Source organism: Eucyclogobius newberryi, unplaced genomic scaffold, assembly GCF_026437365.1.
Source record: "Eucyclogobius newberryi isolate DKJ021-1_F unplaced genomic scaffold, fEucNew1.0.hap1 SCAF_4, whole genome shotgun sequence".
In the NCBI taxonomy this organism is placed as follows: domain Eukaryota; kingdom Metazoa; phylum Chordata; class Actinopteri; order Gobiiformes; family Gobiidae; genus Eucyclogobius; species Eucyclogobius newberryi.
In genome coordinates this window covers 34,826,847-34,971,025 of record NW_027316056.1, presented here as the reverse complement: position 1 = coordinate 34,971,025, position 144,179 = coordinate 34,826,847, and the positions used below count along the sequence as shown (strand labels likewise).

Genomic DNA, 144,179 nt, shown 5'->3' with positions numbered 1-144,179 from the left:
AGTTTACCCCGGTGAACGAGAGGGTCGCGTCCCTCCGCCTTCGGGTGGGGGACAGGTCTCTCACTGTTGTGGCGGCCTACGGGCCGAACAGCAGTGCAGAGTACCCGGCCTTCTTGGAGTCCTTGGGAGGGGTACTGGACAGTGCACCGACCGGGGACTCCGTTGTTCTACTGGGGGACTTCAACGCCCACGTGGGCAATGACAGTGACACCTGGAGAGGGGTGATCGGGAAGAACGGCTTCCCCGATCTGAACCCGAGCGGTGTTCAGTTATTGGACTTCTGTGCTAGCCATGGATTGTCCATAACGAACACCATGTTCAAGCACAAGGGTGTTCATCAGTGCACATGGCACCAGGACACCCTAGGCCGGAGGTCAATGATCGACTTTGTTGTCGTGTCATCAGACCTCCGGCCGTGTGTCTTGGACACTCGGGTGAAGAGAGGGGCAGAGTTGTCAACCGATCACCACCTGGTGGTGAGTTGGATCCGCTGGCGGAGGAGGAAGCCGGACAGACTCAGCAGACCCAAGCGCATTGTGAGAGTCTGTTGGGAACGTCTAGTGGAGCCCTCTGTCAGTAGGGTATTCAACTCGCACCTCCGGGAGAGGTTCTCCCATGTCCCGGGGGAGGCTGGGGACATTGAGTCCGAGTGGACCATGTTCTCCGCCTCCATTGTTGATGCGGCTGCTCGGAGCTGTGGTCGCAAGGTCTCCGGTGCCTGTCGTGGCGGCAACCCCCGAACCCGGTGGTGGACACCGGAAGTAAGGGATGCCGTCAGACTGAAGAAGGAGGCCTATCAGGCCACTCTGGCTTGTAGGTCTCCGGAGGTCATCGACGGGTATCGGCAGGCCAAGCGAGCCGCGGCTCGTGCTGTCGCAGAGGCAAAAACCCGGGCCTGGGAGGAGTTCGGGGAGGCCATGGAGGAGGACTATCGGTCGGCACCAAAGAAATTCTGGCAAACCGTCCGGCGCCTCAGGAGGGGGAAGCAGTGTCTCACCAACACCGTTTACGGTGCGGGTGGAGGCCTGCTGACCTCGACTGGGGATGTCGTCGGACGGTGGAAGGAATACTTTGAGGATCTCCTTAATCCCTCAGTCACATCTTCCGAAGAGGAAGTAGAGACCGGGGACTCGGAGGCTGGCTCATCCATCACCCAAGCTGAAGTCACTGAGGTTGTTCGCAAACTCCTCGGTGGCAGGGCTCCGGGGGTGGATGAGATCCGCCCTGAGTACCTAAAGTATCTGGATGTTGTAGGACTGTCTTGGTTGACACGTCTCTGCAACATCGCGTGGCGTTCGGGGACCGTGCCTCTGGACTGGCAGACCGGGGTGGTGGTCCCTCTGTTCAAGAAGGTGGACCGGAGGGTGTGTTCCAACTACAGAGGGATCACACTCCTCAGCCTCCCAGGTAAGATCTATTCCAAGGTACTGGAGAGGAGAATCCGACCGATAGTCGAACCTCGGATTCAGGAGGAGCAGAGTGGTTTTCGTCCCGGTCGTGGAACACTGGACCAGCTCTATACCCTCCATCGGGTGCTCGAGGGTTCATGGGAGTTTGCCCAACCAGTCCACATGTGCTTTGTGGATCTGGAGAAGGCTTTCGACCGTGTCCCTCGGGGTGTCCTTTGGGGGGGTGCTCCGGGAGTACGGGGTCCGGGGCCCTTTGCTCAGGGCTGTCCGGTCCCTGTATGACCGGAGCAGGAGCTGTGTTGGCATTGCCGGCAGTAAGTCAGACCTGTTCCCAGTGCATGTTGGGCTCCGCCAGGGCTGCCCTTTGTCACCGGTTCTGTTCATAATTTTTATGGACAGAATTTCTAGGCGCAGTCAGGGGTCGGAGGGGGTCCGGTTTGGGGACCACAGGATCTCATCTCTGCTGTTTGCAGACGATGTTGTCCTGATGGCTCCATCAAACCCGGACCTGCAACATGCACTGAGACGGTTTGCAGCCGAGTGTGAAGCGGCTGGGATGAGAATCAGCACCTCCAAATCCGAGGCCATGGTTCTCGACCAGAAAAAGGTGGCTTGCCCTCTCCAGGTGGGTGGGGTGTCCTTGCCCCAAGTGGAGGAGTTCAAGTATCTCGGGGTCTTGTTTCACGAGTGAGGGAAGGATGGAGCGTGAGATCGACAGGCGGATCGGTGCAGCGGCTGCAGTGATGCAGTCGCTGCATCGGACCGTTGTGGTGAAGGGGGAGCTGAGCCGAAAGGCAAAGCTCTCTATTTACCGGTCGGTCTACGTTCCTACCCTCACCTATGGTCATGAGCTTTGGGTAGTGACCGAAAGAACAAGATCGCGGATACAAGCGGTCGAAATGAGTTTCCTCCGCCGTGTGGCTGGGCGCTCCCTTAGAGATAAGGTGAGGAGCTCGGCCAAACGGGGGGAGCTCGGAGTAGAGCCGCTGCTCCTCCACGTCGAGAGGAGCCAGCTGAGGTGGCTCGGGCATCTGTTCCGGATGCCTCCTGGGCGCCTCCCTCGGGAGGTGTTTCAGGCATGTCCCACCGGGAAGAGGCCCCGGGGAAGACCCAGGACACGCTGGAGAGACTATGTCTCTCGGCTGGCCTGGGAACGCCTCGGGATCCCCCCGGAGGAGTTAGAGGAAGTGTCTGGGGAGTAGGAAGTCTGGGAGTCCCTGCTCAGACTGCTGCCCCCGCGACCCGGCCCCGGATAAAGCGGCAGAAGATGGATGGATGGATGGACGTTATCTCAGAAACAGTGGCGCTTGGAAAACAGTGTGTGTTGATCTTTTCATGCGTCACGTGACATGTCGCTCCGTCTCCAATCAGCAAGCAAGACTCTGTGACCTTGACGGCTCCTTCTGTCTGCTGGATTTTGGCCACGTCATCTTTTACATTTTTCCTTCGTTCATTGAATTCAGTCTCTGAAAGTGGTAAAAATCTGTCTTTGTATCGTTTAGGCTTTGCCCCAAGTTTGTTCCAAGAAACAGCCTGGTCTTTCTGGTTTTTAGACAGTTTTGGAAACGACACAGAGTCACTGCGGTTTAGGTTGAAAGTAGCAGTTTTTCTTGTAAAAAGTGTGCTCTTCTTACCATCGGTTGACACAGGAATGGTATCGTGAAGACCATTTTCAGATTACAAAACAAATATCCGTGTTTTCAGCTCATTAATTTCTTGTTGATATTTCCGACAGCGTTCACAGTCTTTCTCCCTTCTTCTCCCGGACATGTCGCTGGCGTCAGATATGTCGTTAAAACTGTAAAAATGTTCTTACAATCCTTGGTTTACTTGAAAAAGTCATAAGCAAAAATGTTTGGAAGACAAAAACTGATTAAAAAGCAAAATGAATAAGGAAAGCAGCGATAGCAAACGGAGCGTTCGAGAAAGCGTCTGCACTCTTCGGAAGCAGGAAGTAGATACTCCATCATGTCTTACTCTGAGGGTCTGCAGCAGCTGAAAGTCTGCTCAGACCTGGAGGAACTGTCAGCTCAAAGATCTGTGTCACGTCATCAGGAGTGACCTCTGAAATTGTAGGCACAAACTAATAAACTGGCACAAAAATGTCAAAGTGAGTGTGTTTAAAGCTCACTGCTCAATACTGCCCTCTTGTGGTGCAAGTGGCTTACAATGCGGGAAGTGCCAGTCTGCAGTTTCTGCAGCCATGGACGTTTCTTTTTGTTGTCTCCGTTATCAATTCAAATCAAAATGTTACAGGCTATGTTTCAAAGGAACAATCCCCCCCAAATCAGGAAGGAAGCATTTGCCTGAAACCCATGAACTACAGTTCCTACCTACACATACAGTGAGCAGTGGGGGCAGTACCGTACCTGGCCACAGTGAGGGCGCTGTTGCCCTGCAGCAGGCGGGCCAGCTGGATGAGGAGGTGGTGCAGCACAGAGCAGAAGCCACACCACTGAGTGTAGCAGAGCAGCAGGACATCCTGGAACACACAGCCCTGAAACGTGAGCTGGACCTTTTCTTCATTATTATGCAAACTACATTTACATTGGTTTGCTCCTGTTCTAGTCCTTTTGAATCCTGATTTAGTCCAGGTTTAATCCCGGGTATCAGTAGCTCCACAGCACAAAGCAAAAGCGCACACACACATCAATCTGAAACAACACGTTTTCAGGAGACGCTGATCAATCCGACGGTTCATGGGCCCGTTTAGTGTTTGATCAACAAAAAGGCAGGCTTTTAGATAGAGGGCCGTCTTCCCGTATTTTGGACGGGGTATTTTGAAAAGTGGACGGGCATTTGAGTGCGGAACGGGGTCATTGTATTAATAAATCTCAGAAAAAAAGGGAATATTATCATTAAATCGAGCTGGGAAGCTTTTGACAGTAGTCCACCATTACAGTTTACTGTTTACAAGTGAAAATGTGCATGCTGCGCGCCGATTGGTCGACAAAATTTGTGTGCTTGGCTCCGAATGGCTGCTGAGCCATGGTCCAGAGAATGCCGAAGCTACTCGTTTTTTCGCGCACTTTGACAGAATTTCATCCAAACCTCATTAAATTGATGAAGATCACCGAAACTAAGTAATCCAGAGCGCCGTCTGGCGTAAATTACGGCGCTCGTTTACGGCGCATGGCATTAAAAACGCTGCTTTATTTTGTAAAAGCGTCGGAAAATACGCCACGATACGCCGTTCCTAAGTGGCGGAGTGTGATCATATTGGCTTTCCATATTTTTATAGTACTTTTTATTAGTCCGGAAAATGCCGAAGCTAATCGTATTTCGTAACATTTCAAAATCAGTCAATCCTGACAGACCAGGAAGTGGACACGTGAATACTTCACTGGAGACCCTTGTGTGTTTAGAAAGGAAGAACTTTAATACTGCCGGAGCCAATTATGGAGCCAAATAAATCAATTTGACTTATGTTTTTATAAAACTTTATGAGACAAAAACACCCTTTCAAAGACAGAAGTGTCTCCCCGTGAAGTTCTCTCCTCATGTGTAAAGTCTCCTGAAGCTCAGATTTAGAGATTTTTAGAGCAATTTGACAGAATTCAGGTGGAAATGGTTCTGATGACCGTGCTATTGAGTAGAGCTAGCCACGGGGGCTGCTGAGCAAAGAGCCTGCAGACCTCATGGCTCCAGTGCATGTACCTGCTGGACGTCCAGGACAGTGTGGCTGAAGGAGGAGCTGGTCACCTCGGTGATCAGGAGCGGAGGAGAGGACAGCGCCTCCTCCTGTCCCACCAGGTGTCTGTGCAGTGGACTGTAGGGGGCGCTGAAGTTCACAATGAAGCCCTCTGCAACAGAGCCAGAAGTTCACAGAGATGAGACAGGCTGAAGTTAACACAGCTCCACACCCGGTGTACTCCCCCCTCCGGCCTCACTCGCACACCCGGTGTACTCCCCCCCGGCCTCACTCGCACACCCGGTGTACTCCCCCCTCCTGGTACTCCCCCCCCCCGGCCTCACTCGCACACCCGGTGTACTCCCCCCTCCGGGTACTCCCCCCCCCCCGGCCTCACTCGCACACCCGGTGTACTCCCCCCCGGCCTCACTCGCACACCCGGTGTACTCCCCCCTCCGGGTACTCCCCCCCCCGGCCTCACTCGCACACCCGGTGTACTCCCCCCCGGCCTCACTCGCACACCCGGTGTACTCCCCCCCGGCCTCACTCGCACACCCGGTGTACTCCCCCCTCCGGGTACTCCCCCCCCCGGCCTCACTCGCACACCCGGTGTACTCCCCCCCGGCCTCACTCGCACACCCGGTGTACTCCCCCCTCCGGCCTCACTCGCACACCCGGTGTACTCCTCCCTCCGGGTACTCCCCCCGGCCTCACTCTCACACCCGGTGTACTCCCCCCCGGCCTCACTCGCACACCCGGTGTACTCCCCCCCGGCCTCACTCGCACAGATGTGTGTGTGTGTATGCAGGTAGGTGTGCAGGTGTGTGTAGGTTTGTGCAGGTGTGTGTGTGTGTGTGTGTGTGTGTGTGTAAGTTTGTGCAGGTGTGTAGGTGTGTGTGTGTGTAGGTGTGTGTGTGTGTGTGTGTGTGTGTGTGTGTGTGTGTGTAAGTTTGTGCAGGTGTGTAGGTGTGTGTGTGTGTAGGTGTGTGTGTGTGTGTGTGTGTGTGTGTATGTATGCAGGTAGGTGTGTGCAGGTGTGTGTGTGTGTGTGTGTGTGTGTATGTGTGTATGCAGGTAGGTGTGCAGGTGTGTGTAGGTTTGTGCAGGTGTGTGTGTGTGTGTGTGTATGCAGATAGGTGTGTGCAGGTGTGTGTGTATGTGTGTATGTTTGTATGCAGGTAGGTGTGCAGGTGTGTGTAGGTCTGTGCAGGTGTGTGTGTGTGTGTGTGTGTATGCATGCAGGTAGGGGTGCAGGTGTGTGTAGGTTTGTACAGGTGTGTGTGTGTGTAGGTGTGCTTAGGTGCGTAAATGCGTGTGTAGACTTACCCAGGTCCTGTGTGAGCATGGCAGTCTGGCTAGGCTGTAGAACATAGTGCACTTCATCCTTCAGGTCAACAATGGCAGCAAACGAGCGCTTAGGGGCTCCGGGTTCTTGAGGCATTGAACTGCTGTTGTGCGTGGCCCCCAGCCGCACTGCCAGGGGCCAATTGAGCTCTGCGTCCAACAGGTAGAATCCCAGGGTCTTGTTGGTGAGGCAGCGCAGCCCTGTGAACTGCACAGACCCGGGGCCAGCGGCCAGAGGAGCCGGAGGGGCCACAGTGGCCAGGTCCCTGGGGCCTCTGCACTGGCAGCAGGCCCTGTAGTGGCTGAGGGCACTGTAGTGGCTCAGGAGGCAGCTGCAGCAGACAGGACAGGAGTCGTGCAAGCAGCAGTGAGGTAGACCTGAAGGGCCCACAGAGGGAACTGGGCAACCTGAGGATCCCCCGGACCCTTGCCGCTCCAGGCACAGCTCACACACTGCACTGGACAGGGGCACAGGCACCGAGTGGCAACATGGAGCGCCCTCACTGGGACACGAGTGGTACTGCACTGCCAGGTCTTCAACCTGAAGACGAAAAGCAGTTCCTCTACATGAAGCGTACAGTGTAAAGTTCCCTCTACATGAAGGGTACAGTTCAAAGTTCCTCTACATGACGTGTACAGTGTAAAGTTCCTCTAGATGAAGGGTACAGTTCTACATGAAGCGTACAGTGTAAAGTTCCTCTACATGTGTAAAGTTCCTCTACATGACGTGTACAGTGTAAAGTTCCTCTACATCAAGCGTACAGTGTAAAGTTCCTCTAGATGAAGGGTACAGTTCTACATGAAGCGTACAGTGTAAAGTTCCTCTACATGTGTAAAGTTCCTCTACATGTGTACATGTGTAAAGTTCCTCTACATGTGTACATGTGTAAAGTTCCTCTACATGTGTAAAGTTCCTCTACATGACGTGTACAGTATAAAGTTCCTCTACATGTGTAAAGTTCCTCTACATGACGTGTACAGTGTAAAGTTTCTCTACATGTGTAAAGTTCCTCTACATGACGTGTACAGTGTAAAGTTTCTCTACATGTGTAAAGTTCCTCTACATGACGTGTACAGTGTAAAGTTCCTCTACATGACGTGTACAGTGTAAAGTTTCTCTACATGTGTAAAGTTCCTCTACATGACGTGTACAGTGTAAAGTTTCTCTACATGTGTAAAGTTCCTCTACATGACGTGTGCAGTGTAAAGTTTCTCTACATGTGTAAAGTTTCTCTACATGACGTGTACAGTGTAAAGTTTCTCTACATGTGTAAAGTTTCTCTACATGACGTGTACAGTGTAAAGTTTCTCTACATGTGTAAAGTTTCTCTACATGTGTACATGTGTAAAGTTCCTCTACATGACGTGTACAGTGTAAAGTTCCTCTACACGACGTGTACAGTGTAAAGTTCCTCTACACGACGTGTACAGTGCAAAGTTCCTCTACATGAAGCCTCTGACCTGTTGTAGGAGGGCACTGGGTTGAGGTCCCAGAGGGTCATGAGGCAGGAACAGGAGCAGGGCGGGCCCCTTGAGAAGCTCCTCCTCTAGGAGGCGTGACTTGGTGCCAGGCGGTTGTAGCCATTGGAGGACGGTCTCATAGTGCCGAAAGACCCAGTTGCAGATGGCCTCAGAGGTGAAATTCAGCTCAGCTCGAGGAAAAATCTGTCTCGCACACACACACGAGGAAATGTGACATGTTGTGTTTGTTTTCTTACTTTTGTTAATATAAAAAACAACAGTTATGAAAGTTAAAAAGGAAAATAGAACGGACCACATTTGTTATTATATATAACACCCTTGCCTATGAGAAAAAGCTCAGTGTTGACAGGTTTTCAAATCCCGTTAATAGAAAGCTCCTTCAGTGGGGAACAGGCCCTGGGGCAGACGATGTGGCTCACCAGAGAGGAGTTGAACCTTCGATGGAGGTAGATACTGCCCTCCTCTGGGACTGGGATGGTCTGTGCCACTCGTCTGCTGGTCACCACCCCGAAACGCACTGCCCCACGGAAATCTGACACAAAAATCACAATTGACTCACTTCTCTAAAGCCTGGTGTCCACTACACAATTTTCTTTTGTGTTAAAACATGCATGGATGTCACACAACCTTTTAAGTACTGCTGGCCACATGTTTGCGCCATTTTCCTTTAAATGCATTTACCCTTGGTCACATGTTTGTGTGTACTTTGGTTACATGTTTGGTAGGGATTCATTGTAGGTGGAGTGAGCTTTTGCCCTAACTAAATGGTGCAGTGGACATCCAACTGAAGCCTGTGGCACAAACATGAGGCGGCGCTGTGGCCCTCACCCCGGCGCAGGGCCTGCAGGGCAGACAACATGAAGGTCACATACTCTGGGGACTGTGGAGACGAGCTGAACTGGAAGAAGCCCACCACTCGAGGCTGAGGAGACAGTAAACAAGAGCTTTACACACACTTCCAGGTGAGTCCAGGTGAAGACAAACACAACAGTCCTACCTCATGATACGACAGGAAGTCCTGCAGCACGGCTTCAGAGGACAGGTATGTGAGCGGAGTGAGTACTTTCAGAATAAAGCTCTCCACATACGGGGCCACAAAAGGACCCTTGTACTCTATCGGCCCAAATCTGGAACAGAATATTCTCATCTGTGACGTATTATCATTTCTATAAACAACGTAACGTGTAACGTGAGTAATACGCTTCAATGTCAATTTGCAATTACAGTCTAGGCTTTAATGTATTTCACAAACTCTTCAATCAATACTTGTCAGGAGCAGGAGCTATAGACTTCCATGTACAATGGCTTGTACTCTCAGAAGGGCCTGAGCTCAGCAGCCTCTGCAGAGTTTGCATCGTTCTGCCACACCCTAAACATGCTTAGTAAGCAAACTTCAGCTGGCTAGATCTGACCGAGCCCAAGTCCCACTGGGTCAAATGCAGAAGACAATTTACACTACAGGGACAGTTAAGTGTCCTTAAAATGTTTGACAGGCTTTCATGATCATCTCATTGTGGGAAATGAGGGGGGAAAGAGAGGGGGGCGCCAATGCAAAACGGGGGCGTTTTGAGCGCCGCGTCCGACGCTCAAAACGCAGGATTTGTGCCACAAAAACGCTGGACATTAGTCCACATAGACTTTGAATGTCAACTGGACGCTTTGGATGCCGCGGTGTGTACGGGGCTTCAGAGTTCATCCAACGGTTTGCCATAATTTACAACAAACATTTGGATGAATGTACATCTTTATTTGGCAATAGTCACTCTCTGAGGAGTTTTGGCTCCTCAGAGAGTGTTTTTTATTGTTTATCATGACGTCACATGAAAGCAGGAAGTTAAATTATAAACCTGAAAAATGTTAAACTGGGAAAACATTTGTAAAATGTTTAGCTAAATCTTGAAACTGTATTACTTTGCAGAGGAGGAAAGTCACCTGCGTGATTCCATGGAAACAGAATGTAAAAAGCAATACAATTTATGCCATTCTGTGGAATAATATAGCTAAGAGAAACATTTCCATGGAAACGAGCAGGAGGCTCTTTCTCCAGTCCGGTTTGTGTGCAGTAAAAACAGCAGAGGACACACTACATGACTTTGAGCCAGATGTTCTTCTAGTATTCAGTCACACTCTCTGTCACACTCTCTGTCACACTCTCTGTCACACTCTCTGTCACACTCTCTGTCACACTCTGTCACACTCTGTCACACTCTGTCACACTCTGTCACACTCTGTCACACTCTCTCACACTCTCTCACATTCTCTCACACTCTCTCACACTCTCTCACACTCTCTCACACTCTCTCACACTCTCTCACAGCTTCAGTCTCAAAGTGTGGACCAGTTACGACCGGACTCACGACTAGACTCCAGTTACAGTCATTCAAATATGTTTGCTCTGGTGCAGCAGGATGTTTAGTGACACTTCTGCTCACACGGAGCCCAGGGGCCAATGACAAGAGGCGGAGGAGGCACTGGAAACATCCGCGTCGGAGCAAAACATTTCTATTTTTGTCTTTACAGAAAAAATGCTGCACAAACAATAAGAAAAGCATACATTCCACCTTAAACAATATTAATACAGAAAGGGCACATGCAGACTCTCTCATTAGACTCTATAATCACAGACTCTCTCATTGGACTCTAGAGTCACAGAGTCCAGTCGCGCAGTTTGAACCCTCCTCAACGTTCTAAATCTCTCCTGTCACGGGCACTTTAACCTGGAGTGTAAGCTCGGCCCTCCACATTTCAGTCAAAGCGCTCTCGTGTGTTTGTGTGCTGGGCTTTGACCCACCTCCTGTAGAAGATCTGGATGCTGGGATACTGGTACAGGCGCTTCTGTTTACGGCAGCGACCGTGGCTCCACCAGCAGTTCACTGCCACAAACTGCACCTGCAGGCAGAGGTGTGCTGGGTCACATCAGCCGGGGCACAGAGGGGGCGCACACAGAAGAGGGCGCACACAGAAGAGGGCGCACACAGAAGAGGGCGCACACAGAAGGGAGCGCACACAGAAGGGAGCGCACACAGAAGGGAGCGCACACAGAAGGGAGCGCACACTGTGCGCCCAGAGGGGGCGCGCACACAGAAGAGGGTGCGCACACAGACAGAGAGACAGAGAGACAGAGAGACAGAGAGACAGAGAGACAGAGAGACAGACAGGTGTACTCTTACTACGTACCTGTTTGGCCAGCTTTTGGGCCACGAGCTGCACTTCCTGTCGCGCTGCCATGGAGTGAGCACACCACGGCGCGTAGAGGAAGATCAGGGACACCTCAGCTACACTACGCAGACGCTCAACCTGAAGGACACACAAACACTGTGCTCTTCATCACAGCTTCAGGTCTTTACATTTTTTCATTTAGATTTAAAGTAAGGACAAAGGCTACAAACGATTTTTTTGGCCCAAATCTGAGTCTTATTTCCTCGTGTCGTGGACTGTCGATTAGTCCTGCCACGTATCAATCATAAAACGCACCTACCGCTCACCTGCAGCCGCGTGTGGCTCGTCCCCACGTTTCCGCATGTCTAAGCGCATTGATCTATTATAATATAGTTCCCTCAGTGTACGGGACAAAATGAAGACGGAGAAAGACAGTTCGAGCTGACTAAGAAGATGGAAATCTACAGGAGACGAGAGATGTGATGTGATCCATCGCGCTAATAAACAAATGCACGTGTGTGTTGTATCAGTCTGCACGGGGGAGTGGCATGAGCACTTCAGCCTGAGTTCTCAAATCGCAGAAAAATCATCCATTGCGCCTTTAATCCTAATTAGTCAACCACAGAAAAATAATATTTTTATCAATAAGACAGTTTATTTGTAAATATTCTCCATCTTCAAAGTCTTCAATCACCATATTTCAACCTTTATTTGGTAAAAATGTTATTCTAAAAAGTCTATGTACAATTGAACTAGTCACTTATGAGCCCTAAAACTAACAATGCATTTCACTCATTTGAAAGCCTCATGCTGTCGATCACATGTCCAAATATGAAAAACCAAAAAGGAGTTTTGTTCATAGTTATCTACCGACCTCCTGGTCCCTACTCAAAGTTTTTAACAGTTTTCTGACTTTATATCAAACTTAGTGCTAGCCTGGGATAAAATAGTTATAGCTGGAGACTTTAATATCCACGTGAACGTGAGTGATGACGCTCTCAGTAATGCCTTCAGCGCCTTGTTAGACAGCATTGGTTTCACTCAGAATGTAAATAAACCGACTCACACTCACAAGAACACTCTGGATCTTGTCCTAACGTATGGAACAGAGATTAGTGACCTCATTGTCCTCCCTCAAAACCCTATATTGTCAGATCATTTCCTAATTACCTTTCAGTTTATTCTTAAAGATCATCCAGTCCCACAAAATAAAGTTATAATGAAAAGGACAATATCTGAAAAATCTATCTCAAAATTCAAAGAAATAATAGAGCCAATACTCAGTGACATGTCATGTGATCATGTCATGTGATCATGTCATGTGATCATGTCATGTGATCATGTCATGTGATCATGTCATGTGATCCTGCTGAGAACAGCTTTAGTCCCAGTATAAGTGATCAATTTGTCGACTTGACCATGAATTCTCTGAAGTCTGCTCTTGATGTTGCAGCACCGTTAAAACAGAAGGTCATTAGGCCAAAGCGCGCCTCCCCATGGTACAACCAAGAACTGCGTTCACATAAACAAAGAGTTAGAAAGCTAGAGGGATTATTTTCTCGCTCTCACACAGAAGAATCCCTAAAAGCATGGAAAAGTTGCCTGCTGTCCTATAAGCAGGCTCTGCGTAAGGCCCAAACCAGATACTATTCAAATCTAATAGAAGGCAACAAAAGTAACACTAAATTCCTTTTCAGCACTGTAGCCAGGCTAACAAACTGTCACAGTGCAGTAGAGCCCTCACTCCAAGCTTCTCTCAGCTCTGATGATTTCTTCCTATTTTTAACAATAAAATAAAAACAATCAGAGATAAATTAGATGAAATTACCCCCGCTATTAGCCCTGAACTAGCCCAAGCTGTAAATCTAACCTGTAAATTTAGAAAGGTTCACAGCTGTTGATCAAGCAGAGATAACTTCAGCCATTATGTCCTCTAAAAGCTCAACTTGTGTCCTAGACCCCATTCCAAGCAGACTCCTCAAAGACATTCTCCCCCTAATTATAGACCCTATTCTTAATATAATAAATACTTCACTCGAATGTGGCTATGTTCCACAGTCCTTCAAACATGCAGTCATTAAACCTCTTCTGAAAAAGCCTAATCTAGATCCCGACCTATTGGTAAACTACAGACCTATTTCAAATCTTCCCTTTGTCTCTAAAATCCTTGAAAAAGTTGTAGTAAAACAGCTTTGTCGCCACCTGCAGGACAATAACTTATTTGAAGTTTTCCAGTCAGGGTTCAGAGCCCACCACAGCACTGAAACTGCACTAGTTAAAGTCACAAATGATTTGTTATTAGCCGCTGACGATGGACTGGTCTCAATCCTGGTTCTGTTGGACCTCAGCGTTTGACACCATTGACCACAACATTCTACTGCAGAGGTTAGAATGTGATGTAGGTGTTGGAGGAACAGCCCTCAGCTGGTTTAAATCCTATCTATCTGATAGGTTCCAATTTGTTAATGTAAACCAGAGCTCCTCACCAAGCTCTAAAGTAATTTACGGTGTGCCACAGGGATCAGTACTTGGTCCAATTCTGTTTACTCTTTATATGCTGCCGTTAGGCAACATTATCAGAAATCATGGCATTAACTTCCACTGCTATGCAGATGACACTCAGCTGTATTTATCAATGAAACCTGATCAGAGCGATCAAGTAGACAGACTTAGTGCTTGTGTGAAGGAGATAAAAACCTGGATGACACTAAACTACCTGCTTCTTAACCCTGAAAAAAACGAGGTCATTGTGCTTGGCCCTAAGCATCTACGAGACGCTCTATCTGAGCAGATAGTCACACTGGACAATGTCAGTGTAGCCTCCAGTTCTACTGTAAGAAACCTTGGAGTCTTATTTGACCAGGAGCTCTCATTTAAAGCTCATATAAATCAAGCTTGTAAAACAGCCTATTTCCATTTGCGCAACAAGAGCCAAAATCAGAAGAATCCTGCCTAAAAGTGATGCCGAAAACATGCATTTGTAACGACCAGATTAGACTACTGTAACTCCTGCTCGCAGCGTGTCCTAAAAGCTCCATAAAAAGCTTTCAACTGGTTCAAAATGCAGCAGCAAGATTACTAAGAGGAACAAAAAGAAGAGAGCACATTACGCCGGTGCTGAAGTCTCTTCACTGGCTCCCCGTCGAGTTTAAAATCAAATTTAAAATTCTACGCCCGACGTACAAAGCCATAAATGACATGGCCCCATCCTACCTCAAAGATGCTATAGAACCATATCATCCAAACAGAGCTCTTCGCTCTCAGAATGCCAGCCTTCTGGTGGTCCCAAGAGTCTCTAAAAGTACTGTAGGAGCTAGAGCCTTCTGGTGGTCCCAAGAGTCTCTAAAAGTACTGTAGGAGGTAGAGCGTTTAGCTACCAAGCTCCTGTGTTATGGAATCAGCTCCCGACCCATGTTAAATATGCTGACACAGTCTCTTCATTTAAGTCCAGGTTTAAAACGTTCCTCTTCGAAATCGCTTATGGTCAGAGTAGTTAGGAACAGAAATATAAACCCACAGCTTTAGCTATGCTGCCCTAGGAGCAACTATGCTGGGGGAAGTGTGACATCACTATCCTCTTCTTCTGAATACTTATGCTATCAAACAATATTTATTTTTTAATTCCACTTGCAAACTGTTCACCGCCTTCTTTTTCTTTTTCTCACTCCTGAGGACCTGTGGACCCAGATGCCCCTCTCCTGGTGAAGTGGTCCCTGCCCCGTGTGGACGGTCCCTCATCTGCCTGAAGAGTGGGTCCAGTTCCAGTCTCCCTCGTGTCCGTCTGTGAGAGTCGGATCTCTCCTTCACTGGAACTCCTCCAGGTTTCTACGCTTTTTTCCCAAAGAGGTTTTTTTGTAGTTTTTCCTGGCCGAGAAGGAGAGTCTAAGGACAGAGGACCCTGGGACATCGTCCCTCGCCACCACAGACATTGTCTGATTCCATCGCCACCACAGACATTGTCTGACTCCCTCGCCACCACAGACATTGTTGATTCATTTCTCCCTGTGGCCCTCAGAGGCGGCTGTTGTTGTGATTTTGGGCCTTACAAAAATAAATTGATTTGATTGGTCAACAAGTAAAATCATGGTTAGTTGCAGTTCTAATCAGAAGCTCTCAAATCAGAAATAGTATTTACTTTAAATGTTACCAAGTGATCTTCTCTTTACTGTAAAGGAAAGAATAACCCTACAGAAAACATAGTGACAACAAAATGTATGTATACATTTTTTGGATGAAGTATGATTTAGCTCCTTTTTTCAGCCTTACTTAATCGTAATGAAGTTGCAAAATTACAAACATAAAATGAGCTTCCAGAGTGGGAGAGGGAGAATGCCAGGAGGACATATGCCACATCAGTGTCAGTGTGTAAGGGTTATTTACATATAGGTCATTATGGTATTGTAGCCAGGCACTACTGCCGAGAATGTAGGTCCTCACCTGATCGATCTGTCCCAGGTAGAGGTCCACCACAGGGGCCTCAGAGGAGAAGAAGCGCCCCGGGGGCCGGGCGGGGGCCACCACGTTCTTAGCACGGCTGCATACACAGATGACAAGAGGTCTCACACACACATCACATACAAAACAATCTGACTATTACTTTCAAATACAGGTAAAGCCTCCGGGAGCAGATTGATAAGGGTGCTTCACAATACACTTCAGATTGGAATAGGACTTGATTGCCTGGCTGGTTCGGATCGTTTGGGTTATTATGAACTCTGATCCGGACCAAAGAAGCGAGCTCTGGTCCAGTTGAAAAGGCCAGTCTCAGTCCGATTGAATCAAACTCTGGCGCGACTCGTCTGAATTGTGAACGCAAACAAACCCAGAGAGCGGAACAAAACCAGGAAGTGACCGTGAAGTGAGCCACGCTGAGACATACGTGAGGCTCAGGATCAAAACAAACTTCTGTGTGAGATCCATAACAGGACAAATGACACAGAGAAAGACGTGAAAGACACAGAAGCAGGTCGAAGTCAGGTTTAATTAGAATTACTGAGGGTCACACCAAAATATATCACTTTTTCCATTATACCTACAAAAATAACAATGTTTTAAAGTCAAAGCAGGTTGTGCACACGCGGGGGAAGGTTGTGCACACGTGTGGAAGGTTGTGCACACGCGGGGGAAGGTTGTGAACACGCGGGGGAAGGTTGTGCACACGCGGGGGAAGGTTGTGCACATTTCCGTAAGACTTTGTGGCAGTTTGTTTCATCAAGCCACATTCTGCTATGACACAAATACAAATGAGCTTTACTTTTACAAACGATTCTATAAATAAGATAAAAAAAACACCATAAATGACAAAGTCTGTCTTAAACTCTGAGCCATAAGAGAGGAGAATGAAGATGAGCACGCAACGATTACAGTACAAATATTGACGTGTGATATAGGGCAACAGAATAGACATAAGACACACAGACATAATACAAACATCTGTGGAAAACCAGGAAGATCTTTCTTTTCGAGGACAATAAGCTAGTTTCTACCTTTTAAGGATCAGAAGATATTCACTGATAAGTAAAATGTTTGTTTCTTGGGGCCCAGAGAGTTAAAGGCGGTATGGACGATTTTTCGGCGATTTGAGAACGCAGGCGGAAGTGCACATGCCACTCCCCCGTGCGGACCGATACAACACACACGTGCGTTTGTTTATTAGCGCGACGGAGCGCATCACAGCTCTCGCTTCCCGTAGATTTCTGTCCACTTCTGCGTCAGCTCGAACTGTCTTTCTCCGTCTTCATTTTGCCCCGTACACTGAGGGAACTATATTATGATAGATCCATGCGCTTAGGCACGCGGAAACGTGGGGGCGAGCCTGACGCGGCTGCAGGTGAGCGATAGGTGCGTTTTATGATTGATACGTGGCAGGACAAATGATTTATCCACGCCACGAGGAAATATGATAAAAAATTTGCTGAAAAAAATTGGCCATACCACCTTTAAAGCAGTAAAAGCTTTTGGAAATGTACATATACTGCTAAAAACATGCTGCAATAAATAAATAAATAGAAGAATGAAAAACAGGTAGATAGAATCCATAATTAACCATGGATTTATTCAACCCGTTACAGCTCAACTCTTATTCTCTTATTATAAAATACTGTTGTATTGTTACAATAGTATTTAGTAATAATATAGTAGTAATATTAGTGTGTGAGCTCCAAACGAGGGTCACAAAAGCGGACGAAGCCTGTACAATACAGACACAAAGCAGCGGGTGAGATTATTTGCATATATTTTGCTGCTGAGAATCCAGAGTTCTGATGTGGCCAAAGCAACAAGCAGCAACGAGGCCTTAACAGTTCTACACAGCCTTAACGGTTCTACACAGCCTTAACGGTTCTACACAGCCTTAACGGTTCTACACAGCCTTAACGGTTCTACACAGCCTTAACGGTTCTATACAGCCTTAACAGTTCTATACAGCCTTAACAGTTCTATACAAACCAATTCTAAACTCCGAAACAAAGGGAAAACTAATGATAATTAAAGCCGTGCTAGCGGCGATGATGGCTCTCGCCACCCGCGCGACCGTGTTTTGTTGTTGTTGTTGTTGTTGTTTTATGGCAGTTGGCATCCGAGTGTCGCATTACCGCCAGACTTTATTCTTTAGACTTTATTCCAGAGCTCTTCTTCTTGTTTTGATCGCGATTGCCCCAACACTGCTTTATGCTTTAGACTTTATGCTTTAGACTTTATGCTTTAGACTTTATGCTTTAGACTTTATGCTTTAGACTTTATGCTTTAGACTTTATGCTTTAGACTTTATGCTTTAGACTTTATGCTTTAGTGAAAAAATGACCATGAATAATAATAATAAGAAGAAGAAAACAGGCGAGAACAAAGACTCGTCGCATTCCATTCTTTACCTCAGAATATTACAAAATATGAAAAATCCAGAGGGTTTTGTCAAAGTAAGTCTCAGGTACATGAGAGTCAGAGCCTGACATTTACTATTGGATTTGAAGATTTAAATGGAGACACTATTAATGAAGGCAAAGATTTTACTGGACAAATACTCACAGAAATGATATTTTTTAATTCAATCTAAATGCATTATAATATTATAGTAAATAATATACTATTAATCAAACTGTAAATTAAAATATGAATGTCTTAAAAGGAGACATATTACGCTAAATAAAGTGTTTCCTCATCACTCGTTTAAAGTTGCATTTTCACTGAATCTTTTATTGTCCTGCAACTGAGGCACCAATGCTCCGAAAATTCCTGTTTTCACCTACCCCCTATCCCCGCCCACATCCCCTGTACTTACCGCGTTATTAGTTGGAAAAATGAACGACCCCAAGTGTAACGTTGTAAATGTCTCGTAGCAACTTTTCTAAAATAAAAACAAGTAAATGACAATCTGCTACTCGTTACAGTTGTCACTACGTCACTATGAAGAGGCGGGGCTTTTCAGATCTGCACTTTTCAACAGGAAGTCAATGGACCCGTTTATAAATAACTTGTTTTTGATCAATATTGCAATTTACAATGGAACAAAATGTAAAATGAGGAGTTACACGTCATGCTTCAACATTAAGAACCTAATATATATATATATATATATATATATATATATATATATATATATATATATATATATATATATATATATATATATATATATATATATATATATATATACCATCTCCTTGAAAACAGGTTACGTGTATGAGCGCGTCTACTTTGGCAAAACAGATTTAGTCAGGTTAAAAACCAGTTTCTCCGCTGAAACCACATTATATTCCACTTCACTTTCGCCTCCATTCTGGACTTTAGAACGTTTTTGGTCACAACTTTAAAAACAACGTAAACAAGGTAAAATAATGATGTTTTAGGTCAATTTAATCCTATTCCAGTGGCTCCCAAACCGCAGTGACAAAGACATAAGCTGGTTGCGGTTACAGTTACACACAGGATCCATAGCGGACACTTCAATACTTACATACTTTAATACTTCCATACTTTATATCTGTCTTTCTTTCTTTCTTTCTTACCCGCATGTGAACTTGACAGCCAGCAGGAGCAGCACGCCGAGCACGATGGCCCCGCACATGAGCTCGGGTCTCCGGGCCATCAGGAACAGCACCTGCCGCCGGAGTGACTGCCTCAGCCGGCGCAGCAGCAGCAGCATTACCGCCTCTGGTCCGCGGCTCGTCCCATTTACACGCCCCCGGCTGCGGTGCGCTCTACGCGGCCATCATTTGCCTGGCCGCCCGGGGGGGTAGGAGGGGTAAACAACCTGCACACGGGCGGTCGCACACACGCGTTACACACGACGCCGGCCTGGATTGGTCGTGAGCGCGGCGGAGCGGAGCTGCTCGTTTCAAACGCGGCCGCACCAACCCTTCTTCCCCACGTCGACTTCTCACTTCCGCAACAGTGACGCCGCCGGCCCGGGGAGCGGCGGCAATGTACGGCATTCAGGAAAAACGAAGACGCCTTGGCTAAAATTGTAGAACTTACTTTACCAAATATGAATGACAAGAGTAAGGCTTGATCACAGTGTCAAAGAGCATACACGCTTACATTCATTCTGCATTGTAGAAACACACTTTAGTCAGGAGATTGTTTTGTTGTGGTCACGCACTTTAACCACGGTCTCTTGATAAAGCTAACGTATTCTCATTACTGAGCAGCAGGTGGCGTCTGATTTAAGGCGACACCAGGCGTAACATACAGAACCGGTGCATAGTATATATAATTCTATTCTATTTACAGACCATGGACAGGCACCGCAAATGAATAAAGAAAAAACCTTAAAATCCCAGTTTGTGACTTTAAAAAAAAAGACTAAAAATAAAACCAGTTGTTTTTTTCCCCATGTTGTTTTTATTGTACTGAAAATGCCTGAAAACAGGTGTTCTTGCTGTTAGAAAAGATGCACGATTTAAAGAAAACATTTCTGCCATAATAAATGTTTATATAGGGCCAGTCGCTCCAGGGGTTCCCAGAACTAACGTGGGGATAAATAACAGGGACGTTTTCCACATGGGCCCTTGTAAATAAACATAGGGCAATGGTCTCTGCGAATTGCAACAGAGGGACAACCAACTTTTTAATGTAGCCTCCAATACATGGGCGAGTGAGATACTGTCACCAGTTAGAATGTAAATAATGTCAAGATTTATTCCTATTCATGGGTTATAAGCTCTCTGACATGTGCAACATTTTCAGGACTTTTTCCCCATTCAAAAGATGATATTTAGTTTTTAAGAGTTCATCTCTATGGCAACGGTATTAATTTCTCATCAAGCCAATTATGCACCTCAGTTTCTTGATAAGGTCTTCTGGAGTCTGGTGTCCGTACGACTTACCATGTCAAAGTGGTTTCCTTCAAGAGAGTGGAATGGTCAAATTATACGACCTTGAGAACAGCACCCACTTTGTTTTAGAGACAATTAAAACAAGTTTACAGAGAATACGACATTGCTGCATGCTAAAAGCGGCCAAGATTTCCGGTTGTTCAGTGATAAAGCTGTCACTCCACAATATTGAATCAACTTCATAATAATGTCAGTATTAAGGGTTGGATGTTCTATGGCAGCAGATATAAAATGGGCTCTAAGCTGCAGAAGAAAATATATGTGGTGTACAATTTAGATATAAAAAACGAAAAATGTTTTGGCTTCAATATTCCACAATATGGCATAGACTTTTCTCCACGGAGAATACATGGTTTAACTTGATATTTCTATGGACTGGTGCAGGTGAAGTTCCACCTGTTTTTGCTTTAAATGTTTCACATTGAAAACATCTGTAGTTAATTTACATAATTCTAAGAAAAAGAAACAATTACAGGTGTTTTCATCATGTAAGGCATTTATGTGTAAAACAACTTTTTAAAAAATATTTGTTTTGCTTCATTATTAGATTTCTTGCTTCATATTAGAAATGTACAGCACATTGTTTTGGACTTAATTAAAAAACAAATGCTTCTGTATGTGTCATATGCTGCTAGAACGCTGCTCCTTGTGTGCCTGTCCCTCCCTCGTCTCCCTCTCCCTCCCCTTGTGTGACTGTGTTCCCTCCCTCCCTGGGGCGTGGCACCCTATGGCTGCTGTAGCTGCTCACCTCCCCTAATCACCATGGATTTGACAGAATTATTTTTCAAAGTTTTTCAACATTCTAATCCATTTCATGGATAAAGAAAACAATTTTGTCAATTGGTGAATTCTGTGTGAAATATCAGATGTACTCAAAGAATATATAACAGATAAGCAGGTCATGGCTCTACCACGATCTCATATAGACATGGTTAAACAAGATATGCTATAAGGTTACCCTGCAATGAGGAATCTTAATGTGGATGGTGTTGAGTCATCGGATTATAAATGTAATAACACATTTATATGGAGCTGTTTAATTTATTTATTTATTAATTATGGTGTCATTAATTCCTTTAAAAGGGATTACATCCTCAAAGATTAAAAAAATAAGTGAGATGTGAGTAGCTTTCTTTTCCTGTACTTTTCTTATTATAATTATAAATAAAATGTATACGACAAATCATTTTTTAAGACGGATGGATGTGGGTGATTCTGTGAGAAGGAAACTGAGGATTTGGATCATTTATTTTGTCTGTTCAAGTTTCTTCAACACTGGATCTGAAGGGATTCATTTTAGAAATGTATTATATATATACAATATTTTGTTTGGCACTTTTATCAATGAAAATTCTATTCATATTATTTTATCAGCAAAACATTACCGGTTGAACATAAATGTTGTTTTTCCATCTAAAGTTTTATTAATTGGAGGCATGAGTTAAGTCTTCTATATATCTCTTATTTGTCAAATCAAAAGTGCTGCTCATTTATGGATAATTTGGTCTAAAATGTTGTCCTGTACATTGTATATTTGTACAGTATCTGTTTTGTTTGTAATTTGTTCATTTAATAATAATTTAAAAAGGCCTGATTAAGTTAAGTTATAAATGTGTTGCTAAATTGAAAATTATTATTTATTACTTTTTTTTTTCATTTTATCTTTACAGCTGCACACTACTTTCTGCCTCCCGCATCTGTGTCTTCAGTGCCTTCGTCCCTGCTAATAACGATCAGTTGATCCATGATACACTAGAAGAGCAGCGTCACTCGTTTGTTAAACTACAATCATTGTTAGTGACTGCACTTGGCTTCTCTTATGCAATTATATTTATATTTTTTACTATTTATACTTAACCGCTTTTGTCTCATGTGTCCAGATTCAGCCTGTCTCTTTACACCTGCCTCTTCATAACTGCCTCCCTGACCTCCTGCTCCAACTCTCATTATTATTTCCAACTCTTGGGTCCAATTTTGAACCAACCATGTCAGTACAAACTGGCCAACATGGACCTAGGAGGACAAACAGCCGTAGTTGGTCAGCGTGAGAATCTTCTTTATGATTTCATGGACAGTCAGCTGACAACTTCAAACCAAATTTCTCAACTCATCTGCTTCCCAGGCTGCTTCTCCCGAGCTTCCTCCACCTCGAGCCACCCTCCTAGAGAATCCTATGTGCCGGACCGAGAACATGATGCAGGTGACATGGGGACGTGTGGGGGATATCTCCTCCAATCTTGCTAGTATCAAAAACCACTGAAAAAAACACTGTTCCTTGAAGTATTCCCATAATGACGGGAATTTTGGAAGAGCTTTGGACTGGGCCTCTCCAATATGGTAGAATAATGTTAAAGGCTTCAAACAGCTCCTCTCCACCCAACAAGGGACCTGAGCTGAATATTCTGTGGAATTCAGAACTCTTGCAGCTGAAGCTGGGTAGGAGGACAATGCCCTTTAAAGTGTGTTTGTAAATGGCTTCTCGGAACAATTCAAAGATCAGCTGGCCCTCAAAGTTGATTCTAATGCCCTTGATTCTCTAGTTTCCACAGCTATGAAAATTGACAACCGGCTTTGTGAGCGTCGCAGAGAATGATCCAGCCACCGTATTTCCTCCACATCTAGACCTTGCAGTGTAACACCTTGCAACAGTCAGGAGCCCTGTCCTTGCCTCAGGTCAGTCCAGTCATTTAGCATCTGATGAGGAACCAATGCAGCTAGGACATGCAAAGCAAACACCATCAGACTGACTGTGTCGAATTTAAGATGGTCACTGTATCGGTTGTGGTTAACTTGAGACTTTCTTACAACTTGCCCTTCCTGACCAACGTACCGACCGGGCTCACCAATGACCATGGGGGTGAGCTTTTTAGGTTACATCATAGGCAGCGGGCACGCGAAGCCAGACCCATCCAAGATCCAGGCAGATTGGCCAGAAAACCAAAAGACTATAAGCATCTCCAAAGATGCCTTGGCCATTTCTACTGCCGTTTCATTCAAAAATAAGATAAGATAAGATATTCCTTTATTGTCCCACATGGGGAAATTTCATTGGTGCAACGCAGGTAGATACAGAGGTAGATACAGAAGAACAGATCACTTATAGGAAGTCTGAAAAACACTTTCAGTAGAAGATCTCCTATAAATAAATAAAAACTCCCATAGACAAATAAATAAATAAATACATAAATACCATTGCATGTGATCACGACAGTAATTGCACATGAATATGTGTCACGACAGCACATAGATTGCACATGAATTTCACAGTAATTGCACATGAATTGCACATGAATTCCAACAGCAATTGCACATATGACAGAATTGCACATGGGCGGAAGGAGGACAATATATCGATTTGGTCAAGGATATAATTATAACGCCTTTCTCAAGACGAACTTTTCAAGAAAAGTTAGACATTGTAAGAAGAGGTCGTCCGACACCAACGCTGCAAAGCCTGTTACAGGCGGGTTCGTTTCCCACTTTCAAAGTTTGGACATCGAGCAGACATTGGCGCAGAGAACGCGCAGAGAACGCGCGGACACCGGCGTGGAGAACGCGCGGAGAACAGCATTCTCCCGGCGTGGAGATTGCACGGAAAACGCGCGGAGAACGGCGTGGAGAACGCAAGGACATCGGCGTGGAGAACGCAAGGACAACGGCGTGGAGAACGCACGGACATCGGCGCGGAGAACGCAAGGACATCGGCGCGGAGAACGAGCGGACAACGCGCGGACACCGAAAGGACAAGGTGAGGCAACGCCTGGTTGAACTGCGTTTCTGTCTAAATGTATAGTGTCTAGAGCCATGGCATCATAATGATGGAAATATGAGGGTAATAAGAGGTGGATTAATTCGGGTGGGACTGTGTACTGAAGGCCCAAGGCCCAGACCCACGGCCCGCCACTGTCCAGCCCCATCACTGTTTATAGAGGAAGTGGATGTCTCTGACAGCGGTGTGGGACATGTTGTGGTGGGACACAACATGTGTCCCACATGTCCCACATGGAGGCATCTTTTGAGGGAATCACCCTCAAAAGATGTATCCTTGAGCATTTTTCTCACAAAAATTGTCATCAGGATTGTGAATTGCTGGCAGTCAAGTTGGCACTTGAAGAGTGGTGACACTATTTAGAGGGCGCCAAACCTCCAGTCATTATGTAGACTGATCACAGAAATTTGTCTCAACAGTTTTCCCCCACAGACTTGCCTGATCCTGTTGAAAGTATCTTGCCTTTAGAACGCATTTGCCATTGCCTCAATAACCTGTGAAAAAAGGCACTGGCAGCTGATCCAGATCCAGGTGATAGACCTCGAGATTGTATGCATGTCCCTCAGTCTGTACATTCACAGGTCCTCCATACTTCCAACTTCGCCTGCCAACCATGAACTGGTTGTACGCTAGTCTTGCTTTGGCGTTACCTCTGGTGGCAGAGTGTGGAGGATACTTGGGACTGAATTCAAGCCTGCCCAGTGTGTGTCAGAAGTAAGACCTCTAATCAAAGACTGGCTGGACAGCTACGTCCCTTACCTGCTCCCTCGTCCATGGTCATACATAGCGCTCGACTTTGTCTCGGACTCCCAACATTTCAAGGTAAACAATCATTCTGACAATCATTGTGTTTTTCGAAGTCTGTTTATTTCATTGCTCTTGAGAAGCAGCCATCGGCCCGGGAGATGGCAGACTTTCTAGTCCAGCATGTGTTCACACTCCATCGACTGCTCCTGGACATTGTTTCGGACAGAGGTCCTTTCCAGAGTTTGGAAAGGTTTTTGCCGGGCCCTTTTTGCTAAGGCGAGCCTCTAAACTGAGTTCCATCCGCAGACTAACAGCCAATGTGAAAGATCGGAATTGAGAAGATTCTCTGTTCGAATGTGCCCGTGTCTACTCATCTCCATGGTTCCTTTGATAAAAGGACCCTCTCCAGTGTCTCCGTTACATCTGGAATTGCTAGAGTTGCCTCACTCCGTTCAGTCGATCGCAATCGCCAAATAGCCAACCAAACATCCCGGGCAAAAGGCTTAGCTTGCAGCTAAGGACATTCCATTGACAGTAGAATACAAATCTTGCAGCTCGCTTCATTGGCCCATTCGACGTTCGGAAAATGATCAATCCAACTGCTGTTTGGTTAAAATTGCCACCTACTATGAGAATCCACCCGACCTTTCATGAGTCTCAGCCCGTTCAAGAGACTCTTGAGACTTCTGTTGATTTACCTAACAAAAGTTTAGAAATCCACATTGAGGCAGAGCTTATGTATAGAGGCAGATTTATTTATAAAAAGGCACTGATTTCAACAGTTGAAAAGAAATGCAAAGTGTGCATTAGTGCAAAGAACAAAATCATTAAAACGTCCATTAGAGCTTATGCAAGTACTCAGTTTTCTGGTGGCGCACCTGCTGCTTATTTGTGTCATGGAGATTGCTTTGCCTGGAATGTTCCACAATATAGTTGAATAAACAGATCAGTTAAAACAATAGTTGTTTATTAAAAAACTTTATTGTTTTGCTTGGAGAAAGATGTTGTATGCCATGCAATATGGAACGTTTCAGGCAAAAATAACATGGACAATATAAGGTTTCAGACCCACCACCAGAAAATTTAGAGAGTGCACCTTTAATTTAATGAATTTAATTCCAATAAATAATAATATTGTGCAGGACTTTCAGTAGAAGAGGTAGGCACAACTAAATGTTTAAAACTGTAAAATTAAAACAGACCTGACTGCCACTTACTATAGAAGTGATAAACATGAACATGCCATCAACAGAATCCAGGCAACAGTATCTCCACAATAAGAGACATGGACAATGCAACATCCATTTCAAAATTATTTGTAATTAGTCATTCAACTGACTAGGAAAAGTTTCCCTCTGCTGTTTTTTTTTCATACCAAGCAAGAGGCTTCAGAGAAAGGCCAAATGGCACAGCTTGGTTTAGATCCTCCAGGCAACTTGTGAATGAACAAAGAGCCACAGTCAAGTTAGTGTTTGCTCCATCACCATTCAGCTGTACAGTGCTTGTGCTCCCGCGGGGTGACATGAGGTCACAGAGCGTCTGTGTTGGGGTGCAGGAGTTGCTGCACCACTCGGTCGATGTTGAGGATGGGGCTGAAGTACAGGCCCAAGTAGAACAGACAGTTGCAGAAGAAGTGAGGGGTGATGGGCCAGAGCAGCACCAGGACCATCCCCTGAGAGAGCGTGTCCCACAAGTGGCTCCAAGTGTTCCCTGGCAGGGCCCTGCAACAGACACAAGTAACAAGGGCTGGTCAGCAGCTCCATGCACACTAAAATTGATTATTATCCAATTTATCGACCTTTTAAAATGATTTAAATGACATGCTAACAGCAAAATCTGATATGAATAATCAGAGCATGATCAGAAAGAGATCTGATGATTGTGCCGTTTTATTCTTAAACTATAACTGCTCCAACCTCCAATTTTGAAAAATGCCCTGGAATGTCGCTCAAACTGGTAATAACTGGTGAAGAGGAAGATGGTCCAGGTCCTACTTCACATACTTGTGTATTACAACTATGACAATCACATCATTTGAATCTGAGAGGTTAATGTCAAATAAATAACACATTTGTTACAGATTAAGCCAAAAACATTCTGATATTTAACATTTTAGAGACATTTGTTCAACATTTACTTTTCTTTAAGCGTATTTTTCTTCAACTGGGAAGTTACTGACCTCCCAGTGTCTGCAGTTCTGCTCGATGCAAAGTGGAGAAGTATGTCATTTGAGCAATGTAACAATCATGAGTAATAAGTGTGACTATGGTGAAGATTTATGGACTTTAAAAACAAGAAGGAGCCCTTCCCAAATATCCACCAACATCAAACTCAAATGAACATAGTAATTTTATGCTTAAAGCCGGGAGCTCACAATTCAGGAACAGAAAGCATTTTTGTTTGAGTAGATAAATGATTGATAAATGATTGATAAATGATTGATAAATGATTGCTCGTATAGTCTGTGGTGCAAAGAGTTGTGTAACATTCTAATACTCTTCTACATGTACCTGATGCCAGTTCTGGTCCACAGCCTCCAGAGGGCGCACACCTCCAGCACAGACAGAAGCATGGCATTCACTATGATGAAGCGAGAGGTCCAGTAGTGCACAGACAGCCAATCCCAGGCGAACTCTGCCATCAGCTGGTACGGCAGCAGAACGTATTTGACCAGGAACTCGGCCCACTGCTTCCAGTTGGGCTCCACCTGGACCACACACCACCAACAACAGCATGAGATGAAACTCCAAAGCTAAAGCTACATCTGGACTGGCCCTGATCAAGCCCCCAGCAGCCAAGATGGCCGCCCATTCAAGTCAATGAGAGCTGCTCAGTAGCGCAGGTTAGCCAGTTAGCCTTTAGCTCTTTGGACACTGCAGCCCAGAAGTGACGTAGGTCTGCGTCCGGTTAGCGTACCATGTGATCGTACTGACCAATCAGAGAGAGTTACTAGAGCAGCGCATAGCGCAGTGTGAGATAAAGCCAAATATTAAACAACTGGTTTTAAGAAAACTGAAGGATTTTGAACCGGAAAAACGTAAATCTATTTATTGTCATGGCTCAATAGTTTAGAGTTATTAACGTTTTGTGGTTTATCGCAAATAAAATATAAAACCATAAAAAATGTCTAGTTAGTAAACTTTTTCACTGTCAATGGAAATAATTCTGGTCCTTATTAAGTACATGGAATGTATGATCTAAAATTGATTTCTTAAATTAAGGATTTTTAATCATATCATTCTACAACATGTCAAATGTACTCAGATGGCATGTTTATCTACGTGCAAAACATGCTAAAGTCATGATTAAGTCCGTATTTAGGTTTCTTGTCTGTGTAATACAGGAGAACACTGATGGACACGAAACGTAACATCCATTAGTTTATACCTGGCAAAACATTCCATTTCCATAGCATTTAAGATAAGATAAGATATTCCTTTATTGTCCCACATGGGGAAATGTCATTGGTGCAACGCAGGTAGATACAGAGGTAGATACAGAAGAACAGATCACTTATAGGAAGTCTGAAAAACACTTTCAGTAGAAGATCTCCTATAAATAAATAAAAACTCCCATAGACAAATAAATAAATACATAAATACCATTGCATGTGATCCCGACAGTAATTGCACATGAATATGTGTCACGACAGCACATAGATTGCACATGAATTTCACAGTAATTGCACTTATGACAGAATTGCACATCAGTATTAGGTTAGGTCAGTATTGCGAGTGTTCAGTACTAACAGTTTTTGTTATAAAGTCTGACAGCAGCAGGAAGGAAAGACCTACGGAACCTTTCCTTCACACAGCGAGGGTGGATCAGTCTCTCACTGAAGCTGCTCTCCAGAGCGGAGAGAGTGTCCTGCAGGGGGCGACACTCATGGTCCAGCATAGATGTGAATCTAGCCAGGACCCTCCTGTCCCCCACCTCCTGCACCGAGTCCAGAGCACAGCCCAGGACGGAGCTGGACTTCTTGATGACTCTGTCCAGCCTCTTCCTCTCCCTCTCTGTGATGCTGCTGCTCCAGCAGGCCACACCTACTGGAGGGCTGATGCCACCACAGAGTCGTAGAAGGTCTTCAGGAGTGGCCCTGTCACTCCAAAAGACCTGAGTCTCCTCAGGAGGTAGAGCCGACTCTGGCTCTTCCTGTACAGTGCGTCTGTGTTATGAGTCCAGTCCAGTCTGTGGTTCAGATGAACACCCAGGTACTTGTATGAGTCCACTCTCTCAATGTCCCGTCCCTGGATGTTCACTGGAGAGGGGGCAGTGGGGTGGCGTCTGCGGAAATCCACCACCATCTCCTTGGTCTTCCCCGCGTTGATGAGGAGGTGGTTCCGCTGACACCAGTCCACAAAGTCCTGCTCCAGTCCTCTGTACTCCGCGTCATCGTCGTCCGTGATGAGTCCGATGATGGCAGAGTCGTCAGAGAACTTCTGCAGGACACAGCTGTCCGTGTCATGTCTGAAGTCTGCAGTGTAAAGGGTGAAGAGAAAGGGCGCGAGGACAGTGCCCTGGGGCGCCCCCACACTGCAGGTCCGAGTGTCAGACACACAGTTCCGGGCTCTCACAAACTGGGGTCGGTCTGTGAGGTAGTCCAGGATCCACTCTGCCAGGTCATACTCCACACCAGCCGTCTCCAGCTTGTCCCTCAGGAGCAGCGGCTGGATGGTGTTGAAGGCGCTGGAAAGATCGAAGAACAGGATCCTCACAGAGCTGCCAGGCTTTTCCAGGTGAGAGAGAGAGCGGTGCAGCAGGGAGATGACGGCGTCCTCCACTCCGATGCCAGACCGATATGCAAACTGCAGCGGGTCCATGGCTGAGCTCACGGTGGAGCGGAGGTGGTCCAGGACCAGCCGCTCCAGTGTCTTCATCAGGTGGGACGTGAGAGCCACTGGCCTGAAGCTGTTGAGGTCTTTGGGGCGCGGTGTCTTAGGCACAGGTACCAGACAGGAGGTCTTCCAGACCTGTGGTACCACCCTCAGCTTCAGGCTCATGTTGAAGACATGCTCCATAACTCCACACAGTTCATCTGCGCAGGACTTAAGGAGCCTGGGGCTGATGCCATCAGGTCCTGCTGCCTTCCTCACTTTAATCCTCTTCAGCTCACTCCTCACCTGTGCTGCTGTGACAGTCAGTGGTTGGCAGGGGGACCGTGTGCTGGGGGGATGGGTGAGTCCAGGCGAAGTGGGGAGCTGATGGTCCGGGGCAGATAAGCGAAGAGGAACAGATGCAGGGCATTGTCCAGCTGTGGAAGAGGGAGCATGCAGCTGTGCAGGGGGAGGGGCGGGTGACCGATCAAACCTCAAGAAGTGAGCATTTAAATCATTCACCCACTGTAGATCCCCCTCTGTCTGGGCAGGGGGGATTTTGAAGCCCAAGATGGTTTTCAGGCTCCTCCACACTCCCTGAATGTTCTTTTGCTGCAGCTGCTCCTCCATCCTCCTCTTGTAGCCGGCCTCAGCCTGCCTGATCTTCCTCCTCAGCTCCTTCTGCACAGTCCTCAGCTCCTCCTTGTTCCCTGACCTGAAGGCTCTCTTCTTCTCCTTCAGCAGAGCCTTCAGTTCACGGTTAATCCATGGCTTGTTTTTTGGAAAACACCGCACCGTCCGGGAGGGAACAATGTTCTCAAAACAGAAGTTGATGTAGTCCGTGATGCACTCGGTGATGGTGTTGATGTCCTCCCCATGTGGGTCATAAAGCTCAGTCCAGACAGTGGTGCTGAAGCAGTCCCTCAGAGCCTCCTCGCTCTCAGCAGACCACATCCTCACCTCACGGGACACCACAGGCTGCCTGCGTACGATGGGTTCATACACAGGCCACAGATGTACAAGGTTGTGGTCCGAGCTGCCCAGGGGAGGGAGGGGGGAAGAGGAATAAGCCTCCTTGGTGTTGGCAAAAAACAAGTCCAATGTTCTATTCTCTCTGGTGGGGCAGGTAACATACTGGGTGTATGTTGGTAGAACAGAAGAGGGAGAAGCGTGGTTAAAGTCACCAGAGATGAGGAAGAGAGCCTGTGGATGCTGTGTTTGCAGCCTACAAGTGCAGGAGAGCAGTGCTTCACAAGCATCTTCAGCATTGGCAGACGGGGCCACATAGACTGCGATCAAAATCACATGTGAGAACTCCCGGGGCAGATAATATGGCCTCATGCCAATAGCCAATAGTTCAATATCCTTGTTACATAGCTGCTCCCTCACTGTGCAGTGTTCGGGTTTGGACCAGCTCGTGTTCACATACACCGCCAGACCTCCATTTATTACGTGATTTAGTTTTTCATGCAGAAACATTTCAAGACATCACTTCTGAGCAGTAGATCCACGGCCCTCAGGGGCCCTCAGATCCGTGGTGGTCATTAGTTCCATGATTTGTTCAGTTATTAAACTCATGGATCATATTTTTACGCCTGTAGCTCAGTCGTGGCATTTGGGCTCTTCCTCGGCATCTCGGCCCGTTCACTTCACCTACACGCACTCTGATTGGTCTAGACGGTCACGAGCTGGGCTAGAGCGGCGCGCTAGAGCGTAGCCGAAGCTAACAGCTTTAAATGCGTTTCAAAGACACCTGAAGAATCTTAAAATTGGAGAAAGTCAATGACCCATAAATAAGTACGAATTGCCGCCATATCCGACTTTTTTTGAAAGCTCTACGTGCCCTGTCAGCCGAACACGAGCAGTTTTTAGTTACATTGCGCTCTAGGGAAAAAAAGCTTTCTGGACGCACGATGCAGTACCAATGGAGTGGCCACTGGAGGAGTCTGCGACATGCTGTGGCTAGCCATACCCTATCCAGATATTATAATAGATCCATGGCCCTGATCCCTTAGACCGGTTCACTTTGGAGCATTTGGAACGGTTCTATTAATGCTCAGGGCTTGCAAATATAACACGTTTTCTTTTTTTCACTAAAGAGAACAAAATTAAAAGAGACATCAACCAACAAAAGAAACACAGTCATGACAAAGAAGAATTAAAATTAAAGCCACGGAGCGGCGATGATAGCTCTCGCCACCCGGGCGACCCTATCCAGATATTATAATAGATCCATGGTTATGCCTCATTGTGAAAAAATTTAAACAATGTATCTGGGCTCCGAAGGAGGCCCCTCCTCCCTATATCTCCGTCACCTAGCAACAGTCACCTGCTGCTAACAACACAAAAGCTAATGCTAACGCTAACGCTAATGCGCGAATGCTAGTGCTAATGCGTGAATGCTAACACCAACGCTAATGCTAACACTAATACTAACGCTAATGCACGAATGCTAATGCGCGAATGCTAATGCGCGAATGCAAATGCGCGAATGCTAACGCTAAGACCGAGGCACAAGAGGAAATTATCCCTTCAAAATAAAAGAGAAAGAGGAAGTAACGTTCATCGTGCCCCTGCTGTCCAATAGTGAAAAATACACAATATCTGTAATGCACTTTTTTTCATGGCCCTCCCCCCTCTCTCTCTTCCTCTCTCTCTCTCTCTCTCTATCCCCCCCTCTCTCTCCCCCCTCTGCCTCTCCCTCTCTCCCTCTTTCTCTTCCCTCTCTCTCTGTCTCTCTCTCTCTCCACGTTACGCAGGCGCAGGCCTGTGGCACGAGAGGAAATTATCCCTTCAAAATAAAAGAGGAAGAGGAAGTTAATATTCAATGTGCTCCTGCTGGCAAATAGTGAAAAATAACACAATATCTGTGATACACTTTTTTTCATGGCGTCTCGAGGAGAATATAATCCATGAGTGTCAAAAAAAAAAATCAGACAATGTTGAGTTTTTCACACAATGGGTAGGGTGCGCTATAGAGTAAATTTGTTACATGGGTATTAATTATTTCCAATAAGTCCATAAAAACGCATTAGTGAGTGAAATATGAGCTCCGTAGATCAATTCCAATAGGCGTGACTTGTCCTTGAAAAAACATTAAATAAGGCTTTTTTAAAGGCGTGCTAAGCGGAGACCGTAAGGAATATTTAACGAGTAAAACGCCAGGTGCGTTTTACTCGTCCAAGGTAGCTCTATCACTGTCCCAGGTTTCATGTGCTAAGGAGAAAGATTAAGACTTTCATGTTTTTTCTTTTTTGAGAGAGCAGCTGCATCTCATGCTGCAAGGAATACCTCTGCATCATTGGCTGCTATGGACATAAAAGAAGAGATTTTAGTAAATATGATCTGCTAATGCTTCTAATTTTTAAACGTTTTAAAAAGTTTTTATTTTTGAATTAAAAAATAAATAAAAATAATAATGTTATAATTGGGCGGTTGTTCAATAACATTCAAATTGTACTGTAAAGGTTGATGACTTAAATTATGATAACATGTAATTTATATTGACTATTGAAAAAATAATGCATAATTTGGAACGTAGTGTAGTTTTTCCATTTGTCTAATGTCTGTTCCTGTCAGTCCAGTCCTGATTGTTGGTCCATTTTTGTGTGATGGCCTTTTGTCCTACTGTCAAAAGTACATTCCAATTTCAATTCCATTTATTGTGTCCATGGCAGGTGTTTTGAGGACCAAGTACATAGCTCTAAAGTTCAGAGGAATGACAATGTCAAAAACAGTCTGCAGTGCATTGTGAACATCAGTCCCAACAGGACAGTCCCAAAACACATGATAGTGGTTTGCCTCCTGACTGCCAGTTTTTCCAACAGTTGCATTTCCTTGTGAATAATTGGCCCTTTGACAGGGGTTTATGAAACACTGCGGCACATTTTTACAGCAAAATTCCTTCCAGACCTGTGATTTTGTAGCGCTCCACTGGAAGGTTCCCACTCGCCGTCCGTCAAATCAAGACTACCTTCTCTTTCCTATAGAGGCCTAAACAACATCACCAGAAAAAACAAATATCCACTCTAACTCATAGACTCTGCCTTCCAACTCCTCCATGCACAAACCATGGACAATGATGTCCTTCTTTCTGAATCATAATCATTTTGTATTTGTCTAGTTGGATGACATCCTGATTTGTTTTTCCTTTTCGACAGAAGAACATGTACTCCATGTCCGCCAGGTCCTTCAAAGGTTACTTGAGAACAAGCTCCATTTCAAGGATGGAAAGCGTGAATTCAAGGTCAAATCTGTGTTTTTTAGGCTACATCATCGGCAGTGGGCGGGTGAAGGTGATGGACACATCCATCTGTTTTTAATACATTTAGTAGTCGTCCAGATTAGTAATGCATTGCTATAATTTAGATATTATTCCCTTTGAAAGTTCTGATTTACAAGCCTTGAAAACAATGTTGGTCAGAGGGTCATAATGGTCATTACTTTGTATAATTTCTTAGTCATGGTAACTCGTTATTGGGAGTACTTATAAAAGTAATGTTTCTCCAAGTCAAAAGGATTCTTTCAACATATCAAAATGTTTCATTTGATTATCTTTTACAATCTGGTGACAAACTTTCATACCTTTTGTAATCCAGACCTTGAATCTCAGGTCATTTCCATTTGGTACAAAGCCTTGCTGATAAGGAAACCAGTTAAATATTTTAACATCTTTGTTTAGTTTGTATGACTTGATCAGCTCCTTCCATGTTGTAAGCACGGATTTGACCCAGGGATTCTTAACTTTCTCCAAATGACACGCGTCTGTCATCTGCCACCAAGGCCTGCACAGGAACAACCGGCACAACATTATTCTCAATATTTTTTCATTGAATTTGGTATTCTGGGTCATACCAGCACCAATCAGCTCCAAAGTGAACCAGTGGAAACAAGGCTTAAGTTCAAATCAATGAGCCTGATCATTCTGTAGTGCCAACATCTACAGTGAGGAAATGAGTATTTGAACACCCTGCGATTTTGCAAGTTCTCCCACTAATTATAGAGGGGTAGGGCTGTGATTATTATTTTATTGCCTCGACAATTTATGTAATTAAAAACATGTGAATCTGTGGCGCGCGGAGTACACAGAACGACTTGTGGCACTTTCGCTTCACACGGAGCTTGTTCTGCTCAGACCTGCTCAGACCTGCAGCAGCTTAAGCACAACAGAGAGAGTGACCGGGAAGAGTTTTGTTGTGTGAAACAGCACGGTGTTTTGAGCTGTAATTAACGACTGTGACTAGCTCCGTGTGCTGTTCACTTTAGCCTCCGAGTCTTTGCTCAGTCATCGTAGACTTTCTGTTTCATACTCTCTGTCCTCTGTGCTCTTTCACAACAAAACTCTGCTTCCCAGTCACACGTTTAAAATACACTGCTCTCGCCTTTGTTGTGCTTTCATACATCCATGGAAACAGCAGGAGGACCGCGATTAAGAGAACCAAGAAGGGGCTCACAATAAGAAGCATGTCAAGGTTCTGGAGTGGCCTAGCCAGTCTCCAGACCAAAATCCAATAGAGAATCTTTGGAGGGAGCTGAAACTGTTACTCAGCGACAGCCCCAAAATCTGACAGAACTAGAGAAGATCTGTGTGGAGGAGTGAGCTGAAATCCCTGCTGCAGAGTGTGTAAACCTGGTCAAGAACTACAGGAAATGTCTGACCTCTGTCATTGTAAACAAAGGCTTCTGTACCAAATAGTAACACTGGTTTTCTCAGGTTCAGTTCAAATACTTATTTGCAGCAATAACATACAAATAAATTAAACAATGTGATTTCCGGATTTCTCACCGAGAAATTGCAGCTATGATGAAAATTTCAGACCCCTCCATAATTTCTAAGTGGGAGAACTTGTAAAATCACAGACTGTTTTCAGTTATTTTCCTCACTGAATTATCCTGATATACCATAAATTACGTATTATAAGTCGCTCCGGAGTATAAATCGCACCAGCCTAAAAAATGCATAATAGTGAAGAAAAAAACATATACATGTCTCACTGGAGTACAAGTTGAGAAAATAAGAAATGTTTTTGATAAAATCCAAGAGCAGATATTTAATCTTGAAATGCAATTTAAAATAATAACAGATGAGAGAACATGGTGAATAGGTGTACGTATGCTAACGCTAACACCTTCAGCTACATGAGGCACAGACAGAACTGTGGTAAGTGTCTGGTATGTTAACGTAACATATGAACAGTTATTCAGATAACTATAGCATAAAGAACATGCTAACAAGTTTACCAAAGCATCAGTTTTACCCCAAATCACTAAATCCATTGAATTCTTCTTCCTCTGTGTCACTTCTAAACAACTCCACAAACTCCAGAGGTAGAGGATGTGCAGATTCTTCTTCTGCGTCACTTAGAGCCTAGAGCGCCCTCTTGTGAAATGTGGTTGCCAGTGTGAAAATAATTAATAATACCACATATAAATCGCTCTGGGGTATAAAGCGCACACCAGCCAAAACTATGTAAAAATGTGCGATTTGTTATCCGGAAAATATGGTAATCCCCTATCATCTCCTTTGTGTCTTTAAACGACTACACGGTGCCGGACTGTGGTGTACTGGTCTTTACCTGTGTCTGGCTGAGACCGTCCTCCTCAGCCTGGTCCCAGGGAGAGACGGCTGGACAGCAGGTGTGCAGGAAAGGCAGGAATATGTCAGAGTACTCAAACAGATACAGGTAGAGGAGAGCCAGGCGAGGAGAGCGCTTCAGTGCATACAGGAGAAACAGGGCCGTGCCTGGGTATGCCGCCTGCACAAGGAGCAAAAGTAAAGGTTATCTCCCACTCAATTCAATGGCTGCAACAAAGGTTTTGATTAATTCATTGTCACAATAGTTAAAGAATATTTGCCCCTTTTCAGCACATCGGCCTAAAATCTCCAGCATAGGTCGAGATTGTGTTTGGGCTGATCAACTGCTTAAAGAAGAAGAAAAGACATGAAGCTTTATTTCAATACTTTAGTTAGTAGTTTAAAAATTTAGTTGTGGACTTCTACTAATTAACAATTAATCAACTAGTGTGACCATTTATGTATTCACTTTTATTTACAGGGTTCATACACCTTTTTAAAGAAAAAAAATCATGCACTGTTCTTAAAAAAAAAAAAACATGACGCATCAAGCATAAAATTAAGTAAAATAGCATCTCTTGTCCAACATAAATGTTCCATTTTGTCCATAATCTGTTAAATGTGTTAAATGTCCTGTCAAATAAAGCCAATGTGCCAAAATTGAAAAAAGAAAGAAAAGAAAAAGCGATTGATTGTTGTTTTTCATTTGGATATTCTCCCATCACATTTTAACCAGTGTCTCTCGTGCGTCTATCACCTGCTTCAAGCTCCCACATTCCAGTGGCCCCCATGCAAGTCATTGCGTGGGGGCAGGCTACACAAGCCCCTTCACCTTGACTTAACGCAGCATTAGAAAACTTCGAAACAACAAATTGAAGACCGGTAGCGCTCTCTGCGAAATTCAAGCATTTTCCCAACCATGACAATAACATAGTATCTAAGCATTTTCATGGATTTCAAGCACCTGTGCAAATGTATTTAACCAGGTGTGAGCCCATTGAGATCTCCCAGAGTTACACAGGCTCCGCCCACCATCTGAGATTATGACATCATCAGATCCTAGGCCATGAAGGTTTTAAGTGTCCTCATAAGAGCAGTGGCACACGCACCACATACAGAGTCTTACCTTGTACTCCCAGAGGGTGTGGGGTGGTTTGACTCCCAGACTTTTGACTTTGTCTAGTTCAGCCAAGATAGTGCGTCTGTGAACTGGGCTCTCGATGCTGTAGGGAGGTCTCTGCAGCTCCTCCTCGCCCAGCATCAGGAGCAGTCTGGACACAGACAAGGACAATCACATCAGATCTCAGCATGGAGCATACAACACATTGTGTTTTGGCTGCAAGAGTCATCGCAATTGAATCGTAATCACAGTTTGAATGGACGCAATTAGCAAATCATAAAGGCTGCCATTTTTGAAGTATCATGATGAGAGGTGGGCAATATACCAAAATATTGATAAGATTGTGAATGTTGTTTAAAAGATATGCACATTTTAAATTTTGAATGCATCGTTTATCGAAAAATGCCACAAAAACAGCTGATTAAAAATAAAAAAATGAAAAAAAGTTGTGTTGTGAACTTTCAAATAAAAAGGTGCAAGGTGATATTCCTGCACATTTCACATTTTTCTGACAGTACGTTTAAAGACATGTTCTAAAACCGTCAATACCGTCTCAATATCGTTATTTAAAAAAAATATATATACATTTTTGTTGATATTGGCCAGCCCTAACCAAAATGTCATACTAAACATCTGGTCTTATTGTGCATAAAAAACTGCTAACCCTGTAATTTGGATCAAACAGAATCAGATCATGAAAACACATGTTGCAATTGCAATTCTTATCAGAAAAATGGCAATGAGATATTCTGCCCCAATGGTGTTTTTTTTTGTACCTGCCATTGACGTTCTCCTGTAGGAAAGGCTCCATGTAGAGGTGAGCCCATGGCCCCAGGCTGTGCAGCCAGGACAGGACCTCCTGAGGGCTCCAGTGGGACACGGGTTTAGAGAGCAAGAGGTCTGATGGCTCCACCCCTCCCATGCTCCACTGATAAGCCAGCAGCAGCACCTGCACACACACGTACACTCACAATGAGTAAGCATGTTAGAGAACATGGCAAAAACGCACTCAAATTAGAGAAAGACAAAACATTACATTAGTTGTACACACCTTCCCTAAATATCCCCTCTTTATCTTCAGAATAAGATTTTAAATGTTCTGTCAGCAGAATGTCCACATTTTGGAATGGAGGCAAATATAATGTGTGTCGAAAGGAATTATAAATTATGTTCAATTGTAATTGTGTCTAAATAGTAGTTTTAGAATTGTAAAGTATTTCTCTAAAATAATATTTTTTAGATAATCATTTTCAGCCTAAGGCCTTAGTTATTTTATTACTTGGTTTACGGATCCGCCGCACTTAGATGATTGATTCATATAAATAAAATAAATTATTCTCTTTTTTTTTATAAAGTACCGCCGACAAAGCAAAATAGCATTAAATTAAATGTAAAACGCGGTATTAAGTCAAAAGATAAGAGCGCATGAAGCAATTTCTCGCCAAACTCCTGCAGGAGTGAGACGGAGCCGCTAAGAGCGGGTCTGTCACTGCGCGGCCCCGGGGAGAGCGCGCGCCCGTCTCTCTGTCTGCTGCACGCATTTAAATCACAAATACACATTTTAAACCAGTTTACTACATTTTCTTCAGCGTGTTTTGCTATGACTGGGTGGGTGGAGGAGGATGCACACTTAAGAGTCAGTTCTGTCTGTCTAAAACACACTAAATCTACAGTTACACGCACCTGCACGCCTAGCAGGAGGCCGGTCCATGTTTAGTCCTGACTCTGGCACCAGCAGGAGGCCGGTCCATGTTTAGTCCTGACTCTGGCACCAGCAGGAGGTCGGTCCATGTTTAGTCCTGACTCTGGCACCAGCAGGAGGTCGGTCCATGTTTAGTCCTGACTCTGGCACCAGCAGGAGGCCGGTCCATGTTTAGTCCTGACTCTGGCACCAGCAGGAGGCCGGTCCATGTTTAGTCCTGACTCTGGGCACCAGCAGGAGGCCGGTCCCTGAGGTCCTCAGTCCGAGATGGTTCATATAGCACTAACTAGTACTAGTCATATAGCACTAGTCCAAGATGTACTTTGGTGCTAGGCCATGGAGAGACTTGTACACAAGCAGAGCTGCTTTAAAGTCTCTTCTCTGAGCCACAGGAGCCAGTGCAGAGACCTGAGAACAGGACTAATGTGATGGTACTTCCTGGTTCTAGTCAGGACTAATGTGATGGTACTTCCTGGTTCTAGTCAGGACTAATGTGATGGTACTTCCTGGTTCTAGTCAGGACTAATGTGATGGTACTTCCTGGTTCTAGTCAGGACCCGAGCAGCAGCGTTCTGGATGTACTGCAGCTGTTTTACAGCTCGTTTGGAGAGGCCAGTGAGCAGGCCGTTACAGTCTAATCTACTGGAGACAAACGCATGGATAAGTCTCTCCAAATCTGGTTTTGACACTATATTTTTGATTTTGGCAATGTTTTTTAGATGGTAAAAAGCAGCTGAAGTTATTGATTTGATGTGGCTATTAAAGTTCAAGTCTGAGTCCATTATTACCCCCAGATTTCTAACTTGGTTTGTAGGTTTTGAGAGAGAATCTGGAGGTGACGCTAACACTTTCTCTTTGTTTCTGTGGACCAAAGACGATGGTTTCAGTCTTGTCTGAGTTCAGCTGGAAAAAGTTGTTCTGCCTCCACAAACTGATCTGTTGGATGCAGTGACAGAGTGAATCCACTGGTCCATATTCACCTGCGACAGTGAAACATAGATCTGACTCATCTGCATCATTGTGATAAGACACATTTTCACTGCGTATCAACTGACCTAACGGCAACATGTAGAGGTTAAACATGAAGGGGTCCCAGGACTGACCCTTGGGGCACTCCACATGTCAGGGTCATGTGGTCTGAGACACAACAACCAATTTCAACAAAATACTTCCTGTCTTTCAGATAGGACCTTAACCAGTTTAGAGCAGTGCCAGTGATGCTTTAAAACATGTTTACTTTGTGTCCTGTGGCTGCGGCTTCAAGTGCTCAGTTTATATGTAGATATATCAAGTTGGAATAAATCTAAAATAAATTAGCATTGTCTTAAGTAGTTATAGTTACTAAAGCATCTTCAGCGCTTGTGCCAAAATATGTGGGCATGAGCCATTTGAAAAAGTGTGCCAAAGACAGTGTGGAGAGAAGTGCGGATCAACACATGTCACTGTCATTTTGAGGACTTGTCACAATTTCAAAGATAGAATATTTAGTTTTGCTATGTTAAATTGCTATGGCAACAGTGCTAGGGAAGTGTTGGGTGGAATCGTACTTACAGCCACAACAGTGAGAGCAGTGACGACTCCAGAGAAGAAGAAGCCTGCTCCTTTGTTCAGCACTTTCTTCGGTTGGTCCTGGTTGTTGTTTCCATATCTACAAAAACAACAGGGACAGAGTGAGTGGACCTTGGAGGAGAGCTGTGTGTTCTGTCCCGTTGTCTATGCTGTCCATGAGCTGTGTGTTCTGTCCCGTTGTCTATGCCGTCCATGAGCTGTGTGTTCTGTCCCGTTGTCTATGCCGTCCATGAGCTGTGTGTTCTGTCCCGTTGTCTATGCTGTCCATGAGCTGTGTGTTCTGTCCCGTTGTCTATGCCGTCCATGAGCTGTGTGTTCTGTCCCGTTGTCTATGCCGTCCATGAGCTGTGTGTTCTGTCCCGTTGTCTATGCCGTCCATGAGCTGTGTGTTCTGTCCCGTTGTCTATGCTGTCCATGAGCTGTGTGTTCTGTCCCGTTGTCTATGCCGTCCATGAGCTGTGTGTTCTGTCCCGTTGTCTATGCTGTCCATGAGCTGTGTGTTCTGTCCCGTTGTCTATGCCGTCCATGAGCTGTGTGTTCTGTCCCGTTGTCTATGCTGTCCATGAGCTGTGTGTTCTGTCCCGTTGTCTATGCCGTCCATGAGCTGTGTGTTCTGTCCCGTTGTCTATGCCGTCCATGAGCTGTGTGTTCTGTCCCGTTGTCTATGCTGTCCATGAGCTGTGTGTTCTGTCCCGTTGTCTATGCCGTCCATGAGCTGTGTGTTCTGTCCCGTTGTCTATGCTGTCCATGAGCTGTGTGTTCTGTCCCGTTGTCTATGCCGTCCATGAGCTGTGTGTTCTGTCCCGTTGTCTATGCCGTCCATGAGCTGTGTGTTCTGTCCCGTTGTCCATGCTGTCCATGAGCTGTGGGCCAGTGCTCAGGTCAGATGGAACAGTACCTTTGGAAGGCTTGCAGAGTGCGGCTTATCTGGGGGTCGGCCTCCACCTCGGCCTTCCTGCTGCGCACAGCCTCATCAAACAGCTTCACTGTGGCGTCTCTAAGAAAAAAAGGATTTAAAGATCACAAAGTGTTTTATTTCACTTCAGATTAATATTACATTTGTTGCATTGCAGCCTCCTTAACTAGGGCTGTGAAGTTAACTAATGTAATGGAAATTATACAACAATATTTAATAATAATTTTATACAGGATAGTGAAACGGGCATGAGAGAGAGGACATGCAGCACCATCAGAGCCAGGATTTGAAGTTGCGGCTGGCTGCACATGGTGCCTGGCATATGTGTCTCTGTCTTAACCACTCCACCACTGGGCAGAAAAGCTTGGGTAAATCCTCCGTCAGTAAAAACATGTGGGTCTTTTCTGACTTTGGAGGAATAATTATGACAATATTTTGTCTTAAATGGCAGTAATCACAACTCTGTCTTGTTGGCGTTTATGAAAGAAATGCCCTAAAGAACGTTAACATCTCAATAAAAGACTCACCACATCACAAACTATGAAAACGAGGGCCGTTTTGGCGACTGAGGACCACTCGACCACACGTGAGTAACAGTTTTCATTAGAAAACATTAGCACATGTAGCCCTGCGAGGTTTGGATTTTGGGCTTTACAAAAATACTGTTCTGTGTAGATTGTTACCGTTAGCGACTAGTGCCGAAATTAGCCTACATGCTAACAACCTCGTATTTAAAAAAAATAATCTAACATTATTCAGGGCAAAATGTGCCAAAAACAGCAGGTAAATAGAAAAAGTATGTTTTGTTCTACCAAACTATAGAAAGTGAAGCTGGAAGATAAGTTATTGATATTGTTGCAAATGTGATGAGCAGGTAAAGTTTATTATCTAATAGGAGATTATAAAAGATACTTTGCATTTTTATTAAAAACGGAAATCTTATTTTTGTTTTGTTTAATTGGACAAATACAGAAATGTTGAGTCCACAATCACATCAGCGTATCTACAGATAGTACACACAGTATTTCCCCAGTTATACAAAAACATTTTTGAGGCTCGGCATTTGTATTTTTTCCCATGTTTTTAAAGATAAGATATTCCTTTATTGTCCCACATGTGGAAATTTCATTGATGCAACGCAGGTAGATACAGAGGTAGATACAGAAGACAAGAAAATAGAGAAGTAACTGACATTTCTAGCTTGTAAATTCAAAATAGTTGCTTAAAGCCCCACGGTGCAAGATTGTACAACAAAACCTTGGAAAACATGCTGCGAGGGTCTCCACAGATCTGACTTGTAACTTCTCTGGTAAAGGATCTGCCACCTGCTTGTCTCCATGGAGATGGTCTTACCTTGCCTCAAACATTCCAAAGAATGGCATAAAAACGTTCCAGTTTCCATCTGCATGAGTCATGAGTTATAACTTCAGATCATGAGGATTCAGATCAGATCTCAGTGAAGCATTCAAAGTGTGTTATGGTTTACTTCATTTTACCTGCAGTCGAGCTAAATTCTGAGATGATTAACTCTTCTAAACATTAAACGCATACGTCACATATAAATCCAACATCTATAATTCCATTTTGACTGAATAGATTGACCCCAGCAGCCCAGCTCTGTGTAGTAAACAGCAGCCGTGTTTGGTGTTCAAACCTGAGCAGGATGTTGATCTTGGGGAAGCCCGCCCACTTCTCCCGACACTCAGGACACTCGTTCTTCTTGGAGGAGTGCCACCACATGGCCAGGCAGTGTCGGCACACGCTGTGGCCACAGGTCAGAGTGATGGGATCCAGCAGGATGTTGTAGCAGCAGTGACACGACAGCTCGCTCTCAGAGATGTGCTCTGCGTGAGAGGCAGCCGGGGGCCTACCCAGGGGCCCATGCCTCTGCTCCTCCAGGCCATCCTCCAGCGACTCCCCCGTCTCACTCAACATGTCTACAAACACAAGATGATTAGGCTTACAATGTGTACGAAATATTTTCTAACAGCAAAATTCTAGTACAGTAATACTAAGCAAAGTACCAGAAACCAAAGTCTACAAGTGTCTTTGTTTAGGGACTCTATAGATACAAGTTGATATACACCGGTTATACCGTAACAAAAAAGGAGAGAGAGAAAGAGAGACACGCTATATGTTGTTGGAAAATGTAATTTTCACACCAAAACTTGGCGGGAAAATGTATTTGTAAAATTTAAATTGAATTACATGAGGGAAGGATGGGAAAATGTGTGGGCAGCTGCAAAATATATCGCAAAACTATTGATATTGCAATATTTGTTGACACAATAATCAATATTGCCACAACTAAATCTATCAATATGCAAATGACACTTTCAGTATTTATCTATATCGATATTATACCGTAGTTTTTTCGGACTTCTAGTCCAAAATCTGAGGTCTAAAGTCTGAAGAGACCACAGCACCGCAGGCCTGGGCCGCGGCCTTAAGCGGCGTTCACATCACGACGTCCAACTCGTGTGGACGCACGTCCAAAAAATAAAGTCACTAGCAGACGCGCGTCCGAGGCGCTTCTTCTGTGTCGGCCGCTTTGGACAAACACTCAAATCGCCCAAGACGCGCATCCACATAGACTTTGAATTTAAACTGGACGCTTTGGACGCTGCGGTGTGAACGAAGCTTTAGGCCGTCTAACATGTAAAGTCTGAGGTCTAAAGTCTAACACACCCAGACGTCAGCACCTCACCCAAGTTCTTTTTGCTCTCCATTAGCTTCCCGTTTCTTTTAGTATTGATTTTAAAACACGAGCCCCCCGACACGAGCCCCATGACAAAAGCCCCACTCGACACGAGCCCCACTCGACACGAGCCCCACTCGACACGAGCCCCACCCGACACGAGCCCCACCCGACACGAGCCCCACCCGACACGAGCCCCACCCGACACGAGCCCCACGACAAAAGCCCCACGACACGAGCCCCCCCCCCCACACGAGCCCCCCCGACAAGAGCCCCACCCGACACGAGCCCCCCCCCCCGACACGAGCCCCCCCGACACGAGCCCCATGACAAAAGCCCCACCCGACACGAGCCCCACCAGACACGAGCCCCACCCGACACGAGCCCCACCCGACACGAGCCCCACGACAAAAGCCCCACGACAAAAGCCCCACGACAAAAGCCCCACGACACGAGCCCCCCCCCCCCACACACGAGCCCCCCCCGACAAGAGCCCCACCCGACACGAGCCCCCGACACGAGCCCCCCCCCCGACACGAGCCCCCCCCGACACGAGCCCCCCCCGACATGAGCCCCCCCCGACATGAGCCCCACGACACGAGCCCCCCCCCCGACACGAGCCCCACGACACAAGCCCCACGACACGAGCCCCACGACACGAGCCCCACGACACGAGCCCCACGACACGAGCCCCACGACACGAGCCCCACGACACGAGCCCCACGACACGAGCCCCCCCCACAGACAGAGGAGAGAGACAGAGGGAGGGGCAGAGGAGGGACGGGTCAGGTGGAGGGTTAGGAGGTGGAGGGTCAGGTGGAGGGTCAGGTGGAGGGTCAGGTGGAGGTGGAGGGTCAGGTGGAGGGTCAGGAGGTGGAGGGTCAGGTGGTGGAGGGTCAGGTGGTGGAGGGTCAGGTGGAGGTGGAGGGTCAGGTGGTGGAGGGTCAGGTGGAGGGTCAGGTGGTGGAGGGTCAGGAGGTGGACGGTCAGGTGGAGGGTCAGGTGAAGGTGGAGGGTCAGGTGAAGGTGGAGGGTCAGGTGGTGGAGGGTCAGGTGGAGGGTCAGGTGGAGGGTCAGGTGGTGGTGGAGGGTCAGGTGGAGGGTCAGGTGGTGGTGGAGGGTCAGGTGGAGGGTCAGGTGAAGGTGGAGGGTCAGGTGGTGGTGGAGGGTCAGGTGGAGGGTCAGGTGGTGGTGGAGGGTCAGGTGGTGGTGGAGGGTCAGGTGGTGGTGGAGGGTCAGGTGGAGGTGGAGGGTCAGGTGGAGGTGGAGGGTCAGGTGGAGGGTCAGGTGGTGGTGGAGGGTCAGGTGGTGGTGGAGGGTCAGGTGGAGGTGGAGGGTCAGGTGGAGGTGGAGGGTCAGGTGGAGGTGGAGGGTCAGGTGGTGGTGGAGGGTCAGGTGGAGGGTCAGGTGGAGGTGGAGGGTCAGGTGGTGGAGGGTCAGGTGGAGGGTCAGGTGGTGGAGGGTCAGGAGGTGGACGGTCAGGTGGAGGGTCAGGTGAAGGTGGAGGGTCAGGTGAAGGTGGAGGGTCAGGTGGTGGAGGGTCAGGTGGAGGGTCAGGTGGAGGGTCAGGTGGTGGTGGAGGGTCAGGTGGAGGGTCAGGTGGTGGTGGAGGGTCAGGTGGAGGGTCAGGTGAAGGTGGAGGGTCAGGTGGTGGTGGAGGGTCAGGTGGAGGGTCAGGTGGTGGTGGAGGGTCAGGTGGTGGTGGAGGGTCAGGTGGTGGTGGAGGGTCAGGTGGAGGTGGAGGGTCAGGTGGAGGTGGAGGGTCAGGTGGAGGGTCAGGTGGTGGTGGAGGGTCAGGTGGTGGTGGAGGGTCAGGTGGAGGTGGAGGGTCAGGTGGAGGTGGAGGGTCAGGTGGAGGTGGAGGGTCAGGTGGTGGTGGAGGGTCAGGTGGAGGGTCAGGTGGAGGTGGAGGGTCAGGTGGAGGGTCAGGTGGTGGTGGAGGGTCAGGTGGAGGGTCAGGTGGTGGTGGAGGGTCAGGTGGAGGTGGAGGGTCAGGTGGACAGCTCACGCTCCTACATTTAAGTACGCATTTTGTCTTCTATGAAAACAGGTTTAAACGTAAATGCTTGTCATTTAGAACAATTATTGAATTGAATGTTCCGCGATGGGGCTTTAATTTTAGGTTACAAATCAAGAATAACGTAGTACAGTTCACTTCACTGACTAGAAGAGGTTTACACGTCAAAAGTTGCAAACTTGCGCCAACTAGCATCTGTGCTAGCACCGTGTTATTCTTATGGCCGTGTGTTAGCTGTCGGCTAATGCGCTACTCTTATGTGCACCGACTTCAAGGATGGGACACGACACGCACATCCAGTCTTCACTACGTGTCTTCAGTGCGTGACACAACAGAATGTCTGCGTCTCTTGTGGCCGTTAAAGCGTGTGACTTTAACGTGACCGGAGCTAACGTCAACCCCCGGAGAAGAAGCGGCGGTGAGAGGAGGAGGATGATGCCCGCGAGGAGGCATGCGTACCTGGGTCCGTGTCAGCAGCGCCCGCAGCCTCATGTCAGGCCGATACTTGTGCTCTGTCTGTCCGTTTACCCGGGGCTCCTCACACCGGGGCTCCTCACACCGGGGCTCCTCACACCGGGGCTCCTCACACCGGGGCCGCGCTCGTTAAGCTCAAAACAAAACCAAAAGAAAACGTCGTCATCTTGATTCCTTTGAACCGAGCTGTGGTGGAATGTCCCACGCACGCGCTAGAAGAAGAACTACAGGGAGAAGAAGAAGCCTAAAGTATAAAGTCTAAAGAATAATGTAACACTTACTGATACTAACCGCAATAAAACACCAAAGAAGGAGAAGACGCAGCCGCACATACACGCACACACGTCAATACAAACAGCGTCACCACCTGGAGCCTGTGGCCCCGGGACAGTGCAGGGGAGGCGGGCAGGACAGACCATGGATGTATTATAATATCTGGATAGGGTACACCCCCTCGGCCTCTGGCTCCAAATTGAGTAGTGGCCACTTCGCAGAATGCAGCCTTATGGTCGGACCATTTCAGGAGTTCGGCCTCTAAAATTACCAAACATGCTAAATTGTTTTTAGTCTAAAAATAAAATAGAAGGAATTTCACTCTTCAACTGTTTCTAAAATACTTAAAAAATACAATTTAACCTCCCGGTGAACGGTGTACGCGCACCGAGCGCGCACGTGACCCTCATGAACGAGCCTCAGGAGAACATGTGACGGAAACTAAACACAAGCAGAAGAAAGTGACGAGACGAGACCACGAGACACGTAAGTTGTGTTTGTATGTCATTCCTCACGTTTCACACATCGTTCCATATGAAGTATAAAACAACGATTACACAGTTAACACAAGTTAACACAAGTTAACACGAGCTAACACAAGCTAACACGAGCTAACGTAAGCTAAAGTTTAGCTACACAAAGATGCAATAACACGTCACGATGGCTCGTGCTTCTGCAAATAAATAACTAATTATTTCTCTTACTAAATGTTCTATTAGACAAGAGGTTATGCACAGATCAAGGAAAACTAGAGAAAGAAGGGAAATAAAGTGATGTTTGTATTATGTGCTATAAAAAACTACCAATAATTCAAATATAACCTGCTATAATGGGTCATATCTTACATATATAAATGTAAAGGTAAATGTAAAGGTGTTTAAAAGTGACAGTGCTGTACTTACAGGGGTTGAGACGACATTTGAGGTTTTATTACATATTTAATAATGAAGTGTGCTGTGTTTAAATAAAGCACACGCTTGTTTTCTATAGGAATGTCATGGATTTACTTCCATGGAATATGTAGAGATTTAGCAAACATGCGAGTTATGTTCTAACTTCTAAGGTTTAAACTTATGCATAAATAAATGACTTTTGGTTCTAGCTTTAAAAAATAATGTGAAAAGAGGAACTTTTGTGTTACAGAGCAAAATGTAAATCTGTCAATAACATATTCCAGCTTTTCTCTGTTAAATGTGCAGAATATATCAATGTTCTAATGAGTATCTTTCTCATCTTCAGAGTGCTGACCAGTGAGTTTAGTCTGTCTGTGCTGTCCAGAGCTCTACAGGTCACTACAGGTCACTGCAGGTCACTGCAGACACAGTCATCTCAAGTAAACTCCTGACGACTCCAAAGCAAAAGGTATTTTAATAATAACTTCTGCCTCAACTAAAAGTAAACAGTGTAGAATCAGTATTTTGAATTTATAAAATGTCTGTTTTGTTATGACCAAAAAAACTAAATGATAATTGTTCTTCAAAAGAGCCACTGATGTGTCACATGTGTCTGTGAAGCAGCTTCAGGACAAACATGTGAAGTGTATGTTATATGACTTGTATAATCTAAAGCTGTGACATGTTCTGTTTGTCTCAGTCATACGATGGAGCTGAACGGTGCAGTTACTGAGGTACAGAAGACTGCGTAGCCATGGAAACAAAGTCTTGTTAAATACTGAGATATTCAGTATTTAACACAATAATGTCACATTCATGTGCATATAACTGATGTAAAAAGAGTGTTTATTTTACCATTATTATTAGTATTATTTTGTCTTACGCTGTTTTTATTTTTTCTTTATTTCCCCCTCCATTCTTTATTAAGGTATGAGAGGTTCTGTCTATAGGAGTTTTTGTTTATAAGAGTTCTTCTATTAAGATCGATCTATTAAGAGTGTTTTTTAAACTTCCTATAAGTTATCTGTCCTTTTCCTCTGGATCTACTGTGTTGCAACAACAAAATTTCCCCATGTGTGGACAATAAAGGAATATCTTATTTTATTCAGTATGTTCTATTTGACTTATACAGGTTGTTTTATCATTGTTAATATTTTTATGTTGCACTGAATCACCAAAGCAAGTTCCACTGTTTGTGAATTCTGTTCTTTGACAATGGAATAAACCTTTTCTGATTATATTAATGATGATAATAATAATGAACATTACACAGACTCCAAAACCCCTTAATAAGGGACTCCCACATTGTAGCTTTAAAACTCATTGGAGCTTTAAAACTGGCTAAAATCAATTTATCATTTGTAGTTATAATCAGATTTGCATTTATTGAACAAGTTCATTCATGTTCATTATTTGTATTAAATACATTAATAAACAAATGTGTTTTGTATTTATTAAAGATTGACATGATAAAAAAACGACACAAAAGGAAACTGAATATAATTAAATACTGCTTAACTCAATTATGTAACAGAATCGATGATTATATTTTATATTTCTTCTCATCTGATTAAAAAAAAATGCATATTGGCCAAATTATATTATGTAAATAAATAACTGAAAAGTTAATAACAAAATAAATACCCAAACCAAAAACTACAGAAAATGATGAGGACGTTATTCCACCTCTAAATGTAATTCATTGTCATTAAACCAGACTTTTTATCTTAACACTTCTTTATAATTCTCTTAAATATCAGAGCTTTACAACATGATACATGTATATTTATAGATGGATATAACAATTCATCATTATACGTTACGTAAACAGAATATTTCAAGCCGAATTAATCCAAAAGTCCGTGTTGACTTCTCAGTCTTTCACGCTGCTGTGACGTGCGCGCTCCCGACGCCAAAGCCTCACGGCGATGACGTCACAAAAGTGGGAGGAGATATACCACTGTTCAGGAAGTAATGCGGAACTAAAAAACTTTTTTGGAACCATGCGCCAATGAGCAGCTCCATAGGTTTCAATGGCGGCCATCTTGGCTTCCGGGGGCTTGGGACAGACACACGGACCCGCGGATGTGGCTGTGGAAGGCGGCTCCTGACCAAAGTCCAGCTGCACTCTGAGGTTTGGCCCGGGTCCCTGAGACCTGTCACCTGCTGCTGATGAATTAAAGCCACATGGTGTAACTTTTAGCACACAAATAAGAAGACTACGGAGCCCCGCAAGTGACATCAGCGAAATATAATATTTTCACGAAAGAAAAAAAACATTTCTTTTTAATGTGATAATTATCTCGTGGGAACGTGATTATTATTTTTTGTTTTAACTTTTTTTTTGTAAAAAAACAAAACAAAAACTTTTTTAGTTTTAAAAAAGAAAAAAACTTTTTTTTTGTCTAAAAAAATAATATTTTTTGGTGTGAAAAAAAAAGAGTTTTGTTTTTTTTAAATCACGTGATCATTTATGTATGGCTCTTTAATAGTATATGCAGGAAGTGTGTGAAAAAGCATAAAAGATACCAGAATGCAGTGGACCGTGACTCCAAAATCAAACATTATTTTATGCTGGGGATGATCTACGACGATATATTGGCCACACTTGCTTTGGATGGGAATATTTTGAGCAAAAGACATTTGATGAGAATTTTACAAACGCATGGACTCTACCGTCGTCAGTATGCTAACTTCGAGCTTGTTGTTAGCTTCATACTTAATCAATTGGATGGGCTCAATGGAGACTCAATGGTTATCGGTGGATGTATGCTAAGTGTTCGGAGCATGGTGTCCGCGTCAGGAAGGCAGACGTGAGGTTACTGCTTTCGCTCCTAGATCCACACATCCATCTATACATCCATTGATGCAAATCCCATAAGGCTTCAGCTTGTCATGAGAATCAGTCATATAAAGTTAGGCCCTCGTGAAAAATAGCGTCGCCGTATGAGACGTCTTCTCTGACGAGCCGGGACGTTGACAGGCTCACACACTTCCTATATATACTATTAAAGAGCGCCATCAAGAGGTCACCTGCCATACATAAATGATCACGTGATTTAAAAAAAAAAAAATTAAAAAAAAATTCACACAAAAATTATTTATTTTTTTTTTACAAAAAAAAGTTTTTGTTTTGTTTTTACAAAACAAAGTTGTTTTTAAAAAATATATAATTAAAAATGATAATAATAATAAATTGGAAAAAACATTTTTTAAATGTTTCGTGAAAATATTATATTTCGCTGATGTCACTTGCGGGGCTCCGTAAAAGACTAAAATAAAATCACGATTTATTTTTGTCTTGGAAATATTTTAAGTTGGACTAAAACAGGTCTAAAGCAGGACTAAAACACGACTAAAGCAGAACTAAAACAGGTCTGAAGCAGGACTAAAACAGGACTAATCAGTACTAAAGCAGTACTAAGCAGTACTAAAGCAGGTCTAAAGCAGGACTAAAGCAGGACAAAAAGATGACTAAAGCAGGTCTAAAACAGAACTAAAACAGGTCTAAAGCAGGACTAAAGCAGGACTAAAACACGACTAAAGCAGAACTAATGCAGGTCTGAAGCAGGACTAAAACAGGACTAATCAGTACTAAAGCAGGTCTAATGCAGGACTAAAAAGCATAGTAGCTTACAGTAGGCTGCCACTAACACAACTGACTTTGCTGTTAAGGCCACATGCACAGAATCATGCATGTTTTTGGAGTTCTCTGACCAGCAGCAGCTCCTGACCACAGCATCTATTTTTTAAACACGCTTCACATCTATTCAAAATAGTCCACACTGAGCATTGAAATATATTCAACGTAATGAAATGGACAACAGGAAAAAGTTCCCGAAAGCACTAAACTGGTGACAGCGGATCTGCACCGGAGAATAATGCATTTTTATCTTTCCTTTGCATCCAGAGACACGTTTCACTGTATGTTAAGCTGTAAAATGATGTGTGTTTAATTCGAATCCAACATATTCACAGATAAAGTAGCTTATGCGGTTGTGAATTTAGAGCAAAGGTGCACTTGTCCTGGGATGAGATGTAGCTGTTATTTACTGTGTCTGCAGTATCACATGTTTGTGCTTTGACAGATCAGTGTTTCAGATGAACCGGGGCGCTCTGACCTACTGTGAGCAGCAGCTCTATGGATGCACTGCATGAAAAACAATTTAAATATATATTTTATTTTATGGGAAACTGGGCTGCGGACCAGACCATGTAGCTTGGGGGTCCGGAGTTTGCCCGCGGGCCGCTTATTGGCGACTGCGTCAAAGACCTTTAATCCATTCCAACAAGTAGCTGTGTCAGTGCTGTGTTTCTGCTGGAACCCAAACTGCTGAGAATGTTTCGACTCTTGATGTTCCATTAATTGTCCTGCAACAACTTTCTCTTGCATTTTGGATACAGATAGTATTAGGCCTATAGTTACTAGCTTGATCCGTATTTGTAAACAGGTGCAATTACAGCAATTTTCCAGCTCTGTGGGAAAGTTGTTGTTGTTTTGTTGCGTTTAATGGCATCTACTGTAATAAGATAAGATAAGATATAAGATAAGATATTCCTTTATTGTCCCACATGGGGAAATTTCATTGGTGCAACGCAGGTAGATACAGAGGTAGATACAGAAGAACAGATCACTTATAGGAAGTCTGAAAAACACTTTCAGTAGAAGATCTCCTATAAATAAATAAAAACTCCCATAGACAAATAAATAAATAAATACATAAATACCATTGCATGTGATCACGACAGTAATTGCACATGAATATGTGTCACGACAGCACATAGATTGCACATGAATTTCACAGTAATTGCACAGTAATTGCACATGAATTCCAACAGCAATTGCACATATGACAGAATTGCACATCAGTATTAGGTTAGTGTCGGTCTGTGAGGTAGTCTAGGATCCACTCTGCCAGGTCATACTCCACACCAGCCGTCTCCAGCTTGTCCCTCAGGAGCAGCGGCTGGATGGTGTTGAAGGCGCTGGAAAGATGGAAGAACAGAATCCTCACAGAGCTGCCAGGCTTTTCCAGGTGAGAGAGAGAGCGGTGCAGCAGGGAGATGACGGCGTCCTCCACTCCGATGCCAGGCCGGTATGCAAACTGGAGCGGGTCCATGGCTGAGCTCACGGTGGAGCGGAGGTGGTCCGTCTTCAAAGTATGTGTTGTACGCCATACCGTAAAAAAGCAAAAAGAGGGAGAGGAAAAAAATATTTATTGAGCAATAATTTATTTCTAGAAATTGTCTTCTTGTTAATGCTTCTCTAATTAATTTAGAGCTGCAACCTTAACTTTGTCAATCATGTTATTGAAATAGATGGTTTTGGCTTTTGCTTTTTACCCAAGGTTGTGTTTTCTCACATAATGCCAAACATAATGACTGAATCATGGGAGAGAGTATTTTTTTACTTATTTAATAAATCACCTAGTTTAGAAGTAAAATTATTTGCACATAGATTTATATCAAGTTCTTCTTTGACAGAGTTACAAACTGTTTGTTTTGAAAAAAAGAGCAAATGTTTGACTTGGATAAGCAGTGGTGGGTGTATTTCTGGAGCGTTTTCAGTCGCTGGTAACACAGTTCTACCTCTGCTACTTTTGGGGAGAAGTAACGGGTAACAATAAATAATTACCTTTTTTTTTGAGGGAATTTGCCCAACACATGAACCCAAGGCAGCCATTGAAGGCAACTTACTCAAACATCAGTCTCACAAATCACCACTAGAGGGCGCACAGAAACAATACTTTCACCCTTAAAGTTGCACTGAGCAGAAATCAGCAGCCCGCCTGTCTCCATGGAGCTGTTATTGGCCTGGAATGTTCCACTGTATGATATTAAACATATTTGCATGATGACTAGGTAACTCCCAGAAAATTGACAGGTCAGATCAGTGGAGAGGTGGCCCCGCTCACAGTGAGAATGCGATACACAAGATTCCAGGCAAAGCATCTCCTTGGAGACGAGTAGGTGGAGGGCCTTTAAGCTTTAGACCAGTGTTATATCAGTGAGAGCCGTTTTGGGGCCATTGCATTGGCTCTGTGCGCCCCCTGGTGGTGATTTGTGAGACTTGGTTTGCGCTGGCTGCCTTGGGTTCATTTTTGAAATTTTATCATTTCATTATCATGTATTTGAGGAGACATTGCCCACAAATGAGTGTTTGAGCTAAAGCATGATGTTTATTTGATCTAATGTGTTTTACCACAAGATTATTAAATATCAGTTTCCAAGTATAACTAAAACTATACATCAAACAGGATCATTCAGTATTTGTTTAGGGGACATTAGGGCTCCGTATCCTCCTGCTTGTTTCCATGGAGATGTAGTTCATATTTCACAGTTTTGCATAAACCTTATCTCCATAACAAATATTCCGATAGTTTATCTTCCTATTTGCATGAATTCATGCAGGTGGCTCCTAAAGACATTTACAGTGTGTCACTTTAATGTGTTGTGTGTTTGTTTCTATTGTAAATATACATTCAAATGTCCCTGTATTTGCCACAATCAACTTACTTATCAACAGCCGTTACATGTGGCTGCAACATGTAACGGCTGTGCACTCTTTCTTTCTTTCTTTCTTTCGTTCTTTCGTTCTTTCATTATTTCTTTCTTTCTTTCTTTCTTTCTTTCGTTCTTTCGTTCTTTCTTTCTTTCGTTCTTTCTTTCTTTCTTTCTTTCATTCTTTCCCTCTCTCTCTCTCTCCCTCTCTCTCTCTCTCTCCTAAAGGGGTGTGGCTGGGGTCTCTCTTCCTCCTCCACCAGAGGGCGCTGTTCAGCTTGACATCCAAAACCTCCGTCCTCAGCTTCTCGAAGTAGAGGAAGAACGCCCTGGCGGTGTGGATCATCGACAAGAACCGTCCTGATCCTGATCCAGGTCCAGGTCCTGTTCCAGGTCCAGGTCCAGGTCCAGGTCCTGATCCAGGTCCAGATCCTTCCCCGGCCCCTTCCCCGGCTCCTCCAGCCCCGTCCAGGCCTCCCGAGCCCCGCCGCAGCCGCCCATGGACGCCTTCAGCCGGAGAGCCGCGTCTTCTCAGTACGAGGTGGGTCTGTGCGTGTGTTTGCAGTGCCAGTGTCAGTGTGCTGCATGTGTGTGTGTGTTATGTGTGTGTTATGTGTGTGTTATGTGTGTTTAATGTGACAGCGTCTAAAAGTTCAAAGCCACAGAGACAACACTTCTTGCAGAAATGTATATTCTGATGTGCTGACTGCAACGTTCTGTTCTTTCGACCAAACGCCAGATACTGTGGAACTTTCCTGCCTCCTACAGTTTCCATGCAGATGTTATTGCTTTGCCTGGAATGTTCCACAGTATGTCATTATCTACCTTCAGTGAATACTGGCAGTCACATGTATAATGTAAATGTATTACGTCTGAATACTTTTACAGTCATTTGCATTATATTACAGCGTAAAAACATTATGATGGCGGAATAAAAGTGCTTTGTTTTTATATTTGTCACAGATTTGAGTTAAACTGTCAGAATACAGTAACTTTTCAAAACCTGAAATTTTATTTCTGTGTTAAAGTAATGTAATACTTCTACACAACTGAATACAGTGAAGAACTAATACTATAGTAGCATTTGTACCTTTGATGTTGACACTGTAACTTCACGTTCTGCTTCTCTTTTCATACATTTGTGAATTTAGAATGTTTTTCTTCTCAAACTTTTAAAGGCTCGACATGTACAGGTGTTTTATACGGCTAAAAATACTTTGCATTCCTCGTGCGAGCTGCTGCCTGTCTCCATGGTAACGGCTGAGTTTAATGCCTTTCTGTGAAACATTCCAGACAAAGCAATAACATCGCCATGGAGACAAGGTGCCGAACCCTCCCCCCGCCGCAGCAGTCGCACAGTGTACCTTTCCCTTAAAGCCGCACTGCTTCACATTCCTGTCAGCAGGCCATCTGCTCGTCACCATGGAGATGTTTTTGCGCTGCCTGCATGGAATGTTCCACAGTTGAGCTTTGGCTTATTTATATCTCCATGGAGACGAGCAGGTGGTGCAGAGCAGGTCAGTGGAAAGGCAAACCCACTCACAGCAAGAAAACATGTCTTACCAAGTCCTTTGAATGGCAACAACAGACACTGTAACATTTGTTCTGTAGTTTTCTTATATTTGATCTAAATGTAAGAGACAAAAGTATAATTTCATCATGTAATGGTTATATATAGAAATAAGTCGTTTTATGTGTAAAACGGCTAAAACTGCACACACGAATAATGTATAGAGCCAGGTTTAAAATTCTTGCTTCATTTGGTCAACATTAAATTAAAAAAAAAAAATCTTTTTAGTATTTGAGTCAAATAGATTTGTTTGAAAATTAGAGTAAGCATTTCAGCTCCATTTTTGGAGTTAAATCGAATAAATCTGGCTTGGAATAAGTTGCGTTCACGTGACATCACAACATTCCATCAGCCAATCATATTTAATACAGTGGCCACTAAAATGAGTTCTTCTAGTCACTAAGAGCAAGTCCATTCATTCCTTCCTCTTCTAGCTCTTGTTCCCCCTCAGGGTCCCAGCCAAGCCCTGTCGCCCAAAGCATCTCTTACTTCCACATTACTTCCTGGTGTGGAGCTCTGGGCCTTTTCCCATGATGCTTTGCACGCCGACAGCAGATTACCGTTCACTGTTGACGTCAACAATGTAATTTGGAGGATTTTAGGAACTGTGAAAGAATGAAATTCCTTTTATTTTAATGTTTGACTAAAAAGCATTGAGCACTGTCAGTGAAAGTACAGCTGAACTCTTTGAGTGTCTGGACAGTGAGGCTGCAGTACAGCCGAGCGGCCACTACTCAAATGGGATCGGATCGGATTAAGTCCTAATTTTAGGTTTATGTCTCTGTGGGAGAAACATGCATTTGGAGACAATAATTAAAGGAGCAGATGGAACAGTTGGACTTTAGTGTCTCACCTTAAACTAATGCTTTTTTACACAGTGGAGCTTTAATAATAATAATATCAGAATCAGAAAAGGTTAATTGCCATTGTCAATCAACAAAAGTCCCAAACATAGGAACTTGCTTTGGTGATTCAGTGCAACATAAAACAATGAACAATAATCAAACAACATCTATAGAATCAAATAGTACTATTGATGACAGTGTATTGTGAAGAATCGATCATGTTTAATGTATTGAAGGTGAAACTGTGAGCAGTAGATTTGTGAGGGATAATCCGTACAACAATCATGTGCTTTAAGGTACGCTGTGTGTACCTCGTCTCCATGGAGATTTTATTGCGGTGCCTGGAATGTTCCACAGAATGGCATTTAACGTATTTTCCTCCCCGAGCCGAGCGGCCGAGGTATTCTCTGGCAATAAAAACACATGTAATTGAATAAATGCAAGATGGATTCTTTTAATGCGACACTGAGAGACATTCCAGGCACAGAAATAGCATCTCCATGGAGACGTCGCACAGTGTGAATGGGCAGTAAAAGTGAAGGCGTTCTAGAGGATGTGACTGTCATGTTTGTGTTGTGTTTGTGCAGGAGCCGGAGCTCTCGTGTCAGCTGTCCGTCTCTTTAGACCCACAGCTCTTCAGACCCATCGACGAGAACAGCGTAAGCAAAGAGCATCTTCTAATGTTTACTTCTGCTCAGGACTTTCAGCCTCCTGTTATATGCAACATTTTCTTTTATAAATCAAATCTAAGTCTTACCTGAATTGCAATACTTGACTGACTTAACCATGTGCAATACCGTCATATTCATGTGTAATTACTGTCGTACTCACAAGCAATTAAGGCCATATTCAGGTGCATATAACTGATGTAAATAAGAGTGTTTACTTACCATTAGTATTGGTATTATTTAGTCTTATGCTAGCTATTTTCTTACTTTATTGTATTATTATTTTATTTTTATCTTTTTATTTTTTTTATTTTTCCCCCCTCCATTCCTTAAGAGAGGAGTTTTGTTAATTTTTTGTTTAGTTTATAAGAGTTCTTCTATTAAGTTCCTATAAGTTATCCGTCCTTTTCCTCTGTATCTATTGCGTTGTAACAGTGAAATTTCCCCATGTGTGGACAATAAAGGAATATCTTAATTATACTTTTAAATCCCGAGGGTGTTCTAAGCGATTCACAAAAATACGTTTAATATTTCCAAATGTAGAGAAAACGGGAAACTACTTTCTGATTTATCCTCAGCTCTTTCTTCATTTATTTCACTTTTCTGCAAAGCCTCTACACCACTTTATCCTCTCTTTATGTAATGCACTGACTTCGGATAATATTAGATGTATTATGCTCTGAAAATATCATATTTCTGTCAGCGTTTGGTGAGAAATGATTATTTTCTCTTTATAGCCTATAGTCTGTGTTCTCTCTTGTCCAACCATCTCACTGCGCAGGAGTGAACCAGGCCACTTTGGAAGCTTGACCTCTCGTTGGTCCACTTCGGATCACTTAAATGGACCAGTGCGGTTGACACAAAGGTGCCATAACGTGCTTTTTTTCACGTTTCGTAGTCTATCCTAAGTGTATAATTGATAATAATAAGGGTTGTGCAACGCCCTTAACATAATAGTTAAGAAATATCACCCAGACCTTGGACCCACTCATCAACCCGGAAATGCAAACGGCTTGGTTTGATATTCGCCCCCACCCTTGCAAAGAGCGATCTGGCTCCCCCCCCAACCCTTGACGTAGTCTCAGAGCGCGTGTGTGCCCCGCCCACCCGTGACGTAGCCCCACAGCTGTCAGCTCCACGCTGCGCCGAACTTCAGATCAACACTACTTTGAGCCTAAATAAATCTGGTGTTTATTCTACAGCGTGCGCAGAACAGATAGGGGAGAGGGGGGAGGGGGAGGGGGTGATGATGACGCGTGCCTGTGGTTATGACGCGGTCTTGCCCCACCGCCCGTCAGTTTGGAGATTGGAGGAAAGGAGATAGTCTGTAATATAGCTAAACACTGCGGGAATCAATCTAAAAAACACTCTGGGTACATATATGAAGCACAAATAGCAATGTAAGAAGGTTAAAAGCTCTGAAAAGTCGATTTTGCATGTTATGGGACCTTTAAACGTTAAATGGACGATTTTTTTGGTCCAAATCTGCGTCTCAGTTCCTCGTGGCGTGGACTGCCAATTAGTCCTGCCACGTATCAATCATAAAACACACCTACCGCTCACCTGCAGCCTCGTGCGGCTCGTCCCCACGAGCAGCACGGTTCCGCGTGTCTAAGCGCATTGATCTATCATAATATAGTTCCCTCAGTGTACGGGACAAAATTAAGACGGAGAAAGACAGTTTTTCTGACTCAGAAGAAGACGGAAATCTACAGGAGACAAGAGATGCGATGTGATCCGTCGGGCTAATAAACAAACGCACGTGTGTGTTGTATCAGTCCACACGGGGGAGTGGCATGCGCACTTCAGCCTGAGTTCTCAAATCGCCGAAAAATCGTCCATTGCGCCTTTAAGACAGTGGAGACTGATTGGCTCCAAAGTGAACCTGTGGAGTGAGTGTCCCTTCACATTACTGTGTGTGTTGCAGATGTCCCCTCAGGGCCCCAGTGTGTCCCCTGGGCCAATGTGCACCACAGCGCTGCAGATGCCCCACATCAGGAGCCCCATGGACCAGCTGTGTCAAGACCAAGGTAAGGGCTCCTCCTCTCTAGAGCTTAAAGGTGCATGAAGTCACTTTTCTGGGGGAGGTCCTCCAGCTGCCTGTGTTTTGTGTAGACCTCTGTTTTGCCTTCAATTACAGACCTTTTTATCGCGAAAAAAATATCTCCATGGAGATGGAGAAGTTTAATGAGAACATTCCAGGCAACGCAATCACATCTCCATGGAGACAAGCAGGTGGTGGATCCTCCACCCAGACACTTACACAACGACACACTGCAGACGTTTGGAATCTGCTTGTGGTTCACTCTTATGGAAATGGTCACATTTGGTCGCACGCACACACACACACACTCGCACACGCACACATCACACGCACATGCACACACACGCACACACATGCACACACACGAACACACACACACATCACACACACACGAACACACACACACACATACACACACACGCACGCACGCACACACCCACACATCACACACACGCACACACGCACACACACACGCACACACACACACACCCACACCCACACATCACACGCACACACACACACGCACACACACACATGCACACACACACACACACGAACACACACACACACATCACACACACACGAACACACACATCACACACACACGCACGCACGCACACACATGCACACACCCACACATCACACGCACACGCGCACACACACACAGACACACACACACACCTCTTCTGCCTGAAGAGTGGGTCCAGCTCCAGTCTCCTCGTGTCCGTCTGTCCGTCTGTGAGAGTCGGATCTCTCCTTCACTGGAACTCCTCCAGGTTTCTACGCTTTTTTCCCAAAGAGGTTTTTTTGTAGTTTTTCCTGGCCGAGAAGGAGAGTCTAAGGACAGAGGACCCTGGGACATCGTCCCTCGCCACCACAGACATTGTCTGACTTCATCGCCACCACAGACATTGTTGATTCATTTCTCCCTGTGGCCCTCAGAGGCAACTGTTGTTGTGATTTTGGGCCTTACAAAAATAAATTGATTTGATTTGATTTGACACACACACGAACACACACACACACACACACATCACACACACACGAACACACACACATCACACACACACACACACACATCACACACACACAAACACACACACACACACATCACACACACACGAACACACACACACACACATCACACACACACGAACACACACACACACATCACACATACACACACACACACAGGGCCGGCCCAAGCCTTCAGGGGGCCCTAAGCGAAAACATTTTTGGGGGCCCCTCACCACGTCATCAGAATCAGTTTTATTGCCATTGTCAGTAAACAATTCACATATGGGAACTTTCGTCAACGCAAACAAAGCGCACCCAAACTCCAGGGCATATGTTTGCCAGTTAGTTTATTCTCAACACCTCACAAGCTCAAATATTGATAACTTAAATCCCACAATGCAACTTGGTATTCCGCTGACATCACCTCTACTCCCTGTACAAATAACACACGTCCCAGATATGTTTTTGGGCGTATTTGTGGGCGTTAAGGGTCTACAGCCACATTAGCAGTTTAAATTAATGAACAGGGGGGTCTGGGGGCCCTCCCCCAGAGATTTTCAGACCTTTTTTGGGTCTTCTGGTGCATTTTAATGTGGTCCAGCCGGCTAAAGTAAGAGTCAAATGTTGAGGTTGTGATGCTATAAAATGATGATGTGATGAAACTGTGCCAGGAGAAAATGACTAAAGCCAGTTATTAATACATTAGTGTACTTAATTACTCAATACAATATTGGCTATGAAAAATAATTATGGTCAAATTGATTCATGTTAACTGAAAATGTAAAAGTAATAGTTATCCTTACTAATTTATCTTTTACAGCTCCCAACTGTTCCTTCTTGCCAAAGTGACAAAACAAGTTATATTAAATTAAACAAATGGCATAAGCATTGCTTGATTAACAATTAATACTGATAAAACAGTGCAAACATATTATTCCCAGAGAATGAACAGAACGAGAAGTGAAGGTCCAAACCTAGCTATAGTGAAGCGACTGTGTTTCTGCAGCTTTGCCACTTTTGTATAAAAATATATAGTATTATTCTATAACAGACGTAATTATAATATGTCTGGTTATTTTTCACTATCAATTTATTATAATTTATAACAAATAGTCTAATGATGCTTTTTAAATCAATTGAAATGTTTTATTGCTCTATTAAAAGTGAATTACAATATAAATGTTTGTTCTGATCAGAACATCACACACTGGACTCCTGCATGAAACAATGCTGCGATGTGATTGGCTGATGGACCTTACACGCATAAACCTTTACATTCCTCTCATTCCATGTTAAGAAGTCAAACAGACATCACGAGTCACGATTGATCTCACACATGGTGATGTGAGAGAGAGGGACGCAAACTCAAACCTGCTCATCTCTAACTGAGGCTGCACAGGGGCCCGGGACAGGGGCCCGGGACAGGGGCCCGGGACAGGGACAGGGCCGCACACTGTTCACTCCAAAGTTTCACGTCAGAGGTTCTGGACGAGACGGCGCTCGTCCGGACCGGATCTCCGCCTCTTAGTGACCGGGGCATAGACGCCCCTCACCGGCCTCACCTGCAGCTCACACTACGGGGCTGGTGTAAATGTTAAGCTTATTATCTTTCATTCAGACACATATTATTGTGCGCGGGGCAGAGCTCTCGTCGCCTCCAGCCTGAGCAAACTAACGTGACAGAATCGTGTTGTTTCAAACAGCAGCATTAACCGTCTCTTTGTAAGAGAAGTTCAATACCTGGAGACTCGTTTTTCGGCATCGGGGGGATATATTCCTCTGGACATGAGGACCACGCAGGGACCACGTTCTGTTGTGTTTATGTTTTGCTCTCGAGCTCCTCGCTCATAATGAAGTTGCCCAATCAGCGCAGGTTTGATGTCTTGGTTGCCAGATTGTCATTACAAATAAATGCGGTTTGTGTGTTATGTTACCGCTGTGTGCGCTGCCGCGCCAGCAGCGCTACTACACTAGTGGTGCACGCTGCGCTTGCACTTCGCATAAGACGGGTTGCCAGATTGGGGGCCCTATTAACGCCTCGGGGCCCTACGCGGCTGCTTATTTCGCTTATAGGCTGGGCCGGCCCTGCACACACACACACACACACACACAGACACACATAGTTGGAAAGAATTTCTCTAAAGAAAGATCTTTTTAATTTAAAGATTTTTAAAGGTGCTATTTTAAGGCTGTCCGTCAAATAGTTTAAGTAAAATCACAAAGACGCGACCGAAATCAGAAAACAGTTTAAGACATAAAAGAGAAGAGTGTAAAAAGATCCTTTCAGTCACAGCTAAACAAAACTGTTTTTAGCTTAGATTTGACCATTGTCAGAGTAGAACCTTCAGGAAGACTGTTCCAGATTTTAGCTGCATAAAACTGAAACACATATGTTTAGTCCTGACTCTGGCACCAGCAGGAGGCCGGTCCATGTATAGTCCTGACTCTGGCACCTGCAGGAGGCCGGTCCATGTTTAGTCCTGACTCTGGCACCAGCAGGAGGCCGGTCCATGTTTAGTCCTGACTCTGGCACCAGCAGGAGGCCGGTCCATGTTTAGTCCTGACTCTGGCACCAGCAGGAGGCCGGTCCATGTTTAGTCCTGACTCTGGCACCAGCAGGAGGCCGGTCGATGTTTAGTCCTGACTCTGGCACCAGCAGGAGGCCGGTCCATGTATAGTCCTGACTCTGGCACCTGCAGGAGGCCGGTCCATGTTTAGTCCTGACTCTGGCACCAGCAGGAGGCCGGTCCATGTTTAGTCCTGACTCTGGCACCAGCAGGAGGCCGGTCCATGTTTAGTCCTGACTCTGGCACCAGCAGGAGGCCGGTCCATGTTTAGTCCTGACTCTGGCACCAGCAGGAGGCCGGTCGATGTTTAGTCCTGACTCTGGCACCAGCAGGAGGCCGGTCCATGTTTAGTCCTGACTCTGGCACCAGCAGGAGGCTGGTCCCTGAGGTCCTCAGAGTCCGAGATGGTTCATATGGCACTAACATGTCTGCGATGTACTTTGGTTCTAGGCCATGGAGAGACTTGTACACAAGAAGAGCTGCTTTAAAGTCTCTTCTCTGAGCCACAGGGGGCAGTGCAGAGACCTGAGAACAGGACTAATGTGATGGTACTTCCTGGTTCTAGTCAGGACAAATGTGATGGTACTTCCTGGTTCTAGTCAGGACTAATGTGATGGTACTTCCTGGTTCTAGTCAGGACTAACGTGATGGTACTTCCTGGTTCTAGTCAGGACCCGAGCAGCAGCGTTCTGGATGTACTGCAGCTGTTTTACAGCTCGTTTGGAGAGGCCAGTGAGCAGGCCGTTACAGTCTAATCTACTGGAGACAAACGCATGGATAAGTCTCTCTAAATCTGGATTAGACACTATATTTTTGATTTTGGCAATGTTTTTTAGATGGTAAAAAGCTGCTGATGTTATTGATTTGATGTGGCTGTTAAAGTTCAAGTCTGAGTCCATTATTACCCCCAGATTTCTAATTTGGTTTGTGTCATGGAATTAGACATACACCGATGCTATTCCGTAACACATCGAGAACACAATTCAACCTAGAATATGAAACGACACAGAAACATCAGACATTTGTGTGGCATGCATGGGAGAAAACGCGGGGACTGTGTCAGCCAGGCCGTTGTAAGGAGCCTGGCTGACCCTCCTGCGTCTCACCCCGTTTTTTCCCATGCTGGTTGGTTTTATTAGATATTCTGGAATAGGCGGGTCACATTTCTCATTGGTCAGCCTCACATCAAGGCACTTGGTATTTTTCCGTAGAGATAAAGCCTGCAAGGGGGGGGTGCAACTCCCCCCCTGGGCCAACATTCTTTGGCCCATCTTTACGACCCCTTCACAAATGCAGTTTGTCACACACCCGTTCTTCTCTTAGACTAATGATGCAGATAAAATATCACTATTATGCAGATAAAAGATATCACAGAAATATAATCATATATTCACATTTTATCACAGTTTGTAGGTTTTAGAGCGAGACTCTGGAGGTGACCGCTAACACTTTCTCTTTGTTTCTTTGGGCCAAAAACGATTATTTCAGTCTTGTCTGAGTTCAGCTGGAGAAAGTTGTTTTGCCTCCACAAACTGATCTGTTGGATGCAGTGACAGAGTGAATCCACTGGTCCATATTCACCTGCGACAGTGAAACATAGATCTGACTCGTCTGCATCATTATGATAGGCAGTGTTGTGCCTGAACGCGTTCATTGAACGAAAGTTCATGAACGCGTTCATAATTTTGGTGAACGTGAACTGAACGCACTGTATTACTGCTGACGAACGATATTGTGAACGCGTTCATTCTGGTGTCTGTGAACGGCACCTTCATTCTTTTTAATTTAGTTCAATAAAGTGTCAGATTTCTAGAGACTTCCAGGTGAAAAACACACCGTTAAGTTGCCCAAAAAGAGCCTCTGTCTGGCAAGTGTGAGAGCTCCAGAGTTGTAGAGGCGATAGCGCAGACAGAGATGTCGCGTGTCGCACCGCACTGAGCATGTGCATCAAAACAAAAAGCAGCGACAGCAACAGAGCAGCAGGAGTCGCCCTACGACCAGTGACGTGAGTTTCATGATAAGGTCGGTGAGGATGGGAACAATCTAACAATTCTGTGCAAACTTTGCCCAGCAACAACTACTACTACTACTACTACTACTACTACTACTACTACTACTACTACTACTACTACTACTACTACTATTACTACTACTATTACTATTACTATTACTACTACTATTACTACTACTACTACTACTACTACTACTACTACTACTACTACTACTACTACTACTACTACTACTACTACTACTACTACTGCTACTGCTGCTGCTGCTGCTGATGTTCCTGGTGCTGCTGCTGCTGATGTTCCTGGTGCTGGTGCTGCTGGTGATGTTCCTGGTGCTGCTGCTGATGTTCCTGGTGCTGCTGGTGGTGCTGGTGCTAGCGTGAGCTGAATGGACAGTAACACATGAGGGAAGTCTGTCCCTTCAATGTGAATGTAAATCCTGGGTAAGGATTCAAAATTGGATATGAAGATGAAATCTGACACATAGTTTCAGCAATAAACTAATAAAATAATTGCTGCCTGTGGTTGTATTTGGGCTGTAGAAATAATTTAGAACAATTATTGCATAATATTGATAAAAAGAACTGAACTAGTTCATTTTTGGAGCTGTGAACTTAGTTCAAAATTTTGACTACTACTTTTAAAACTTTTTTCATGTAGAAAGTGAACTTTCCCAACACTGATGGACAGTGTCAAAAGCAGCTCAGATCTAACAGAATTAAGACTGAGGCTTTGCCCGTGTCAGTGTTCAGGCGAATGTCATTTGTCACCTTGACAAGAGCAGTCTCAGTGCTGTGATGAGGTCTAAAACCTCAAAAAAGAAGAAATCTGTGAGCTGTTGGTAAACAACCTTTTCAAGGATTTTGCACCAAAATGGCAGATTAGAGATGGGCCGGTAATGACTCAGTACTGCGGCATCAAGACTGCTCTTCTTTAGTTACCTGACCAGCCAGTCCCTCCCACATTCTGTTCAAATGCAGAAGGGTCTGGATTCGGACCATTGGGGGCGTCAAAAAAACTCTCCAGCATTTACCGGTCCAACCACCGCCGCTAAGTTGAGTCACGTGTCTCTCAAATGTGGAAGACATCTCTCAAATATTCGGAACATGCAGAACAAAATATATAATTTACCTAAGATTTACAGTTTAGTGCGTCGCTTGTTGACTCGGCAGAAGTCGGAAGTCTGTGTGATTTTTATTCTTTCCTCGTAATCCAAATCAAATCAAATCAAATCAATTTATTTTTGTAAGGCCCAAAATCACAACAACAGTTGCCTCTGAGGGCCACAGGGAGAAATGAGTAGAAACCTGGAGGAGTTCCAGTGAAGGAGAGATCCGACTCTCACAGACGGACAGACGGACACGAGGAGACTGGAGCTGGACCCACTCTTCAGGCAGATGAGGGACCGTCCACACAGGGCAGGGACCACTTCACCAGGAGAGGGGCATCTGGGTCCACAGGTCCTCAGGAGTGAGAAAAAGAAAAAGAAGGCGGTGAACAGTTTGCAAGTGGAATTAAAAAATAAATATTGTTTGATAGCATAAGTAGTCAGAAGAAGAGGATAGTGCTCAAGCTGTCATACTTCCCCCAGCATAGTTACTCCTAGGGCAACATAGCTAAAGCTGTGGGTTTATGTTTCTGTTCCTAACTAGTCTGACCATAAGCGATTTCGAAGAGGAACGTTTTAAGCCTGGACTTAAATGAAGAGACTGTGTCAGTATATTTAACATGGGTCGGGAGCTGATTCCATAACACAGGAGCTTGGTAGCTAAACGCTCTACCTCCTACAGTACTTTTAGAGACTCTTGGCACCACCAGAAGGCCGGCATTCTGGGAGCGAAGAGCTCTGTTTGGATGATATGGTTCTATAGCATCTTTGAGGTAGGATGGGTCATTTATGGCTTTGTAGGTCAGGAGTAGAATTTTAAATTTTGATTCTAAACTCGACGGGGAGCCAGTGAAGAGACTTCAGCACTGGCGTAATGTGCTCTCTTCTTTTTGTTCCTGTTAGTAATCTTGCTGCTGCATTTTGAACCAGTTGAAAGCTTTTTATGGAGCTTTTAGGACACGCTGCAAGCAGGGAGTTACAGTAGTCTAATCTAGTCGTTACAAATGCATGGATAAGTTTTTCGGCATCACTTTTAGGCAGGATTCTTCTGATTTTGGCGATGTTGCGCAAATGGAAATAGGCTGTTTTACAAGCTTGATTTATATGAGCTTTAAATGAGAGCTCCTGGTCAAATAAGACTCCAAGGTTTCTTACAGTAGAACTGGAGGCTACACTGACATTGTCCAGTGTGGCTATCTGCTCAGATAAAGCGTCTCGCAATCCACCATGTTTGTTTAGACACGAACGGACAATGGGTTTATCTGATTGGTTAATCCGCCTGTCAATCACTCCCTTTGGAAATTGGAGCGACTAGGTTTGATCCCAGACCCTCACGGTTTTGTGGCAGTTTTCAAAGACATTGGGAATGTTCCAGATTGAAGCGACATGTTAACTATGTGAGTGAGTAACAAACTGTTCAGCACAGACTTTAGAAATCTGGAGGGTCACACATCGAGGCAGCATGTAGATGAACTCAGACTGGTGATGATCTCATGGACAGTTTTGTCAGTTACAGGTGCAAAGCTCTAAGTGTCTAAGTGGTTTTAGGGTAATTTTTAGTATTGTGGGATTTATAGTATTTTTAATGCCCTGAACTTTGTCATTAAAGAATAATGCAAACTCACTTGGATGTGGAAATGAGTTCTAACGGCAGCTGAGCTGGAGGGTTTGTTCATCTACTAATTTCCCTAGTTCTACATAAGATTAGGTTGTATATTTGAACCTGGAGCTTTGACTTGCGCCATTTCCGTTCGGCGGCACTCCCTTTTCTGTGCCCTGACCCAATCATCATTTCTCCATGGCAACTTTTGCTTATTTTTAGCCATTTTAGCCTTCATAGGGACGATGGTGTCCAGAACGTTCAAAACACTAGATGTAACAGAGTTCAACAAATAATTTACATTAGAACATGAGACATTTTCAAAGTTTATCATTTCCATAAACCGTGCACCTGTGCCATCACTTATGTGTCTCCTCTGAACAACTGCAGGACCAGCTGACTTAATGTAGAGGCTAGTTTGCCCTGCCAAAACAGCCACTACTGGTTGAAGGTGTACAGAAGTTTTAAGCATGCGTGTCTACCAAACCATCAAAAAATAGTCCAGTGAAATAGTTAAAATGGACTTATTTGGCTCACCTTTGCCACAATAACACATTTAACTACATTAGACATGGTCAAAAATGCACAAACAAACAAACAAACAAACAAACAAACGCACAGTGTGTTTGAATCTGTGTGCGGTTCACTCATTCCAAAAAGAGAAAAACTGTTTTTCAGATGCCACAAAATTACATAACAAAAAATTGAAAAAATGTTAATTCATTTTTGTTTATTGTGTATTGTTTATCTCAAGCTCAGCTGATGGAGGTTTCCGAGGTCTGATGCTTTTGTGGCCACTGATCCACCTCAGAACGGCCCACTAAACCTCTCCTGTCCACGGGCCCGGTCCTACAGGGGTGCAAAAGGGTGCATTGCAACCTCATATAAAAGTGTTTGTGTGTTCAATAATGACACTACCTTTGAAACTCTGATGCATCTTCAGTCAGTTTGGCCTGCGCTTTAGCCCCTTTGGGCCACGATAAGAAGAAACTTAACTCAGAGCGAGCTCTCCCTGGTGCTCAGACCCAGCTCCTTTATGGCGCTGCACAGCGTCTCGCTCGGCTGTAGACGCTCAGTACGACTGGGTCGATACAGGGCGCAGCAGCAGTGTTATTTAGAGCCACATGAGGGCAGTGCAGTGTGGGAAACATGTGCATCTGGGGCCACAAAGCGCAGCAGTCCTGGAAACCTCAGTTAGCCGATAATATCACACAAAAATAACAAAACAGTCACACAAAAATCATACGGACCAAAGAGCAAAGCATACACAGATTAGTTTGGCGCGTGTATCATTCTTTCATCCATCCATCCATTTTCTGCCGCTTTATCCGGGGCCGGGTCGCGGGGGCAGCTGTCTGAGTAGGGACTCCCAGACTTCCTTCTCCCCAGACACTTCCTCTAACTCCTCCGGGGGGATCCCGAGGCGTTCCCAGGCCAGCCGAGAGACATAGTCTCTCCAGCGTGTCCTGGGTCTTTCCCGGGGCCTCTTCCCGGTGGGACATGCCTGAAACACCACCCGAGGGAGGCGCCCAGGAGGCATCCGGAACAGATGCCAGAGCCACCTCAGCTGGAGGAGCAGCGGCTCTACTCCGAGCTCCCCCCGTGTGGCCGAGCTCCTCACCCTATCTCTAAGGGAGCGCCCAGCCACACGGCGGAGGAAACTCATTTCGACCGCTTTTTATTAGACTAAACAAATATTTTAATTGTTTTATTTTTTTTACTGAAAATCACTTGAATAAATGAGACAGTGAGCCACACTTCCTGTTTGACTTGACGCTTCAGCTTTAGTCTGTGCAGACGAGGAAGAAGAGGACGACGATGAGGAGGTGGTCCCTGATGAGCAGATGAGCCCTTTCCAGTTGAACGCTCTGCCGTCAGCCGCTGCTCCCCCGGACCCTCCTAAGTACTGCTGTGACGTGTGCGGGCGCTCTTTCCCCAGCGGAGGCGGACTCAAGCGCCACTCTCGGACACACACCGGGGAACGGCCCTTCGTCTGCTCCATCTGCGGCCGAGGCTTCAACCAGATCGGGAACCTGAAAACGCACTACAAAGTCCACCTGGGTGAGGCCCTTTTACGACAGTTACGCTCATGTACTGTGCAAAATCCACCTGTAAGTTTATGAGCTTTTGTCATCAGAGGCCTGTACAAACCTGGATTAGAGGGTTAGCCAGGTAAATGCAAGGTAAATTTGACTTTCTATCGGAGCAGATCTCTATGGCAACAGGCCATAGACTTTGGTTGACTTTGGTTGACTTTGGTTGACTTTGGTTGATGTGTCTATGACAGGTTTTTACAGTTTTCTTATGTTGACTTTATTTGGTGTATTTAGACCTGTTGCACAGATAAATGATAGTTTTACACAATTCCATTTGGTATCTGTGGAGAAAAGTTGAAAAAACTGTAAAAAACAAACAAAAAGGAGCCTCCTGCTGCTTATTTCTATGGAAATGACTCCGGAGGACTCTGCATCACTCTGAAGGACACTGGAAGGCTCTGTAGGACTTTAGAGGACTGGCTCTGATGGGCTCTGGAGCACTCTGGATGATTCTGAAGGATCCTGGGTTACTATGGATGGTTCTGGATAGCTCTGGAGGACTCTGGAAGAACCATGATCCATTCACCTGTCAGATAATGTTTGCTTCTTCTCAGTAAGAAGATTTAGGTGTATTTGAATGGTTTTCTCTCATTAAATATCTTTCTTCTTTTACTCCACGCTCTGCCACAAACATGATGTATCACTGTCACAAAGCGAAGCTGCTGTTTCAATCAGCCTCATGTGTATTTATTTTCTGTTCTAATGAATGTCTTTTATTTGTAGGAAAGAAAAGCGCCGTCGACTTTGGCAGCGTGAGTGCAATCATGAACATGTCCGCGCTCCCGAAGCCCTCGCCACCGCCTGAACCCCGGGCTAAGAGCAACACCTTCTCAGAGGAGGAGATCTTCTTCTGCCGGCGCTGCTCCATCGAGTTTGAGGAGAAGGACCAGCTAGAAGCGCACATGAGGATCCACATCAAGCCCAAGCCCTACTCCTGCCCCGACTGTGGAAAGAAGTTCATTACGGAAAAGTACGTGGCGGTGCACCGGAGGATCCACACCGGGGAGCGGCCCTACCAGTGCTCCGAGTGCGACCACGCCTTCACCACCATGAACAATCTGAAGACCCACATGACGCTGCACACTGGGGAGAGGCCCTTCAGGTACGACTGGGCTCCAACACTGTCCGTCTGGGGAGATGGTTAGAAATGCTCTCTACTTGAGTCATTCACAAACGGGGGGGGGGTTATTTGTTCCCAGGAGCCACATTAGAATCTGGGCCAGACCAACATCATCTTTTTTCCTGTCCAGACAGTCCCTCCTCCATTCTGTTCAAATGCAAAGGGCGTCAACCACCGCCGCTGATTTGTAGCATGCGTATATATATATATATATATATATATATATATATATATATATATATATATATATTAGAGTATATGTATATATATATATATATATATATTAGAATATATATATATATTTAGAATATATATATATATATATATATATATATATATATATATTAGAATATATATATATATATATATATATATATATATATATATATGTATATATATATATTAGAATATATATATATATATATATATATGTATATATATATATTAGAATATATATATATATATATGTGTATATATATATATATATATATATATATATATATATATATATATATATATTAGAATATATGACAAAACGTATAGCTTCATTTACTGAGTTTAGTGCGTCGCTTGTTGACTCAGAAGTCAGTGCTGTTTCTCAGTCCTTCCTGTTATTTTTGTCCATGTTTGTTACGACCAATGCGGTTCTCACCAGGACAAGTTCCTATGTTTGTGAATTTTTTGTTCATTGACAAATGGAAATAAACCCTATTCTGATTCTGATTGGTAGAATCGGAGAGATATTTGGTTATTCCAGACTAAAATGTCTTCGTAAAGTGGGCTTGGCTTATCTTTGTTATAAGAAATGCTCAAAAGATAGGGTAAGATAAGCTGTTATTTGTCCCATGATGGGGAAATTCCAGTGTTGCAACACAGAGTAGGTACAGAAATAGATAATAAAAAGCAGATAACTGCAGATGTCTGTATGATTTTCTACTGTTAACTATTACTGCATTTTAATACTTATAATGAAATAATTATAATGAAAAACTTGCCGGATTAAAACAACTGCTGCAGAGCCCTTCCACCAGCCTTTACATGAGGCACGGGACCTTCAGTCAGGTTTAATTCCAGATTTCCACTTGTATGACGCCTTTATGTTTAAAAATGCTTAGTATGTTTTAGTAGTTGGCAATATTCGAGGCGTAGTACATTGGACTGAGGCCGGTCTGTGGCCTGTAACGTCCGTCACGCTGACACTGAGATACTAGTGTGCTTAGTATTCTTTAAACTGTTCTAAAACATTTAACTAAAGCTTTTTGGCTCAACCCCGATCCAGAAAATGTTTGATTGTGACGTCAAATCTGGCAAGAGACTCTTATTTAGAACTCAATAAGCATAATTTCATCCAAAATACAACAATTTAAGAGATCATTTACACACACCTGTGTGGAGGACATGGATTAGGCTGTAAAACACTGCTTATCATTAAAACAATGATCATTACACATTATTTTTAACCAAAACTTTTGTCATAAAGTGATTGCATTTCATTGTCCAAAAATCACAAAATTTGCAATATTTTCCACATGCTTGATGCAAACTCGAACATTTCTGGTTTCATTTCAAGAATTTGATCTATTTTTGTTTCTGCATAATTATTTTTTGGGCTGTGGCCAATTTCATATAAAACTCATGTTGTGGGAGTTTAGGCATTTAGGACAGATTAAATATATTTGGCTGTAAAAAAGCAGGATCAGGATCTTACCTTATGATTCATATTAAAAATCTATATTTGGAAATAATTGAACCCTTAAATAGCCAATGTTTTGTCCTGAAGTCGATGCAATTTGGAACATTTGTGTTCTGGTTCTTAAAGCCTGGTGTCTATAAAAGATTATCAGCAACAATCATTTATTTGCACTGATACTTTTTTTGGAGAGTCAAATGAACACGGGCCTCTATAACCCTGCTGTAATAGAAATAATAAAAACACACTCTTAGGCGTAAATTAAGGTAAATATTCACATAATTTCTTGGATATTTATGGAAAAAAGTGAATGTCTACTTTTCCCATTGAATGCTATTCAAAATCATACTGTAATCATCAAACTATCACTTTGTACATTATGTTACACAAACATCATAATTGTTTAAACAATATCATTTTTCAGCCTTTTCAAGTTATGATAGGAATGTTTTAGTGTTTTCGTTTGTAAGCACTCAAAGTACATTATTTATTCATTCCAAACATTTGATTTAAGATATTTCTGCTGCCACAGCTGCCCTGGGGCAGACTGACGGCAGAGAGGATGCCATTTTTGTGCCATTGGCCTCTCCCACCACCAGTTACTCACAGACCACATTCATACATAACAGTTGCACTAGAGCCACTGCTGCCCCCTTCGGCCCCTGGTGCTCCACTGTGGCCTCTGGTGCTCCACTGTGGCCCCTGGTGCTCCACTGTGGCCCCTGGTGCTCCACTGTGGCCCCTGGTGCTCCACTGTGGCCCCTGGTGCTCCACTGTGGCCCCTGGTGCTCCATTGTGGCCCCTGGTGCTCCACTGTGGCCCCTGGTGCTCCACTGTGGCCCCTGGTGTGCCCCTGTTGCCCCTGGTGCTCCACTGTTGCCCCTGGTGCTCCACTGTGGCCCCTGGTGCTCCACTGTGGCCCCTGGTGCTCCACTGTGGCCCCTGGTGCGCCCCTGTTCCCCCTGGTGCTCCACTGTTGCCCCTGGTGCTCCACTGTGGCCCCTGGTGCTCCACTGTGGCCCCTGGTGCTCCACTGTGGCCCCTGGTGCTCCACTGTTGCCCCTGGTGCGCCCCTGTTCCCCCTGGTGCGCCACTGTTGCCCCTGGTGTTCCACTGTTGCCCCTGGTGCTCCACTGTGGCCCCTGGTGCTCCTCTGTGGCCCCTGGTGCTCCACTGTGGCCCCTGGTGCTCCACTGTGGCCCCTGGTGCTCCACTGTGGCCCCTGTTGCTCCACTGTGGCCCCCTTAACCTCCTTAGCGTCCAAGATTAAGATCAGGCTTTAACGATGACATGACACTGACTCAATCCCATAAAGCTGATGTCACTGAGTCCAGAGGGGAGGGGCTAGCACCAATGGCCCCCAATGGAAAGTTACATCTCCACTGACCATATAAGGTCAAATGATGACATCAACCCAAAAATCTGCTGGGGCCGTCATTTGAAGCCAGATGTTCAGAAAATGTATCGACGTGAGATATTGTCTGCTTTTTACTTTGTGTGACTGAAAACTAGAGTTAGAAGTCAGTGGAACATTTGTGCACAAGTGAACTCAGAAGTCAGTGGAACATTTGTGCACAAGTGAACTCAGAAGTCAGTGGAACATTTGTGCACAAGCGAACTCAGAAGTCAGTGGAACATTTGTGCACAAGTGAACTCAGAAGTCAGTGGAACATTTGTGCACAAGTGAACTCAGAATTCAGTGGAACATTTGTGCACAAGTGAACTCAGAAGTCAGTGGAACATTTGTGCACAAGTGAACTCAGAAGTCAGTGGAACATTTGTGCACAAGTGAACTCAGAATTCAGTGGAACATTTGTGCACAAGTGAACTCAGAAGTCAGTGGAACATTTGTGCACAAGTGAACTCAGAATTCAGTGGAACATTTGTGCACAAGTGAACTCAGAAGTCAGTGGAACATTTGTGCACAAGTGAACTCAGAAGTCAGTGGAACATTTGTGCACAAGTGAACTCAGAAGTCAGTGGAACATTTGTGCACAAGTGAACTCAGAAGTCAGTGGAACATTTGTGCACAAGTGAACTCAGAAGTCAGTGGAACATTTGTGCACAAGTGAACTCAGAAGTCAGTGGAACATTTGTGCACAAGTGAACTCAGAAGTCAGTGGAACATTTGTGCACAAGTGAACTCAGAAGTCAGTGGAACATTTGTGCACAAGTGAACTCAGAAGTCAGTGGAACATTTGTGCACAAGTGAACTCAGAAGTCAGTGGAACATTTGTGCACAAGTGAACTCAGAAGTCAGTGGAACATTTGTGCACAAGTGAACTCAGAAGTCAGTGGAACATTTGTGCACAAGTGAACTCAGAAGTCAGTGGAACATTTGTGCACAAGTGAACTCAGAAGTCAGTGGAACATTTGTGCACAAGTGAACTCAGAAGTCAGTGGAACATTTGTGCACAAGTGAACTCAGAAGTCAGTGGAACATTTGTGCACAAGCGAACTCAGAAGTCAGTGGAACATTTGTGCACAAGTGAACTCAGAAGTCAGTGGAACATTTGTGCACAAGTGAACTCAGAATTCAGTGGAACATTTGTGCACAAGTGAACTCAGAAGTCAGTGGAACATTTGTGCACAAGTGAACTCAGAAGTCAGTGGAACATTTGTGCACAAGTGAACTCAGAATTCAGTGGAACATTTGTGCACAAGTGAACTCAGAAGTCAGTGGAACATTTGTGCACAAGTGAACTCAGAAGTCAGTGGAACATTTGTGCACAAGTGAACTCAGAAGTCAGTGGAACATTTGTGCACAAGTGAACTCAGAAGTCAGTGGAACATTTGTGCACAAGTGAACTCAGAAGTCAGTGGAACATTTGTGCACAAGTGAACTCAGAAGTCAGTGGAACATTTGTGCACAAGTGAACTCAGAAGTCAGTGGAACATTTGTGCACAAGTGAACTCAGAAGTCAGTGGAACATTTGTGCACAAGTGAACTCAGAGCTTTAAATGTAAAACTGATGAACACATGTCAGAATACTCAAAGATACATCACTCTCCTCGTATCAGCGTACCTTTTATGGATTTTGGCCCTTGTTTACAGTATGGTTGCTAGGTAACCGGTGTGTGTGTCACATCTGCTGCTCATGTCCAACCAGGAAAGAACCAAAGTGAGCAAAATGGTCAAACTGGGGGAAAAACGACAACATTTTTAGTCCAATCTGAACTTGAATCACGTTGACTATATTTGAGTGAAATGTGTGTGCACTTTGTAACTCGTCCTGATCTCTCTTACTACAACAAAAGATACAGAGACAAACTACAACTGCTTTCTTTTACTCTTTTAACATGTTTTCTTTATGTTTGATGTGAAATATAAGCCCAAAGTTGGTAAAACATGCTATAAACTGCTTATAAACAGCTCAATGAAGAAAAACACTGACGACAACTTTGCGTCATATTTCATGTGTTTGATGACTGTGGCAGGTGCAATATTTTACATGTCTTTATATAAAAATATACCTTATGAAACTTAATTAACAAACTGGCTACTACTGACACATAACATATTTAACAATTTCTAGTTATTTAAATTATGAAAATATAGTCAAGCTAAAGACTAGCATGGTTAAAGAAAGAAACATCCAAACCGATGATCCACAATGTTAAACTTTATTATTATTAGTTTCTTAAACTCATATTACTCTCATCGTTTAAAGTCCTTTCAACTGTTTTTGCAGCAATTTTGTCTTTGGACACATTATGGCACCACTTTCTGAAGTTTTTGTGGGAAATAGTTTTACTTTTGCCAAGTCGTGTTGCTAGAGAAGAGGTTGAGCGGTTTTTGTTTCATGTGAACCATAAACCAGCTCAACAAATTAAACCAAACAGTGAATTCTACTACAGAATCCAGTCCAACTATTGTGATTCTAGAATGTTCTGTCGTCACGTGAAGCAGACTGTGATCAAATTCAAATTGTGATCTCGACTTTTATTTGTCCGCCTTTTCAGTTGCTCCTTCTGCGACAAGACGTTCCGGGTGAAAACGCACCTGAACAAGCACTACGAGGTCCACCTGAAGACCCGGCCGTACATCTGCTCCGTGTGCGGCAAGAGCTACACCCGAGCCGAGGGCCTGACGGAGCACTTCAGGCTGCACACCGGCGAGAGGCCCTACGTGTGCGCCGAGTGTGGCAAGAGCTTCAGCTACCGCCAGGGCCTGCTGCAGCACAACCGCACACACGCAGGGAAGCGCATGGGGCCCACCAGGCAGCTGGGCCGGCCCAAAGAGCAGACCACCTCAGACCCTTGAACTGCCGCGGTGTGGACGTGTGACAAATGTAAACTGAACGGTCCTGTAGAGTACTTTGACTGGCCAAGAAGGACGCTCTGTAAAGAAGAATATTCACAGTTTAAATGGCTTACTCACAAATGGTAATCTTTTACTGTAGTTTTGGCTAGTTTGCTTTTGTTATGTGAGTCTAATTTTAATATTTTTAATCTAATTATAAGAAAAGAAATCTGTCAGTGGAGTATGACTTTCACTTTGACAGTTGACTAAATAAGTCAACATAGCCACGTTTGGACTGGTTCCTCTGAAGTGGACTGGTCCGGTCTGAAGATGACGCGCTGCATCGGCTGTTTCCTGTTATTGACCCACGACACTCGCATCCAAAACGTGATAGTTCCAGAGCATAATGTGTTTAACATTATCCAAAGCCAAGGCATTAACATGCAGAGAAGTGAAATAAATGCAGAAAAAGCTGAAGGGAAACAGGAAGTGCCGTAATCTTTGGACTTTAAGCCGGTATTTTTTCCCCACGCTTTGAACCCTGCGGTCATTACAACGGTGCGTCTAATTTATAGATTTTTAACGGCCACCGGGGGGCGCTCTAGCAGGAAGCGTGTGACACATCTTCTTCTCTGTATTTTAAGCTTCAAATCTTTGTGTGTTTTATTACAATCAGACTCATTCACAGAGAAATAAGGAAGTGAATCTCGACTCGGCGAAGCGCAAAGACACACGGAGCGCGGACATGCGATATACGGCGCTCTGCAGTTTAGAACCTGCTGCATTGAAATGAGACGTCCTGTAGATCACTACATTCTGTGTAAATATCTCGTTTAACACTCACTCGATAAGTACGAGCTCAGGAGCAGATGAACCAGATGTGAATCAGCTCACACAGAGTCATCAAGGATAGAGGGGACAGTGGGGACAGTAGAGACGGAGGGGACAGTAGAGACAGTGGGGACAGTAGAGACGGAGGGGACAGTAGAGACAGTGGGGACGGAGGGGACAGTAGAGACGGAGAGGACAGTAGAGACAGTGGGGACAGTAGAGACAGTGGGGACGGAGGGGACAGTAGAGACGGAGAGGACAGTAGAGACGGAGGGGACAGTAGAGACAGTGGGGACGGAGGGGACAGTAGAGACGGAGGGGACAGTAGAGACGGAGGGGACAGTAGAGACGGAGGGGACAGTAGAGACAGTGGGGACGGAGGGGACAGTAGAGACGGAGGGGACAGTAGAGACAGTGGGGACGGAGAGGACAGTAGAGACGGAGGGGACAGTAGAGACAGTGGGGACAGTAGAGACGGAGGGGACAGTAGAGACGGAGGGGACAGTAGAGACAGCTGTGATGTGTTTGTTAAGCTTCAAAATGCTGTGTGTTTTATTACAATCCAACTCATATTCACAGAGAAATGAGTCTAATTAGACCCTGTGCTCCGGGGCCCCTGGTGCACGGCGAGACCCCCAGTTCAAAAAACAACTGGCACGTTGTAAATATCTCATGTTACAACGTGAGCACGTGCGGCTTATTGACGGGTGCGGCCCGTATATGTACTATTTATTTTTTCTTTGTAAATTTGGTTGCCGTGGCTTTTATTCAAGTGAAATGCCCATAAAGTACGGTAGTTTCCTGTTTACTCCCAGTAAAGCCACATCAGCCACGCCCTACAGCCACGCCTCACAGCCACGCCTCACAGCCACGCCCTACAGCCACGCCTCACAGACACGCCCTACAGCCACGCCTCACAGACACGCCCTACAGCCACGCCTCACAGCCACGCCTCACAGCCACGCCTCACAGCCACGCCCTACAGCCACGCCTCACAGACACGCCCTACAGCCACGCCTCACAGACACGCCCTACAGACACGCCTCACAGCCACGCCCTACAGCCACGCCTCACAGACACGCCTCACAGACACGCCTCACAGACACGCCCTACAGACACGCCTCACAGCCACGCCCTACAGCCACGCCTCACAGCCACGCCTCACAGCCACGCCCTACAGCCACGCCTCACAGCCACGCCTCACAGCCACGCCCTACAGACACACCTCACAGCCACGCCCCACAGCCACGCCCCACAGCCACGCCTCACAGCCACGCCCTACAGACACGCCTCACAGACACGCCCCACAGCCACGCCTCACAGCCACGCTCCACAGCCACGCCTCACAGCCACGCCCCACAGCCACGCCCTACAGACACGCCTCACAGCCACGCCCTACAGACACACCTCACAGCCACGCCCCACAGCCACGCCCCACAGCCACGCCTCACAGCCACGCCTCACAGCCACGCCCTACAGACACGCCTCACAGACACGCCCTACAGACACGCCTCACAGCCACGCCCTACAGCCACGCCTCACAGCCACGCCTCACAGCCACGCCCTACAGCCACGCCTCACAGCCACGCCTCACAGCCACGCCCTACAGACACACCTCACAGCCACGCCCCACAGCCACGCCCCACAGCCACGCCCCACAGCCACGCCTCACAGCCACGCCCTACAGACACGCCTCACAGACACGCCCCACAGCCACGCCTCACAGCCACGCTCCACAGCCACGCCTCACAGCCACGCCCCACAGCCACGCCCTACAGACACGCCTCACAGCCACGCCCTACAGACACACCTCACAGCCACGCCCCACAGCCACGCCCCACAGCCACGCCTCACAGCCACGCCTCACAGCCACGCCCTACAGACACGCCTCACAGACACGCCTCACAGACACGCCCCACAGCCACGCCCCACAGACACGCCCCACAGACACACCCCACAGACACGCCTCACAGCCACGCCCCACAGCCACGCCTCACAGCCACGCCTCACAGACACGCCTCACAGCCACGCCTCACAGACACGCCTCATAGCCACGCCTCACAGACACGCCTCACAGCCACGCCTCACAGACACGCCTCACAGCCACGCCTCACAGCCACGCCTCACAGACACGCCTCACAGCCACGCCCCACAGCCACGCCTCACAGACACGCCTCACAGACACGCCTCACAGACACGCCTCACAGACACGCCCCACAGCCACGCCTCACAGCCACGCCCCACAGACACGCCCCACAGACACACCCCACAGACACGCCTCACAGCCACGCCCCACAGCCACGCCTCACAGCCACGCCTCACAGACACGCCTCACAGCCACGCCTCACAGACACGCCTCATAGCCACGCCTCACAGCCACGCCTCACAGACACGCCTCACAGACACGCCTCACAGCCACGCCTCACAGACACGCCTCACAGCCACGCCTCACAGACACGCCTCACAGACACGCCTCACAGACACGCCTCACAGACACGCCCCACAGCCACGCCTCACAGCCACGCCTCACAGCCACGCCTCACAGACACGCCTCACAGCCACGCCTCACAGACACGCCTCACAGCCACGCCTCACAGACACGCCTCACAGCCACGCCTCACAGACACGCCTCACAGACACGCCTCACAGCCACGCCTCACAGACACGCCTCACAGACACGCCTCACAGACACGCCTCATAGCCGGGGCCAGTCGAAATGTGGCTCATGTGTACTGTACATCCTGCAGATTTTGCAGAGCACCACCTGTAACTAAACACATGGATTAGAAACTCCCAAAGGAAGAATTGTTCATTTTGTTTTCAGAGAAGTAATAATTTATTAAAAATGGATACATGGAATAAGCTGGTCTGTCAGTATCTTCAGGTGATCAGCTCATCTCGTTCTTTTGGGACAAACCTCTGCTGAACATGTAGTTCTAATGAGAGAATCTAATCGATTTACTCCGTTAACCCCTGTGCCTTATTTATATGCTGTTATTATTGTTATATATGTGCTACATATAACCTTTAAGTTGTATTGAAGAAAAAGAGTTGGGTAAGCCTTATACAGTGTATGTTGTCCGTGTGTATTCTCTGTTTCTTATTTATAAATACATAAACACATCCCGTCTCTTTCTGCTGCAGTTTGATTTGATGTTTGAAGTCAGTGATGATGTCATACGCTTATCTGTGTGATGTCATCTGAAACCCAGCACATAGTCAAATGATACATGACACTTATGGATAAAACATTGTGGACTAGTATGATTACTATGCCTTTCTGGACCCTGACCCTGCTGAAGCACAGGGACACACGCCTCTGACCCCTCGCCTTTCTGGACCCTAAGACCTTCTCCAACACACAACATTCATTTGATTTATTTTGTCTATTTATTGTATGCTTGCTATTTTATATTTATTTATGTTATACTTGTTTTCAATATCTACCCTAATAATGTGTTGATGATTTTTAAATTCTAATTATTTGCTTTAACACAGATGTATTATTAGTTTTTTATTACTTTTAGTATATTTTAGGATCACTGGGCCCCGGCTCACGGGCTCCCTGGTGGGCCCCTGCCCATGAGCCCCCTGATGGGCCCTGGCTCTGGGCTCCGGCTTGTGGACCCCCTGATGGGCCCCAGCTTGTGGGTCTCCTGGTGGAGCTTTGGAGTCTCTGTGACACCAAACCAAGTGATACATTTAAATACTCTGCCACAACTTCATAAAACATTTTTGGGGAATACGACCTGATACTAATGTATCATACTGAAGTTATGTCGGGACTTTAAACCTGTACTGACCACCACTCTTTGGCCTTTACTTGGTCTGTGTTTGAAAATGTGGCCCTCCATGAAACCAGTTTGGACGCCACTGGTCCATGTAGCACTGGGTCACGTCACATATAATGTATAAAAAGCACTATAAAGTTTGACTTGTTTTGACACAGACCGAAGAGAGGAGCCTGTGCTCCCTCTGTGGGACGTCCACGTGCAGTTGCATTCCTGCCCCACCTGAGGGAAGGCCTTCTATTACCTCTACAGCTACAAAAAGCACGTCCCGATGCACAGTAAGAGGTGCTAACCACTGCTGCACGACAGGACGCACACCCGAGTCCCCAGGACCAAAACAGGAAGTGGGAAATGTACATAGAATTCTTTTATCAGACGAATGTCTGGCTTTTACCCTAAACTGTTAGTAAAATTAAAGAACTGCATCTGTAAATATGTCATTTTGAAATATACCACAGTAAATCCAAAAGGTCTATTTTATAGATGCATCTTTTCACTCAAAATGTAGATTGATCTTGAATTTTTAATAACTAAAAATAATAACTAAAAATGTCCAAATTCGATGTGAAACTGGATCAGAATATAACGTTTATCAATAAATGTATCAATATTATGAATATATAAGGGAAATTTCATACTCACAAATTGAAAACCCAAAGATTTAAAATAAGAACCTCGTCATTATTGCATGAATGTTAATATATTGCTTCATTACATTATTGTAATTTGTATTGTATCTACTGCTCAATACTATCATCCTTCAAAAAACAAAAAAGGGCCAAGGAAAAAACTGGTCTGAAATAAGAGACCAATTCAACCACAGGAGGGGTCAAAGGTTATAGAGCTGTAATAATTAACCCAGTGAGTTCATTCCTGGCTTTTACTTATCCTCAAATGTCTCAAATATGAATTATGTTCAACTGGGGTTGGATTTTATTTAACAAGTTTGTTTCCATTTCTTTTTTTTATCACAATTTGTCAATTGTCATTTACAAACACAATTTAATGATTACAGATAAAATACTATAAAATAAAACCCAGCACAATAAAGCTCTTAAGTTGTTAGTCGGAAGTAGCAAAATAAATTTAAATTAAGTTAACTGGACAAAGTTTATAAAGTGAATTCACTTTAAATCCCATGTCTGCCACAGTGGGCTCTGTGATGGAAAATATGTCATGTCATGTCATTCTATCTATGTTGTGTCTTTTCTGTGTGCAGATGATATAAGAGTATGGTTTTCTGATAAATGTTGTCCGGCGCCTCTGAATCTGGGTTACCCATCTGTATCGGGCCAGTATCGGTATCGGGGCAGTATCGGGCCAGGCATGCGTCAGGACGTTGATTGAGGGTCAGGTCACCTCTGAACGAGATCTTTGCATCCGTGATGGTTGTTCCATCTCTTTTGGGGCTGATTTGATAATGACGATGTGAGTATGTGTCAATTTGTGTCACTGCCTTTAAAAGATGTGCTTTGTGACTGTTCTGGAGGAAGGGACAGATTCCTCTGTCAGGGAAAGAGATTGTTCACTGTGCACGAGTGAATAAACGTCCACCTTTTGAGAAAGACAAACTCTGTTCTGTTTCATCCTTTCTTGGTGATTGTTTGCAGAAATGCCACAACAGCTCTCCTGTCAAATAAACCACATCAATCGTGACCTATATTTCATAGCATTACTGTATTTATGTCCATTCCTTTTGATCACGGTTCGTTAAACACAAGCATTATCATCTGCCTTTTAAATCTACACTCGAGATTTAAATTATTTTATTTACTGTACTGTAAAAATAAAGCACCATAAAGCTCTTAATGTCTAGTCAACCGGAAGTGCTTTTAGTAAACAAGTGTGAACTTTATAGAGCACCTAAAGGTGCTCTATTGGTTATCTGGCCCACCTGCCGCCCTTACCCGGTCCTAACGCGGTGCTAACCCAGTCCTAACCCGGTCCTGACCCGGTCCTAACGCGGTCCTCATGAGCGTGAGTCCTGGGCTGGTCCGGAGGCGCTTTGTCGGTTCGGATCTGAATGTTGATGTGCTGCTGATGGTGATGTGGCGTCGCGCCCGCGCCTCAAGAGGTCAGTGCTGAGGTTGGTCCGAGCCATTGTCTGAGCAGAGCTAACCCGGAGCTGTGCGCTCCCCAGACACACACTCTGCGCTCGTCACCCGGAATTCAGCGCTCTTCCCCGGCCTCTGCTCCCGTTCGCCCGGGGCTCTTCATAATTAGCTCTTTTAGCTCCTGAGCTAGCTGTGGCTAAAGGCTAACGAGCGCAGGCAGACAGAGCCATGTCCGGGCTAACAGGCTAAAGCACCGAGCACTGAGCTCGAGCTGGTCCCGTCCCTCCGCGGGCAGGTCCAGCTGCTCCGACCCGGGCCCCGGCTTCAGGACCCGGACACCGAAGCCAGGCCCAACCCCGCACCGCTGGAGCTGCTGTAGTGCGATGAGAACCAGAAGTCTCCCCTGAAACGCACCGATAACCGCAGGTTCGTACAGGCGCTGGCCCTCAGAAGCTGTCACACTGAATCACTGCGAAATAAATGACTGGCTAATTATTATTCCCGTCTGTTTTAACATCGTGTTGCCTCCATTATCTCCCCCGTACTCCCAGCACAATCCACAGGCTTTCATTAGTGGTTGAGTGCCCCTGGAGCTCTGCCGTAGTGTCCTTGAGCAGGACATCAGGGCCCGGAGGCGGCAGCTCTGATGAGTTTGACTGTGGCCTGGTTCTGCTGTGCAGTGAACACAGAGTGCTCTGAGCATGTGGAGCAATACTGTTCAGTGAAAAGGCAATATTTAGAACTTAAAATATTATTGAGAATAAATACAGGTCGATTTATAACTCTTGACAAAACATGTTTGAATTTTGTATTTTTTTTCTAAATGAACAAACACCTTTTTGAAGGAGACATTCTTTGGGTAATATATACAATGGAGTGATATTTGATTGAGTTAATCCTGTATTCTCCTGCAACTGAGGCTGCATGCTCCGAAAAGTCCTGTTTTCACCTACCCCCTATCCCCACCCACATCTCTGTACTCGTTTGTGGATATTTGAAAAACTCAGACTCCGGCTGACACATGTAGAGTTCTGAAATGTACTGTTGCCACTTCTAAAATAAAGACATTTCTAAGGCCCAGAGTCAATGGGATAGGCTCACCCGCGACCTCACCCGCGACCTCACCCGCGACCTCACCCGCGACCTCACCCGCGACCTCACCCGCGACCTCACCCGCGACCTCACCCGCGACCTCACCCGCGACCTCACCCGCGACCTCACCCGCGACCTCACCCGCGACCTCACCCGCGACCTCACCCGCGACCTCACCCGCGACCTCACCCGCGACCCCAAACGGGAACAAGCAGCAGAAAATGAATGAATGGAAAACATGTGTCAAACTTGTTACAGTCAAGTGTCACAATTAAGAGGTTTAATCAGTTCTGGACAGGAAGTTATTTATTGTTTATTTATTTAATATGGACATACTGCATTTGGACGAGTGTTATAGCAAAATCTGCTCATTTTCAACACCTGTCCATAGGAGGCTTTTAGAATTAAAACAATACAAAATCTGTCCTGATTTCAGCCACAGTTTCAAACACCTAATAAAGGTGCTCCTGCAGTTTGAAATGTGTGAGGAGTGAGTTCCACAGGCTCCAGCAGAGGAGAAGCTGGACTGTCCAAAAGATGTTCTGTGCTTTGGAACCACACAGTCCCCACACACAGAGTCTCTGGTGTTTGGAACCACACAGTCCCCACACACAGCGGCTCTGGTGTTTGGAACCACACAGCCCCCACTCACAGAGGTTCTGGTGTTTGGAACCACACAGTCCCCACTCACAGAGGCTCTGGTGTTTGGAACCACACAGTCCCCACACACAGAGGCTCTGGTGTTTGGAACCACACAGTCCCCACTCACAGAGGCTCTGGTGTTTGGAACCACACAGCCCCCACTCACAGAGGTTCTGGTGTTTGGAACCACACAGTCCCCACTCACAGAGGCTCTGGTGTTTGGAACCACACAGTCCCCACACACAGAGGCTCTGGTGTTTGGAACCACACAGTCCCCACACACAGAGGCTCTGGTGTTTGGAACCACACAGTCCCCACACACAGAGGCTCTGGTGTTTTGGAACCACACAGTCCCCACACACAGAGGCTCTGGTGTTTGGAACCACACAGTCCCCACACACAGAGGCTCTGGTGTTTGGAACCACACAGTCCCCACTCACAGAGGCTCTGGTGTTTGGAACCACACAGTCCCCACTCACAGAGGCTCTGGTGTTTGGAACCACACAGTCCCCACACACAGAGGCTCTGGTGTTTGGAACCACACAGTCCCCACACACAGAGGCTCTGGTGTTTGGAACCACACAGCCCCCACTCACAGAGGTTCTGGTGTTTGGAACCACACAGTCCCCACTCACAGAGGCTCTGGTGTTTGGAACCACACAGTCCCCACACACAGAGGCTCTGGTGTTTGGAACCACACAGTCCCCACACACAGAGGCTCTGGTGTTTGGAACCACACAGTCCCCACACACAGAGGCTCTGGTGTTTGGAACCACACAGTCCCCACACACAGAGGCTCTGGTGTTTGGAACCACACAGTCCCCACACACAGAGGCTCTGGTGTTTGGAACCACACAGTCCCCACACACAGAGGCTCTGGTGTTTGGAACCACACAGTCCCCACTCACAGAGGTCAGAGGTCAGTGGACCTGTCTCAGAGCAATACTGCGGCTTGTGGTTTACAATGAACACAATGTAAAATGATGATTTACTCATTAGGGCTGAGTATCCTTCCAACTACGTGTGTAAAGATAACTTCAATTATGTTTTGATTTTGTAGAATAAGAAAATTCATTGGAGTTTTAGTTGCATCAGTCTGCTGATCGTACACAAATGTATGATATTATACCACAGACAGGACTTCTATATTGTTAAACACATTGCAAAATAGTCTAAACTCAAGAGTGAAGTTTGCAGTGAAAAATGTCACAGCGAAGGTTTGGATCGGCTGCTAAAGCCTCGCGCTGCTACATTCACTGTGAAATTTACACTCTGAATTTAGAATGGTTAATTTTAGGGGTTCTCTTTTTTTATTTGAGTTTCTAAAACACAAGGAAAATTTACAATGCAAAATTTAGCGTCTGAACTTTGAACCCTGCAAATTTTTTAGGGTATTTTTGAGTGGGTTTTTAAATTATTATTATTTTGTTACTATGTTATTTTTCATTAGAACATAGAACAACACAAACTAAACAACAAAATAAAATAAAATAAACACACACGCAAAACAAACAAATCAAAATTCCTTATCTGAGAAGACCAATATCTTCCATACAGTAAATTCATAAGATGTATGTTGTTTTTACATTTCAGATTTAACAGAGAAAATGTGAAATGAATTTGTGGTTCTTTTCAGGAAGTGGGAAGATGGGTTCTGAAAATCCCGATGAGCGCGGGCCCTCGTTGGCCCTGAGTCAAGACGAGTTACACGTCGGGGGCCTGATCAATTCAGACGGAGAAGAAATGGATTTCTCGGATCAAAGTCAGTCACACTCTGCATTCTTTATTTGGCGGGGACAGTGTACATTTATGAACATTTCTGTAAATGCACCAGCTTTTCCAAGGTCGCCCTAAAAAATAAGACGATGTTCGAACAAAACTGCATTGCAACAGTTTTCATGCACGAGACAGGCACAAGTCTACTGTCAGAATAACTGTAGTTGTGATTTGATAGCAGTTCTCTAGACTAAACTGACTCTAAAACACACACAAAAAGAACACAGACGTCGATATATTAAATGAAAATGTTCAAAAATATATTTAGAAACCTTCACTTCTGCACCCGCCTACAAACTGGATATTATGTAACCAAACCTGTCTGTCCCGAATCCCCGCTGCTGCCCTCTTGTGGTTCCCCCTTGTACACTTTTCTTTGTGTTTTAAACGGTTGAACTGGTTTATGCTTCATATCTCTGTAATTACTGGCCCTATCCACATTTCACATGGATCAAAAACTGGCACAAAGTTCAAATTCTTGCCTCAGAAAGTGGTACCATTCTTCAACTCCAAAGATGAGATTGTTGTCAGTTGAAAGAACTTTAACTTTAACTTCTGTGCATCTGGCCAAGGATAATATGGTGAATTCTGATATAAAGTCTATTGTTTGTAGTAAAAATGCTACAAAAGCAGCTATAAATGACAATGTTAAGTTGAAAAGGTAATATTTCTGAACTTTTGTGATATTTTTACACAGACATTCCACATTTGTCTGATAATCTAACCTCAACTAATGACATGTTTTAGCACATTTATGTTTGATTGATATAGAACTGTCTGAGTATCATTTTTGGTATGTTCCCAAAAAATATTGAGATATTCATTTTTGTCAATATCGCAAAGAGTCGACTGCGATAAACCTTCCGAACAAACAGTTGAGTAAAAGACATCACATCCGCAACAGCAAAGAATAAAGCTCAGTTGGCGACATGTCGTTTTTGTTTGTGACGATGATGTTCTTGTGGCTGTCACAGAAGACGGCGGCGAGTCCCTGTACGTCCCGGGACAAGACGAGCGGCCCGACAACATCTGCCCGGTGTGCGGGAAAGACTTCCAGTACGCGTCCAAGCTGCAGCGGCACCTGCGCACACACTCCGGGGAGCGGCCCTTCCCCTGCTCCTACTGCGGCAAACCTTTCACCGAGAAGGGGCTGCTCATGGTGCACGAGCGGCTGCACACGGGAGAGAAGCCCTTCCCCTGCAGCTTCTGCGACAAGAGGTCCGACTCAAATCAAACATGTGTATTCTCACGCCCGGTGCGGTCAGTACACAGAGAAGCCGGTCCCGATCAGAGTACACGGCCAAATACAGAGGTTTTTAGATTGCCGTGGAGTGCTTTGTGGATATAGAGGTGATCCTATCTTGAGTTCTACTGTTGCTAAAGCGTGACAACAGAGCAAGGAAAGCAAAAACGGTTAGTTTAGTTGATTTACGTATTTGAATGGGACAGCATGTAAATACACCAGGTTCAGCCCAGAGCTGGTTCCCATCTGCAGTCCCATGATTTACTTTATTGCCAATTTGAATACAAGATCACATTGGAGCTCAGAGTGCACAGTGAGAGCTCTCATGGCTCGAACATGAACAGAGTCGTGAAGGATTCAAAGGCCTGAGTTTAAAAGTCTACATTTACATCATACCTTACTTTTTTAGTGGAGCAGACCATATTATTTAAAGCTTTACTCTGTGGTCCGGTGACAGCGAGAGTCTACAACGTTTGGACTTGTGGCATCATTTGTAGCTCTGCAAGCGGTGCCAAAATAGGTTTAGGTGCTACAGGCAACAACCTAAAGCATGATCGTACATCATTCCATGTCTGATTTATATTTGTAATGCCCATTACTTACTTTACATAAACTACCTTTGTTGTTTGCCTCCAAACAAAACGGTGACTGACGTTGCTAAACTCCTCGTCTGACCAAAAACGCCAATGAATGAATTATAATATTCTTTATGGATGAATCGCACACAGTGCTGCTCAGAACATGTGCTGCTCAGAACATGTGCTGCTCAGAACATGTGCTGCTCAGAACATGTGCTGCTCAGAACATGTGCTGCTCAGAACATGTGCTGCTCAGAACATGTGCTGCTCAGAACATGTGCTGCTCAGAACATGTGCTGCTCAGAACATGTGCTGCTCAGAACATGTGCTCATGTCAGAACATGGTCTTTGTGCAGGTTCACGAGTCAGGGGGAGATGAAGCTGCACGAGCGCACGCATACCGGGGAGCGGCCCTACAGCTGCCGTCTGTGTGTCAAGAGCTTCTCCAGGCACTGGCACCTCAAGAGCCACTTGGAGGCCATGCACGCTCACGTGGTGGAGGGCTTCATACGCAAGAAGTTCCCCTGCTCCCAGTGTGATAAGAGCTGTAACTCTGCGGCTGAGCTGCGGGACCACCAGAGGACCCACACTGGGGAGAGGCCCTACCAGTGCTCCTTCTGTGACAAGGCCTTTGCCCTGGCAGGTAGGAGCGCGCCTCCATAATGCATAGTTCATTACAGGAGCCACAATACACACGTGCATGACACGATACATCACTGTGTGGTCATGGCAAAGGAAAGGGTTAACGGGGTTAACGGTTGTGGACAGACGTTTACCCAGAGACTTTCATAGATTCTCTTGCCTTCACTTGGACGAGTCAAATAGATCATTCAATCACTTACAAATGACTGATGAAGCCAATATAAAGTAAATAACGTTAATGTTGATTTAATGATATTCATGTCATTTATCTGCTCCTCAGTCACATTTACAAGAGGTTTAGTGTCACTAGATTCTTCCAAAAGCACATCACAAATCTACACTTTAGGTTAGTTAGCCTTTAGCTCAGTTACTCGGTTAATTATTATCTAAAATAAAACACCAACAAGTTTACACACTCAACAGTGACTTTTAACAAGGCTTTGAGCTAAATGTGGTTGGATTAGTCAAAACATGTGCCTTTTGTGGGCTAATGCTAACGGCTAATGCTAAAGGCTATTGCAAAAACACATGGGACTAACACTGGAGTCCTTCAAATCAAACGAGCCGAGTTAATAAGCAGGGCTCAGGTGAAGGATTTTCACTTGTATAGCAGCAGCTGCTAAACAATCCGTTATTTTTTTGAAATTTGTATAGCAATTTCATAATTGCATAGCAAAACACGAAAGTGACTAACAATCAATATTTTCCATTGCTGTAACACGATTATTTATTTAAAATGTATTTGTAAACATTCTATTTAATAAAAACTCTTAACAAATTAACTTTTAAACACTTTTTAAAAAAAATTTCTTTAAATAAAACAGAAAACTTGCAAATAAAATTAGTTGTTGAACAAATTAATCAACACAAAGTCAGATGGCCTTATTTACAACTTTCTTCCATATCATCATCAATCAGATGACTATTTGCAGGAGTCTCATTTACATATTAATTGTCATTACACTCACAAAAAATATGCATTAAGCTTCTGATGGAAAGATAAAGGGTTGCTGTCGCGTCCATCATAGTGTATTTTATATGTTATTCAAATTGTACCGCTCTATTTGACGTTCCATTCCATTTTTCGTTTGGCTATTTGATGATGGTCTCTAAGTACTCGTCTCTGCTCCGGTTGCACATTTGATGACGGTCCCTAAGCACTCGCTTCAGCTCCGGCTGCACATTCGGATCAGTGTAATTCGCTGCGCCCAAAATACGCATCAGATTGTTAAAAACGAGGTTGTGTCACTTGGCAGTGTAAATATGAGTATTTAGGCTGTGAATGATCTGCAAAGACTTTTGCGTTTAGGAGCTATTGACCTCGAAAGTCTGACGCAAACTTTAGCGCACGTGGCTCCTCCCACTTTCAGACTCGTGATCTGAGACAGCAGCGGGACTCGTCATGACAACACAGCGTCCTACATGTGTCATGCCGTTATTGACGAGTGATCAGTGCTTTTAGGCGCTTTGGTTCTACAGTTGAACACATATTTTTGTATCGCAAAAGCTGCGATTCGAAAGCACTTTTTTCAGACGAATGCATCGCATTTGAGAGAAATTGCGTTGCATTTTGCGATGCGATACCGCTTATTCTGAACCCTGATAAATGTTCGATAGTAAGAGCATCAAACGTCTACTCATTTATACTGGGTTAAACTCTACAATATGAAACTCTTGAGTGTATTTAAAAATGACATGTCGTATACAATGTGAATGGGACGTCGAATGGCTCTTTAAATAAAATAAAAAGCTAAATTGCTAAACTAATCCAAGAATCCGGTGCATTTCAGAACATTTAACGGTCTAAACTACAGAGTTGGCTCATTTCTCTGCAGGCACGTTGGTCCGACACGAGCGCCTCCACACGGGCATCACGCCGTACCACTGCACAGACTGTGGGAAGACCTTCTCTCAGCAGTGGACCCTCACCACCCACATGCGCACCCACACGGGGGACCGGCCCTACAAGTGCTCCCACTGCGACAAGTCCTTTGTGACGCCCGGAGAGCTGCGCAGACACAGCCACATCCACTCGGACGACCGGCCACACGAGTGCCTGGAGTGTGGGAGGCACTTCAAACTGGCACAGACCCTCCGCAACCACATCAGGACCTGCCACCGCAAGCCAGGCCAGGAGGGTGGTCAGGACAGGGGCCACAAATCAGGACGGACCCCAACTACTGGAGCTCCTAACGCTAACCGCAAAAAGGCTAACCAGGCTGCAGATGTCCACTCGACTGCAGCCGAGCAGGTGAGCTCTGCCAACATTTTCTACCATACACGGTCCAACCTGCGGTGGGGTCTCCAAAGCCACATTTCCACTGGGTCACTTTAGAGTGGATTGAGAATCGATCCAGAACCTTTAAGACCAAGAATCTCAGTCTTTTTAGAATTTGTTTTCGATTCCCCCAGTGCATGACATAAAGGGAGGTTAAACGTGGAATAAATAGCTGAGGATGAATCAGAAGTAGTTTTCTGTTTACTCTAGCTTTAGCCACGCCTCACAGACACACACTTTGATTTATTAAATAGATATTTGAGATTTCAGATGTGATTTCTTAAGAAAAGCGTTATGTATGACATCAGTAGCAGCTCTGACTCTGGACCCAGAGCCGGGCCCTGAACAGAGACACACTCTGACATCAGCACTGTTCCAAAGTGCTCTAAAGCGTCCAGCGCTTATGGTCCACAAAAATTCACCAACGTATTTAGTTTTATTTCATCAAGCTCTAATAAACCTGCAAACATTGGTAAACTGGAAGTTAGATATTCTCATTGGCAAAAGTAACAAACATAAAACAACCATATGTCTGTCTACAAACTTTCATTTTGTTGCCTAATGAACATAAATGTGGCAGAGGGTTTGGATCAGGCTGTGTGCAGCTCTTCTGAGCTTCAGGGTCTGAAGTCGGGAGCACAGCAGCTCTCATATCAACCCAAACATCTCATGTCCTGTGTTTGTCCAGCCGCGCCACAGTCCCAGGGTCCCTCAGACGCCCTCCTCAGCAGCAGCAGCAGCAGCAGCAGCAGCAGCAGCAGCAGCAGCAGCAGCAGCAGCAGCAGCCGCAGCCGCAGCCCGCCCTCCTCACAGTGAGCCTGACCCCCAGCGTGACCCCCATGGTGACCCCCATGGTGACCCCCTGGGTGAACCCCAGGGGGAGGTGGAGCCGGAGGTGGAGCCCCTGGAACTCTGCTCCAGCCCGCTCAGCGTGGTCGTGAAGGAGGAGGAGGAAGAGACGCCCCTCTGTGGTAACGGCCCCTCTATTCTGTAAATGTCAATCCTTCGCCTGTGAAACCTCCTGGAGCGTTTAGTGTGGTGGGAGTTCAGTCCATTGACTCTTTTGGGCTTGTGCTGATTCAAGCTCCATTCTCATTATATCACTGTTAATATTGGCTTCATTACAAAGCTAATCAACACAGGTGCTAGTATTTACAGATTAGCACCAATTCCATCACTCCACAGTGGCCCAGTGACGCCATCTGCTGGTGCTTTGTAGGAGCTTCATATGGGAGATGACATGACCTATATTACTAGTTCTAAATGTAATGCCCACGATGCCCCAGATTTGTTTCAAAGCTTGAAAAACTTAAAATGATGTTGACAAAGATCCTAAACCTTTAAATTGTGGTGGACAGGTAAAATCAGAACTAGTTTACAGGTATCTGTTATCACTCATTACTACTCTCCACATTAAAGCGTTATGTCACAATGGACCTCATGGGATGATCCACATCTGCTCCGCTGCGCCGCAGAACGCCTCCGTCAGAGGGCGCAGAGCCTCGCTTTTTGAATGCGTTTTGTCTCCTCAGGGCTGCGGGGCCCCGAGGAACTCGAGAAGAGAATGCACGGAGAGATTGTGAAATAAAAGTTCTTAATTAATACCAAAATAGTCATTTGTTCTAAAGCAGATGACTCTTGTATTTTCTGGGATCGCTCTTCGACTTCAGTTTACACATTTTTTTCTCCACCTTGATATTAAACTCTTATGCGAACGAGTCCAATAAAGGTTTCATTGGCATAAAGTGAAAGTGAACAGTTAACTGAGCCAAACTATTAATTAAAGCAACAATATCTAAAAACATCAACTATAAGTAATCTAATCAAAATGAAGACCGCGCAGAGTGTGTTTACTTGACAATGTTCATGTTCTTGTTCCTGTTTGGAGCTTTCTGAATCGTGGAGCTTGATCTGGCCAGAGCCTGATGCAGAAGAAAATAGACTTGATTTGTAATTTAGTTGGACGTGACAGAGCCCTGGCACTGACCTGTGCAGAGCATTCACAGGATGTGGATCTGCCTCACTTCTATGGCTGCATATGTAGGGCGTGGCGCAGTGGAGCTGCATGATGTGGAATCAGGCCGTAGGTCTGACCATATCATCCCCAACCTCCATGAACATGATCCATACATTTATTCTGGTTATGGGAGAAACATGCACTCAGGGTGTGATTGTTTTCCAGCTGAAGGCGTGTCTAGAAGACCGAACAAGTCACAGAAGGACAAATCACATGACGCCATGAAAAAGCCTCCAAAGAAACGCAAACTGAAGATCCGAGTGAAAGAGGAGGAGCCCATGAACTGTGAGTCAACAGTAGGGCCCAGTATTTGCACACAGTAGGAGGTTTGGAAAGATTTAGTGGAAGAACTGTCAGTGTTATCTTTTCATGACATTTTGACATGTATGTTGGCCAATTTTATTCAAATCAAGTAGAAATTCTCATGTAAGAATCCAAAATGAAATTGAATTGAATTGAACTGAATTTGGATTGAGCCCCAAAGACTTGAGGGCCCTGCTAGAGTGTGAGGTGTAGGCAAAAGAACAGTGAGGATAGCATGAGCGAGGGGTGGAAAAGTGAGTCATGAGAGGCTCTCTTCTCCCTCTGTAGTGTCAATGGTGAATCCAGCTAAAGTCAAAAGAGTGAGGTGCCCGGGCGTCCCCACACAGAAGGAGGAGCCGGAGGACCCGTCCAAGAGCCCGTTCTGCTGCGGCCTGTGTGGACGCGACTGTCGCAAGATGTCCGCCCTGCAGGTGCACATGCGCATCCACTCCGGAGAGAAGCCCTACTGCTGCTCCTACTGTGGCAAACAGTTCACCCAGAGGGGCCAGCTCACCGGGCACCTGAAGATCCACACGGGCGAGCGGCCCTTCACCTGCCCCGACTGCGGAAAGAGTTTCGCTCACTCTGGAGCCATGAACCGTCACCGGCTCACCCACACCGGGGAGCGGCCCTACCACTGCCAAGTGTGTCCGCGCACCTTCAACCAGTCTGGCCGCCTGCGCGAGCATGAGAAGATCCACAGCGGCGAGAAGTTTGACTGCCCGCAGTGTGGTAAGAGCAGGCTGTTTTCACTTTCTACAGCAGCGCTGTCCAAACTCTTTTCACCGAGCTCCGCACACTGAAACATTCCAAAAGGAGTGCCTCAGTCCGCTGGTCACTACAGTGAGTCATTCAGCTGGATCCTTTATACTGCTTTGACTGGGCCACCGTCCCTTTAGCAGGGACCAAACTCTAGCTGTGCTCTGATCCCTGTGACAAGCTGCTCTTTTGCTCATAGTTCTGTTTAATGCAGTTCTTTGCTCAAACACACTTTCCTCGTCCACTCCTCCTTTTGGTCAGCCGCTGTAAGGCTCTGAGTGAGTGACGGGCGAGTTTTACCAGTCAGTCAACTTTTACTTAGGGGTTTATTTAAAAGGGGCAGAACAAAGAGTATTGTTACATTAAAAATGCAATGTAAATGGTTCATCCAGGCAGGGCGTGGTTAGCGTGTGTGGTGCACATGCACATGAACTATCATTAACATGCGTCATAGTAATAACTTTTGGGGGAAATTTGCCTTGTTTGTCAGTTTAACAACACCTTTAACTGCTGGTTCACTACTGGTAAAACATTTATCACACTAAAGTCTTAGAACACGTTTGAATGAACCTGAAACATTTGAACCTTTTTTATTTTTTTTAGGGACATTTTTGTATTTGTTTGATTTGTTGATTTGTAGTACATGATTTGAAACACTGTAAATAATATGGGTAAAACAGAAAATCTGAACCTTTGGCTTGTAAATGAATGCTTCATGATGCTCACTACCTTTCTGTGTCATTTCATCTGGTTTCCAGGCTCTTATACGGTCACAGTGTCACTCGGACCACCACAGCCAAAATGATCATGATAAATAAATGTACCTTCAGATTCACACATTTCCTTTAACAAGGCAGGGTTAATGGGGATAATCATCTACTTATTGAATAATTAAAGAATTGTCTATAAATGGACTCTGAAACCTGGCATGAGCCAAGAAAAGATAGTTAGAGTTCTGACAGAAATTCCGACTAAATGATGATGAACGTGTTGTTTTTGAACGTCCTCCTTCACTTTAGCTTCTTTTCAAATCTCATTCACGGGTCTTTTGTCATTTAACAATTAATCAATTTATTCATCAAAAATAATACTTATAAATTATTATTATGACTTTGATTTAATAATTGAAATCATCATACATTTATTCATTTGTACGTTGCAGCGTCAAAGTGAATGCTGACTACAGAAGCTGAAAGCACTAGTTTACTGTTGGGTTAAAGCACAATCCAAAGCTGTGTGATCTGTTCTGAATACTTGTGTAATCTCTCAGGATTTAACCATGTTTGTGACTTGTCCAGGTAAGACGTTCACCCGCGCGTCCAGCCTGAAGAACCATGTGCGGCTGCACACGGGCGAGCGGCCCTACATGTGTGACCTGTGTGGGATGGGCTTCACCCGCTCCCAGAGCCTCCGACTGCACCGACGCAAGCACCTGGGGCTCCAGCCCAAAGAGGAGCCCGAAGAGCCAGAGGAGCTGGACGAGAACATGTTTGACGACTTCTACAGCAACCACAACTCTCCTATTAACATGTGCATCGCTGACCAGCAGGACTGTGTCAACGGGCGGCTCAGCGGGGATGAACAGAAGGACCAGTGGTTCGTAGGACACAGACTGTTTGAGCCAGAACCTCCTCAGACCTCAGACCTGAACCACACGTAACACTGGGGCTGGCCTCCTCCATTCCTTTACCTCTGCCTCCACCACAGACACACGTCTGTGGAACATCATTTGTTTCATCTCATGTTGAGGTTTAAATACTGATCAATTCCTAACTTTTTTACCATGAAAGAAAATATAGAATATACAAGTCATATATACACAAGTCAGTGTACATTTTGTACATATACTTTTCTTTTTAGATATTCAAAGCCCTCAAATTCAACAGTAAGACAAATGTCACTGCACAGAATGAAGATGCAAAGATGCACTCACTTGGACCGGTTCCTAAGGCCGTGCTTTGCTAAATTCACTGTTGAACATGTGCTGTGCAGAGCAACCATGGATCTATTCAAATCTCTGGATTGCTTGAACTTGTGAGTGTGACCAGTGGAACTACACCATTACCCCATAGAGCGCACTGTAAAAACAAACCGCTCGTGTTCTGCTGACTGAGACCTGTAGCTTTCACACAGGTCAGATTTTGTGGCGGTTTTTTTTTTTTCAGATCAGGAACTTTTTCTCTGTTGCAAATCCTTCAGTTAAAAAAAGAAAATTGTTTTTATTCTCCGCTCTAGCAGCCCTGTCTCATTGGTCAGAGCGGTCATGTGGTACTCAAGCCCGCCCTCCTCGCACGCACTCGTGTGGAGAAGAGCACTACTGCCATGTTCAGCGGACTGAGCTACCAGATGTAGCTAGCCGCTAAACTGGCAACACGGGCCAATGAGCGCTGCCATTGACTTAAAACGGCGGCCATGTTTGATGCTAACGCAGTGTCTCAATGCTAATGCTAACTAACACTTCACTTAAATTATAAATGAACGTAAAGGCTTCCTGATTTGTAGATTACTTCTGTTTGCTACTTTAGATTATTTTTTATATTTATTTTGCCGTTAGACACAAAGACCGTCACGCAGAAGTGTCTCCAGTCAAGTATTTACTTTGTGAAGTTTTAACATTCAGTCAATGTGAACTTTGTTTATTCATTTTGCTGTGTAATTTTTCAAAATTAAATTAGGTGATTTTTTTTTATTTGAATTTATACTCAAAAATGTGTACTGCAAAATTCAATGACAAAAATTAAAAAATGGCAGCTTCTTGTTCAGGGTTAGAATTTCAGAGTTAGAAATTCACCAGTATTTAAAATCTAAATCTGATTGAACAAATCCATCATTCCATTCCATACATGTCCTCCTCTGGACCTGAGGACCTGCTATGACCTCATCAGACGGTCACCTTCTGCACATGTGAAAATGCATCTGCAGTGCACTCATCACTACCTAAAACTCTATTTATTCCTGTGTACACAGCTCTGCTTCCTCCAGCTGTTTGTACACTCTCTCAGGCTAATGGTGGATCGCTGTTTATGTTCCTGCCCAAAGAGGCATTAGAATACGAGCGGTCGCGGTTATTGTTTTCTTACGGGATTGTTGCCGTGCGCTCGCCCCCTGTAGGCAGAAGGTGAATGCAGCAGAGGAGAGCGAAGATTGTATTTTTCAAAAACGGATAGAATGAAAATGTGAGCATATAAAGGGGCCACTTCTAACTCCAGTGTTAAACCCAGCTCCACATTATCCTGCTCTATCGCCAGAGCCACAGCAATTATTATTGTAAGCCAGGGATGTCCAAACTTTATTCACCGAGGGCCGCATTTTATGTGGAGCAGAGGGGCACAAACAAGTCAATAATGTCAAATTTGTCGAATGACAATGTGAATCTTTGGAATTGTTGCATTTGACATAGTTTCGATGCACTTTTAATAAGACTTGGAACATTAATATTGGGTTGGTTTAACATCAAAATGCTTGAAATTTTACAGTAAAAAGTACCACTTTTTGTTGTTTGGACCAACTTGGCAGGAAGCCGGAGGGCCAACAAAAATTGGTCTGGGAGCCGCATTTGGCCCCAGGGCTGTTGTTTGGACATGCCTGTTGTAAGCAAACTAACAATAGGCTTTAACACATGGACCATGGAACTGTGAACTTTGTTCTGTCTAAAACCAGACTCAGACATAACCTTTTAGTTTAATGTGAAGTGGAGCAGAGACTTCTGCCATGAGACAAACGGAGTTTCAAACTTTCATTACTTCTGATTTCCACAGTTTAATAGTTCAGTTTTAGGGGCTTGTTGACTGTACAGTCCAATAGTCTAATGTGAGGCTGTGGCTTCTTTATTCCTCTGTCACTGGAGTGAATTTGAGCCCAAGCCCTGATGTCTCTGTCGACGACCACAATTGAGAAAATGTAAGTTCTGACCTTAACTCTGATAATTTGACTGTTAATTAGCTCCTGGTAGCATCGCGCCGTTCCCAGTGTTGTGTTTTCTGCCTTCCGCGCGCTGCCGCAGCCGGACGTGACATCATCGCGATCGCTCGTATGTTCATGCGCTCGAATGTGCTACTTTACCTCTGGTGGTCACAGCACACCTACTGGCTCGGCTGACAAACTACAAATCATGCGGCAACATCCTTTTTGACTTAATCCACCACTCTGGGATCAGGAACAGAACACAATTTTTTTCCTACTAAACTCCAGGTTCTTAGCAGTGGCGTTCATAAACCAGTGTGTCGGCCTTAGCACCACCTCACATTTGCTTGATTCCTATCCCGAGCTTTTAGTTCATGCAGTATGCATCTACAAAGGCTTATGTTCGTCACCTTCAATCACTTTGGACTCTGTTGGAGACAAATGACCAATCAGTATTTAGTACCAACACAGCTTTTGTGGATCATCCGAATCACCATTACATGTATATATGTTCAGATTCCTTCAATTATTATAAAGTTATGATTAGAATGATGGATGTGGGCCTTGTGATGTCGGTGCAAGTCATTTCTTTTCACGTGTAAAATGATTACTGTAAGCAACACTCACTTTCAATAAGTGCAATTGATATTTGGGCTTTAAAGCAGACTGTTACACTTAGCCAAAATGTACAGTGTGAAAATGTCTTAATGGATGTGTCTTGTGTGCAGAAACTCCTGATGTAGAGGAGGAAACCTGCTGTTGTCAGTGCTGCCTCTGAATAAACATGTTCATTTATATTCAAAGCTCTCCAGTAACCATTTCAATAAAACATGAAATGAATTGTCTGCAGTTTTTTAATTTTTTATTTATTTTTACTCTATGTATGTACACAGGCAAACCAGAAAAGAATAAGAAGTATTCGTGTTATGTGAAAATATGGTCAATCACAAAAACATTTGGTATTTCTTTGTTATAGAGTTCACATTCTAGAACGTTGGCATAATCTTAGATGATGGGTGTGGCCTATGTAACTCGAAAATATATATCTACAAATGTCTCTCCTTCTCATTATTTGTTCGGTTTATGCTCCACAAACTTGTCCTATTTACTTATGGTTTTAAGTCCTTTCACCTGACAGTAATCATGTCTTTGGAGCTGAATAACTGCACCACTCTCTGAAGCTTGGGAAGAAAATCAGAGAAAATGTTGAGCTTTGTGTCAGTTTTTGTTTCATGTGCACAGGTTCAGTAATTCCAGAGATATGAACCATAAACCAGGTCAACAAGTCGGACAGTTAGAGAATTCCACTTGAGACTTCAGACCTGACTCTGTGTTAAACTAGTCCAATAATCCATGAGACTAATGTTCGTTTTTGATGCCAATGCCACACACAATAAGGTTCAACGTTTGTGGATCTCTTCTTCTTTCACAAACCTCCCGCAGTCACAAAGTCACAGAGTTCATTATCTGTGATTGACATCGGTAAATTCAAGAACTTGAATGCAACCCACGAAGTCGGGGTTTTCTTATCTCGACAATACAATAAACTACCGAAGAATAAAAAGTGTAAAAGATGAATAATTTGGAATGTTCAAACAGCACAATAATTGGGCATGTGCGTGATGTGTGTTTGGTTCCGTCCAGACTAGAATAAACTGAATAAGGATCATGAAGGACCGTGAAGTATTTTAAATGTCGGAAGTATCGGCGCGTCCGAGGCGCAGTGAACGCCTCCTGAAGATAAACACGTCCAGCATGCGCACGTGACATGCGCACTCCTTAGCGTCACTAAACTGCTGTGTTTGACTCATTTAATAGATCCATAGTTTGACTAAATGTGTCGCTGAGTGAAGGGGCGGATTGTCCCTGTGTGTTATGGTGTGGAAACACTTCAGGTGAGTTTGACCTCGGGGTTTTGTCTGTTCTGTCTCGTATTCTCTGCCACAGAAGCTAGGCTAAGCTAGCTCAAACTCTGTCCTCTTCACTGGACTTTGACTTCATTATTGTTTATTTTAGAAGGTGCCTATTATTTTACACTGCAATGCGTGCAATTTAAATGTGTTAAAGCTGCACTGTGTAACTTCTCTTTTGGAGAGTGCTTTGGTGGGTCTGTTTCAGATGTGAATGACCCTGTCTCCGTGTGCACAGTGGCTGAACTATGGGTCCATAACAGCTTTATATTAGCATCTCCATCTGTAGCATTTCAATAATTAATTAAGGGAGTGTAGTAGAACATTTTTCCTCTAATCCACTTCTATTGAGCACTAAAACAAAGCTGCTGTGTTCAACAAAAATGTTGCACATGTACATTCGTGACCAAAAGGTTCCTGGATTGACTGGAAAGTACCTGTCTGGAGCAGGAACTAGAACGGTTTGCACTATAGGAACTTATGCAGTTCTTTGTACTTTTTGTTAACTCGGGAATTTTCCAGCCAGGAACTATTCAAGTCTAATTTTCCATTTTAAATGTCCTGTAATAATTCAGCCCAGCACAAGTATCTGAGACTGATCTGTACATTTTGTGTACATACTGAGACCACATTTATTTTTATGTTATTAGTAAATTATTAATGTATGCATGCATTCTCTGTCTCATTAAACTGTCCCAAAACACATGGTAGTGATGAGCCTCTTGACACATTTCCCTCTGAATAGTGCACTTTAACATTATAAAATACCAAGATACACTTTTCCAACTGAATTCTTCATTTGTTTCTTATTTTAAATACACATTCTGAACTTTTGATTCAATATTAGTCATTCTTTCCACTTCAAATGAGGAACAGAGAATGCTGACTCCTGTACAATTAGCTCAGGATGGTCTGGTCTCTTTGGTCCCACAGGAGCATGGTGTCGTACAAGCGTCTGGACCCCGAGCAGGTCCGCTTCTCAGGAGGGGCCTTCAGCGACGAGCGGGCCCCCGTCTATGAGGAGACAGCCGTGAGTACAGAGAAGGAGCTAGGAAAGGGGAGCTAGTTCATTCAATTCAGTAATCATTTATAACTTTGACTATTCTACAGTAAATAAAGGATTATCTTATCTTATCTTAAATCAATATGAAGATTAGCAATGACTTATTTCATTCATCGTATTTATTTGATAAAAAAATAAACCCGTGTAATCCTTGATGTATTCAGGAACTACTGATGTGTTTAATCATTGGAATAATCCATTCAAACCACACTATTCAATACACATTTCTTACATGTAAATGCTGTTCCAACTACCTCTTGAAAGTTAGGATTCATTCTGTCTTTGACACTTAATATCCTTTTATCTGGCAGCAACATTTCGACTGGCCTCAGACCGGTTCACTTTATAGCGTTTTGGAACGGTTCTGTTGATGTCAGAGTGTGTCTCCATGTTCAGAGGCAGACTGACCTCACCCAAACATAACTCATGTTGTCTTCATAAATGTCTGTGAGATGTGGCTAAAGCTAGAACAGGAAACTACTTCAGGCTTATTGTCTGGTTTTCTGCTTTTATTTCACTTCTCTGCAAAGCCTCCACACTACATATACTTCCAATGTATAATGGATCCAGCACAATCAAAACCTAATGCATTTCATTGAAAAAATGTTAAAACATGGTGTAGAGGTGCAGAGAAGTGAAATAACTGCAGAAATAGCTCTCACTCAATCTTTTGACACATCCCATAGCGCCACAAACGTGGAATTACTAAACTTCTTTTTGTGAAACGCTGAGATCGGCCTTCTGAAGAAAGTATAATTCAGGGACAATTTAGATTTTATTTATAAGAAAACACTGGTTCTGTTTGGGTGACGTCAGCTGCTCCTGTAGCAAACCCCTGTGACTCGGGCCCTTGCCATGGAAACGTTATCCGCCATTAACTGAAGCGGCCTGAGACACACTGAAGTGAATTGGTCTGGGGGTCCAGCGCTAGTGGAAAAGGCTTACTTCTCAGGGGCCGCTTTGGATTGCTTGAATATATTGGTGCTGTTCAGTGGAGACACTTTCAAACCAATCCACACCAAAACGAGCCAGTGGAAACGTGGCTAAGGACTCATCACTGTTGCCAGCAGAGGGCCTCACAAATGCAAATGAAAGACGTGTAGCTGCACAAGAACATAGATGGTCCCATGTATTGTTGCTATGCCCTCTGTAGGTCCCAGAGCCAGAGGAGACCCCTCTGATGCGCTGGACTCCTCGCTGCTCGGTCACCAGAAGCCTGCTGGTGATTGGCTGTCTGCTGCTGCTCCTTCTGGGAGGCTGGCTCCTGGGAACACAATACTGGCTCCTCTCTTCTTCTTCCTCCTCCACAATCCCACACCCGCCTCCAGCTCCAGGAAAACCCTCCAAGTCCAACTCCACTGCCCCCCCCAGAGAGGCCTGCACCGTGATCCCTGAGGCCTGGAGGTTCGACTGTTACCCAGAGAGAGGGGTCGTAGTGACGCAAGACCTGTGCGAGGGCCGGAACTGCTGCTTCGTCCCCCAGGGTCAGAATGGGGTGCCCTGGTGCTTCTACCCCACAGATTTCCCCTCATACTCACTGGTGTCAGTACAGCCCACGCCCCTGGGACAGAAGGCCACTCTGGAGAGACAAAAGAAAACCTACTATCCAGGAGACATCATGAGCTTACAACTGGAGGTGTTTGAGGAGACCAACACACGGCTGCATGTCAAGGTATGCCACTGACTTTTGTTCACATTATCAAATCAAATCAAATCAATTTATTTTTGTAAGGCCCAAAATCACAACAACAGTTGCCTCTGAGGGCCACAGGGAGAAATGAATCAACAATGTCTGTGGTGGCGATGGAGTCAGACAATGTCTGTGGTGGCGAGTGAGTCAGACAATGTCTGTGGTGGCGAGTGAGTCAGACAATGTCTGTGGTGGCGAGGGACGATGTCCCAGGGTCCTCTGTCCTTAGACTCTCCTTCTCGGCCAGGAAAAACTACAAAAAAAAACTCTTTGGGAAAAAAGCGTAGAAACCTGGAGGAGTTCCAGTGAAGGAGAGATCCGACTCTCACAGACGGACACGAGGAGACTGGAGCTGGACCCACTCTTCAGGCAGATGAGGGACCGACTGAGGCGAACTGGACCCAATTATGCCCCCAATTATGGGCATAACGATCTCAAAACATACACTAGAAGTAACATTCAGTTAGCTCAAATGTCTTTTTTTATTTTTGTCAAAGAATCTGGTTCATCTGGTGAAGAAACTGTAAGGGTGATGATGATGTATTGTATTTATATATAGTTTTTTTGGACACTTTACAATGCATTAATCTTTCACTCGCTCATTCACACACCTTCCACAACCCCAGAGTTACTGGTCTGAAGAATCTCCATATTCTAGTAAATAACATGTTTATTTCATAATATTCATGTCATGTCCAAATGTTGGTTTAGTGTCTCTAGATTCTCCCAGAAGCACATCACACATCTACACTTAAGGTTAGTTAGCCGTTAGCTCAGATGACAGTTCTAGTTCATCCCTTGGGATTCATTCAACCGTAGTGACATTATACCGGAACTTAACTATCATTTTACACGCTAATTCAATTAAATTGAATTAAATGGTTGCCTTATAGGGCTTTTCAAAGTTGTTGATTTATCCAACAGAATCAAACACTGCAAGAGTCTGGTTAGTAATAGAGAAGCAGATTAACCAACGTTCACAGGAAATAAACATGCAAGTCTTGGGTGGTTTCTACTTGCTTTGCTTTCATTTCTATGAACTTTTCTTTGAAGGGAAGTGTTCAGAAAATACCAATAGCATAATAAAATATATAAGGCTGAGCAAAATAATATGTCTGTTTGCCGTAACCCGACCGACCCGGAATGAAACTAGCCGACTGGGACAAAAAATCAGCATTTTGTTGAAAAAACGTCAATCTTTTATTTTTCAATTATTTCGCAGACTCACCGATCGGTCTTTCCCTAAACCGCCTTGTTGAATATTTTGATTGCGCTGAAAAACCTATCCTACATCCCAAAGGACTGATAATCCATATGCGCCTTCATATTCGGTCCTCCGCATACTTCTGTAACCAAACAGAACGCGCAAAACGGAACCATATTGCCTTTTACGAATTGGTTTGCCTGTGTCGGCGCCATTGAAGTGGCCATAGTTCATGTCCACTCTCTATCACGGTGTGACTTGATTTAAATTTGACTTACACTGCTGGGATTGAAACACGCCCAACAGCATCATCACAACGAACATGGCGGGAACATGGCGGCGCCCATGTCCCCCGCATGTTCGCCCCGCTCGCTTTCGCTACCAAAATAAAGGATAGCGGCGTACAAAAGGTCGATTGAAATATCTTAAAATCGTGAGATTTAGTCTCTCGATCGGTTTGATCGAGACGTTTTCCGTCATTGACTGTAGAAGCCCGACCCCTGGGCTGTTGAAGCCCGACCCCTGGGCTGTTGAAGCCCGACCCCTGGGCTGTAGAAGCCCGACCCCTGGGCTGTAGAAGCCCGACCCCTGGACTGTAGAAGCCCGACCCCTGGACTGTAGAAGCCCGACCCCTGGACTGTAGAAGCCCGACCCCGGGACTGTAGAAGCCCGACCCCTGGACTGTAGAAGCCTGACCCCTGGACTGTTGAAGCCCGACCCCTGGACTGTTGAAGCCCGACCCCTGGACTGTTGAAGCCCGACCCCTGGACTGTTGAAGCCCGACCCCTGGACTGTTGAAGCCTGACCCCTGGACTGTTGAAGCCTGACCCCTGGACTGTAGAAGCCTGACCCCTGGACTGTTGAAGCCCGACCCCTGGCTGTCACTCCGAGTCAAAAAATTAAAAAAATTTGGGTATTTTTTTTAAAATAAGAATTTACCTAGCGACCGACCCACTTGAAAAATGTTGGGTCGGGTTGCAGCAAACAGATTATTTATTTGGGGCAGCCTAATATAAAATTGAATGAAATAGAATACCAAAAGTATAGTATTTTCAGAAGTCTCTTTAAAGGTTCAACTTCTACAGCCTTTCTGATCCCAGTGCTGACATGTTCTCCCAGATCACAGATCCTTCCAGCCCCAGGTTTGAGGTTCCCATCGCAGTTCCCTCTGCCACCGAGAGGGCCCAGAGTCCAGAGTATGTTCTGGAGCTGTCCAAGGAGCCCTTTGGAGTCATTGTGAGGCGGCGTTCTACAGGCACTGTTCTGTGAGTCCACTTGTGATCCAGTTCACTCCACTCATACTGGCAATATCAAATCTGAGTCTGAGATGGTTCATATGTCACCAACGTGTCTAACGAGTATCCACATGGACTAGCACCATGAACAGGCTGTCACAGAAGTCTCTCAAAGTCTGGTTTGGACTCAATGGCTTTTATTTTGGACATTTTTATTTTATTAATTTGATGTGGCTGTTAAAGCTAAGGCCGTAAAGTCTGTTATTACTTCTAGTGTTATAGGGTATAGAGTGAGACTGGAGGTGACTAAGTTTCGTCACATAGGACACATTATTGCTGCCGTTAGGATGAACAGAAGAGGTTCATCCTCCTCATGACTTCTAGGTTCACACATCTAAATAAAAATGGATGCCGTGTAATTCCTTTGTATATGTTTTTGTGTTTTTACTGTCATTTTTATCTCTTCCATTCATTATAATCTCTTGCATCCAGTTTGAACACCACCATGGCCCCTTTATTCTACGCAGACCAGTTCCTTCAGGTGTCGAGCTCTCTGCCCTCTGCATCCATCTATGGCCTGGGGGAGCACCGTTCCTCTTTTCGACATGACGTCCAGTGGAACACGCTCACCATGTGGGCCAGAGATGTGCCTCCTACGGTAACTGCCCACAGTTAATCCATCTACTGCTACTCGTACTAACTACTAAAGCCACATTTCAACTCATTCACTTCGGAACTGATTGGTACGGTCCAAAATTGTCCTAAGCACCCCTGAGAAGTACTTGCTTCCAAAGCGGTTCCTGGATGATTTCGCACCAAACACTGACTTGATCTGGTGATAAACTGCTGTATTTCCAGTGATGCTTATGTTGAGCCCACGTACTCCGCAAAACAAAGCTAGCACACGTTAGCATCAGATGTTTCCTGTTTATCGACACGAAAGAAGGCCAAAAATATAATTGTTTTGAATTGCTGAAATTGGCCTCAGGGTTAAAAAGTATAATCATAACACTAAGAGCATGAGTGATATTGCAGTGAGTTACAAACTGCAGTCTCCCAATATTCATCTTGCTTTCTCTTCCTGTGCTTTAATCCTATATTCTGTGTGGGGCAGGAGAAGACCAACCTGTACGGCGTGCACCCCTTCTACCTGGGCCTGGAGGAGGCGGGCCTTGCTCATGGATTCTTCCTGCTCAACTCCAACGCTATGGGTCAGTGTCAACATCCACAAGTTCTACAGCCCTACTCTGTGTATACCAGAAATACCTCAAACTATGATATCTAATACACTGAACAGATTTCTACTTCATGTTTCAGATCTTTGTTTTTATTTACAGACGCATTGAGCACATTCCTTTTACTTCCGTGTCTGGTTTTGCAACCTGAAGAAAAGATTGGCCTCTTTTCTTCAGGTTGCAAAAACAGACACGGAAACTAATAGTATCAATTTATTAATAAATACATTTTGCACCTAAAATTTAGAAGATTTCTTTAAAAAACGCACATCCCTGCACTGTTTAAGGTGCTTATGTTTCCAACAAAAATGCACAGGCATCAAATATAGGTAAACGTATTGTAAACAACAACAATATTTTGGTCTCTTTGACAGTACATGAATGAATGCCTTGATCGAAGTTTGATTTGTAGCTATTCACTACTATTCAACAATTCATAAGTTCTTGCTTTTATTTTTATTCAGATTTTGTTAATTAAAATGTAATTTTATTATTATTCAGAAAACCTCAGCGTCTCAAAACGTATGGCAGATAGAAACCTCAAATTCCTTTTTATCTGGTTTGCAAATACATAGTTGCAGCAGAAAACAGAAGTGCCCTTATCTCCAGACTGTCAGATCTGCTAAAATAATGTGATTAATCAAATCAAATCAATTTATTTTTGTAAGGCCCAAAACCACAACAACAGTTGCCTCTGAGGGCCACAGGGAGAAATTAATCAACAATGTCTGTGGTGGCGATGGCGTCAGACAATGTCTGTGGTGTGATTAATTGCCTGCTGTTGTGTGTTGGGCAGATGTGGTGCTCCAGCCTGCTCCTGCCATCACCTGGAGGACCATCGGTGGAATCCTGGACTTTTACTTGTTCCTGGGCCCAGAGCCAGCTTCAGTGGTGCAGCAGTATCTGGAAGTGGTTGGTGAGGATGACACGGTCTGCTGAAACCGTATGTGTTCGCCTGTCAATCCTGTATTATTTCAAAGGTGTGTACATGTATCTTTACAGGACGTCCGGCGATGCCCATATACTGGGCCTTGGGGTTCCACCTGTGCCGCTGGGGTTACCAGACCAGTAATGCTACATGGGACGTGGTGAAGAGCATGAGGAGCTATGGGATACCTCAGGTCAGTACTGTAAAGATAAATCTAAATGTGGAATTGTTCTACTTTGTTTGAGCGTCAAAAGAGAATATGGCATTTTCTGCAGTAAAGGCTCAAAACAGGGCTGCTACAGTCTAATACAAGTTTGGCCAAACTATGGCCAACTAGCCACAACTAGCCCAATTTTCCATCCGGCCCCTGGGCCCCTACCAGCAATTAAAGGCGTAATGGACGTTTTTTTGCCGATTTGAGAACTCAAGCGGAAGTGCACATGCGCTCCCCCCGTACGGACGCAGAGAAAAGCCTTGCGGCTAACATGTGCGTTTGTTTACTAGCGCGACGGATCGCATCGCATCTCTCGTCTCCATAGATTTCCGTCTCTTCTGAGCAGCTCAAACTGTCTTTCTCTGTCTTAATTTTGTCCTGTACTCTGAGGGAACTATATTATGATACAATACAATAATACCACAATATTATCCCTACACACCCCCACTCCCGTGCAGGCATTTGCAGCTCATTATTATTATTATTATTATTATTATTATTATTATTATTATTATTGTTATTGTTATTGTTATTGTTATTGTTATTATTACTATTACAGTGTATTTGTATAGTGCCTTTCCACTTTCAAGTCACTCAAAGCACTTTACTTGGTAATGTGGGTTAAGTGCCTTGCCTAAGGACACAAGGACATTCCCTCTAGCGCCCCCCTGTGGCACCTGGTTTTCCAGCACTCCCATTAAAGTACTATCCAGGCCCTGTCCTGCTTAGCTTCCGAGAGCTGACGGGATCGGGATTGTAATGGGGTCCAGAGGTAGTTTGAACTTGCACTGTGACTCGTGCCATGTGTAAATTTGATCTGGATATGCCTGCTGGCGATGTGGCTGTTTTGGCCGTGTTTCAAGTGGTGGTTCCCTCCCAAGATTCGCAATTCTGTTCTGGAGGTTTTTCACGATAATTATTCTTAAGCATTTCAGAGAGAGTCCTTTTTTTTGTGTGCAGGACGTCCAGTGGAACGACATCGACTACATGGACCGCTTCCTGGACTTCACATATGACCCGGTGAATTTCAACACCCTGCCCGACCTGGTGAAGGACCTGCATGAACACGACCAGCGCTACGTCCTCATCCTGGTATGCACACAAGAACACACACACTTACACGCACACGACCAGCGCTACGTCCTCATCCTGGTATGCACACAAGAACACACACACTTACACGCACACGACCAACGCTACATCCTCATCCTGGTATGCACACAAGAACACACACACTTACACGCACACGACCAGCGCTACGTCCTCATCCTGGTATGCACACAAGAACACACACACTTACACGCACACGACCAGCGCTACGTCCTCATCCTGGTATGCACACAAGAACACACACACTTACACGCACACGACCAGCGCTACGTCCTCATCCTGGTATGCACACAAGAACACACACACTTACACGCACACGACCAGCGCTACGTCCTCATCCTGGTATGCACACAAGAACACACACACTTACACGCACACGACCAGCGCTACGTCCTCATCCTGGTACACACACAAGAACACACACACTTACACGCACACGACCAGCGCTACGTCCTCATCCTGGTACACGCACGTTGCCTTTACTTGACATTACTCTCGCTTGCATTCATTTCTTTGAGACTGGTCTTAACTGTAACTTTTGTCATTACTTTTCTAACCTAACCCATTTCAACCCATATCTAAACTTTGAACCATTTTGTTGTTCACATGAGCGTTCACACTTACACTTAGAGGCGCAATGGAAGATTTTTCGGCGATTTTAGAACTCAGGCGGAAGTGCACATGCGCACTCCCCCGTGCGGACGGATACAACACACACGTGCGTTTGTTTATTAGTGCGACGGATCGGTAGGTGCGTTTTATGATTGATACGTGGCAGGACTAATCGGCAGTCCACGCCACGAGGAAATGAGACTCAGATTTGTCCAGTCAACCTTTTAAACTTGAAAATTAGGACATTTGTAAAAACCTGGACAAGATCAAACCTACTGGAAAAATACCAAACCAATTCCAAATCAGGACTAAACTAGGCTCAAACGAAAACTATGAAGTCAACGCAAGTACCACAGAACTTGGACCTACTCCTTAAAGGGCGGCTGCAAAGTTATTTGGAATTGTGCTTTCAAGTCCTCGTTGGCCCTTAGTCTTAATATATTCAGATACTATGGAAAAAAAAAACTATTATTTAAAAGAATTACACTCTTTTGCTGCTGCCGTCTTTTTGCCTTCACCTTCCCTCAGACCTAACCTTCACCTAACCCGGAAATGTATCGTCACACCGGGACAATGTCTGGCCAACACTGAGGATATTTACACTGAAGTGGACAGCGATAGCGATTTAAAATACAACTAAATCCTCGTCAAGTGAGAGGATTTCAACGGATGATGAACAGCATATGTTGAAGAACATGTCCTGCAGCTGCTGCCTCATATATTTGAGCCTGACGCCTCGTCAGACGATGAAAACAGAGCGGAGGAGAATGATGATGAGACGAGAATGAGATGGCGACTGGACATCGACAGACTTTCTGAATGGTGCGTGTTAAACTGAAATATTTCCAATGAAATGATGTGAAATACAAAGATGACGAGGTTCCTTACTGTATTAGTACGAAACTGCAAATAACTAGTCAAACGGTTCCACCCCACAAGTCCGAAGGTTCACTAGTCCCATGGTAGCATTCTCTAAAGTGCCCGTGCAGCTGCTGCTCACCGATGTGGCTGATGGAGTCCGCGCTCGCCGTGGTGTTCCACCGGAATATCCACAGCGCGGCGAACATCGGAATCAGCGTTTCCATTTCGAGTCGAGCCAGAATGCGCATCCAGACCGGTGCTGTCGCCTTTCACCGCCCCTAGAATCCGCCGCGGGAGTGTCTGTGAGGCGCAAGGTAAATCCCAAAGTCGCGGACGAAAAGTAAGTATTCCAGGCAGCACGGGCAGCACGGTGAGCCCGGGGAAAGCACAGCGGGAGGCGGGAAGAGGACGCCAAAGACTCACTCCGGGCTCTTTCGTGTCCTCTCCCCGTCCATTCAACTTCCTGATATAATTATTACAACCAGTGATATGCATAAAGTGAGCACTCTCGCCGTGAACAACAACACAGCATACGGCGGCTACGAAAGCACAGACAACTGCCTTGACGTGAAAATATCTTGCAACTTTTTTGCATATCCAAGTCGAGGTTTTGGAAACTGTCTTCGGTGAAATGTCGGTAGCACTGGACCAGCCACACATCACCGAACTGGGATTCCAAAAGCATTCTCTTAGTCCGGGACAAATCGTGTCCAAAGACGTTCTCTACTCCTAAAATTCCACTCTGTTTAGCACATTTCAGACGAGAACAATGAGGGTCGGCTACAGCATGTTACCGGTATTTCGTCACTGATTTTGTGACCATGGTTGAAGCATTCGGTTATGTGAAAAAATGAAAGCTATATTCCACTTATTAACAGACGTTGCAGCCCATATTTTATAAATGCTGTCCAATGACCTACAGTACATATAAAGTCCAGAGCAGTCTTTCACAAACTGTGGTACATGGGCCCCTCTGCAGTATATGTTTTATTTATTGACCGATCCAATGTGTTTGTTGTCCTTCTGGATTATTCATTATTTATATTATCCTTATTTTAGACCTAGTTTAGTCTCAGTTTAGGACAAGCCTAAATTTGTCCTTCATATAGTCTGGGTTTAGATCTGGTAGTGGTACTTGTGAAAACGTTGCGAGCCACTGGTTTAGACTAACTAGAACATAGCAACAACATCATGAAAAGCAAGACTACAAACATGTTTTCAGTTTTCTAATGTGCAGTGTTAGTGTAGGTCCACAGGGGGGCAGTAGAGCAGCGTACAGCTACACTGACTGTAAGTGCACCCACAGGACCCAGGCATCAGCAGCACCCAGCCTCCAGGAGCATACTGGCCCTACGACGAAGGCCTCAAGAGAGGGCTGTTCATCAAAGACGCCGACGGGAACGCTCTCATCGGAAAGGTGAGGCTGTAGAAACACCGAGGAACACTTCCACGCTAGAAACTGTTGAAAAACTGACATTTTACTCAAGTAAGAGGATCACGACTTAATATATGAATATTCTATTCATACAAAATTGTGGTCTAAGGAATGACTCAAGAAAACAAATGGAGAAACTGTCTAGATGTGTAATTGTAAAGTTAAAGTAATTGGCCAAAACAATAAATAATGCACAAAATCTAGTATTTTATTAGAGACATAGAAAATGGACAAACCAAATTTCACGAGCAAGGACCACGCCACAACAATGGAATATGAGAGATGTTTATTGATAATAGTGATGATGACGATGATGGCTCGATGATAGCTCTGATGGATCCATGATGGATCCATGAGAGTTGGCTGGGTAGAGACTCGGGATGGGGGCTCCGTCTCAGGTCATCAGCCGAGCCGATTCAGAACCCCCAAAGATGATTTTAAAATGAGCAAAGATGATCTGGATCTGAAAGTAAAGCCTGGCTGAAAATGCAGATGTTCACTGAGTGGCACGAGACAAGAGGAGCTGGATTGTCTGGAAGGTTTATTGCCATTGTCAATGAACAAAATTCACAAACATAGGAACTTTTTTGGGTGATAGTGCAACATACAATGATGAGCAATAATAAAACATGTATAAAATCAAAAAGGGCATTAAAACAATTTAAATTGACTACAAGATAAAAATCCAAATGGGCTTTCTCTGTACACAACATTGAATTGCCTCTGTCGTGCGGGGACGAACCATGCGCATGAATGTTTTTATGATTTTGTGAGGGCGTTCAGCTTCTCTCTGCTCACATCTGTATGTTCAGTGAAGATGAGCTTCCTGTGTGTGCAGGTGTGGCCTGGTCTGACGGCGTACCCAGACTTCTCAGACGAGGCCACACATCAGTGGTGGTTTGAGAACCTGCAGCGCTTCTACAGGAGGGTTCCCTTTGACGGCCTCTGGATCGTGAGTCCTCTCGACTAAATCCATGTCCCTCTTTCCTGTTCGCTCTCACATTATTTACTCTCTTGTGTCTGTCAGGACATGAACGAACCCTCCAACTTCCTGGATGGCTCAACAAATGGCTGCCCATCTAACGCCATTGAAAACCCTCCGTACACACCAGGTCGACACACATTATGCAAAATGAACCTTTTCTAACATTGTCCCGTCTCAGAAAACAGACCTGGAGCTGTGTTTAGTTTAATCCACAATAGTTTGAATGAATTCTGTTTACGAGCTTGTCTTCTCTGCTGCTTCTCTGAGCCTCACAAACTGCATTAGAACTATAGTTTTGCTCCACAATGTTGAACAGAAACTTGCTCTCAGGACTTTTTGCAGTAGAACAAGAGTCTTTGCTTTTATCACAAGACCTAAATATTAATGTCATAAATATTTAATAGCTCCTTTTTTTTGTGGGGCACTGCATGCGTCATAATTAGAAACTGTTGGTAAGAACACTAAAGCCCTTAAAAGTAAGTATTTTGGAACCGTACTTGGTCATTTTAAATTATAATGCATAGTTGAAATAACAGAACAACAAACATCATAGAAGAGAACTTCTTCTCAATATACCAAGAGAACTAATATTATATTATATAATAATTGTCAACTAATTTAGTAATCAAATAATGTCATGAGCTGAGAAAATAAGTTTTATGATTCAAATTTGCACAGGAAATGTGGCAATTTGGACTATGAGATAAAAGCACTCTTGTCCATAAATGTATCTGAGATCTTCATATGACTTCACTTGAGGTTTATGTGGGGAAAATATTTTCATCACATGACTTGCATTCTAAACAACAATCGTTAGTTGCAGCCCAACATGTCGGGGCTTTCTTTTGTTTTTTCCCCATTCTAATTCCCTCTGCTGCCAGTAGATGAAGGGCTAATGTCTGAAAGTGGTGTGATTTTAAGTGCAAACATAATTTAATGTTCTAAAACGTGAGATGCCAAAGCAAAGGTACAAGAGGTACAAGCAAAGGTACAAGAGCAGGTTTACAAGTATTTACAAGTATTGTGGATTTACAAGTAATCCACAATACATGTACTTTATTGGCTTTGATACTCTCAAAACCATAATGTACTATGGACGGACTATGGACGGACTATGGACGGACTATGGACGGACTATGGACGGACTGGCTAACTATGGACTGGCCAACTATGGACTGGCTAACTATGGACTGGCTAACTATGGACGGGCTAACTATGGACGGGCTAACTATGGACGGGCTAACTATGGACGGGCTAACTATGGACGGGCTAACTATGGACGGGCTAACTATGGACGGGCTAACTATGGACGGGCTAACTATGGACGGGCTAACTATGGACGGGCTAACTATGGACGGGCTAACTATGGACGGGCTAACTATGGACGGGCTAACTATGGACGGGCTAACTATGGACGGGCTAACTATGGACGGACTATGAACGGACTATGGACTGGTTGGTGTGGAGTGGTTACTTGACATCCAACCAAAGTAAGGACAGTTTTAAGGCTGGTTTATAGTCCGGCAAATCAATGTAGACTTCCCTGACGCACATTGCGGCCAATTACAAAGCTTGTAGCTGGTTCACGGTAAGAGCCCTGAGCTTTGTAATTGGTCGCCATGTGCATTAGAGAGGTACATTCCACGTAGGACTATAAACCAGCCTTAAGTTGTTGCTTGTTGGTGTTGCACCACCAGATATCGTTTGTCATTCCTGCACATACAACTCCCCCTGACATTGTTCTAATTCAACATTGTTCTTGCAGGCGTGCTTGGGGGTCTTCTGCGCTCCAAAACAGTGTGTGCCAGTTCCCAGCAGAAGCTCTCCTCTCACTACAATCTGCACAGCCTTTACGGCCTGCAAGAGGCCAAGGCTACCTCCAGGTCTGTGTGCTACATGCTACATGCTACATGCTACATCCTACATCCTACATTACACACTATATTTACATGGGCACCAGGGAAACCCGAGAAGTGGCCCAGTCCTGTCCCATTTAAAACGATGTTTGGTACATCCAAAGCCCCTGGATTTGATCCTGGAATGAGTTCATGAAAGCTGTAGGTCTTCGACTGCCAAACACTTGGGTTCTTAGACTTTGGGGCTAAATCATGTGAGTTTAGGGGAGAATGTCTTCTGCTTGGAACCAGGTCTAGGATACAAATGGACATTTCAGAAGACATAACGGCTGAAGTTGGGCGGCATAGTTTGCCTCATAGAAAGAAGGTCCTTGGGTGGATTCCCGGGTGGCACGGGGCCTTTCTGTGTGGAGTTTGCGTGTTCTCCCTGTGTCTGCGTAGGCAAGATTAATTCTCGTAATTTTTGTGAGTTCAGAAACTCTTGAAAAGCCATCTTCTTTGGCTTCTTCTGATTTTGTACTTAGGCCTATTTTTAGGAGAAATACAGACTATTTTGGTTTTCATAAACGTGCACACAAGCGCTTTGTACATTTGTGGATGAGAACGAGGACTGAGAACTCTGAACTCTGGATTTAACACAATTTAGATTGTTCTGCTTCTTCTGCTGTGTTGACGCTTCTTCCAGTCAGTTTGATGTATTTTTTTAACATCCTGACTGCTTCTGACCTTCCAGATCGATTCAATTCTGGCATGAGACAGGTTGCCAGGTTACCGGTTTCCCCTACCACTATAAACATGTAGAATAGGCTCCTCCCCTCTTGGTGCCAGGACTCTCCCGATAAAGAGATGCTACATCTCAGTGGAACTTTCCTGGTTAAATAACTTATTTCATTTTATTGATGTTTATCTTTGCTTGATCAATGGTAGCAAACCTTTGTCCTTTTCATTTTTGGTTTATTATGTGGGGCTGAATAATTAAGAATAAACCGAAAGGTATTTAGAAAATTATGTGACAATATCAGGTTTATTTTCATTCTGAGTGAAACCAATGCTATCTAACAGAGCGCAGAAGGCATTACTAAACTCCATCTATCACTATTTTATCCCAGTCCAACACTAAGTTTGATGCAAAGTCAGAGAACTCTTTCTATAGGTCTATAGTCTATGAATAAAACTGCTTTTTAATTTCTCACATTTGGACAAGTGATTGATGAAGTGAGGACTGAAGAGTAGACATGAGTGTGAGATCACTGCCACACCTCCACCTCAGCCTGTGCTCCAGGTGGTCTGAAAGTTACATGTCTGGGTGGGGTGGACTCATTCAGACGTATATAATCATCTTGTTGAAGCATGTATCTGTTAGAAAGAGAGGATCTAAGTTATAACCACGGGTGGTCACTTTAGACTAAGGCAATCATCATATTCTGAACCAAGGGGATGTACCCTCTGTATTGGATTACATTGTTTTGAGGGCACCAACTAGATAACCAGCAGATCAATGCTGAAAAGCAGCTGTACATTTCAACATCGATCTGATTGGGCAACGGCCCAGAAAATATTTGTCTCTGACATCGGCATTAGCATCGTTACCGCCTGTGTGAATTATGTATCATTTTATTAAAACAAATGTGAATAAAAAACAGTCAGTGTTTTCATTTTTTAAACGGCAATTTTCTGTCAGATGAAGGAGCTTGTGTCAAGGCCATTCATTTAGTTTCTAAATTGATATATCGATATTGTGCTGCCCTAATCGAGCCTATTCTTCAGTATCCAAATAGTAGGACATTTTAGTATATTGTAGTGACAACACTAGAGTTGTGTGTACAGTGCATAAGGGGTTCCCATCTTTTGATCCCATTATATTTTCTTGTTTTAGTGATTGATGTTCATCATTGTAGTATATTTGTTATCCTTAAAAATGTTTCAGACTGACAAAGTACCTCTATATTCAAATATGAAAGTCATCTTCATCTTTGGAAACAGCCCTTCTGCTTGTCTGTGGTGCAGTAAATGAACAATGAGAGGTGGTGTTTGTCTTCTCTGTGCAGCGCTCTGACGCGGCTCCTGGGGAAGCGGCCCTTCGTCATCTCCCGCTCCTCCTTCCCCAGTCAGGGCCAGTACTCGGGCCACTGGCTCGGAGACAACCGCAGCCAGTGGAAGGACATGGCCGCCTCCATCGCAGGTGAGCGCCACAGCTGACGTCAGCCAGAGATGCACATCAAACATTTGTGAAGATCGTTAGTACGTGAATATATTACTACCTGTATGTAACAAAAATGTGTTGTGGAAATGACTTTACAATGATAAGTGATTGATAGCTTTGGTCTGTTCTTTGTCAGTCAAAGTAAATGTCACTATGAAGAGGCGGGGCTTATTAGTCCTGAACAGGAAGTCAATGGACCTGTTCCTATTACTAAGTAAAAACATTTTTTTTTTTTAATAATGATTTATGGTTTATAGTTCAATACAAAGTACCTAAAAACTTTTTTTTTTTTTTTTAAAAGCACTATGTCTCCAAGTACAAGAAACTCATGCTATCAAATAACCCCATCCACTTGGTATGAGATTTATTGCAGTATTATGAAGAAAAAATGAGTACATGCCATTTTTTTCTTTCAGTTTTTGTCTGTTGAATAGACAAATCTGATAGATCAAATATCTGCAGATGTTCTCTATACCAGTGTGAAAATCCTCTGATACTGAACAATATATCCCTAGTTTTAACATTTAGATATGGATGAAAAAATGAATAAAAGCCCACACATTTCTCCCGTCCCCTGTGCTGTGTGCTTAGGCATCCTGAGCTTTAACGTGCTGGGCGTGCCTCTGGTGGGTGCAGACGTGTGTGGCTTCAGTGAGCAGACGGACGAGGAGCTGTGTGTGCGCTGGACTCAGCTCGGAGCGCTTTACCCCTTCAGCCGCAACCACAACGCCCTGGACAGCAAGGTGACCGTCCTGCCCCGACGCTGTCATGCCATGTGGCCACCATTTTCTATGTGCCCGTGAGCTGCTGTTGCCTGAAAGCCTGTGTTAAAGTGTCCTCTTGTGTTGTGTGGTCCAGGCACAGGACCCCTCGGCCTTCAGCCCCTCGGCCCGTGCAGCCATGAGGTCGGCCCTGCTCCTGCGCTACTCTCTGTTCCCTCTGCTGTACACGCTGTTCCACCAGGCCCACGCACACGGACACACGGTGGCCCGGCCCCTCATGTTCGAGTCAGTACAACTCGCCAACCTCTGCTTCTGATACACTTCTTACATCATGTTTAAGTTACACAATGTTGTTTGTGGTCTTTAAGCCAATTATCTGATCAAAAAGCAAAATTATGTCCACTTTAGGATGTAATTTAATTTTGTCAGACCTAACTTGTGTTTCGGTCCTCAGTTTATGAGCGTGAATGACCAGAGATGGGTTGAATGGACAAATATTTGACTCGAGTAACGGTGCATTTTTCTCCAGATAATATTAAAAAGAATTCGGGGAAAATTCTACTCGAGTAAGACTGTCTGGTTGTGACATCTGATTTATAATTTGAAATTATAGCTTAGGTACCTGACTTTTTTTCTGTTAATGCTTCTATTTAGCGTGTTTCTCCAAAGAGTATCTTGTGAAAACAGTACTTTATGACAAAAAATACTGTGCACGCTGTCTGCTGTCTGTCTATGAAGTCTTTTATTCTGGAAGTAAGAGCCAAAAGCTGTACTCTGATGCTTCGGTGGACTGCCCGATTTAACTTTTATCATGAGAAAAAAGCTGTTCTAAAATGACTGCATGTGGATATTAACGATGTTGAGAGCTGGGTACTAGTGAGAGTTGACCTACTTCTCCCTCTGCACCATGACAATCAGGTACTCAAAGGACAAAACCTTTTATTAATTTTCAAATCTGGTATTTTTTAAGTATAAGACTATAAAAATGAGACAAGCTCAATCATGTATGAAAAGGCAGTGAAAGAAAGGCAAATCTTCAAATAATCTTCAAAGCTTTCATCACTTGTAGATTTACTCATTGAGAAGAGAAATAGCACAGTTACTCAAGTAAGAGACTGTTACAAGAGTACTGGCCTCATGATGCAGGTTCAGTGTGATGTCATTTCAGTCTAGTAAACCAGTGGACGTACACATTTGAAAACGTGTGTGAAGAAATTGCCATAACAATCTCTCATTATTACCAGGGCTTTAATTGTATGTTATGTTAATTATATATTCTAGTGAGGAAGGTGAGTTTATTTGTAGAGCACAACTCATACACAAGGCAATTCAAAGTGCTTCACACAAGGAAAACTGCATTAAAATCACAAAGACATGACAGAAATCACAAAACCTTCATCTCTATTAATTCAGTTTAATAGTTTATCTGATGTGAATCGTACATTTTGTCTTGCTTAGTGATCCGCCTGATGGAAAACCAAATGTATTGGACCACACTGGCAGACACTCCAGACACTCTTTCCCATATTTATTTGACATTGCCAGTGCGACGGGCGTCTCTGGGACGGGCACATGATTTAGGTCTGGAGACTGGCTAGGCCACTCCAGAACCTTTTTATATGTTTCTTCACTCCTTGGTTCTCTTGGCCGTGTGCTTTGGGTCATTGTCATGTTGGAAGACTCAGCCACGCCCCATCTTCAATGCTCTGACTGAGGGAGGTTGTTGCCCAAAATCTCACAATACATGGCCCTGTTCATCCTCTCCGTAATACAGTGCAGCTGTCCTGTCCCCTGTGCAGAAAAGCCCCCCAAAGCATGATGTTCCCTCCCCATGCTTCACTGTAGCGATGGTGTTCTTGGGGTGGTACTCGGCCTTCTTCTTCCTCAGCAGGACCACATCACATCAGTTTTAAAATCACTGCAATGGCCCCCGTTTGTTTTAGGATTGATTTTTAAGGTTCTTTTACAGGTTTTTAAATGTCTAAATGGACTTTCAGATCGGTTTTGACCATACAAGCCCTGTCATTCCCAAAGTGAGGCGTCTTTCAGGCCCCACGGCCCTCGTCTATGACACAGCCTGATGGAGGAGCTCAGGGCTGCAGGGAACGTTCTGGATTTTAAGAGCAGGCTCAGGACCCACATTTTGACCTTGACTTTTGATTATTATTTATTATTTTATTATGATTTTATTCATTTAATCAACTGATTTTATTAACTTATTTTAGGCTTACTATTTTTATCCAAGTTTTAGTTTTATTGTATTTCTACCACAGTGTTTAAATGTATTTAAAATTGTAGGTCCTGATTTTAACTAATGTTTTTGGTTATTTTAATTCTTGATCATTGACAAAAAAAAATCTAATTGGACTTATATTATACTCTATCATACTGATTTGAGATAAGAGTCTGAATCTGAATTTTACTGCCAGGTTTCCCCATGACTCTCGTACATATGGCATAGACCGTCAGTTCCTGTGGGGGCGGGGCTTACTGGTGACTCCAGTGCTTCTTCCTGGTGTGGACTCAGTGGAGGGATACTTCCCAGCCGGACGCTGGTACGATTACTACACGGTAAGAGACTCTGATTTAGTTTTAAGAAGCCGGGTGCAGAGTTTGATTCATGTCTCGGATTTGAGATCCAGGAAAGGGCAGAACATGATTTGAGCCTGTAATGTATTAGACATCGGATGGAAAGAGCATAAGGGATGTGAAATGTTTCATAATGGTGCCACTACTGATTAGTGACTGACAGCAGTATTGTCATGCTCAGCACTAGTTCATATAGGGAATAGGGAACCGGGGCGGAAGTTACTGAATCCAACATGGCGGCGACCGAGACCGGTCTATGGATATTATCAGCTCAGGCAATCATTTTCTCTCTTGGGTCCAAATCCAAAATGTACCTGAAGCGTATCGAGGGCCACCATATAATTATTGTCTTTTAAGATGGTGATTTGGGCCGCCATATTGGATTCTGTAACTTCCGTCCCAATTCCCTATATGAACTAGTACCGACCATATTGTCATGTCTCTGATGTGTCCACAGGGGGACGGCTTCCTGAGTGCTGGGGAGAGCATGAGTCTGCCTGCTCCTCTGGACAAGATCAACGTGCACCTGAGGGAGGGCACCATCATCCCCACACAGGTCAGCATTAACATCTGACTTTATGCACAATGTGTACAAAATACATGTCCATCTCTGCCCTGTCTGAGGAGCCACACTGATGGATTTGTAAGGATCAGGAAAAGAGCCTGTTCTGGCACCACTGCATGTTCTGTTCTGACTACGTGTCCTCAAACTGACATTGGTGCCATAAAAACAATTGCATCGTGAGAATGAGCCAGCAGAATTCTACTGCAGAGTCAGTTGGTCCAAAGTACTGCCAGGAAATGTGATTCTTGAGTCATGCTGAGAAATGTCTGAAGAGAAAAGCTCAGGACTAGTGCCATTCTGGCACTAGTCCTGAGCTTTTCTCTTCAGACATTCTGTACGTGTCATCAGCTGACATGCTTCACCCTCCAGTCTGAAGCATGTCAGCTGATGACACGTACATTCTGCCACTAGTCCTGAGCTTTTCCTCCGAACTCTTCAGACATTTCTCTGATCCTGCAGACTCCTCTGGTGGAGCTTAGGCCCCTCTGATGCCCCTACAGACTCCTCTGGTGGAGCTTAGGCCCCTCTGATGCCCCTACAGACTCCTCTGGTGGAGCTTAGGCCCCTACAGACTCCTCTGGTGGAGCTTAGGCCCCTGCAGACTCCTCTGGTGGAGCTTAGGCCCTGCAGACTCCTCTGGTGGAGCTTAGGCCCCTCCGAGGCCCCTGCAGACTCCTCTGGTGGAGCTTAGGCCCCTCCGAGGCCCCTGCAGACTCCTCTGGTAGAGCTTAAGCTCCTCCGAGGCCCCTGCAGACTCCTCTGGTAGAGCTTAGGCCCCTCCGAGGCCCCTGCAGACTCCTCTGGTGGAGCTTAGGCCCCTCCGAGGCCCCTGCAGACTCCTCTGGTGGAGCTTAGGCCCCTCCGAGGCCCCTGCAGACTCCTCTGGTGGAGCTTAGGCCCCTCTGAGGCCCCTGCAGACTCCTCTGGTGGAGCTTAGGCCCCTCCGAGGCCCCTGCAGACTCCTCTGGTAGAGCTTAGGCTCCTCCGAGGCCCCTGCAGACTCCTCTGGTAGAGCTTAGGCCCCTCCGAGGCCCCTGCAGACTCCTCTGGTGGAGCTTAGGCCCCTCCGAGGCCCCTGCAGACTCCTCTGGTGGAGCTTAGGCCCCTCCGAGGCACCTGCAGACTCCTCTGGTAGAGCTTAGGCTCCTCCGAGGCCCCTGCAGACTCCTCTGGTAGAGCTTAGACCCCTCCGAGGCCCCTGCAGACTCCTCTGGTAGAGTTTAGGCCCCTCCGAGGCCCCTGCAGACTCCTCTGGTAGAGCTTAGGCCCCTCCGAGGCCCCTGCAGACTCCTCTGGTAGAGCTTAGGCCCCTCTGAGGCCCCTGCAGACTCCTCTGGTGGAGCTTAGGCCCCTCTGAGGCCCCTGCAGACTCCTCTGGTGGAGCTTAGGCCCCTCTGAGGCCCCTGCAGTGGACAGTCAGTCGCCTGTGTGGACACTGGGTAAATTCCTGTTTTTCTCCGCCCCTGGAGAGGCCACAGAGCTGGGACAAAACTGGCGTAGTTCCTCCTACACTCCTGGTCTGTCCCTGTAGGAGCCTCTGGCACTCATCCTCCTTCTGTGCTCTTTTCTGAGGCTGCAACAAGTGGACAAGTCATTAGGGATGTAAATGTGCATATCTCAAGACACAATATTCACAACCATTTAGAAGAGAGTAACAGAATTGTAGAAGTGATAAAATGCCTTGACAAGACTTTGGTGTGAATTCTAACTGTCATCATCAAAAGAATCTAGATATAAAAGTGCTGATAACAAGTATTTATTCATGTTGCTTGCACTGAAATGGAGCAAAGGATCATGGTCTATGTAGTCCCCTCGGTTTTAGCAGCTGCTGTAACAAAACATGACTTTTTCTAGCGTGTGATTGGATATCGTGAGTGTTGCTGTTGCAGAGGCCTAATGTGACGCTGTGGGTGAGCAGAGGACAGCCTCTGCACCTCCTCTCTGCTCTGTCTGAGGACGGAGACGCCTCTGGAGACCTGTTCTGGGACGACGGGGAGAGTCTGCACACCTACGAGGAGCAGCAGTACGCCTACGTGCTCTTCAGAGTCCACAAGGTAAACCGCCCTCTCGCTCAGCCTACTGTCTGCTGGCACACTTTCTCCTTTTCTCTCTCACTTTCTTTTTCTCTCTCCTCTCCTTTATGTCCTCCTTACTCTTTCTTTTCTATAGCGGCCATTCTCTCTCTCCTGCCTCATTCCACACATTTCTCTCACTCTCATGACATGCAAAACCTCCAAAGCTGAGAAACCACCAGATAAACTGTCACACTAGTGTCAGAATACTTTTGAATGAAGGATAAGTTTAGTATTTAGCATCTTCAATTAACATTTGGCCAAGTCACAATCCGACACAAGACGACACAATCCTTCCCCTTTTCACTCTCGCTCCTTTCTCCAGCTGGGACAAGATGGAGAACTGGCTTTTTGGGGGCTTTTTTCTGGGAGCGCCCCATTTTGACTATTCCAGTTGAGCATATTCCAGGAGCCCCTTAATCCTCCTTCTGTTGTATTAGTCAACACAGGGCTGTCGACCTCCAGAGAAAAGACGTTCTATCGGGCATTTTACTCAAATCAATCCAGACTTTTCCCTCGTTCTCAACTTGGTAAACAGAATTACCTGTCGATCCGGGGTAAAAAGAGGCAAACATTTGTGGGTCAGAAAAAGGTGAATAGTGTATAAATGGCTAAAACCACCCAAATCTGTCCAAGTGTAAAATCTGCACATGATACTCGTGACTCTCGCATCCTCAGTATCATGAGTAATGCCTCATTCGTTCAGGAGTGCTCCGTCGTAGAGAAAGTTCTGTGTAATAATCTGTACAATGTTTGGAAAACCCACACGTTTCGACTTCCATCTGAAAGTCATTTTCAATCTGATGTAGTTTGTCTGAGTTTGCAGCAGCTTCCAGAATAAGGGGAATACTGCCTTTATTTATTAAACATGTTTCATGGCATTATACCTGTAATGGCTCTTAGGGCGCAACATAGAAGAAGGGCCAGACCCTCAGCCCACACTTTCTAAGCCTTTGGTGGGATGTTGCTGTCATCAGTGTCACTGTGTACTGTGGTGTGTGTGGTTGCCAGTGGTCAGTTAGTGTATGAAGTATGTAGTACTTCTGGTGTGGCGTGCGTCAGGGTCAGGGTCAGTGTCTGTCAGTCAGAAAACCTTTGGCGTATGTGCGTGTTTATGCGGCTGTGGTACATGAAAAGGGGAAAACTAAAAAGCAGCTGGCGCCGCGTGGGCGGAGGATGGTCACCTTTGAACCTCAGTGTGTACTGGGCCCTAGATATCCCCCTTGTGGACACCTCCTGCCTCTGCACTTCAGATTAAACACATAACTGGAGGACTGTGATATAATCCTATTATAATCTGACTGAAACTCCCTCACTAGTTTTTTCTCTCACTTGACCAAGGAGAGAGCACTTTGCTAAAACAGCCGGCAAATGACACATTTCCTCTTATCAAGTAAGAAAATGGGCCAATCAAATGCTAATCGAGTGTTAACAGTGATCAGAGGGCGGAGAGATCACAATAGGACTGTAATTGGCCCATAACAGGTAAACAAAGGCTAGTTTCAGGTGAAACTCCTCCCTGATGGCTTAGTCTGCTCAGAGCAGGATAAAGGCGACTTACTCAGGATTTGTCTTGATGTATTGATTTTCAATACATCGGTGACTACTTTTTAGAAACTTTTTTTAAGGTTGATGTTACAAAGGTCATTTTGAACTAATGGATTTAAAAGATCTGTTGCCATAGAGAATAGGCTGGGTTCACTTGACATCACAACATTCTAGAATGCACACACAGTGGACAGTGGACACACACAGTGGACAGTGGACACACACAGTGGACACACACAGTGGACACACACAGTGTCCACTGTGTCAGTGTCAGGTTTGTTGTTATGGTTCATATCTCTAATTACTGGGCCGATCCACATGAAACAAAAACTGACTTAAAGTCAGTGTGTTCCCTGTCAGTGACATTATAGTTATAGCGTATTACTTCAAGCAATAACATTATATCATTATTAGTTTGGGAATTGCTCCACAAACTTGCAATGTTAATTTTCTACATTTATAGATTTATATTCAGGAGATCTTTGAAGTATTTACACTTTAGTTGAGACACTTGATGGCCCATTTATTTAATGTTATAGGCATAAATCTAATTTATTTATCGAATAAATGTCGTTCAGAGCGACATCAAGTGGATGAACAAATGAAAATCTCACCTTATTCCGCCTCGCCCACTTATACTTTCAAACTCCTGTTGTTTTGGCATTTCAAGTTAAGCAGAAATTCCATCCACTTCGATGGAGAACTGAAGGAAAGTCTGGCCACGAAAGTGTCACATGTAGATTGTTTTGTGTAGAATGCTCATGTGCACCAACAAGTCAACGCTGCACCTTTCTCTGGGTGTTTGTCGTGTGTATAGAACGTATTTGCTGTAGAGATCATCAGCTCGATACAGAATCACACAAACGTCTGAAACCTACATCTGTGTGTCTGTCTGCGTCTGCCTCTGCGTCTGCGTATGCGTCTGCGTCTGTGTATGCGTAATGCGTCGTATGCGTATGTGTCGTATGCGTATGTGTCGTATGCGTATGTGTCGTATGTGTATGGGTGTGTTCCAGAATGTGCTGAGCTCTGAGGTGGTGCGAGGACATTTGGAGGCGTCTTACATCACAGTGGAATCGGCCTCGTTCTATGGAGTCCAGCCCAGACCGGAGCAGGTCCTGGTCAATGGTCTGGAGGCGGGCTTCTCCTACGAGGACAACAAGGTACAAACTACACTGTGCTCTAACTCTTGAACTCTGTATAGGGCTGTTAAACCATGACCTGCACACACCCAATATGAAAGTGCACCAAGAAATACTGGTGTTAAATACAATTTACCGGTAATTGGTTTATGAAATGCTCACATATTGCAGAATATTGTCAAACATGTGGAATATGTTCTTGGTTCATATTGTCAGCATATTAGTTTAAAAATACGTTTTCAGAGGGGATTTTGGAAATCTTATTTAGTTTTAAGTAAACTATATCTTATTGAAAATCGGCCTGTACAATTCAAACTTGGACTTAAAACTAAGGCTAAGAATTAGATTTGAACAAATCCTTCTGTTTGTTCCATCAAAATCTGGTCAAGATTGTACAGTTTGGTGTGTGGGAGTAACTTAAAGGGTGATCGTTGTGTTGGTACAGGATCTTTGGTCATTTTTGGTTGATACATTGCTTGTCCAAAAAAACTACATTTTACAAAGACTGGAATCCTTATATCTCTGTCCTTCTTTGTCCGGTGACTCCTTAAAGGTTGAATGGACGATTTTTTTACCCAAGTCTGAGTCTTATTTCCTCGTGGCGTGGACTGCCGATTAGTCCTGCCACGTATCAATCATAAAACGCACCTACCGCTCACCTGCAGCCTCGTGTGGCTCGTCCCCAGGAGAGCAGCACGTTTCCTTGTGTCTAAGCGTATTGATCTATCATAATATAGTTCCCTCAGTGTACAGGACGAAATTAAGACGGGAAAAAGACAATTCGAGCTGTCTCAGAAGAGACGGAAATCTACGAGAGATGTGATGTGATCCGTCGCGCTGATAAACAAACGCACGTGTGTGTTGTATCAGTCCACACGGGGGAGTGGCATGAGCACTTCAGCCTGAGTTCTCAAATCGGCAAAAAATCGTCCATTGCGCCTTTAAAGGATGACATCTGCAGAGTCTATACTAACCCTCTTTTTTAGTTGTAGAAAAAGATTCAGTTGTAGTCATCTGGACTCTGTCATTCTCAGATTGAGAAACGTTTCATTAAAAAAAAAAAAAAAAATCCTCATGAAAAGGTGTTAATGGTTTCACCAACTAACCCTCTTTGTTTACTATCAGTCATTTTAATGGGCTATCAGCCTCTTATTGTCCCTGGCTCACTCTCTCCTCCTTGTGTAAAGAATGCCCTGGGCGTCTGCCTCTCCAGGGAATCAAAATTCCTTTATATACAACCGGAAGGTTAAATCTTAACCCCCCGTTCCCGGTCTTTCATTAAATAGGACTGGGATGTTAAGATTCCAGATTAAGATTAAGAGTCCAGATGATAAAACGAAAGTTACATATGTAACTACGGTTCTATGAATCCCGGATGACCGCCAGAGGGCGGTGCTGAAGCACTGAATGTTCCCTTCGCACATGCGCAGTTCGAGTAGTTATACCAAATGAGTCACACCTAGGGATGCATACCTAAACCCACGTTCAGGTTCAAGTCCGGATTCGAATCCAGAGGTTTAGATTCAGGTTCAGACCTAGTGAGTCCGGACCTGAACCATGCCATATTTGCATAATGTTATAACAGCATAACACAAGCTACTTGGCTAAATTAAGTTGAAGACACTTGAACAAGGACGACTGTCAAACACAAGGCTTAACTGCAGCTTGAAATAAACTCAACTTGTCTGCGGGGCCATCGGCAATAGCCTGTGACCCTCTGGGAGGACCCTCTGTAGGGTTGGCCAAATCAGTGGAAGGGGAGGAAACGCGTACAGAAGGCCCCGAGGCCATGAGTGTGCCAGCGCATCCTGGCCTAAAGAGCCCGGCGCCCTTGCGAGGGAGAACCATAGCGGGCAGTGGGTCGACTCTTCCGAGGCGAACAAATCTACTTGTGCCTGACCAAAAAGGCGCCAAATCGTGTGCACCACCTCGGGGTGGAGGGACCACTCTCCCGGAAGGGGTTGCTGCCGTGAAAGAAAGTCTGCCACAGAATTGCTTTCTCCCGGCAGATACACAGCTCTCAGTGTGGACAGACGAGGCGCAGCCCATCTCAACAGATTGCCGATCCGACACCTCCCTGATGGTTGATGTGATAAACCGTGGAGGTGTTGTCTGACCAAACTAGAATATGTTTCCCTCTCAGGTGTGGCAGGAAATGCCTGAGAGCCAGATGAACAGCACGCAGTTCTAAAACATTGATGTGATCCAAGCGATCCCTCTGAGACCACATCCCTTGGACCATCCTGTGCTGCCATACCACACCCCATCCTGTGGTGCAGGAGTCGGTGGTAATCACCTCCCTGGGACACACCACCAAGCCCATGGGGACCCCTCTCGCCAAGTACTGCCTGTCCCTCCATGGGGCCAGTGCATGCAAGCACTGCCACGTCACCCGAAGCGTTCGCCTTCGGTGCCGTGTAGCGTCCAGGTGGAAACTGTTCAGCCACCGCTGCAGAGGACGCAATGACAGGAGGCTGACAGGCACAATGCGTGTAACGGAGGTCAGCTTCCCCACAAGTTGAAGAAACTCAATGAAAGGGTGCCGACTGCCAGGCCCGAAACGAGAGACCATATTTTGAATGTTGTCCAGTCGACGAAGTGATGGACGAGCCTTCATCGACACAGTATTTAACTCTATTCCCAGAAATGTGGCCCTCTGGGATGAGACCAGGTTGCTCTTCCTCATATTCACTCTGAAGCCCAGCTGGGTCACATGAGCCAGCAGGCGAGCTGTATCCCGGATGACTTGCGCTCGGGATGGAGCTCAAATTAGCCAGTCGTCCAGATATGGTAGGACTTTCAGTCCGTTGGCCTGCAAAGGCGCAAGGGCTGCTTTCACACATCGTGTGAACACTCAGGGAAAGGGAGAGTCCGAATGGGAGCACCCGGAATTGCCAATGGCTGCCTAGATAGGCTCAGGTGGTCAGGGCCAAAGCACGTCGGACAAAGGTCATGACCATCATCAACATGAAGTGCCGACCCACAGTTCACTCAAGAATGGGAGCCATCCATGATCTGGCACCAAATTCAGCGTGTACCAAAACCAGGAGCGGGGGCTTGAACGCTTCCGTCACCGATTAGGGCCACACGTTAATGAAAACACCGGTAAAATAACGGGCAGTATAAAGCCGGTACAGGTGCCAAAACCAGGAGCGGGGGCGCGTACGCTGCCGTCACCGATTAGGGCCACACATTAATAAAAACACTGGTAAATAACAGGCAGTATCAAGCCGGTACAAAAGCAAACACTGGGAGAGGGGGCATGAACGCTGCCGTCACTAATTTAGGGCAAATAAACTAAGGTAGGGGCTCAACCAGCGGCCCTAAACCCCAGAGAGAAAACTAAACGTTGTGTACAGCTAACGCTCAAAGAGGCTTAAACTTACACAACCGCTAACACCGTTAGCAATAGTACAGCCTGTCTAAGACGGCAATAACGCCGCTTTCACCAATGAGGAAAACGCACAAACCAAAATGACTAACACCGTTAGCTCAATAGCACAGCTGTGATCAGAAACAGCTGATCAGAAACGTAACGTGACTGTGGGAGAGGGTGCGCGAACACGGCCTTCACCAAACAGAGACAACGCACAAACCAAAATGACTAACACCGTTAGCAATAGTACAGCCTGTTGAAGATGGCAAAACGTACCTGAAATGACGGGAGAGGGTGCGCCAACGCGGCCCTCACCAGAAACAACGCGAAAACAAAGCTACTAACACCGTTAGCGATAGCATTGATGCGATCAGACAACGTTATGTGGCGTGGGAGAAGGTGCGCGTACGCCTGCCTTCGCCAACAATCCACAGCAACTTAACACAAATAGCAGTTTAAGAAATACCTGTAAATCTCAGCGAAAAATGAATCGTCACAGTCCTCGGAGGGCGAAATCCGAAGCTCCAACCACAAGGTAGTAGGACTTCAAGCGACTGAAAAGTCAAGTTTTTGTAATACGAACCGCACGCGAGAAGATTCTGAGAACGGAGTGATGGATGGCGGTGGAATATATTACCTCTGGGTGCCATCCAGGGTCACGGGTGTGACTCATTTGGTAGAACTACTCGAACTGCGCATGTGCGAAGGGAACATTCAGTGCTTCAGCACCGCCCTCTGGCGGTCAGTAGGGATGAAATAGAACTGAATCTTTTTCTACAGTGGAACACTCCTGGATGAATGAGGGATTTCATCCACACTCTTTTTTTAGTTGTTTGGTTGTTCTTACACATATCATTTCAATGGGTTAATTCCATTCAAGTTTGTTTGGTGGAGGGGTTTGAGTGCCCGAATGATCCCGGGAGCTATGTTGTCGGGGGCTTCATGCCCCTGGTAGGGTCTCCCAAGGCAAACAGGTCCTAGGTGACGGGTCAGACAAAGATCGGTTCAGAAGCCCCCTATGATGACAACACGAACAAGGCAGTTTACGTCGCCCGGATCGGCGTCACCGGGGCCCCATCCTGGAGCCAGTCCTGGGATGGGTGCTCCATGGCGAGCGCCTGGTGGCCGGGTCTTACCCCACGGGGCCCGGCCGGGCACAGCCCGAAAGAGCGACGTGGGGCCGCCCTCCCGTGGGCCCACCACCCGCAGGAGGATCCATAAGGGGCCGGTGCACAGAGATCTGGGCGGCAGTCGACGGCAGGGGCCTTGGCGACCAGATCTCCAGACACAGAGACTAACTCTGGGGACATGGAATGTCACCTCGCTGGGGGGGAAAGAGCCTGAGCTTGTGCGGGAGGTTGAGCGATACCGACTAGATATAGTCGGCCTCACCTCCACGCACAGTTTGGGCTCTGGAACCCATCTCCTCGAGAGGGGCTGGACACTCCACTTCTCTGGTGTTGCCCGCGGGGAGAGGCGGCGGGCTGGTGTGGGCTTGCTGATAGCCCCTCAGCTCAGCCGCCACGTGTTGGAGTTAACCCGGTGAACGAGAGGGTCGCGTCCCTCCGCCTTCGGGTGGGGGACATGTCTCTCACTGTTGTGGCGGCCTACGGGCCGAACAGCAGTGCAGAGTACCCGGCCTTCTTGGAGTCCTTGGGAGGGGTACTGGACAGTGCACCGACCGGGGACTCCGTTGTTCTACTGGGGGACTTCAACACCCACGTGGGCAATGACAGTGACACCTGGAGAGGGGTGATCGGGAAGAACGGCTTCCCCGATCTGAACCCGAGCGGTGTTCAGTTATTGGACTTCTGTGCTAGCCACGGATTGTCCATAACGAACACCATGTTCAAGCACAAGGGTGTTCATCAGTGCACATGGCACCAGGACACCCTAGGCCGGAGGTCAATGATCGACTTTGTTGTCGTGTCATCAGACCTCCGGCCGCGTGTCTTGGACACTCGGGTGAAGAGAGGGGCAGAGTTGTCAACCGATCACCACCTGGTGGTGAGTTGGATCCGCTGGCGGAGGAGGAAGCCGGACAGACTTGGCAGACCCAAGCGCATTGTGAGAGTCTGTTGGGAACGTCTAGTGGAGCCCTCTGTCAGTAGGGTATTCAACTCGCACCTCCGGGAGAGCTTCTCCCATGTCCCGGGGGAGGCTGGGGACATTGAGTCCGAGTGGACCATGTTCTCCGCCTCCATTGTTGATGCGGCTGCTCGGAGTTGTGGTCGCAAGGTCTCCGGTGCCTGTCGTGGCGGCAACCCCCGAACCCGGTGGTGGACACCGGAAGTAAGGGATGCCGTCAGACTAAAGAAGGAGGCCTATCAGGCCACTCTGGCTTGTAGGTCTCCGGAGGTCATCGAAGGGTATCGGCAGGCCAAGCGAGCCGCGGCTCGTGCTGTCGCAGAGGCAAAAACCCGGGCCTGGGAGGAGTTCGGGGAGGCCATGGAGGAGGACTATCGGTCTGCACCAAAGAAATTCTGGCAAACCGTCCGGCGCCTCAGGAGGGGGAAGCAGTGTCTCACCAACACCGTTTACGGTGCGGGTGGAGGCCTGCTGACCTCGACTGGGGATGTCGTCGGACGGTGGAAGGAATACTTTGAGGATCTCCTTAATCCCTCAGTCACGTCTTCCGAAGAGGAAGTAGAGACCGGGGACTCGGAGGCTGGCTCATCCATCACCCAAGCTGAAGTCACTGAGGTTGTTCGCAAACTCCTCGGTGGCAGGGCTTCGGGGGTGGATGAGATCCGCCCTGAGTACCTAAAGTATCTGGATGTTGTAGGACTGTCTTGGTTGACACGTCTCTGCAACATCGCGTGGCGTTCGGGGACCGTGCCTCTGGACTGGCAGACCGGGGTGGTGGTCCCTCTGTTCAAGAAGGGGGACCGGAGGGTGTGTTCCAACTACAGAGGGATCACACTCCTCAGCCTCCCAGGTAAGGTCTATTCCAAGGTACTGGAGAGGAGAAGCCGACCGATAGTCGAACCTCGGATTCAGGAGGAACAGAGTGGTTTTCGTCCCGGTCGTGGAACACTGGACCAGCTCTATACCCTCCATCGGGTGCTCGAGGGTTCATGGGAGTTTGCCCAACCAGTCCACATGTGCTTTGTGGATCTGGAGAAGGCTTTCGACCGTGTCCCTCGGGGTGTCCTTTGGGGGGTGCTCCGGGAGTACGGGGTCCGGGGCCCTTTGCTCAGGGCTGTCCGGTCCCTGTATGACCGGAGCAGGAGCTGTGTTGGCATTGCCGGCAGTAAGTCAGACCTGTTCCCAGTGCATGTTGGGCTCCGCCAGGGCTGCCCTTTGTCACCGGTTCTGTTCATAATTTTTATGGACAGAATTTCTAGGCGCAGTCAGGGGTCGGAGGGTGTCCGGTTTGGGGACCACAGGATCTCATCTCTGCTGTTTGCAGACGATGTTGTCCTGATGGCTCCATCAAACCCGGACCTGCAACATGCACTGAGACGGTTTGCAGCCGAGTGTGAAGCGGCTGGGATGAGAATCAGCACCTCCAAATCCGAGGCCATGGTTCTCGACCGGAAAAAGGTGGCTTGCCCTCTCCAGGTGGGTGGGGTGTCCTTTCCCCAAGTGGAGGAGTTCAAGTATCTCGGGGTCTTGTTCACGAGTGAGGGAAGGATGGAGCGTGAGATCGACAGGCGGATCGGTGCAGCGGCTGCAGTGATGCAGTCGCTGCATCGGACCGTTGTGGTGAAGAGGGAGCTGAGCCGAAAGGCAAAGCTCTCTATTTACCGGTCGGTCTACGTTCCTACCCTCACCTATGGTCATGAGCTTTGGGTAGTGACCGAAAGAACAAGATCGCGGATACAAGCGGTCGAAATGAGTTTCCTCCGCCGTGTGGCTGGGCGCTCCCTTAGAGATAAGGTGAGGAGCTCGGCCACACGGGGGGAGCTCGGAGTAGAGCCGCTGCTCCTCCACGTCGAGGAGCCAGCTGAGGTGGCTCGGGCATCTGTTTCGGATGCCTCCTGGGCGCCTCCCTCGGGAGGTGTTTCAGGCATGTCCCACCGGGAAGAGGCCCCGGGGAAGACCCAGAGAGTGGAGTCTGCATGTTCTCCTCGTGTTGCCGTGGGTTCTCTCCGGGTTCTCCGGCTCCTCCCACCGTCCAAACACATGCATGTGTTAGGCTAAATTGGTGACTCTAAATTGGCCCTAGTGAATGAATGTGAGAGTGAATGTAATACGTCTATGTCTACGTAATGTCTATGTCTGCGACAAGTTGGCCACTGTCCAGGATGTACCCCGCCTAAGGCCCGAAGTCACTGGGATAGGCTCCAGTCACCCGCGACCCCGAAAGGGAACAAGCGGTAGAAAATGGATGGATGGAAAAGGAAAATATTTACCAAGAAAACAGCTTTGATTTACAAGAGCCCAGCATGATGGTTCTTTCAAAACCCGAGCCAACACCAGTTGTGCTTTAACACCTGTTGGGGTTTTGATTTTCCTTTTTGAAATGGTAAATCCAAAATCATTTTCCATTCTCAAAACGAAATGGAAAATAGGGTAGTCTGTTTTTCTTCTTTTTTTTCTCTTTTTTTTAAAACAAAAATGTGAGAACGAATCATCATTTGAGTGTACACTATAAAACCGGAACAGCTTCACACAACAACGTCGGCCTTCGTCCCAATGGGCCATGAATCCACTGTCCAGTCCTCAGCTCTCTTCTATGTGTGTCCAGGTTTTGACCGTAACAGATCTGGGACTGAACCTCAATCAAAGCTTCACCGTGAGCTGGAGCTAACCGCACGACCTCGCCGCACGACCTCGCCGCACGACCTCGCCGCACGACCTCGCCGCAGTTTGGATTGCTGTTTTCCTTTTCTTTTGGCTGATAAGTGCAATAAACCAAAAGCTGTAAATAAGTGTTTTAAGTTGATGTGTTTGCGCTGCTGCAGGTTGAATTCCCTGAGGAAGCCACTGTGAAGCATAAAGTCCTATTTTTATAAGTGGTTGTTGTGAGCGGCTGCTGCTGCTTTAATGTGTGTGATGCACGTCTATCAGTTGAAATGTTTGTGTCGCTTGTTGATTTGCAGAAACGTTTTTTAATTTATGTCTGAATTAAAAGTTTAATTTTTAACACAAGTTTCTGAGCGTCATTGTTTGTCTGGACACTGGGACGTTGTTGGGATGTTTTTTTTCTGGACTTTAGAAGTGCATTTCCCGCTTTTTAGTTTTATCCATCGGTGCATGTTTAGTAATGCTCCCTAGCTGAGAACGCCTCACCTAATGACATCATCAGGTGATTCAGCAGTGTGTTTTTAAAATCCATGTGGGTTTGGGAGAAGCAGTGGGAAAGTAAAATATTCAGAAACTTGATCAAAATTTACCTGTAAAATGTTTCTGTGGAAAGTTGTTAAGCATTGTTTTTTTATGAATGAAACGAACAGAAAGAATAATCTTCTGTAATCTGCTCCTTTTTGTACTTAAACTGATATTTATTACAGCAATAGGCTAGTTTTTTGTAGTTATTGTATTTTTGTATTTTTTTTAAACTTTAAGTTCTGATAAACAATGAGTTGGCTTCTACATTTCTACACAGTAGGTCAAATATGGGACAATTGAGTTATATAATTCTGTAATTTTTGGTGTAAACTTAACATTATGTAACACCACATTTTTCCTTTAGTGTAACTTGTTAAGGACAAAATGTAGTAATTTCTCAAACTATGTTCAAAGCTCGGCAAGTTCACTTCAGATTTTCTGCTTCATTGTTTCAGGTTGAAAAAATATTCCAATCTGGTTTCTGTCCAAAGTACAGTCCTGAGAGAGCACTCCTCGAGGTGACCAATGATCTCCTCCGACCACCTCCGTTTTCTTGTCTCCAGCAGCGTTTGACAGTCGCTCCATCATCTTCCACTTCAAGACCACCAGCTCTACTCTGTCCCGGCTCAAGTCCTTCCTCACTAACTCACAGCACCAACAGTGTTGGGAAAGTTCACTTTCTACATGAACTAGTTCAGTTCATAGTTCAAAATTTTGAACTAAGTTCACAGCTCCAAAAAATTAACTAGTTCAGTTCTTTTTATCAATATTATGCAATAATTGTTCTAAATTATTTCTACAGCCCAAATACAACCACAGGCAGCAATTATTTTATTAGTTTATTGCTGAAAATGTGTCAGATTTCATCTTCATATCCAATTTTGAATCCTTACCCAGGATTTACATTCACATTGAAGGGACAGACTTCCCTCATGTGTTACTGTCCATTCAGCTCACACTAGCACCAGCACCACCAGCAGCACCAGTAGCAGTAGCAGTAGCAGTAGCAGTAGCAGCTTTGAACCCCACAGTATATTCTCAAAAACATGAGGGAAAACTTGCTGGGCAAAGTGTTACGAACACCTGGCTCAACGGCAGCACTCACAATAATTAACAGTATCTTTTATTATATGCTGCCGCACAGCAAGCAGTCTTGGGGCGCGGCGCGAGAGAGAGACTGCTCCCACCAGCCTCCCTTATATCCAGGCTGGCTCCACTCAGGCCAAACCATCCTCAGGTGTGTTAGGAGGGACCTGCAGTGGAGAGAATCACCTGGCAACCAGGAGAGGGTGCTGACTCCCACTGCCCAGGGAGCTGACACTCCTACAGAACCCCTAGGTTCGTAACAAAAGTTTGCACATAAATGTTAGATTGTTCCCATCCTCACCGACCTTATCATAAAACTCACGTAACTGGTCGTAGAATGGCGACTCCTGCTGCTCTGTTGACTTTACGTTGCGGTCGTGTTCATGCTGCTTTTTGTTTTGATGCGCATGCGCAGTGCGGTGCGACACGTGAAATCTCTGTCTCCGCAATCTATCGCCTCTACAACTTCGGAGCTCTCACACTTGCCAGACAGAGGCTCTTTTTGGGCAACTTGACGGTGTTTTTTACCCGGAAGTCTCTAGAAATCTGACACTTTATTGAACTAAAATAAAAAGAACAAAGGTGCCGTTCACAGACACCAGAATGAACGCGTTTATATTATCGTTCGTCAGCAGTAATACAGTGCGTTCAGTTCACGTTCACCAAAATTATGAACGCGTTCATGAACTTTCGTTCAATGAACGCGTTCAGGCACAACACTGAGCACCAACAACTACTCATCCACTGCACCACTATCACAAGGAGTCCCTCAAGGGTCGGTGCTTGGTCCTCTCCTATTCATTCTGTAAATTCTCACACTTTGCATTATCATCCGTCATCACGGCCTGTGTTTTTATTGCTATGCAGATGACAACCCACTCTTCACTCAGAGCCTCACTGACCGCAAAACCTGGACACATAATTCCCTCAAACTAAACGGTGTACAGTCCTGCTGTAAGTGACGAGGCAGCAGCGGACATGGACGTGGCACTTAGAGCGGGTTTAGTCTTACTTCCCCCTCAAAGTCGGAAACAAAGCCGGGGAAGGACGATCTGCGGTCCTGCTGATCAGAAAAATGTATGTCGGCCTTGGACTGTGGTTTTAGCTCTGCCTCTGAAAGCTCGGATTAAGGTAATCGAGGCTTCCAGAGTCGAGTCAGGAGCATGCACAATCTCTGCTCAGACATGACCTTTTGACATCTGAGTCCGAGCAGGCCCAATTGTGGTAAATGTGTGCGCCCCGTGACTGAGATGTGTCAACACTGAGGAGAGGGAAGAATGAATGTGAGACACTGCTGATTCTTGAATGCGTGCATTTGTTTTATAGAGTAATTACAGTGGCATTGGCATCCACAGGACACGGGGGAAGTATGTCCACGTGGCATGTAGTCTTGTGTCTTCTTGGACAGGGTGGAAGAGACACATCCAGTGTGTAGGTACCACACGTACAAGGGTCAGAAACAGGAGGGATGAAGACTGGAGGCGTTTGGACCACATAAACAGGGAAATTGGTTTGGCATAAGAAATAAATGTTTTATATTAATCACTCAAACTACGCTTGGTTTAATAACGACGGCTGCTTTTGTGGTACGTCTTTTTTCTTGTAAACATTGGACCAAAAACATATAGCCAGTAAATCAACTAATAGGCCTAAATGATTGAATTAGGCATAGACCAGACTCACGCACACAACCTCATTATAATGTCCTCTGAATGCACTGCCGTTCGTTTGAAAATCCTAAATGCACAAACTAATCTTCTGGAACATGTAGCGATTGATGTGAAGTGTGAGAGTCTGGATGGATAATTGCAGAGATGCTCAGTCTGCGCCCGTGCAACCAATGGGACCTGCACCGTGGCTGTATATGTGTATCAAACATGTGGTGTAATCCCTCACTCACAGTTTTCCATTGTAGAAAACGATTCAGTTGAAAGACTCTCTGATGAGTGTCGAGTCCAGATGACGACAACTCAACCTTTTTCTACTGCTGTAAAACCCATACATTTATGCCCAACTATTGGGGATGTGGAACCGTATATATGGTTTAATATCTATAATAATATTATATATATATAAGATAAGATATTCCTTTATTGTACAGACCAAAAAGTTTGGACACATTCAAAGAGTGTTCTTTGTTTTCATGACTATGAAAATTATAGCTTCACACTGAAGGCATCAAAACTATGAATTAACACATGTGGAATTATATACTAAAACAAAGTGTGAAACAACTGAAAATATGTCTTGTAGGTTACTGTATATTCTAGGTTCTTCAAAGTGGCCATCTTTTGCTTTGATTACTGCTTCACACACTCTTGTCATTCTTCACTCTGTGGTGTGTGTCCAAACTTTTGCTCTGTACTGTATATATTGAATATATATATATATATATATATATATATATATATATATATATAATTACAAGAAAAAGAAAAATGTTTTTTGTGTACAAATACTTTGAAACAGAATAAAGTAGATTATTTTGTGACCTGAGACTGTGGTCTTCCCCACATTTACCAGACTGACTTCACTCTGAAGTGAATCCACTTTGAGCAGCTGCTGAATCAAAATGCTTCACTCCTCAGCGCAGCAGCTTTGAGGGAATCGTGAATTCATTGTATTTAGGCCAGACAAACATGCGCCTTAAACATGACATTCAAATGCCTTACACAAATCTCCTTTGTTACCGGCTGGTGCAGTGACACTTCTCCATGTATCGAGTCCCTGATGAGACACAAAACACACTTCCTGTTAAGTCCTGTTCGGGTTGGATAAACTTTCTTGGGAAATACTTCTCACAACGTCTAAATGTGATGTTGCTGCAACATTGAAATGAACAAGATATTATTAAAACAGTCAAAGTCATCACCACATTAGACAGTAGATATCCATACATTGTGTTATGTGCAATGGTGTGAAATGTGTGCGTCTTTTATCCTGTGTTTGTTTCTGTCCCAGTGACTTTGCTTTATGCTGTTCTGATTTTGTTGTCGGTTTTGGGGCTCCTCCCATCAGAGACTTGGGTCAAATGTCTCTGATGCTAACATACATTCTTATGCTGAGGACAAATACTTTCCGCTCTGGATTTCCGGCTCAGGCCGTTGAAAGCTGCAGAAAGCTTTTGTATCTGTCCAGCGTTCACCTCTTGAGTTAAAATGAGTCCTTATTTCTGACAAACCTAGGCTAATGTTACTTTCAAACTTGTAGTGTCAAATCTTGAGGGGAATGTCAGAGTTTATAAGATAAGATAAGATAAGATATTCCTTTATTGTCCACACATGGGGAAATTTCATTGTTGCAACGCAGGTAGATACAGAGGAAAAGGACAGAGAACTTATAGGAAGTTTAAAAAACACACTTAATAGAAGAACTCTTATAAACAAAAACTCTCATTTCCTAATAAGGAATGGAGGGGAAAAATAAAGATAAAATAATAAAATAAAATAAAAACAGCTAGCGTAAGACAAGATAATACTAATAATAATAATAATAATGGTAAGATAAACACTCTATTTACATCAGTTATATGCACATGAATGTGATTACTGCATGTGAGTACGACAGTAATTGCACATGAATATGACAGTATTGCACATGGTTAGGTCAGTATTGCACGTGTTCAGGGCTATTAGTGTTTGTTATAAAGTCTGACAGCAGCAGAAGGAAAGACCTGTGAAACGTCTCCTTCACACAGCGAGGGTGGCTCAGTCACTGAAGCTGCAGGGGACAGAGTGTCCTGCAGGGGGCAGTTGTTATTCATGATTGAGTCTTGATTGATGACTTCCTCATGTCTTCAGATGGTGAACATGATGCTTCTCTCAGGCTCATTACTAACTGTAGAGCCACATCACTGTGACTTGTACTCAAGAGTGGGATGGCCTTCTCTGACCAATAGGAGACAGGGACATGCTTTATTTACTGCCTCGTACATTTGTACTTTGATCACACAGAGAAGCGTTTAATTTGTTTTCTTTACGATCAAACGATCAGCTGTGTCTCTCTGTTCCTTTCACCTGATCAGAGCCGGGGAAGAAAGTCTTTGTTCACTCAGCTCCTTTTGCTCTGAGCATGTTGCAGAAAGACTGGAATTTGAATTAGTTTTTGTTCTTAAATATCTTAAAAGTCAAGCTCAAGTGTGTGCAATTTTATAACGTGTTATGCAGGGCTGTCTACACCACCAGTACTGCGCCGGGTAACAACAAGGTGCTGGGCCATGTCTTTGGGCCTGCGATGCACCAGAGCAGAAAGAGAAAGAGGATTGAGAGTGATATCAGGACTCGAGGGCCTGTCCAGGCCTGTGTGTGAATAAGTGTCTGCCCCGTCACCTTTTCTCCCCATCCCGCCCCTCATTTTGTAATAACAACCACCAGATGCCTAGAACCGGCCCCCCTGACCCACAGGTTGGAGGTTCAATTGCTGTTCCTGTCACAGTCTCCTTGGGCAAGACACTCAACTCGCCTCGTCAACAGCGGCATGCTGCGATTGGTCGAGAGCGCACAGAGGTGTGCTGTGACTGGCTGAGAGCTGCACTAATCATTTCCAGATGAGCATGTAAAGCGGAGGCCCCTGTCAGAGCAGCAGTGTGAGGCCCTTCCTGTCTCCTGACCCCTGTGTGTGTGTGTGGGGTCAGACAGGGGCCCGCCTGCAGCTGCGGCTCTGCTCTGACAAAACTATATTCTGGCCTCTAAAGGCGAGATGGTCAATGGTAGAAGTACTCATGTAACTTAAGTAAATGTCTGGATACAGCTCGGGTGTCGGATTATGCTCCTCCCCCCACGTTTCACAGCAGCTTCTACTCACTATGAACACTCTGACCTTCACTTTGCTGCTCTGTTTCCCTGCCTCTCTGATCTATTTGCTGATCTTTTTTGAGTGAACTCTTTGCGGGCTCCGTGAGTCTCCGTCTTTCCTCTGCGGCCCCTGTGCAGTGCAGAGCAGACCGAGCAGCGCTGCAGCGCTCTCTGTCAGTGTGACACACAGCAGAAGTGACTCCTGTCAAACAGAAGAGATGTTTAGCTCTGTGGGAGGTTTTATTGTGTCTCCCTCCGTTCAGAGATCATTTAAATACAAAGTGCTGAAGTTTCAACTTGTTAATGATGTTAAATACAGAGGATTAATTCACTGCGACTACAAGAAGCGATTGTTAACAGCGGTTTCATTCACATTTTAGTGTCTGTAATATGACTAAATTAGGCCTATATTCACTTGTCCTGTTACAAAGTCGAGACGAAATAGCCAATATATGAAAGGCTTTATCAACACAGAAGGAACCCCAATAACCAGGCTGAACACGGCAGCGACTGACCTGAAAGATCAGATGATGCCCTTTACAGAAGCTCATTGAAGTACTCTCAGAGAGTCTTCTTGAAGCTGTGAATGCAGTTCTGTTCTATACATATGCAGTTCAGGTTATATTGTACTACCTGAAAAAAGAGAAAACTAAGTCTGAGTTGAGTGAAATGTTTGAATCAATAAGATATTATTGTTTTAGTCAGTTTAGCGGTGCATATGAGACTCAACATGTGATTCAGGAACGTTTAATGTCTTAATTTCTGACTCAAATATTTCCATCCATCTTCTTCTGCTTATCTGGGGCCGGGTTGCGGGGCCAGCAGCAGTCTAAGCAGGGACTCCCAGACTTCCCACTCCCCAGACACTTCCTCCAACTCCTCCAGGAGGATCCGTTCTCAGGCCAGCCGAGAGACACAGTCCCTCCAGCATTTCCTGGGTCTTCCCTGGGGCCTGTTCCCATTGGGACATGTCTGAACCCCCTCCCCAGAGAGGCATGCAGGAGGCATCCGGAACGGAGCAGCGGCTCTACTCTGAGCTCCTCCCATGTGACTGAGCCCCTCACCCTGTCTCTAAATGAGCGCTAGCCACCCTGTGGAGGAAACTCATTTTGACCGCTTGTATCCGCAATCTTGTCCTTTCGGTCATTACCCAAAGCTCATGACCATAGGTGAGGGGTCTTTTGACTCAGCTCCTTCTTCACCACAACGGTCCGATGCAGCGACTGCATCACTGCAGCCGCTGCACCGATCCGCCTGTCGATCTCACGCTCCATCCTTCCCTCACTCGTGAACAAGACCCCGAGATACTTGAACTCCTCCACTTGGGGCAAGGACACCCCACCCACCTGGAGAGGGCAAGCCACCTTTTTCCGGTCGAGAACCATGGCCTCGGATTTGGAGGTGCTGATTCTCATCCCAGCCGCTTCACACTCGGCTGCAAACCGTCCCAGTGCATGTTGCAGGTCCGGGTTTGATGGAGCCATCAGGACAACATCGTCTGCAAACAGCAGAGATGAGATCCTGTGGTCCCCAAACCGGACCCCCTCCGACCCCTGATTTCAGTTCTTTCCCGCAGAGTCCTCATCAAAGGCCTTGCTTGGACCCATCTGTGACAGGCCCGGCAGCATCCCTGCCATCGCCCCTGCCCTCAGAGCAGCTCTGGGGCCCCCATTCAACTACTCCCACTGCAAAATCCTCACTTTCCTTCCCATCTCCACACTCACCCAGGAGCCAAATCAGGCTGTAGCGGGGCTCTCCCTCAAAACTATGGCGAAGTCAGATTTCAAGTGCTCAGGTGGATTTATTGTGCCAAAACCGAAGTGCAAAAATAGTGCAACAGTGCAAAAATATATACAGTGAGCAAAAAGGTCCAAAAATTCAAAAACATATATTTATAGAGTTCCAACTATGAGTTCAACTTTAACTCGTTCTCTCTCTTCACTCTCTCTCTTTGACTCTCTCTCTCACACTGTTTCCGTCTCTGTTGTTGGAGACAGACTCCTCCCACAGCCAAGAGCGGCTCACCTTTATTCCTCACTTGCCCCTCCCACTGAGCAAAATAACTATATAATTCAAATCCCAAATAAACTGACAATAAACTGTTGTGGCCTCTTCCTACAACATAATACATCATTAATTATATACACATGTTCAAAATAAAGCAATATAAACACATAAAATACCCGGTGTCACATGGTCAGCACCATGGCGCGAACAACGGCCATTTAAACTTCCAGGAAGTCCTGGCTCGGCTTCGACCCAACGCGACGCATCGGCGGAGCGCGGCTTCCGTGACAAAACAGGTAACAATTGGCGTGTGTATGCTTAGACTTAACCTAACGCGCGCAAGTGTGCACCCTTGGCGGATTAGTGACGGAGGAGTGCGGGGAAAGATGCGTGTGTAGCGTCTGATGCGAATGAATGAAACAGAGGGAAACGCGGGGAGCGGGGAATGTATGAGTGTGTGTTGGAAAGTGCGCGCGGGCATGAAGGGCCGCGCGGTTGCTCAGCAAATAAGCGCCGACACCAGTTAAAGACGGACTGGCTCCGTCACATTATCCCTCCCTTCCGGAAGGTTGACACTGTGGGGCAACCTGGACAAATAATCCGCAACAATGTTCATCTTGCCGGCACGGTGTCGGATGGCGAATCTGAAGGGCTGTAGTGCGAGATACCATCTGGTCAGGCGACTATTATGATCCTTCATAGTGTTGATCCAAGTCAGGGCACTATGATCAGTCTCTAGATCAAATTCTCGTCCGAGCAGGTAGTAGCGCAAGCTCTCCAACGCCCATTTGATTGCAAGGCCCTCTTTCTCGACAGCAGAGTAGCGGGTCTCGCGTGGCAGGAGTTTGCGACTCAAATACAATATTGGACGCTCCTCTCCAGGTTCCCCCTGAGTCAGGACTGCTCCGAGGCCAACCATGGAGGCATCCACTTGTACCAAGAAGCGCTTGGTGAAGTCTGGACTCTTCAGCACCGGTGATGAACACAGGTGAGCTTTGAGGGTGTTGAAGGCATTCTCACAGTCCTCGGTCCAGACGACTGGGTTTCGCTGGCCCTTGGCGGTGAGTGCTGTAAGCGGAGTGGCAATCGTTGCGAACTGTGGCACAAACCGTCGGTACCATCCGGCCAACCCCAGAAAGGAACGCACCTCTTTCTTTGTTCGTGGCCTCGGAGATTTCAGGATAGCCTCGACCTTGTCAACCTGAGGCGTCACCTCCCCTCGACCCATCTGATAGCCGAGGTAGCGTGTCTCCTGCCGAGCCCACTCACACTTTGCCGGATTCAGCGTAAGACCGGCTCGCTGGATCTGCTTCAGGACTTGGGAGAGATGTCGGACATGGTCCTCCCAGGTCTCGCTGAAGATGACGACATCGTCGAGATAAGCCGCGCTGAATAGCTCACACCCCTGGAGAACTCGATCCATCAGACGTTGAAACGTAGCAGGTGCTCCATGCAGCCCGAATGGCATCACAGTAAACTGAAACAGTCCAGTTGGTGTTTGAAATGCTGTGTAGGGCCGTGAGGACTTCTCGAGGGGCACTTGCCAGTATC

At 45.3% G+C, this 144,179-nt stretch overlaps 4 protein-coding genes and 1 long non-coding RNA gene across 5 annotated transcripts in view; 3 read left to right on the top strand and 2 right to left on the bottom strand.

Moving 5' to 3' along the window:
- The window catches only part of txndc11 (thioredoxin domain containing 11), a 29,384-nt gene extending 10,063 nt beyond the window's left edge, over positions 1-19,321 (bottom strand). The window contains exons 1-11 of the mRNA XM_072464067.1: positions 19,029-19,321; positions 15,463-15,559; positions 11,044-11,163; positions 10,658-10,755; positions 8,864-8,993; positions 8,695-8,788; positions 8,286-8,398; positions 7,846-8,049; positions 6,367-6,925; positions 5,067-5,212; positions 3,779-3,891 (exon numbers count right to left, since the gene is read on the bottom strand). Of these exons, the coding sequence (XP_072320168.1) occupies positions 3,779-3,891; positions 5,067-5,212; positions 6,367-6,925; positions 7,846-8,049; positions 8,286-8,398; positions 8,695-8,788; positions 8,864-8,993; positions 10,658-10,755; positions 11,044-11,163; positions 15,463-15,559; positions 19,029-19,165 (1,811 nt within the window). The 5' untranslated portion in view covers positions 19,166-19,321. The remainder of the gene's footprint in view (positions 1-3,778; positions 3,892-5,066; positions 5,213-6,366; positions 6,926-7,845; positions 8,050-8,285; positions 8,399-8,694; positions 8,789-8,863; positions 8,994-10,657; positions 10,756-11,043; positions 11,164-15,462; positions 15,560-19,028) is intronic.
- Positions 19,322-25,984: 6,663 nt separating this feature from the next.
- LOC140378300 (bifunctional apoptosis regulator-like) lies at positions 25,985-46,835 on the bottom strand. Its single transcript, XM_072464084.1, has 9 exons — positions 46,743-46,835; positions 43,223-43,505; positions 41,551-41,649; positions 40,635-40,731; positions 38,158-38,330; positions 37,388-37,532; positions 36,263-36,442; positions 27,384-27,580; positions 25,985-26,594 (listed from the first exon to the last, which is right to left on the bottom strand). Exons 2-9 carry the CDS (start codon positions 43,501-43,503, stop codon positions 26,402-26,404), a joined length of 1,365 nt encoding a protein of 454 aa, XP_072320185.1. The 5' UTR covers positions 43,504-43,505; positions 46,743-46,835; the 3' UTR covers positions 25,985-26,401.
- A 613-nt stretch (positions 46,836-47,448) lies between these two features.
- LOC140378311 (uncharacterized) lies at positions 47,449-49,291 on the top strand. The gene is made up of 3 exons (XR_011930163.1): positions 47,449-47,516; positions 48,270-48,392; positions 48,624-49,291. It is a non-coding gene; the product is annotated as an uncharacterized lncRNA (long non-coding RNA).
- Positions 49,292-54,683: 5,392 nt separating this feature from the next.
- On the top strand, positions 54,684-96,810 carry LOC140378021 (uncharacterized). The gene is made up of 16 exons (XM_072463651.1): positions 54,684-54,965; positions 57,427-57,498; positions 59,435-59,537; positions 69,641-69,913; positions 70,672-71,050; positions 76,722-77,020; positions 82,843-82,953; positions 84,742-84,960; positions 87,048-87,173; positions 88,162-88,405; positions 89,365-89,651; positions 91,486-91,901; positions 92,758-92,899; positions 94,111-94,230; positions 94,537-94,980; positions 96,306-96,810. The coding sequence occupies exons 1-16, from the start codon at positions 54,924-54,926 to the stop codon at positions 96,665-96,667; spliced, it is 3,639 nt and encodes a 1,212-aa protein (XP_072319752.1). The 5' UTR covers positions 54,684-54,923; the 3' UTR covers positions 96,668-96,810.
- Positions 96,811-101,720: 4,910 nt separating this feature from the next.
- On the top strand, positions 101,721-134,562 carry gaa2 (alpha glucosidase 2). Its single transcript, XM_072464066.1, has 21 exons — positions 101,721-101,850; positions 103,037-103,555; positions 105,897-106,042; positions 106,505-106,670; positions 107,127-107,223; positions 108,044-108,163; positions 108,250-108,368; positions 109,350-109,481; positions 112,279-112,389; positions 113,246-113,359; positions 113,435-113,519; positions 115,158-115,275; positions 117,297-117,430; positions 118,043-118,194; positions 118,310-118,458; positions 120,603-120,744; positions 121,220-121,318; positions 123,217-123,381; positions 125,964-126,110; positions 134,159-134,230; positions 134,270-134,562. Exons 1-20 carry the CDS (start codon positions 101,728-101,730, stop codon positions 134,219-134,221), a joined length of 2,901 nt encoding a protein of 966 aa, XP_072320167.1. The 5' UTR covers positions 101,721-101,727; the 3' UTR covers positions 134,222-134,230; positions 134,270-134,562.
- The last annotated feature ends 9,617 nt before the right edge of the window (positions 134,563-144,179 follow it).

Excerpts from the sequence above, each read along its gene's own strand:
- LOC140378300 (XM_072464084.1), bottom strand. The coding sequence starts at position 43,503 with ATGTTGAGTGAGACGGGGGAGTCGCTGGAGGATGGCCTGGAGGAGCAG. Across the intron at positions 36,443-37,387 it reads ACACCCTCTGGGAGTACAAG|GCGGCATACCCAGGCACGGC; the intron begins GTAAGACTCTGT and ends CTCCTTGTGCAG. Across the intron at positions 27,581-36,262 it reads ACGGTCTCAGCCAGACACAG|GTGGAGCCCAACTGGAAGCA; the intron begins GTAAAGACCAGT and ends TGTGTGGTCCAG.
- LOC140378021 (XM_072463651.1), top strand. The coding sequence starts at position 54,924 with ATGGACGCCTTCAGCCGGAGAGCCGCGTCTTCTCAGTACGAG. Across the intron at positions 84,961-87,047 it reads CCTCACCCGCGACCTCACCC|GAAGTGGGAAGATGGGTTCT; the intron begins GCGACCCCAAAC and ends GGTTCTTTTCAG. Across the intron at positions 89,652-91,485 it reads CAAGGCCTTTGCCCTGGCAG|GCACGTTGGTCCGACACGAG; the intron begins GTAGGAGCGCGC and ends ATTTCTCTGCAG.
- gaa2 (XM_072464066.1), top strand. The coding sequence starts at position 101,728 with ATGGTCTGGTCTCTTTGGTCCCACAGGAGCATGGTGTCGTACAAGCGT. Across the intron at positions 106,671-107,126 it reads CCAGAGATGTGCCTCCTACG|GAGAAGACCAACCTGTACGG; the intron begins GTAACTGCCCAC and ends TGTGTGGGGCAG. Across the intron at positions 108,164-108,249 it reads GCAGTATCTGGAAGTGGTTG|GACGTCCGGCGATGCCCATA; the intron begins GTGAGGATGACA and ends GTATCTTTACAG.